Source organism: Elgaria multicarinata, chromosome 3, assembly GCF_023053635.1.
Source record: "Elgaria multicarinata webbii isolate HBS135686 ecotype San Diego chromosome 3, rElgMul1.1.pri, whole genome shotgun sequence".
NCBI lineage: Eukaryota > Metazoa > Chordata > Lepidosauria > Squamata > Anguidae > Elgaria > Elgaria multicarinata.
Genome location: NC_086173.1, coordinates 152,343,644 through 152,485,665, shown reverse-complemented (window position 1 = coordinate 152,485,665; position 142,022 = coordinate 152,343,644). Strand labels below are relative to the sequence as shown.

Sequence of the window (142,022 nt, the reverse complement as noted above, 5' to 3'; positions counted from 1 at the left end):
TTGCCTCCTGTTTTGCTTCCACCCCTATGTCGTGCATTTACCTCCGTGTCCTGAGGTCTCCGCGACCACGACGTCTCCAGGGCCAGGCGAAGGATCGTCAGCGGCTTGAAGGAAAAAAGGGCGGTGCAGTGTTTCCTGGGGATTGTTTCACCAGGAAGATTTCCCGCCTCCCGGGGAACTACAGCTCACTTTATTTATTTAACCCTTAAATGGCTGGGTGGCCGAACAAGCTGTTTCCCTTCCGCTGCCCGCGAACCTTTTAGGCATCCTGCCTGCCTCTGATACTGGAAGCAGCATGCAGCTCTCAGCACTAGTAGCCATTGAGAGCCTTCTCCTCCAGGAATGTGTCCAATCGCCTTTTTGAAATTAGTGTCCATCGCTACATCTTGGGGTAACGAATTCTAACTATGTACTGTATGAGGAATTCTAGCTGGAAAAGAGACACACAAACCCACATTACAACAATGGTACTTCAAGAGGTTTGGCCAATCATTTTTTCTGGAAAAGCTGAACCCTTGTCAAAAGAGCAACATGTAACCTTGCGAGGTAGGCTAGGCTGGGAGATAGAGACTGGTCCAGAGTTGATGGCTAATAGTCATGGCAGCTATGCACTACCACCGGTATCAGAGGCAATAGCTTATGTACATCAGTTGCCTGGGAATCATGGGTGGGAGTGTGCTTTTGTACTCATGCTTGTGGGTTCCCAGTCATTGGCTGTTTTATGAACAAACTTCTGGACTAGATTAACTGTGGTCTGATCCCAGCATGCTTCTTTTTATGTTATTTTAGGTGATTATTTCAATTACATGTATGATGGCTTAGTTACCAAACTAACAAGTTGGAAGTGGAGCGTGTTCAGAGGAGGGCAACCAGGATGATCAGGGGTCTGGAAACAAAGCCCTATGAAGAGGGACTGAAAGAACTGGGCATGTTTAGCCTGGAGAAGAGAAGATTGAGGGGAGACATGATAGCACTCTTCAAATACTTCAAAGGTTGTCACACAGAGGAGGGCCAGGATCTCTTCTGAATCCTCCCAGAGTGCAGGACACGGAATAACGGGCTAAAGTTAAAGGAAGCCAGATTCCAGCTGGACATCAGGAAAAACTTCCTGACTGTTAGAGCAGTACGACAATGGAATCAGTGACCTAGGGAGGTTGTGGGCTCTCTCACACTAGAAGCCTTCAAGAGGCAGCTGGACAAGCATCTGTCAGGGATGCTTTAGGGTGGATTCCTGCATTGAACAGGGTGTTGGACTCAATGGCCTTGTAGGCCCCTTCCAACTCTGCTATTCTATGATTCTATGAGACATAAGAAATCTGAAACCAGTATGTATATGTCTGTGTGCATGCAGAGTTAAAAGCCAGGGGAAATTAGTAGGCCGGGGACAGGTATACAGGTGCCCCTCCCAAGTGCTGTGAAGCAATGGAGTGAACAAAGCGCTCTCTCAAGGATCTATAGTGGTGCACTATGGTAGGGGCCATACCTTGTGGTGCCAGCATGCATGGTTTCAATATGTCCCAACTCTAGGGTGACCGTATGAAAAGGCGGGCAGGGCTCCTGTATCTTTAACAGTTGTATTGAAAAGGAAATTTCAGCAGGTGTCATTTGTATGTATGGAGAACCTGGTGAAATTCCCTCTTCATCACAACAGTTAAAGCTGCAGGAACTATACTAGAGTGACCAGATTCAAAAGAGGGCAGGGCGCCTGCAGCTTTAACTGTTGTGATGAAGAGGAAATTTCACCAGGTTGTCAATACATACAAATGACACCTGCTGAAATTCCCTTTTCAATATAACTGTTAAAGATATAGGAGCCCTGTCCTCCTTTTCATATGGTCACCCAACCCAACTCTGAAAGCTGTGCCACTAAAGACTCACATATATACCGGTAGATGATATTAGCAGCACACTTTCTTTAAGACAAATATTCCTAGGAAAATAAATTCCTAGACTAAGAGAGTAGTAGTTTAAAACGTTGGATTTCGCAGCCTTAAGCAGGGAAGATACAAGACAAATAAATTAGAACAGGAATAGCAGCCATTTAGGAGATTTTTGGAATTATAATCAAGATAATTCCATTACATTTATTGTGTTCATAGAATCATAGAATAGCAAAGTTGGAAGGGGCCTACAAGGCCATCGAGTCCAACCCCCTGCTCAATGCAGGAATCCACCCTAAAGCATCCCCGACAGATGCTTGTCCAGCTGCCTCTTGAATGCCTCTAGTGTGGGAGAGCCCACAACCTCCCTTGGTAACTGATTCCATTGTCACACTGCTCTAACAGTCAGGAAGTTTTTCCTGATGTCCAGCTGGAATCTGGCTTCCTTTAACTTGAGTCCATTATTCCGTGTCCTGCACTCTGGGAGGATCGAGAAGAGATCCTGGCCCTCCTCTGTGTGACAACCTTTGAAGTATTTGAAGAGTGCTATCATGTCTCCCCTCAGTCTTCTCTTCTCCAAGCTAAACATGCCTAGTTCTTTCAGTCTCTCTTCATAAGGCTTTGTTTCCAGACCCCTGATCAGCCTGGTTGCCCTCCTCTGAACACGCTCCAGCTGGTCTGCGTCCTTCTTGAATTGTGGAGCCCAGAACTGGACGCAATACTCTAGATGAGGCCTAACCAGGGCCGAATAGAAAGGAACTAGTACCTCACGTGATTTGGAAGTTATACTTCTATTAATGCAGCCCAAAATAGCATTTGCCTTTCTTGCAGCCATATTGTACTGTTGGCTCATATTCAGCTTGCAATCTATAACAATTCCAAGATCACAACAATTCAAATTTATTTATTAAATATAAATAAATTTAAATATAAATTTATTTATATTTAAATGATTTATTGTTGTAAGATATTTGATAGGTCTCATAGAACCATGGAATAGTAGAGTTGGAAGGGTTTATTGTCCAACCTCCTGCTCAGTGCAGGAATCGTCCTCAAAGTCTCACTGCTTATTAATATTTTTAATAGGTTTTAGTGCTCACTATGTTAATAATAATAATAATAATAATAATAATAATAATAATAATAATAGTGTTAGTGTTCACAGTGATCTGTTTTGGAAAGTAATAAGTTGTTTAAAAATAAATAAAAATTAAACAAAAGTAATGAGGTTGTTTTAAAAATAAATTCCTCTTGTGCTGATAAAATTCTACTTTAATATTATTTGGTTTTTAATTACTGTATTTTTTGCATGTTATGTGCATGTGTGTATTTGATATATATGCTATGGTTATTATATACTCATATCTTTCTCAGTAAATTATTATTATTATTATTATTATTATTATTATTATTATTATTTTAAAAATCTGTTCTGACCTCCTCTTTAACTGACAAACTGTTACATTGTGGTTTCAGTTCTTTTGTATTGCCACCCTAAGTGGCTGAAAATCTTCCGTTTACCCACACAATAAATTCAGAGATTGAGAGAAGAAAGCAGATAAACGGCTTTCTTTCTCCTTGGTGTGAGGAAAGGGGGGGATGATGGGTACTGTTTTTGCATAGATTGTCCAGGGGATATTGGTGAGTGTGTTAAACAAAGGTGGCAGGAGTCATGTAGGCATCTCTGCTCACAGGGTATTGGCATTTAGGGTCTGAACGGCTTTAAAAGGTGTTGAATCCTTATTGTTTTCTTCCATTTGGCTGAAGGTTACACATCAGAATAAAATATTTCCTGGTGGAGGATTCTGTGTTTGCCACCCTGAGGCAAAATGTTTCATTTGCAAGTGTTAATACAGAGGAATGGAAGCAATCAAAACACAATGGCTGGCCAGAAAGTTCTTTGCAAAAAGTCCTCTAGGCAGTTCATATGCTAATACCCAAGACCAAAAACAAAACCCTAATCCGGATACAGGCGCCATCTTTCCAAAATAGCATGATTTGGGGTTGCTTTGTCGCACAACTTAATTGTTCCCATAGATTCACATCACCCTGTTCAATTAACAAAGTTTAACATTTTGAGTCCATGGCTTTCCATGTCGATTCAAGCTCCAAATTGCTCGGAGAATACAGCTAAACGCGATGCCATTAAGAAATACATTATTTAGGCATGGATATGGCATAGACCCTGTGCTGTGTCTTGTTCCAGCTTCCCCTTGGAACTGGAGGGCTGTCAGTGGCAGAGTGCTGGAGCGAAATATCAGTTTCGTCTGTTCGCTGGAAAGGAAACATAGAGTCAATGCAATTGAACGTTACAAGTACCAAACTGACAATAATATCTACATATAATTATCGTTGTGGATTGTGTGTGTGTGTGTGTGAGTGAAAGATGTGAGGATACCAGACAGCCAAGGAAACCACCTTCTCTTCTTTTTCTGTGGTTATATTCATCTCCTTTGAGAATTTTTGTTGTCTTGGGCGCTTTCTTAAATGTGTCTTTTGGATTTGGGTAGAAGTTCAAAGCTTGAGCTTGAATAGCAACTTCTTCAGTGCCGAGCAGGCAGGGCAGCCCCTCCACCAGCGGCATGATGGACAATCCTGCTCGGCCAATCAGTGTGGCGCGAAGGCAGGCCCCGGGTGCTTCGGGTGTCACTGCCAGCCGGGAGGGGGGAAGGGACAGACGGAGGCAGTCAACTGGGGCGCATGAGGGAGGGGGAGAGCTTTTGCTCCTAGGGTTACAGGAACTGTCATTCCTAGAGAGGCAGGAAATTTTATCAGTGGGGAAGACGATAGTCAGCGCACCTCCCTCGGTCTTCCGGGAGATTCCTGGGCAAGGAGCCGGGGGGAGGCGGATGCGTTGAGAGGACGAAGCCGGGCGGGCAACGAGGCAGAGGTGCGGTATTGGCTGATGCCGGAGCAGGGAAGAGATGGAGAAGAAACAAGGGCGTTAGGCCCTAAAGCTTGGGGGGGGGGAGCGGGAAACACCCCGAAAGCCCCTCTTGGAGTCATTGCTAAGGGGCTGTACCATACAAAGCAAGTGGGGCTCAGGAGAGCTGCCTGTTTTCTATGGCGGGACCCTCTTTAAAGTTCCCGGGTCCCCTGGGGTGATCAGTCCAATCTCCGTGAGATATGGAGAGGGGGGAAGAGGAGGGAGAGTACATAGGAAACAGCTGCTTTGATAGGCGTTCCTGTAATTATAGTACCTATGTAGTTCATTCTTGTTCCCATACACTGCCAATATGTATTAAAAATAAAAGAACATAAGAAAAGCCATCCTGGATCAGATCAACGGTCCATGGAGACAAGCACTCTGTTCACACTGTGACCAACCAGCTGTCAACCAGGGACCCACAAGCAGGACATGAGGGCAACAGCACCTTCCTGCCCATGTTCCCCAGCAACTACTGTATTATAGGCTTCCTGCCTCTGAACTTAGATGTAGCACATATCCACCATTGATAGCTTTCTCCTCCAGGAATTTATCCAACCCCCTTTTAAAGCTGTGCAAATTGATGGCCATCACTACATCTTCTGGTAGTGAATTCCGTAGTTTTCACTATGTGTTGTGTGAAGAAGTACTTCCTTTTATCTGACCTGAGTCTCCCACCAGTCAGCTTCATGGGATGATGCCAGGTTCTAATAATTTGAGAAAGGGAGAAAAATGTCTCCCTATCCACGTTCTCCACACCATGCATGATTTTGTAGTCTATCATGTCTCCCATGACCCTCCTTTTATCCGCCCCTTGATCATTGTAGTTGCCCTCCTTTGCACTTTTTCCAGCTCTGGAATATCTCCTTTAAGGTGTGGTGACCAAAACTGTACACAGTATTTCAAACAGTTTACCCTGAACTGATGCTAAGCTAACCGACCTGAAATTTACTGGATCTCCCCCTCCCCTGATCGCTTTTTCAAAATTGGTGTTGCATTGGCCATCTTCCAGTCCTCAAGTACAGAACCAGAGCATACAAAATAGAAAGATAAACTCTCCTCTGTCATCACTCAGTCTGTCATCAACTGATCACCTCAGTTAGAATAAAAACAGCCTAGTAGTTCGCCAAACCGCTCCTTTTTTGAGGAGCAACTATACCCCAGCATCACCATCTGGAACCTACCAGAGAGGATTGGAACCACTGGAACACAGTGCCCCCAATTCCAAATCCCCTCAGACGTTCCAGAAGGATACAATGGTTGATCGTATTGAAAGCCACTGACAGATCCAGAAGTACTAGCAGGGACACACTCCCCCTGTCAAACGTAGATCATCCACTAAGGCGACCACAGTGGCCAATCAGCTTCTGGTGGAAACCCACAAGCAGGACATGAGAGCAACAGCAGTCACCCACCTATGTTCCCCAGCAACTGGTGTACGTAGGCATACTGCCTCTGATACTGGAAGTAGCAGAGCCATCAGGACTAGTAGCCATTCATAGCCCTCTACAAGAATTTGTCTACCCCTCCCCTTTTAAAGCCATTCAAATATGTGGCCATAACTATGTCTTGTGGTTGTAAATTCCATACTTTCTCTGCACCTTGTGAAGAAGTACTTTCGTTTATTCATCAGTTTTATAAGAGAGGGAGAAAATTAACTATTTGTGAAAGACGTTTTGTTGACTACAAGATTTCTGCAGACATCTTCCTATAACGCCCTGGAGAAGGCCTTGAACTATCACAGGCCGAAACGCGTCAGGCTTTTCAATCTAAGAATAAAACTTCAGCATCTTGAGAACTCATTTCTCCCTTCTTTTCACCTGAGTTGGATGCTCACCTCCCCCTGCTTTTGCTCTGTGCTTGGCACCACAGCTCCCTGTATTGAAAGACTAATTAGAAAGACACACAGCTGGGTCCATGGGTCCTTTGCATCACATAGAATGGCACAGTTGGAAGGGGCCTATAAAGCCATCGAGTTCAACCCCTTGCTCAATGCAGAAATCTATCTTAAAGCAGTCCTGCTCCCCAGCCAGCCTGCCGGCTGACTGCTGTCCTTGGCAGCTGCTCTGCCGCCCGCCTTCCTCCACATGCTCCTTCCTCTCCGCCACATGGCTGCTGCTCCCACCTTGTGCAGCAACTATTGTGAGAGGTCTGCCAGGGCAGCTTGTAGGCGGGAGCAGCTCTGGCCGAGGTAGCAGGCGGCAGTGGCTCCAGCAGGAAAGAAGCCCTGGGCCCTCCTAGGCAGGAGAAGAGTGGGCAGAGCAGCTGAATTTGCCGCTGTTACCTGCTCTGCTGCCTCCTGTGGGCGCTTCCCCCACCCCCTACTTCTGGTGGGGCCGCTGTGGGCTTGAGATAGGAGGAGAGAGCGGCTGCATGAATGAGAACGTCCTTCCTGAGCAGGAGCGGTGTGGGGAGAGCAGCTGAATTTGCCGCTCTTTCCTGCTCGGTCCCTGGGTTTTAGGACCTTCTGGGGAGACCACCACGAGCGCCCCCTGCCATCGCCCCCCTGCCATCCCTTTGCCTCTTGACGCCCCCCTATGCAATCCCACTGCCAAGGGGGCAATACTGCCCACTTTGGGAACCACTGATCTATGCAGTCCTGCTGCAAAGTGGGGCCTGTTTTCTATGGGTTCCTTTTGGAAGTCCCCAGTCCCCCAAGTGATCATTCCAGTCTTTGTGACATATATAGTGGGAGGAGGAGAGGGCGCGCATAGGAAACGTCTATTTTGACAGGCATTCTGTAATTATACTAAATATGTAGTTCATTCTTGTTATCATACACTGACAATATAGTTGTGAATTGTACTATTAGCAGATCTGATTGCTTTAAAACACACACACAGTAAAATACATGCAGGTAAGGGGATAGACAAAACGCAGATTCCTACACGCATGGATTTAACATAAAGATAATTCTACTTAAAAGCAAGGTTACAAAACAAAGAGTCAAGTTTCTCCTGTCTCTCAGTTTAATTGAAGACAAATAGCAACCTGAGGCAAAAGGAAAGGCAATTACAAAAGAAAAGACAATTTCATTCATCACAAGACTTTCACTATTGGCTCAAACCTTATAGTACATCAAAGAACAATACAGGAGTGAAATCATATAAATGTATGGAGCGCAGAAGGCATTTCAGTGCTTTCTTAAACCTTCATATGCATTAAAGAACACACAGAAGGGACAAACATAGATGCATGAAGTGTACAAGATGCTTCAATGAGAATTTAAACACTCTCCATCAAAGGTGGCACACAGGAGAAAAACCATATAAATGCATGGGATGCGGAAAAAGCATCAGAATAAGCTCAACTCTCAATTCTTACTTTACAGTAAAGAATGCACACAGGGAAGAAGCCATATAAATATATGGAAGGTGGAAAGGCCTCCCATCAATGCTCACTTCTTAGGGGACATCACAACTGGGAGGCACCTGGAAGGCATGCAGTGTGGAAACAGCTTTAGTTGGAGCTTTACTTTCTACACAGGGAAGAAACCGTGTAAATATATGCAGTGATGAAACTACTTCACTCAGAGCGTATCTTCTTGTACTTCAAAGACAACACACAGGGGAGAAACCCTGTGAATGCACGTAGTCTGGAAAGAGATTCACACTTCAGTCAGAGCACAAACATCAGGGAACTCATGCCAGGGATCCATATAAACGTATGGTGTGTGGAAAGAGCTTCAGCATTCATACCTTACTGTACATGTTAAAACCCACACAGGGAAGAAACTGTATAAATGATGGAGTGTAGATAGAACTTCAGAAAATATACCTGATGCAACATCAAAGAACTCACAAGGGGGGGGAACCCACATAAATATATGGAGAGTGGAAGGAGCTTCAGTGTGAACTCATGCCTTCCTGCACATCAAAGAATGCATACAAGGGAGAAATTATAGAGATAATTTCAGGAATGAAATTCAATGCTGCTCTTTCAGGGGGACCAGGAGGATTGTGATTCATCCTTCAGTCTACAGCAACTTCCACCCCATCAGCATCTGCTCTGGACATTTTGGGGACTCTGAAAAATATTTGAGTAGCACAAAAGATTACAGAGGAGAAGAAAGCAAAAACATCCTTATAAAATCAATAAGACTACTAGAGATTATTGTGTTGTGTTGGACAAAGTGGATAAAAAAACACCCCATCCTTTATCACAGTAAACAACCCACACACAAGTCACTGTGCAAACCCAGCCTGTGAGTCACTTCACATGACACAACAGACTGCTATGACTTAATTTAGCCATGTGGATGTCATGTGCCAGGTGCCCATGGGAGCTCCTCCTTGCCATGTCATGCAAACCAAACCCAGCTTCATGGGTTGAGGGAATAGGCCACCCTCAAACATGTTATGGGTTATTTTAGTGTTGTCTAACCTCTCAAACAACCTATAACGCTGAATTTGCATGACATAGCAAGTTACAAGCACATTGTTGCTTGCATATTTAAAATGGCAGCTGGGGGAATTAATTTTCCCATGGGGAAATTAATCCACAGTGGTTTAGCATTACAGACAGACAGACCTGCACTGTGGTATTTAATCCTGTGGATTTCCACCCATGCTCAATCTACATGTTTGTAAATGAACATAACTATTACACAATGCTATTAAGTCTCCTGTGACCTCCTTCCACAGGAGACCAATCAGAAACCTAAGTGCTGGAAAACCTGATTGCTCAGCAAACAGGGGCAAGCTAATGTAAATTCTATGAACTTTCATTCAGAGCCTCCCCCTTATTACTGAACATATGAGAGCGCCCAAGAAGGCAAACCACACCATGTACCTAATGCATTGTGCACTGGCTGTAGCAATCTCAGTGGCAAGGCCAACCACAAGACAAAGTAATAAACCAGGCCGATGTTCCAGCAGAGAGGTTTCAGTGGAAGAGAGTGCAGGCAAAGGCAGAAATGGTCCAGTTAACTGGCAAAGGGTCAAAAGACAGGCAAAAAGTCAGATATATGGAGACAGGCAAAAGGTGTGGTCAAAGTAACAGACAGCAGATGAATACAGGCAGGCAGATACATACACAATCCAGTGGTAGAGTCAAAATGGAGTCCATAGCTCAGCAGTTCAGCCACGCAGCAGTAAGAAATGGTGAGACCATGTTCCCAGCTATTAGCAAGCGCTGACTGAAGGCTTTTAATGATGAATGCTGCTGAGTCCCACCCAGGTTCAGCTGCTGTCCATTAAAGCTCTCTGGCCAGAGCCTTACTCCAGAGGAGTCACTTTCTCCAGAGGAGCCCTTCTTTGTGAGCAAACATTTCTTCTCACAGGCCCCAGAGTGTTGCTCAGCCTCTGCTCCAGAGTCAGGGCCCGCCTCCCCCTGAGAGGGAAGGGCCTGCAGCCAGCCCAGTGTTAGAGGAAAATCTGCAGACTTCTTACAACCCCCTGAAGGCAGCCTTTTGAAAAGACACAGGCCGAAAAGCCTTGGGCTTTGTATCAATAAATAGATGCTTTCCTCTTTTGGTTTTTCATATGGAAAGGAGGACAGGGCTCCTGTATCTTTAACAGTTGTACAGAAAAGGGAATTTCAGTAGGTCTCATTTGTTTACATTCAGCACCAGGTGAAATTCCTCACAACAGTTAAAGCTGCAGGAGCCCTGCCCTCTGTTGTATCTGGTCACACTAGGCAGGGCTCCTGTTATTAAAAACAGGCAAAGATTTTCTATATTGACTGAGGGAAAATGGTTTCATCAGAGATCACATCTTGTGACCCACCAGAGGATTCATTCTTGAGAGAAGCCTGGTCAGTGCCTGGATTGTGCAAAAGCTTTTGCTAGCCTCTCTGGTCTTATGCAACATGAGAGCGTCCACAAAGGCAAGAATCCTTAAAGTGTGTAGGCTTTGTTGAAACCCTAACTCTTCTCACCCACCAGAGAATTCATATTGGAAAGAAATGGTTTGACTATTAGAAAACTGCACGCCACTGAGAATTGCTCTTTTACATCCCCAAGTTAGCAAAATACTTTGAAGCCCGATAAATGTTTATCTATCTGTAAATCAACTTGTGTCAAACACTTCACAACAACCCCTCTCAGTGAATGGAAGTTAAGAAAATAAATCAATGAAGTGCCTTGCATATAGTGAAATACTCTGGGATAGGGAAGGGGAAATCTTTTGAAGATAGATAGGCTCCTTAGCTAGGGTGACCATATGAAAAGGAGGACAGGGTTCCTATATCTTTAACAGACTCAGGCTCCCAGCACAGAACCATCTCACCCCCAGCTGCAACATCTTTTGGGGACTGGGAGCTTAAGAGGCAGGTTCCTTTGGGGGCGGGCCCGCCACCAGCAGGGTCACCTCCGAAGGGGGCGACACCAAGGCGAGGGCCTGTCCCCTTATTGGTTTGTTTTCTCCCCCTACCGACATATACTTTTGTTGTGTATTTTAAACTTTTTTTTTTACATTTCTTTTCCTATGTTTTAAAACGTATGTTTTAAACTTTGTAATACCGCCTTGAGGCCCAGTATTGGGCAAAAGGCGGGATACAAATAAATATAATAAATAAATTAACAGTTGCATTTGTTGTTGTTTATTCGTTCAGTCGCTTCCGACTCTTCGTGACTTCATGGACCAGCCCACGCCAGAGCTTTCTGTCGGCTGACGCCACCCCCAGCTCCCCCAAGGTCAAGTCCGTCACCTCCAGAATATCATCCATCTATCTTGCCCTTGGTCGGCCCCTCTTCCTTTTGCCTTCCACTTTCCCTAGCATCAGCCTCTTCTCCAGTTGCATAGAAAAGGGAATTTCAGCAGGTGTCATTTGTATGTATGGAGAATCTAGTGAAATTCCCTCTTCATCAAAACAGTTAAAGCTGCGGGAACTATACTAGAGTGACCAGATTTAAAAGAGGGCAGGGCTCCTGCAGCTTTAACTGTTGTGATGAAGAAGGAATTTCACCAGGTTCCCCATATATACAAACAACACCTGCTGAAATTCCCTTTTCAAATCAACTGTGAAAGATACAGGAGCCCTGTCCTCCTTTTCATATGGTCACCCTACCTTAGCCGTGCTACATTTTTGTTTTTGTCTTCCGGATCTTCTGCTATTTAACAAAAATGCATCAGCTTCTTGTGGCTTGTGCATAAATGATAGGTGCTCAGGGGGAGCTTCCCCTAAAGAGGTGGCGCCAAAGGAAGATGCCTTATTGGGGTAGCCAGTACAGGGGTGGATGAGGGTGATCCAGTCTGTTGAACAGCATGTAGGAGGGAAGGGATTGCCTGTGTTATTAGACATACAAAAGAAGAGCTATGCTGGATCAGACCAAGGTTCCATCTACTCCAGCTCTGTGTTCACACTGTGGCCAACCAGCTGTTCACAGGAAACCCACAAGGAGGGTATGAGTGCAACAGCACTCTCTGCACCCATGTTCCCCAGCAACTGGTGTATATAGGCTTGCTACCTCTGATACTGGAGGTAGCACATAGCCATCAGGACTAGATGCCATTGATAGCATTCTACTCCAGGAGTCTTTAATAATGCTTCAACCAAATTACCAGAAACAGACATTAAGCTAACAGGCCTGTAATTTCCTGGATCCTCCTGTGATATCTGGTGTTACGTTGGCCATTTTCTAGTCCTTTGGTACAGAGGCAGAGCTTAGGTACATGTTGCATATTTTGTTCAGAAGATTAGCAATCTCATAGTAGTAACACCCGGGGTTATTATCCCCACAAGCTGACTATTGGGAGATTCAGGAGAGATAAAGAGAAGGAGTTCTTCACACAGTGCATAGTTAAACTGTAGAATTCACTAGCACAAGATGTAGTGCTGGACACCCATTTGGATGGCTTGAAAAATGGGATTGGACACATTCCTGGAGGAAAAGTCTCTCAATGGCTTCTAGACCCGAGAGCTGTATGCTACTTCCAGTATCAGAGGCAGGCAGGATGCCTAAAGGTTTGCGGGCGGGGGTGGGGGGACTGCTTGTTCTGCCATCTAAGAGTTAAATAAAGAGAGGTGGGATCCCCCGGGAGGCGGGAAATCTTCCTAGCGAAATAGTTCCCAAGATTCCTGGGGAGGCGCCGTCCTTTGTCTTCAAGGCCTCCTGAGGATCCTTCGTCTGCACACATCGTGGTCGCGGAGAGCTCAGGACACGGAGGTAAAGCTCGACATTGCGGCGGAAGAAAAGGAGAAAGGAACACAAATACGGGGGGGGGCAGGGAAGATAGGGGTCAGAGCCCCCTCCAAGTTGTCCACTCGTAATCCCTAATAGGGAGCAGAGCCAGGCAAACCACTGCAAGCCCCCCTCCAAAATGCCGCTGCACGTTTTCTTTTGCACGATCCTCTATGAACCCTCCCCTTCGAAAGCAATCTCGTCTGTTTAAAACTTTCGTAGCCGAAGGGTTTAAAATTTATGCTTTTATTATCTTGTATTTGTGGGTTGTCTTTTTTTTGTCAACCGCCCAGAGAGCTTTGGAAATGAAATGACTTCGAAATGTAATGGCTGGACTGGAAGATGGGGATCTTATTCATCTGCAAAGAGGAGCCCAAGATGCGGCGTGTGCCTTGGCCAATCTTCCAGCTCCTTCCCCTCTCCGAGCTCTCTCCGGCCTCCCTGGGGGGCGTTGGGTTGGGGGTTCCTTGGTGCTGAGGGAGCCATAGCTGTGAGCGGCCTTCGCGCGCCAGCTGGAGCTGGGCCACCATGTTTGCGTTTGCAAGACCTGGAACGGTCTTTCACTTTCCTTTCTGCTGCACGGATTTGGGCTGGAAGCTCGTTGGGCGCCTATTTGCTAGCGAGAGTCTGGAGGGACTGATCCTCAGCGGGAAAGGCTGCTGCTGCCGCCCAGGTGGACGGAGGCTTCTCCGCCTGTTCCCTTGAGAGTTGGGCGGGACGCTGCTGCTTCGTACACATGATTGGCAGCTCAGGCTGCGCGTCTCTCTCCGCTGGTGCGGTCCTTGTTCACGGCCGGCCCCACTGTGTGCCTTGGTGGAAAGAGGGCAGCCAATCCCTCCTTCGACTGCTCTTGAGCGTTAGCACGGTGCCTAAGCAATCCACACAACACCCCTGTAAGGTTGGCCATAGGATCTGGTGTGGTATAGTGGTTTGAGTCTTACTAGACCAAAGAGACCCAGGCCCAAATCCCCGCCCAGCTATAATGTGTGAAATTGATAGGAATGTTGTAGACTTAATTAGTTCGGTTTGGGTTGTGAACTAACTGTGAGTACTGGGAAGTATTCTTGGAAATGGGGCAAAGAAGGTTGTCACAAGTAGGTTAGTGAGTTATTAGACGGGAAAACTTTCTGGGATTAGAAGGGCTACCTTCATTAAGGTGTTTCTGAAGTTGGTAGTAAACCTGGTTGCATTGGGAAGCAGTCCTCCTCTTAGGGTTGATGTTAAAACTAGGAAAAGTGGCGTGAACTATATCCAAAACAGAGGATGAGATGGGCAAAGATGTTAAAAAAAGAGTTTTATCTGGTTGGGGGAAGAGATCCTGGGAGAAGGAGAAACCCACCAAACATGCATATGCATGCTCTATCCAGCCAGCCTTCTGAACTTAGATTTTACTGTGTTAATAATTGCTTGCTGCTATTTCCATTATGCTCTTGTTGATTCTAACTTGTTTGTATTTAGGAAAGTTTGTGATCTGCCTTATCATAATGAAGGCCTATTATTCTTTTACCCTGTTTGAGATTCGTCAGTACCAAATTTGTGTTGTCTGGCTTGGGACATGCTCAAGAGACCACTACCCGTGTATTAATTCTTGAAGCCCAAAACACTTGGTTCAGATTTGTAAATCTATTAGTGAGTGGGGTTTGTCTCAAAGCCCTTCTATCCTCTCCTGGCCCAGTGAATCACAGATGCATCTGTCCAAGTACGGGAAACAAACTGGTTGGATGGAGGGGGAATAAGATACAGAGAGCTTTGGCTATTGGGCGGTATAGAAATGCAATAAGTAAATAAATTATCTCATGGCTATAGTGCTGACTGGGTGACATTTGGCTGGTAAATCCCTCAGCCCAATCCTCAGTGTATTTATTGTAGTTCAGATAAAGTGGGGAGGGTCATTTCTGTCACCCTGAACTCCTTGGAGCAGATTTGCAATGATCATAAAATATTTTGCCAAAATTGCATTATTTTTCATTTTGTCAACTGTGTGTTTCTATGAGAAAATGTTACCACGAATACCAGTGAACTAGACATCTTTCTCCCCCACATTTCACAACTGAATCCTATGGATCAGCTATATGTGACTTATCAAGTGTTATGGGTGTATTTTTTTTTCTTTCCTTTGCCTTGCTCCTGTCTTTCTCCCTGCTTCTCTCCTTGACCAAGCATTTAAACAAACACTCCAGCCAAGAGGAGGAAGAGGAAGTGCTTAGGGAAGGCCCTTTTATTCTTGAAAAGTTGATTTGTCTCAGTATAAGGATTATCTCAATATACTTTAAGGGTTTAGGAGGACCTGGGAGCATTAAAAAAACACAGCAGAAGGAATACTTGGAAATAGTTTGGAGAAAGTCTTCTGAGTGCTCTTCCACATATTTTGCAGATGATGCCTGCCAAAGCCTGATAAATCTTCCCTCCCTCCCAAGGCATGCTGGGAGTTGTAGGCGAAACCTAGGTCCTCGAGTAACGTGTTAATATATGTACATGGCTTTGTATGAAATGCATATAATGTTTTTGCTGTTGTACATAGGCTTCAACAAAGTGGAGGAAATGTCCGAATGAGTATCCATTTGAAGGTGGCGCCTATGTGCCACCCATTCAAATACAGAGAACCTTGTAAGTTCCTCAGTCCATTGTGTTATAGGATGTGAGTGTTTCTCCTTGTAATATCAATCTTTCAGCTATCAAATGGGTGTAGAAAATCCATTTACACTGACTTGTTTGTTAATTTCCATGAAGCATGGAAGTAACTTGTTTGTTAATTTCCATGCTTAGTTTATGCCTTCTTTGTTTCCTGTACAGGCAGTGCAATGGCAGCAGAGTCATGCTCTGCTTTGTCTGTTCTTTGAGGTGGAGTAGAAAGAGGTCTCCTGCAGTCCGCTCAGGTAAGGGAGGGACTATTGCGGAGTGATGAAGGGGGCAGCCACCACTCCCACTGTTGAAGGGGTCTTTCCGTTTTGGTAACAGCAGTAACTCTACTTCTCACATGAAATCGTGAATCCTGAAAAAATGAAATGAAATAAAAAGCACAGACCAAGGAACCCAGCTTTCACATCCTTTTTTAAACTGGGAGGCCTTGTGCGTATGTGGGAGGCTATTTCTAAGTGGAGACTGTTGTTTTCTTTCAGAGACTGGTGGCCATGGAGGAGGTGGCTGTGCATTTCGCCGAAGGCGAGTGGGACTCCTGCATCCAGGACAAAGAGCTTGGCCTCATGCTGGAGAACTCTGGGAATGTGGACTCTCTGGGTATGGATGCTTTTGCCTTGGCTAATAGATGGAGATGGGATGAATTCCTATTGGCCTTTTCCCTCTGGAAGGATGGGGGACCAGTTAGCATGGTCTGCCCCAGAGGCTAGCAGAGACCGGGAGGTGGGATTTTGCAGTGCGTAGGGCTGGCCCTGTGGTTCAAGCCCCGGTTGATCTGTGGAGTGCAAACATGGCCAAGGCAATTGCCCCAAATGCTCCCAAACAATTTCTGCAGAAGAGTGTTTAAGGAGCATCATGAATGTCCAACAAAACATTTTTGGAGTGAGGGATAAATAAAAACAACAACTAGAAACAGAGGGGGGACCCCAAATGCACAAACCCAGTACAGGTGTCTTAAGAACGTCATAGTATAGATTTTATGGCATCACTGCCCTTATCGTAACATCGGCAAGTTTACAGGACTCATCCTAGAATGAGCTCCTTCACCTTGGAAGCCTTGGAGAATCCTTTCTAAAACAGCCTTATTTATTTATTTTATTTATATCCCGCCCCATAGCCAAAGCTCTCTGGGCGGTTTACAAAAGTTAAAAATAGTGAACATTAAAAGTATACAAAATTTAAAACAGCATTCCCTAACCTGGTGTCCTTCGGATGTGTTTTTGGACTGGAACCCCAGCATTCCAGGCCATGGAACATTCTTTTGGAATTGTGTGTTTTCCCTTGAACAGTACAGTTTGTATATGGTTCCAGGTTTTTTTTAAAAAGCCCTGAGAGTATCAGAGAAGGGGTCTGCCATTTCTGGTAGAGTAGCAATAAGGCCTGAGCACCATGCCTACCAAGATAGGTAGATCTAGTCTCTGAGACCCGTGCATTGCAGGTCTATCCCTCCGTTGTTCCTCAGTGGTCTCTAGAAAAGGTCTTTCAACCTATACCTGTAATCCTCAGTTCTTTCCTTGGCTGCCTTCAACCCTGTAATGGCCCCTTGGGTCAAAGGCCATATTTAATGTATGCGGGGGAATGACCTATTCATCTTGCAGCCCACCGCTAGGTTAAGTTACCTTAGCCTATGTACAATAGGCTAAGGTAACTTCACAAGAAGATTCTCTTTATGTTATGCATAAATCAGAGCAACCTGTTCTAACTCTTAATGAATTGCACTCCTGCTGCCATCAATTTCACAGCCCTTTAGGCATTTCCCCAAAACTCTTAACAATACTGGACTACACTGCTCTTAAGACATGCACCCGTCTGCAAAATGGAAATAACAACACTGGGCTATTTGGCAGGCTCCTGGCCCCCTCCCCCACCACCTCGTCATGGATGGAGTTTTCGTGGGTCTCTGTGCTCAGAAAGAGGGTTTTCCTGGGGCCGGGGAGAGGAGGAAACCGTTGAAGCCCCTTTTTACTGCTTCCTCTTCAGTTTGCAGGCCCATTCCCCCACTCATCCAAAGCCCTGGCTAGAGGCACGAAATCACGCATCTAGCTTTGAATGAGGGGCGTCTGGAGTGCGGAGGAGAGGATTCCCCCTGTGCGCTGTCTGCCCTGCATTGAATATTTTGCAGCCGTCAACTTCGGGAGCTGTCAACAGCGCCCTTCACTACAACCACACGGAGTGAACGTAGTTTGCTGATCCTTTCTTGCCTCCTGTGGCTTCCAAATCATTTCCAAGTCCACTATAAATGGTTCATTTCCAGCTATAAAGTTCTGCATGGCTTGGGATTTCAGTACCTAAAGGGATGTTTGGGGAACCAATTGGCCTGCCAAATTAACAATAAACTAACAAACAAACAGCACTTTGAATGCCAGAAGATTTTGTAGTCACCAGCATGTCTCCTTCTTTGAAAGAAATTCTTAAAACGGACCTCATCTCTCAGTCTCAAGAAGGAAAGGATCCATTTGTCCTGGACTCTGAGAAAGAGAGATTTTGGGTGGGACTATTTCCTGTCCGGGAATTGAGGGTTTTCCTTGTGGAATTTTTCACCTTGTCTTCAGTCAGTGAGTTTAAGCAGAGACTGACCAAGAAAGAGATCTTGAGGTCATCGTGTACAGCTCAATGAAAATGTCAACCCAGTGTGCGGCTACTGTAAAGAAGGCAAACATAATTTGAAAAGGAATTGAGAATAAAACTGCCAACATCGTACAGTCTTTATACAAATCTGTGGTGTGACCACATTTCAAATACTGTACAGTACTGGTCACAACCCCTAAAAAAATATTGTAGAGCTGGAAAAAAAGTGCAGAAAAGGGCAACTAAAATTATCAAGGGGCTGGAGCATCTCCCCTGTGAGGGTAGGTTACAGCAGCTGGGATTGTTCAGCTTAGAAAAAAAAGGGAGGTTAAGAGAAGACATGATAGAGATGTACATACTTGTGCATGGTGTGGACTTCCGGGAAAATGGCGTTGGAGGCTGCAGTGCTGTGTGAGTCTCCGCGACTCAATAGAATTTAGCTTAGAAGTTTTACTGTTTTATTGACCTATTTTAAGCAGTTTTATTGTTTTATTGTTTTACTCTTTCACTTGTTTTTAATTGCTCTTACTGCCTCTGCATTTCCAGCTTGCAGTTTTGCAGCTCTTGACGTGCTGCCTCCTTCCTTGAACTGCAAACTGCTTTTTACCAAGAATTTAATTAATACTTGGCAGCTTTCGAGTTTTAGTTGCCACTCCCTGAAAGGGGTTTTAAACTTTTTAGTAGGGTGGACTTTTTTAGCTTGCTTACCTCTTGGTCATTTGACTGACCATGAGAAGGAAACGAGTTTTATCACCTCCACAAAATGCAAGTAACGTGCCTCGTGCTAAACAGTGCAGGCTCGACAGTTTTATTGCTCGGCAGCCTCCTCATGCCGTCTCTGCTGCTTCTCTGAGAGATGAAATCACGTTGTCTAACAGATATGCTCCTCTGGCCGAGGGAGGCGAAGTTACCGGTGAGTCTATCTTAGGGGACGCTGGCGTTTCTCAAACAAACCAGCCAACTGACAAATCCACGGAAAACTCCCAAAGTGAAGCTTCTTCCTTTGAATTACTGGCTGAGCAATGTTTTCTAACAGCGAGGACACTCCAATCGATTAGCTCTAACTTAGAAACTGTGCTTAGCTCTTTAAATAAACTGTTGACCTGGCTCCCAGAAAAGCTTCTCTGCCAAGGCATCCAGGCTCAACCTCCACCACGCCCTCCCCGCTTAGATCTGGTCTTCGAACCTCACTGCAATAATGGAGGCTGTTTATCTACAACCCCCAATAGTGGACCAGATATTGGAATAATAGAGCGAAAAAATGGTGGCCTAGTTCTTCAGCCCTGCTCGATGGTTATAGATGTACATCCCCATGGAGGACAACACCCATTCTGGGCATCGGTTCAAAGTGCTAACTTAAACCTCAAATGGCTGCTAAATATTCAGCCATCATATTTGTTGGCTGTGGAACTACTTTTCTCTTCACCTGTTTATAAGAGGTACCTATTGAAGTTTACTAAACCTACCACCCCAAATTTACTAATGAAGGAAAAACTTTTTCTGCACACTGTGGGGATCTACCCATCACGGCTTTTTAAAGATCTCCAGGTTAAACCATTAATATCCATCAAAAGCCGCTCTAATTCTATCCTCCAGCTGCAGTGTAATGCCCCCAAACTGAGTAGCAGCAAATCCATGGCTTTTTCAACTGCGGTGACTGAAGAAGTAGATTTACCACACAAAAGCTTTATACCATCCTCCTGCCTACTGTGTGAAGACCAGCCTCAAAGCATTCAGCAATCTCTGAGCAGGCCCTCTGACTCCCTCATCTTGGAACAGGAACTGTCTCCTGATTCACTTCATTCGGGGGTGGAGGTCAATTTCTTTTGCGCTCAGCCCTTGGCCGAAGGGCAACATACCATCACTACCTTGCAAGATCTGATAACTTTTGGCCAAGACACTCCTGTGAAAGTTGACAATGTTCGTCCGACGTCGTGCCTCTATCCAGGAGTGCTGCATACATCAGTGGGGAGCAAGACGTCATCCATCCCATCCTGCCAACTGCCACAGCTGTCTGGAGGGCTGCCTAATGCTAATCAAGTAGGGCCGACATCAGAGTTAATATTGCCCAGTATCATCGATTCCGACCCACAGCTTCCATCGAACCACATGACAGCAAAAAGGAACGGCTGCATTCAGAGGGACATGGATGGATCACTGATCGGGATTACCCCACTGGATTGATGCCAGTGGCCCCAGGGTGATTCCTACCTCAGGATCATATCCTGGAATATTGCAGGCTGGGCAAACAAATGTTGGGATAGCTGCTTTTGTCAATATATCTCTTGCTTTGATGTAATCTTGCTTCAGGAAACCTGGGCCATGGACACTGTTGTTGTTAATGGATTTTCCTCCTACTCTTTGAATGCTCACCGGGTAAATAAGAAAGGCCGTCCAAGGGGTGGCCTTGCCATTCTGGTGTCCTCTTCACTGATAGCTAAGGTTACTGAATTAGAAAACTGTGAACAACTGGTGTTTGGAATTTGCTTGGAAATTAATGCTAGTCACTTTATTTTTGTGAATGTTTATATCCCTCCTGCTAAATCCAATGAGCAGATCAAGAAACTCTGGCATAAAGTAGAGAGCTATTTATCCACTCAAATTATTAGGTTCCCTGATGCATATTTATATATTCTGGGTGACTTTAATGCCAGGATTGGCTCCAATAACAACGATCTAGAAGCAAGATACCCTATCTTGAGCGAACTTAGGGAAAATCGAAATTTTCCACACAGAAACTCAAAAGATCAGTTTCTGAATTATGCTGGCTTTTGCCTGGCTCAACTTCAGCTCAGTCTAGATTTAATTATTTTAAATGGGGTGGACCTTTGGGAAGGCTCAGGTGAATTTACCTTCTCAAATTTATTTGGTTCAAGCACAATAGATTATGGGCTGGCGTCTAGAAATGCCTTCCAGTTAGTTTATCATTTTTATATAGGTACCAGAACCTGTAGCGATCACCAGCCTTTAACCCTTACTTTATGTGCCCCAACTCCTAATTTAAGACCACCCCATACCCATTTAACTGATATCCTGTTTGAGTGCCCACACAGAATAAGGGTAAAATGGTCTGATAAATTAAGCAGTCTTCTAGAGGAAAGATTAAACTCCGATTCAATAATTCGATTAAGATCAGCAATTTTGTGCAAGGAATCGGCTGCATCCTCTATAAAAGCATATGATGATTTAATCGACTCCTTCCAAGATGCTTTAACTCATGCAGGCAGGTCAGCCCCAGACAATACTGCCCCTACGATCTATAAGGGCCCTACTTGGTTTGATAGAGAATGTTACCTGAAGAAAAATGAGTTAAGGGAGTCTTATATAACCTACAGAAAATCGGGCTACAATTATCTCCCTTCGACCTATTTTCAGCTAAAAAAGCAATATAAGTCCCTCATAGCCCAAAAAAGACGCCAAGCTGAACGAAACTCCTGGTCCCTGCTGTTAAACGCCTCCTTGAATAATGATTCAAAAATGTTTTGGCAGATTGTGTCGGGCGCCTTACGATCCAACTGCCAAGCACCCAGTTGTACAATTCCAGCTCAGGTCTGGGAGGATCATTTCAGAGCCATTTTTACCGACCCAGACACTATACAATCAGCTCAGGTTGATATGCAGGATGTCACTTTCTCTTCCCTCCCCCCCTGGAATTCAGTCTCTAAGGAGGAAGTGATTGAATTAATCCAACAACTTAAAGGGGGTAAGGCACCCGGCATAGATTTTATCCCTGCTGAATTTATTAAAATCAATCAGGATTGGTGGGCCCCTTTGTTAGCTGCTCTTTTTACCGTTATAAATCAATCTGGCAAAATCCCTGACAGTTGGAGACACGCAATTGTGGTTCCGATATACAAAAAGGGACATCCAAAGGATCCTGGGAATTTTAGACCTATCAGCCTCCTCTCAATAATAGGCAAGCTCTATGCTCGATTTCTATCTAATAGACTAACTGACATCCTCGAGGCCAATAATGTTGTCACGGAGGCCCAAGCTGCCTTTAGAAAGAATCATTCCACTTCTGATCATGGTCTGATTCTTTTTCACTTAGCCGAGAAACATCTTAAGTTTCTACGTAGCAAACTGTTTGTCGCCTTCATGGATCTGAAGTCCGCTTTCGACTCCATCCCTAGAACTAAACTATGGGAGAAATTAGATAAAATCCTGGTGGACAAAAGACTTCTTAATCTTATAATGGTTCTATACAGCGACAGCAGGATGCAAGTTAGATGTGGCACACAGGGACAGCTTTCTAATGAAATTCCTATGTCTAGAGGAGTAAGACAGGGCTGTATCCTCGCACCTACGCTATTTAACCTATACATAAATGATATTGAGGAGGCCCTGTCTGACCATGAAGGACACTTGCCCAAACTTGGCGCAAGGAAAATTCCTATTTTACTTTACGCAGACGATGCTGTTATTCTCTCCCGCTCTAGACCTGGTCTGAAACATCTTTTAATGAAATTCTCCAACTTTTGTTTGACCAACGATCTGAAAATTAATTTTGAGAAATCTAAAGTCATGGTCTTTGAAAATAGATTTTCTCAACGTCGGTGGTCCCTTGATGGGCATATCCTGGAACAGGTGAAAATTTTCTCTTACCTGGGGCTGCTATTCCATCATACCCTGTCCTGGAGTGCCCATAGATCGGCCACCCTTAATAAAGCTTCAGTCAGTTCAGCTGTAATAACACGCTTTTTCTTTACTAAAGGGGGAATGTTTATACCGTCTGCCATCAAAGTGTTTAATGCCAAGTCTGCAGCCCAGCTTTTATATGCCTCCAATATCTGGATAGGGGGATTAACATCTGAGATAGATAGGCTGCAGACAAGGTTTTTGAGGACCCTTCTTCAACTCCCAAAGTGTGTCCCTAATTCGGTACTTTTGTTGGAAACCGGGGAAAGCTCTCTTTCGCTTAGGGCTTGGTGGTCTGCCTTAAAATTTTGGATGGAAGTTAGTCTCTTTGGGAGGGGCTCAGGTCTGCTTCCCTGTCTGGCTCAGGACAACTACGTGAACAGCTGGTCCAAGCTTCTTGCCAGGAAGGCAGCTTCAATAGGTCTCTCCTCTTCCCTCCTCCTTAATCTGGGCTTGAATTTTGCTTTTAAAGCTATCAAACAAAGACTGTGGGATATAGCCTTCTGCGACTTACGTGCTCGCTCTCATGTTTCTTGCTCTCCCAGTGCATTGCACGTTCATTACGTTGGGCCTCTTCAGCTGGCTGACTATCTAAAGAACTTGTCGGTCGCTAAATATCGTATTGCCTTCTCCAAGGCCAGATGCAATGTTTACTCTATTGAATTACTTCAGGGCAGATATGCTGGTATCCCTTATCAGGAACGACGGTGCCCCTGTAGGAATACGGAAGTGGAGACGATGGAGCATATCCTTCTGTCCTGTAGCTTTTATAATCAGGCCCGCCATCTTATGATTACCCCATTGTTGAGCAAACTGCCCAGAACTTCAGGCAAATTTTATGTTAAGTTTCTGTTGGAAGACAAGTCTTCAAGTGTAACTTTGGCTGTTGCTAAATTTCTTACAGTGGCGGCCAAGATTAGAGCTCTTTGTGTATTAGACTAAAGTTGATAATAGCTCTAATTGTATGATTTCATGTCTGATTCTTGTGTTTGGTTGTTTGTTGTTTGTTTGTTTTCTATTTATGGATCTATAGATCGCAATAAAGAAAGTATAAGTTATATAGACTTATGCATGGTGTGGAGAATGTGGATAGGGAGACATTTTTCTCTGTCTCATAATACTAGAATCTGGGGTCATCGCATGAAGCTGCTTGGTGGGTGATTCAGGACAGATAAAAGGAAAGACTTCTTCGCAACGTGCATAGTTAAACTGGAATTCACTACCACAAGATGTAGTGATGGCCATCAATTCGGATGACTTTAAAAGTAGGTTAGATAAATTCTTGGAGAAGAAGGCTATCAGTGGCTAATAATCCTCATGGGAATGTGCTACCTCCAATATCTGATGCAGAAAGCCCATATACATGAGTTGCTGGGGAACATGGGCGGTAGGGTGCTGTTGCCCCTGTGTCCTGCTTGTGGGTTCCTGGTTGGCCACTGTGGGGAAAAAAGTGCTGGACTAGATGGACGCTTGATCTGATCCAGCAGGGCTCTTCTTATGCTCTTATCAGCCACAAGGCATGTCCTCCAGCAGAATTTAGAACCTGATGCCATCTATCAGTTCTTTGGACTTCAGATAGATTAATACTAACCAGAAAACAATAAACCTCAATGACTGATCCATCCGGATGTGAATTCTGCTGATGGAAATAGCTTGGAGCTTCTTCACTCGATATTTTACTACATCTCCTTTTGCCAGAGTTCCTTTTCCTCATAGGAGCTCAACTAATAGGTAGAAGCTAAAATAGTCCTTCCTATTTCACTTCATCTCATTAAGACAAGCAGGATTATGCTGCCTTTACAATTACACTCCCCCCATCCCCACCAAGAAAGAATAGATTCAGAGATGTCAGGAGAAATACGCACCTGACAGATGAGGAATTCACAACAGTAGAGAGCATCTTTGCAAACCTGTGGTATTGGTCTTAGTCCATCACCACCTTTACATCTAATTATCTGTTCTTTTGACTTTAGATAGATTAAAGAAAACCAGAAAACAGTAAATCTCCAGTTTGTTTTTTCTCTCTTCCCCCTACGTTGCTGCAGTTCTGGTTTTCCTCTATTCTCATTCCACAACCTTGTGGAAATAGATAAAAGAGTTGTATCACAAGCAGGAAACAAAACACATCTGAGCCTATAGTACAATCAAATGTGAAATGGGCCGGAAAGAAATCAGTGTTGGTGTTGGAGACAGTGGTGTACTCAAAAGATGACTTAGATTTTAGCAAGGGGCACAAAGAAGAAAGGAGAGGTTCTTAGATTGTCCACAAGCAAAGCAGTCCTTGGACTCCTAACAGGATGTTATTTTTCTTTTTTCTCCCAAAGTAAGTGATGGGCAAGACAATGACAAATATCAGGAGCCATCACTGGTGTCATCAGAAACTACCCAGCATGAAGACGGCAAAGAGGTATTTGGGAAACAAAGGGGACCCAAATCCCACTGGAGAAAGCTAACAATGCATAGGAAGGAGAAATCCTCCATTTCTCAAGGTCCCGACATCAATGAACTCCAGATCTCACAAGAGGATCATAAAGAAAAGGAAAGGAAGAAGTGTGCATTCTGTGGGAAGCTATTCAAACATAATTATGGATTAATTACACATTGCAGAACTCACACAGGAGAGAAACCCCATAAATGTATGGAGTGTGGAAAGAGCTTCAGTCAGAGTTCAAATCTTGCTGTCCATCGAAGAACTCACACAGGGGAGAAACCATATAAATGCCTAGAGTGTGGAAAGAGCTTCAGTCGGAGCTCACATCTTACTTCCCATCAAAGAACTCACACAGAGGAGAAACCATATAAATGCATGGAGTGTGGAAAGTGCTTTAGTGACAGTGGCCCACTTACTGTCCATCATAGAACTCACACAGGGGAGAAACCTTATCAATGCCGGGAGTGTGGGAAGTGCTTCAGTCAGAACTCAAATCTTACTTCCCATCAAAGAACTCACACAGAGGAGAAACCATATAAATGCATGGAGTGTGGAAAGTGCTTCAGTGATAAGGGAACACTTACCAACCATCACAGAACTCACACAGGGGAGAAACCCTATAAATGCATGGAGTGTGGAAAGTGCTTCAGTAGAAGTAGCTCAATTACTTTTCATCACCGAACTCACACAGGGGAGAAACCATATCAATGCTGGGAGTGTGGGAAGTGCTTCATTGAAAGTGGAACACTTACTAAACATCAAAGAACTCACACAGGGGAAAAACCATATAAATGCATGGTGTGTGGAAACTGCTTCAGTCGGAACTCATATCTTACTGTCCATCAAAGAACTCATACAGGGGAGAAACCATATAAATGTATGGAATGTGGAAAGTGCTTCTGTGAAAGTGGAGCGCTTACTCACCATCAAAGAACTCACACAGGGGAGAAACCATATAAATGCATGGAGTGTGGGAAAAGCTTCAGTCAGAGCTCAAATCTTACTGTCCATCAAAGAACTCACACAGGGGAGAAACCATATAAATGCATGGAATGTGGAAAGAGCTTCACTCAGAGTGCAAATCTTACTGCCCATCAACAAACTCACACAGGGGAGAAACCATTTAAATGCATGGAGTGTGGAAAGTGCTTCAGTCAGAAATCACATCTTAGTTCCCATCAAAGAACTCACACAGGGGAGAAACCATATAAATGCATGGTATGTGGAAAGAGCTTCACTCAGAGTGCAAATCTTACTGCCCATCAACAAACTCACACAGGGGAGAAACCATTTAAATGCATGGAGTGTGGAAAGTGCTTCAGTCAGAAATCACGTCTTAGTTCCCATCAAAGAACTCACACAGGGGAGAAACCATATAAATGCATGGAGTGTGGAAAGTGCTTCAGTCAGAGCTCAAATCTTACTGTCCATCAAAGAACTCACACATGAGCTTCAGTCAGACCTCACACTTTCCATTAATGAAGTCATACAAAAGAGAAAGCATATAAATGTATAGGTTGTGGAAAGAGCTTCAGTGTGAGGTCAGTCCTTATTAAGTATGAGAGAACTCACACATGAGGGTGTATCATATAAACCCATGTATTGCAAAGAGCTTCATAGTGAGCTCAAACTTCACTACAGTTCATAACATCCATACATGCTTCTCCGTTCCTCTCTTGGTATAGAGAAAGGGAAATGAGCTTGGATTATGTTGTGTTTCGCTGAAAGGATGGGACAAGCAGCCTGTGTTCAGTGTTATTCAGCCATATTAGTATATGTCTTAGAGAAAATCCAGCCCCCAGGACCAATCCAGTTTCCTATCCTTGGCTTACATTTTTGAAAAGTAAACATTCTCAACAGCAGCAGCTAATGATTATAGTAATATTCTAGGAGTGCTAAGTTAATTAACAACTGTAGTGGATAAAAAAAGTGATCACAATTCAAGTTTACACAATTTAATTTTTGTGAACCACCCAGGGAGCTTTGGTTATTGGGCAGTATAAAAATGCACTAAATAAATAAATAGATTTGATAGAAGTTAACTTCTTGATTAGTGCTTATTCAGCATTTTCACACTTCAGTCTTTCTCCGAAATTATTTTTGGTGAACAATGTCTAGTTGTAGGTGGAGCATCTTCTTTGTGTTTTAGAAAACCAAACATACTTAGTATTCCATGGTCTACATTAGTGTTGGAAGGGAAACTCATTCACAAACGCACAGAAAACCACTAAATGTTCAGAGGAGGGCAATGAGGATGGAAACAAAGGCCTATGGAGATAGAGTGAAAGAACTGGACATGTTTATCCTGGAGAAGAGAAGATTGAGGGGAGTCATGATAGCACACTTCAAATACTTGAAAGGTTGTCACACAGAAGAGGATCAGGATCTCTTCTCAATCATCCCAGAGTGCCAGACATGGAATAATGGACTCAAGTTACAGGAAACCGAACTCTGTCTGGACATCAGGAAAAACTTCCTCAGTGTTAGAGTAGTACAACAATTACCTAGATAGGTTGTGGGCTCCCACCCTAGAGGCCTTCAAGTGGCAGCTGGACAACCATCTGTCAGGTATGCTTTAAGATGGATTCCTGCATTTAGCAGGGATTGGACTCGTTGGCTTTATAGGTCCCTTCCAACTGAGCTATTCTATGTGATGCTTTCCCCTTTTTTGGTGTTGAGGAAAGGACCCATGGATCCAGCTGCGTGTCTTTCTAATTAGTCTTTCAATACAGGGAGCAATGGTGCCAAGCACAGTGTGAAATAATAATCAGGAAGATAATGCAGAGCCTGGGGACAACATTTACTGGCGTGTGCCTCAGAAATAGTTCAACAAAATGTTGATTGGGTTCAAACAACATGGTAACCAATGGTGGTTTAAATAGTCAACAGTTTGTATTTCATCCAACGGTTGTGGTGTTGTGTGGAGGGAGTTTTTTAACCCATGGTGGTTATTTGGCCAACATTTCCAACGCCGTGCAGTGTTGGCTGTTTGAACTACTGTTGGTTATTGTGTTGTGTGGAGGGCGCTGCTGGTTATTTCGTCAGCTGCAGAGTCGCAAGGCAAGAACGGTTAAAGTGGCGGCGGCTGCTCTAGTTCAGCCCTCAGGATAGCTTTTCAGCAGCAATGGCTGATGGGATAGTAGCAGGGGGGAGAGGGCAGGCATGAGTGAGTCAACTGGGCCTTCTCTGTATTCAGTCTGACTCGGCCCCTTTTCTCACAGCTGCCATCTGGTATAAGGCCTTTTTATCCGTCCTGCACATAGCAGTGGGCAGCACACTCCTGCTTGGCATTTGCTGGCCTGGCAGCTGTAGCTGTTAGTTAATAAATTCAGCTGTGTGCCTGCGATCTGAGGATCATCTTACAGTGATCAGTAGAATGGGTACCTTGTCAGGGTTTGGTTAAAGGAAAAAGAGTTGGTCTCCCCTCCCCACTATCCTGAATATATCAACTTACATAGCTTAATAAAGAAATGCTTTCTTCTCTCATAGCTGCCACTTTATGCTGCTGGAAGTCAGATCCTTTCAGATTGTCCAAGGCTTTCTTCTGTTAGTTATTTTTATTACTATGTAGTATCTCAAATTCCCCTAAACTGGGACTGGTTATGGGAGTTGCAGTCCAGCAACTTCTGGAGGGTCAGAGGTTACCCATTACTGCCGTAAATTGATTTTATCTCCAGAAACCTTTATGAATGTAGCTACTATCTCCATCAAATTTGTGTTCAGTGGTATTGGTTCATGAAAATTGGAAACAACATCCGCTAATTCCTTTTTTTACTTTGGATTGGTTGATTTTTGTACTTCTGTTGATCTCATCCCCTCTAATTCATTGCACCATTGTCTCTGCACAAATATTTTTAATTTCCCCCTTTTTTATTGTGAATATCAATGAAACAGAACAGTAAATACATCATGAAAAAGAAAGAGAAAAACACGCACATTACAAATACAGCAACATTGTCATTTTTCCATCATGTGTACCACTTATTAAAAAAAAAAAGGGAGAGAGTTATACATAGGTTTCAAGAAAAGCAGACCAAATATCAGACCAAATGCTTTATGTGTGCTCGTTCTGTGTTTTAGAATTTTAAATTTTGTATACTTGTTTTTAACTCAATTTTAGAGTTTTTGTAAACTGCCCAGAGAGCTCTGGCTATGGGGGTGGTATATAAGTGAAATAAATAAATATCCATGTATTTATCCACTTGCAAGTTATGCCTCTATAACACCATTGTCTCCATACAAATACTGATGAGCAACAGGGATAGAAGGCATTCTTGTTGCACTCCTCATTGCATATCAAGTATGGGTGGTAAAACCACCACAAATTGTATCAATATTCTTGCTCTGGAAGTGGAATATTTATGTATTCTAATTGAGGTTATTGTGGCTATTTTCATGTGGTACAATTTGTTACCTTTTACATGTTTTACAATTTGAATATTACTTGTTCATTCCCTTAGTGATTTAATAAACTCACTTTTTTCTTGTTACAATTCTGAATTACATCAGCTCTTTAATAGTTAGCCATTTACACGCCCTCACTTTGGACCACTTAAATCTTATCTCATTAACGATTACACAACTTCCCTTCACAGTTGCTTTCACTACATAACATATATATTGTTGCTCCTTCTTATTAGAATCTCCATTACTCTCTTAGTTTCTCTCAAGATTAGCTCAGCACAAGGTGGGTTTTTACAGGCAAGTAATTTGATATTCAATTGATTACCAATATGGGTTAAATTTTTAGGCATTTTCTCTCACCTTTTAAACGACCATTGCAGAGGACAGCATCAGCCTGCAGCCACCCACCACCTTCCTTTCCTAAGAATAAGTCTCAATCGATCAAAATTTATTATATAGTCACAGACCCCTTCAGCCTCTTATGTGGCCCAGAAACATTCATGGGAAATGAAGATGGGAGTTTCTAGAGGCCCTCACTTGCCCTGGATGAAGGCTGGCAGGTTTCAAACCCTGTCATTATAGGTGTATTATAGTAGTTAGAGTCTTATTAGACCAAAGAGACCCAGGCTCAAATCCCACTTGGCTGTAATGGAATATTCCTCATAGTGTGTGAAATCGGTATTAATTTATTGTACTTTGTGGACATGATTAATTCTGTTTGTGTTGTGACCTGAGTACTGGGAGGTAAGGGCTACCTTCATTAAGGTGTTTCTGAAGTCAATAGGAAACCTGGTTGCATTGGGAAGCAGTCCTCTTAGGTAGATGTTAAAAGTTGGAGTAGTGGCATGGCCAGATCCAAAGCAGAGGATGAGGTCATGGACAGAAATGTTATAACGTGTTTGTATTTAGGAATGCTTGTTCTCGGGGCCGGGCAAAGCTGGTAGTAGGCCCTGGGCCAGATGGGAAATGTAGGCCCCATTTCAGACTGTCCATTAAATATTTTTTAATAAGTTCTAAATACATATGAACTGGAACGATTTATAAAAATGGTAATGGCAAGCACTTATATTCAAGATGTATATAAGACACCACTTCTTCACATTCAGAAATGCTGCACGTACTTTTCGTTGGGCAAATTCAACAACAGAAAAATCAAGCAACTTTGCCCAGGGGGACTTCTTCTTCTTCTTCTTCTTCTTCTTCTTATTTATTTATTTATTTATTTATATAGCACCATCAATGTACATGGTGCTGTACAGAGTAAAACAGTAAATAGCAAGGCCCTGCCACATAGGCTTACAATCTTGGAGTAGCCCCCCTCGAAATCGTAGGCCCATTCCAACTGCGTGCCCCACCTCTGCCCAGCCCTGCTTGTTCTCTGCCATATCATAATGAAAGCATGCTGTTGTCTTACTCTACTTGAGCAATGACTATTTATTCTTCAGTACCAAATTTGTATTGTCTGGCTTGGGACATGCCTCAGGGACCACACTACCCATGTATTAATTCTTGAAGCCAGACACTATTTATTTATTTATTTATTTATTACATTTCTATACCGCCCAATAGCTGAAGCTCTCTGGGCGGTTCACAAAAATTAAAACCATAATAAAACAACCAACAGGTTAAAAGCACAATTACAAAATACAGTATAAAAAGCACAACCAGGATAAAACCACGCAGCAGAAATTGATATAAGATTAAAATACAGAGTTAGAACAGTAAAAATTAAATTTAAGTTAAAATTAAGTGTTAAAATGCTGAGAGAATAAAAAGGTCTTCAGCTGGCGACGAAAGGAGTACAGTGTAGGCGCCAGGCGGACCTCTCTGGGGAGCTCATTCCACAACCGGGGTGCCACAGCGGAGAAAGCCCTCCTCCTAGTAGCCACCAGTTCAGATTTGTAACAATCAGTTCAGATGTGTAAATCTGTTAGTGAATGGGGTCTTTTGAAATACCTTAAATTTCATTAAAAATGAAATTACAATTGGCGAAATCAGCTACCTAGGGAGGTTGTGGGCTCTCCCACACTAGAGGCATTCAAGAGGCAGCTGGACAACCATCTGTCAGGGATGCTTTAGGGTGGATTCCTGCATTGAGCAGGGGGTTGGACTCGATGGCCTTGTAGGCCCCTTCCAACTCTGCTATTCTATGATTCTATGAAATACCCGCTTTTGAGACCCGAGAAAGGGGAAGCAAGACTGCCAGGGAGCATGCTGGGAGTAGTAGTCCCCCGGAGGAGGCGAGTCTCTCGGCCCGGCTGGCTCCGCCCTCTACGTGATGCCGTCACTTCCTTCCAGCCCCAGTGGCTGGTCCCGCTCACTCTGCTGTCATGTCACCCTGCTGGCCTCCGCTTCCTGGCTGGGACTGCCTGTCTCGGAGCTCCAGCCGCGCAGGAGCCGCAGCCCAGAGGTGAGGGGAGCCCAGAGAGAGAGAGAGAGAGGAAGCAGAAGAGAAGCCCCGGGACTCCGCAGGGAAGCCTTTCTTCCTTCCACTTATTGGCGGCTTCCATGAGACCGGAGGGGGGAGGGACGGGACAAGCCTCTATGGAGTCTGCCCCAAAGTGGCCCTTTCTGAGCCTCTGTGGGGGTCGCGAGAAAGGGGAGCGGGGGGGGCCACTTTTCTGGAGTCCCAGAGAAGCGCCCTTTTGCACGCTCCCATCGCAGGGCCTTAGAAGAAGCGTGTTTGGGGCGGACTCCAGAGAGGCTTTCCCCCCTCCCCTTCCTATGGCCGCCGCCAGTGAGTGTGGTGGGGAGGGTTCCCTATAGAGTGCCTATGGATGTCAACTACTGCGTGCAATCAGGGCGCTGTTTCTCCCGTGTTGTCTACCAGCCTTTTGTTATCCTTCCCTCTAGTTTGGTTTTGTTTGTTTACAGAGCAATCCTCTGTAAACAAGCCCTTATACAAATCTATGGTGCGACCACGCTTTGATTACTGTGTAGAATTCTGGTCACCACACCTAAAAAAGGATATTATAGGGCTGGAAAAAGTGCAGAAAAGAGCAACTAAAATGATGAAGGGGCTGGAGCATCTCCCCTACGCGGGAAGGTTACATCAACTGGGATCATTTGGCTTGGAAAAGAGGAGGCTAAGGGGAGACTTGATAGAGGTGTACAAAATTATGCATGGTATTGGGAATGTGGATAGGGAGACATTTTTCCCCTCTCTCAAAATACTAGAACCTGTGGTCATCCCATGAAACTGGTGGGAGATCCAGGACAAATAAAAGGAAGTACTTCTTCCCACAGCGCATAGTTAAATTATGGAACTCACTACCACAAGATGTAGTGATGGCCACCAATCTGGATGGCTTCAAAAGGGGGTTCGATAAATTCCAGGAGGCTAACGGTATCAATGGCAACTGGCCCTGATGGTTGTGTGCTATCTCCAGTATTCAAGGCAATATGCCTGTGTGCATCAGTCACTGGGGAACATGGGTGGGAGGGTGCTGTTGCACCATGTCCTGCTTGTTCATCCCTGGCCGATGGCTGGTTAGCCCCTGTGTGAACAGAGTGTTGGACTAGATGGACCCTTGGTTCTCTGTATGCCTATGGAGAATTAAGACCCACTGAGACTTTCTCCCAAGCAAGTGTGCATAGAACTGCAGCCTTTACATTTGTTTTAATTCTCTGGGACTGTGTCCATGCAATCACAAGGGTGCCATGCATCTAGTTTAATGTATCTCAGTGCTTGCAGCTGGGTATTAAGATGATTATATGTGGTTGAGGTTTTTTTAATTTGAGAAGAATAAAGTTTTGCATGTAAATACCATAATATTAGAGACAAAATACTACAGAGCAATGTACTGTTTTCCACCTCTTTCTGTTTTAGGTATATGGAGGGGGGGAAGTACTGTGACTGATTTCATGATTTGATCTATATACAAAACTTAATGTAGAAAGAAAGAAAATGGAAAGGTCCATCCGCAGCCCCTTTCATAACAATTTGATTTATTGACTTCTAGGTAGAATGACAAATGTGAAAGCTAAATATAAGTATAGAATAAAAGGGGCAAACTGAAGATCTGGAAAACTACGTGTTTAGCTACTACATCATCCATTTCCTTCAACAGAAAAGTACTCAGCAAAATTAGGTCATACACTGCACTAGTAAGCGACACATTTTTGTATAGGAATATCAGACATAAATGTAAAAGAACATTTACATTCGAAATAAGTTGAGAGAGATAGCCTACTCCCAAAACTGAGCTTTTCTGAGATTATTGTACTATCCTATATCCAGTTTTTAAAGTGTATCACTCCACCCCAGAACTAACTATAAAGGCAAAAAACTAAAGGCTGCATCCTATGCACATGTTCTTGTAAGTAAGTCCTATCGAACACATATATACTTCTGAGTATATATGCCTAGGACTGTGCTTTATTTAGCCTTTTCAGGAAATAAAATGATCACTGTACTAAAAATGAAGATTAATGTAAGGATTTATGAACCTAGCAATACTTCTTATTTAATAATAATTTAAAAATTATCCACAGCTTGCATTTTCTACTCTTGTGCTTCATATCAACAATTATTCTAAATGTTCTTATACATGAATCACATAATTCCTAAAGTATTTCAGAGCCAAACATAGAAATGCTTGCACTTATTTAATGGGAACACCACATTTCTATCACCATGATCGTTTGGGGACAAATTAGGTTTCTAAAAATCCCAAAGAAAAAGGAACCCAAGGACATACAGATCTGTTTTTCAGTATGGGATAAGTATCATAAAACACAGTAAACGTTGCTCATCAGGTGTTATTATTTCTTAAATCATCATTATCACATACTATTTCTTTACATACTATTTCTTTAATGTTCTTGTCAACCCCAGCTCTTAATTGGCAAGACTCCCAGAATGGCTTATGTAAAAGTATTAAAAGGAATCATAATTACAATTTTAGAAAATCCATAAGCCAAAACATAACCAGTCAAGCTTTCAAATGAATTCCTGCTAAAATAGCATTGCTTTATATGAAGTAACTTTTTTTAATGTTTCCAGCTTTAAAATGAATTCCTGCTAAAATAACATTGCTTTATATGAAGCAACTTTGAATATCCACCAGCTATCATCTAAGATGGACTTAAATAATCATTATCACATATTTCTTTAATGTACTTGTCATCCCCAGCTATTCACTGGCAAGTCTCCCAGAATGGCTTATGTAAAAGTATTAAAAGGAATCATAATTACAATTTTAGAAAGTCCATAAGCCAAAACATAACCAGTTACGCTTTCGAATGAATTCCTGCTAAAATAGCATTGCTTTATATGAAGTAACTTTGTATATCCACCAGATATCATTTAAGATGGACTCATTCAGCAAGCCTCCAATTATATTTCTGTGTCATACACTGCCTCGTTACTATAAAGAAACAAAGGAGTGGCAAAAAATAAAGTCAACTCTGATAAGCAAGGGATAAGGGACAGCTGTAAATATATTTAGAACTGTGGCCACAACTAATTTTATGCTTTAATAAAATATTTATACAGAAGTTATAGACCAATAGACCTTCCTCTCCAATTTGTTAGATATAATAGGCATGATGTAGATTTTGTAAGAATTACTGATAATTGTTAATCCTTCTTAAAAAAAAAACCCTTTAATTTCTTTTTCAGGGTTGCCATTATTATCTCCTTTCTTGCTGCTGCTAGTTTTTCTAGATGAAGGAAAGCCAAAAAAGGAAGGAACCCCAAGAAGGAAGCCAAACAAGACAGAGTTATCAATTCGCTGATGGACCCACGGTCTACTAGGCTTTGCTGATTACAGAAAAGGACGCCAGGTATTTAAACCCACAGAAAGAGATTGGAAACAACTGTTTTTTAAAGCAGTGCCCTAAGATCAAGAGACTCATTACGGCCGAAGTGAGTAACTATATTTAGTCTGAGAATCCACTTTGCCTCTCTCCAAAAGGGTTGTATCAGTTTTTTTCTTGTTTCTTTTGCCCCAAAGGAGAGTTCTTTTATCTTAAGAGAATTATCTTTCCAATGTTGTACTAGGGGTGCTCTCACAATTTCACATTTAATATTGCTAATATGTTCTCCTATTCTGAACTTAAGATTCCTCGTTTTTCCTATATATAGTTTCTTGCAGGGACAAAGTGCGTTCTTTCCCATCTGTGGGTCTTCTTTGTATCAGTGCCCCAGCTGTGGAAATCGCTTTACAGGGATGTTTGTTTGAGTCCCTTGGAATAGGAACTTAGGTTGTTGGTAAAAACTAATCCAGGCATAGTCTAGAAGAAATTGGGAGGGGAGGTCAGAAAACTATTTAGGAGGTCAGCAATAGGCTTTCTAAATAGGGCACCTCAGGGAAACCAATGAAACACAATAGCAGGGGGAAGTGAAATACTGTGTACTTTCTGTGGTCGGTTCCCCCCCACCCAAAAGCTTTAGGCAGTTTCTAATAATGAAAGCCATGAAACCCTAAAGTGTGTAAAGGGTGGAACCTTCCTATCCATCCCCTGTCTTTCTTCCCCCTCAGGCACTGGAATGGCATCACTTGTCAGCTGCCCTCAGGCCTCATTTCACTCCTATTACAGTGTAGGAGGCCAAGAACCACAGGGGTTCACCAACGCAGCACCCTCCAATGGCACCTGAGAAGGACATGGTGCCCGCGAGGGCCATGCTTTTTAAATTATTTTTTCCACAGTTTTAATATATGTACGTGGATTTATATGAAATGTATATAACTTGTTAGAAGTTATACATAGGCCTCAACAAAAGTGGACCAAATATCCAAATAAGTATCCATTATAAAATGGTGCCAATATGTCACCCGTTCAATTACTGAGAAGTTTGTAAGGTGCTCAGTCTGTAGTATTGTAGGACGTGAGTGTTTATCCTTGTAATATCAGACTTTTAGTTCTCAAACGGGTGCAGAAAATCCATTTACACTGACTATTTGTTAATTTCTACGAAGCAGGTAAATAATTTACAAGAACATTTACATCTGTAAATATTAAAGACTGTTTCAATACAAAATTTGTCTGTGTAAGAACCTCTTGGATTTCGCCAAAACATATGTTTAAAAGACTCATTAGGTGTATTGAGCCAGCAGCAATTAGGCAAATTAGACAGTCCCTTATTAAAAAGACGTTGCAGTGTGCAGTAAATACACAAAAAAAGTTGTTGCTGAAGAAGACCTTGTGCGACGGCACCGACCTTATACAGAAGGCCTTGCCTAGCACACCCTTCTCAAGCCAAGTGCTACGTCTTGGAAAGCCTGAGGAAAGGGTAAAACCAACACAACCTCTCAGCTATATGTGAGGGAACAAGGTAAAGGGTTTTGGCAAATAGGTTCTATTACTGAGGTACTGAACTGCAGGTGTATTGTTAGATGTTTTTACACTGTAATATAGCAGGTAATAACTCTGAGCTGGTAATAACTCTTGTGGTAACAGAATACAAAGTAAAGTTCGTTGAAATTTAACAAATCTTTAGTATTTCAATTTAGATCAAACCTGCGTATTTTTTTATTGAAAATAACAATCCCAAGTCCCTTAAAATCCTATCTCTTCTCACTCCTCACACCAAACACTTTCACAAAGCGAAAGCCAGACTAAAACACCCAGACTGCTGGGCTGAAAACAACAGAATGAAATTTAATAGGGATAAATGCCAAGTTCTACATTTAGGAAATAGAAACCAAAGGCACAGTTACAAGATGGGGGATACTTGGCTCAGCAACACTACAAACGAGAAGGATCTTGGAGATGTTGTAGATCACAAGCTGAATATGAGCCAACAGTGCGATATGGCTGCAAGAAAGGCAAATGCTATTTTGGGCTGCATTAATAGAAGTATAGCTTCCAAATCACGTGAGGTACTGGTTCCTCTCTATTCGGCCCTGGTTAGGTCTCATCTAGAGTATTGCGTCCAGTTCTGGGCTCCACAATTCAAGAAGGACGCAGACAAGCTGGAGCGTGTTCAGAAGAGGGCAACGAGGATGATCAGAGGTCTAGAAACAAAGCCCTATGAAGAGAGACTGAAAGAACTGGGCATGTTTAGCCTGGAGAAGAGAAGATTGAGAGGAGACATGATAGCACTCTTCAAATACTTAAAAGGTTGTCATACAGAGGAGGGCCAGGATCTCTTCTCGATCCTCCCAGAGTGCCGGATACGGAATAACAGGCTCAAGTGACAGGAAGCCAGATTCCAGCTGGACATCAGGAAAAACTTCCTGACTGTTAGACCAGTACGACAATGGAATCATTTACCTAGGGAGGTCGTGGGCTTCTCCCACACTAGAGGCATTCAAGAGGTGGCTGGACAACCATCTGTCAGGGATGCTTTAGGGTGCATTGAGCAGGGGGTTGGACTCGATGGCCTTGTAGGCCCCTTCCGGCTCTTCTATTCTATGATTCTAGGACTAAATCCAAACAAAACAAAACTAACTAATCACACTCCCCTCAGCCAAGCTATTTATACTCCTCCCTCCCCCTCTCTCACTGCATCACTAGCCACACCCACTCAGTCAAACATTCCTCACTCACTAGACCTACAAACCCGCAGGCATACCTAAGAGACAGAAAGGTGGGTATTGCCACACCTAGCCTAAGGTCCGTAGCTGCAATGGGTAGACGCCAAATCGGCAATCCACTGATGAGGTGTTTTGTGGCGGTGCCCACAGCAGTTTCTGAAATTTCCCGATGGGTCCAAAAGGGATGCTTAGCTTATGCCTTCTTTGTTTCCTGTACAGGCAATGCAATGGTAGCAGAGTCAAGCTCTGCTTCATCTATTCTTTGAGGTGGAGTAGAAAGAGGTCTCCTGCAGTCTGCTGAGGTAAGGGAGGGGCTGACGAAGGGGGCAACCGGGGTGGGGGCTCTGTGTTGAAGGGGGGGAGTCTTTTCTTTTTGGTAACAATGGTAACTACTTCTCATGTGAAATCGTGAATCCTGAAAAAATGAAATGAAATAAAAACACACACACCAAGGAATCTAGTTTTTACGTCCCTTTTTAAACTGGGAGCCCTGGTGCAAATGGGGGGAGCTATTTCTAAGCGGAGACTGTTGTTTTCTTTCAGCATCTGGTGGCCTTTGAGGAGGTGGCTGTGCATTTCACTGAATGGGAGTGGGACTCCTGCACCAAGGACAAAGAGCTTGACGTCATGCGGGAGAACTCTGGGAATGGGGACTCCCTGGGTATGGATGCTTTTACCTTGATTAATAGATGGAAATGGAATGAATTCCTATTGGCCATTTCCCTCTGGAAGGACGGGGGACCAGTTAGCATGGTCTGCCCCAGAGGCTAGCGGAGACGGAGGGGTTTTGCAGCGGGTAAGGCTGGCCCTCCTGTTTAAGCCCTGGTTGATCTATGGGTTGCGAACGTGGCCGAGGCAATTGCCACAAATGCTCCCAAACAACTTCGGTTGAGCAGAGCCTGGGCAGCTCTATGATACGCACTGATTCTGATGAAGCAAATGCATAGAGTTCCAGAATGTAAGTGGAGGAAATGACATATAGAAGCCCACATAGAGTAGTAGAAGATCCTGGGAACTGAGCAGCACTAGTGCAGAAGTCTGTTTAAGAAGCATCATGAACATAGTATGCTGATACTTTCTTGCCTCCTGTGGCTTCCAGCTCCACTATAAATGGTTGATCTCCATTTATAAAGCCCTGTCTGGCTTGGGAGTTCAGCTATAGGCATGTTTGAGGATACAATTTGGCCTGCCAAATTTGGAATAAAAACACAAATAAATAGCACTTAGAACGCCTTAAGATTTCGTAGTCACCAGCATGCCTCCTCGTTTAAAAGAAATGTGCAAATTGGACCTCATTTCTCGGCTGGAACAAGGAAAGGTTCATTCGTCCTGGACTCTGAGGAAGAGGGGAGATCAGCAGGTACCGTTTCAGATTTGGGGTGGAACTATTTCTTTCTTGGAAATTCAAGGTTTTCCTTTGGGAATTTTTCACCTAGTCTTCTATCATCAGCCATGTGTTCCAGCAGAATACAGAACCTGATGACTCAGTCTGCTCCTAAGAGATGAGAAATACAGCCGACAGTAGAGAACACCTTTGCAAATCTATGTGGTGTTGGTCTTCGTCCACCAGCACCCTTGTGTCTAAATTATCTACTCTTTTGACTGCAGCCAGTCAACTGCACTAAAGCTCCCGTTTCTTCCTTGTCTCTTCACCATAGCCTTGCAACAGTTCTGGTTTTCTTCAATTTTCTTTATGCAAACTTGTGGGAATTGTTAAACCAGTTGGATCATAAGCAGAAAACAACATGCATACTATAGTACACACTATATGAAATAGGCTGGGAAGGAATGAACTGTTCTTATTGTAGATAGGAGCATGCGTACAAGAATTAAACGAGGGGCACAGAGAGCAAAGGGGAGAGTCTTGGGAGATTCTCAATAAGCGAATTAGTTAATTGGCCGTGAGGCTGGTGAGTTCCTTGGTTTCCTCCTTGAACTCTTTAGAGGAAGTTATTTTTCTTTATTTCTCCCAAAGTAGGTGATGGCCGAGTCAATGAGAAAAATCAGAAACAATCACTGGTGTCATCAGGAACTCAGGAACTCCACAGCATGAAGAAGGAAAAAAGTTGTTTCAGAATCAGAGGGGACCAAAATACTACCAGAGAAACCTGACAATGAATAGGAAGAAGAAATCCCCTGCTTCTCAGGGTGTTCCCATCCGTGAACTCCAGATCTCACAAGACCAGAAAAAAAAGAGTGCAGTGTGTGGAAAGATATTCAAATGTAATTCTGATTTGAATGGACAAAACAGAATTCACACACGAGAGAAACCATATAAATGCATTGAGTGTGGAAAAAGCTTCAGTCAGAGCTCAGGCCTCAGTATCCATCTACGAACTCACACAGGAGAGAAACCGTATAAATGCATGGAGTGTGGAAAGAGCTTCAGTCAGAGCTCACACATTAATGTCCATCACACAACTCATACAGGGAAGAAACCGTATAAATGCATGGAGTGTGGAAAGAGCTTCAGTCAGCGCTCACACCTTAATGTCCATCACACCACTCATACAGGGAAGAAACCGTACAAATGCATGGAGTGTGGAAAGAGCTTCAGTCACAGCTCAAGCCTTCGTATCCATCAAAGAACACACACAGGAGAGAAACCATATAAATGCCTGGAGTGTGGAAGGAGCTTCAGTCAGACCTCAAGCCTTAGTAACCATCAAACAACTCACACAGGAGAGAAACCGTACAAATGCATGGAGTGTGGAAAGAGCTTCAGTCAGAGCTCACACCTTAATGTCCATCACACCACTCATACAGGGAAGAAACCATATAAATGCCTGGAGTGTGGAAGGTGCTTCAGTGATCGTAAAACACTTACTGTCCATCACAGAATTCACACAGGGGAGAAACCATATAAATGCCTGGAGTGTGGAAAGTGCTTCACTCAAAGTAGAACACTTACTGTTCATCAGAGAATTCACACAGGGGAGAAACCATATAAATGCCTGGAGTGTGGAAAGAGCTTCAGTGAGGGGACAAAACTTACTAGACATCAAAGAAGTCATACAGGAGAGAAACCATATAAATGCCTGAAGTGTGGAAAGTGCTTCACTCAGAGTGGAACACATACTGTCCATCAGAGAATTCACACAGGGGAGGAACCCTATAAATGCCTGGAGTGTGGAAAGAGCTTCAGTCGTAGGGCAGCACTCACTAGACATCAAAGAACTCACAGGAGAGAAACAATATAAATGTATGGCGTGTGGGAAGAGCTTCATGGGTAGTGGAACATGTAATAGCCATCAAAAAACTCACATAGGGGAGAAATCATATGAATTCATAGCATGTGAAAAGTGTTTTAGTGGTAGTAGAACTCTTACTGCCCATCACATAACTCACACAGGGAAGAAACCATATAAATGCATGGCGTGCGGAAAGTGCTTCAGTCAGAGCTCAAATCTTACTGTCCATCAAAGAAGTCATACAGGGGAGAAATCATATAAATGTATAGATTGTGGAAAGAGCTTCAGTGTGACGTCAGTCCTTACTAAGCATGAGAGAACTCACACATGAGGGTGTATCATATAAACCCATATATTGGAAAGAGCTTTATAGTGAGCACAAACTTCACTACAGTTCATAGCATCCATACATCCTTCTCCATTCCTCTCTCTGCACAGAAAAAGGGAACTGAGCTTGGATTATATCATGTTTTGCTGAAAGGATGTGGCAACCAGCCTGCCTTCCATGTCATCCAGCCATATCAGTATATGTCTGTAGAGAAAATCCAGCCCTCTAGACCAATCCAGTTTCCGATCCTTGCTTAAATTTTTGAAAAGTAAGCAGTAAACCTTCTCAACAGCAGCAGCTAATGATTATAGTAATATTTTAGGAGTGCTAAGTTAATTAACACCTGTAGTGGTTAAAAAAAAGTGATCAGAATTCAAGTAGATTTGATAGAAGTGAACTTCTTGATAAGTGCTTAACTGAAAACCTGGCAATAAACTATACTAAGACAAAGATAATGGTCTTCGGCAGCCGCAGACCTACACACAAATGGACTTTGGACCAACAGGTCATTGACCAGGTTCGCTCATTTAGATATCTGGGTATTCTCTTTAGTGAGTCCCTCTCATGGAAAGGGCACAGGGAGGCAGCGAAATTGAAAGCACAAAAAACTATAGGGGCTCTAATGAAGTTTTATTATAATAAAGGGGGACAGTTGATCGAACCTGCCCTAAAAATCTTTAACACCAAAGTAATAACGCAGCTGCTTTATGGGTCTGAAATCTGGGGGTCTGACAACACCACAACCAAAGCCTTGGAGATTGTGCAGAACAACTTCTTTCGAAAACTTTTCTCTCTTCCATCTGGTACCCCTGCAGCTTTTTTGCACACAGAAGCTGGTAGTCCTTCAGTTAGGGCAAGAATTGAGAGTGCGCAGCTAAAATATTTTAAACGAATCGCCATCTTGCAAAATGAGCGTCTTCCTACCAAGTGTTTTCTAGAAATGGAGAACAATTGTCATTGGACAGTAATATTCCAAAAGCTCCTGTATAGTTATCATCTCCCTGAATTGAAGTTTGCTCTAAGCATGGATAAGAAGCAACTAAGGGATTGGTGGTTTTGGGTAGATTCCAGGAGGGACCTGCAACTTATTAAAAATTCTAAATTCTCTCGGTGGTTCCCTCTTCTAAAAACAGAACACTATAGAGCATGTTATCTGTCCAAATTGAGGCCACTGCCCCTGAGAAATGCTTTCATTGAATTGAGGTTTCAAGTGATGCCAACTGCAGTGCTGGATGGACGCTACCACAAGGTACCATTTGAATCGAGATTATGTATCTGTGGTCAACAACAAGTGGAAGACATAACACACTATATGTTAACTTGCCCTTTGTATAGGGACCCAAGAGAGAGACTCCTGAAACCGCTGCTGACATATGGAGGCATGAATGCCCAAGCAGAAACAGTTCTCTTCCTCCTTAGCGATTCCAACAGTTATGTCACTCATAAGGTGGCCCTGTTTGCACTGGCAGCGAAAAAGATTAGGAAGAGAGAACTAGATAAAATTGCTATAAACTGCCACGGAGACTCAAAGTGCTGAGCGAAATGAGAGCTTTAGTCACAGTAAATTTAAGCTTGTATGGTTCTCTTGGCTATTTTAAACTGTTGTGTACTTTTATAGTTGTATGCTTTTCTATGGATGTATTTGTCATGGCCTTTGGCTAGCACAATAAACTGATGATGATGATAAGTGCTTATTCAGCAGGATCATGCTTGAGTCTTCCTCTGAAATTCTTTTTGGTGAACATTGTCCAGTTGTAGATGAAGCATCTTCTTTGTGTTTTAGAAAACTAAACATACTTAGTATTCCGTGGTCTACAGTAGTGTTGGAAGGGAAACCCATTCACAAACGAACAGAAAAGCACTAAATGTTTAGAGGAGGGCAACAAGAATGATCAGGTGTCTGGAAACAAAGGCCTATGAGGAGAGAGTGAAAGAACTGGGCATGTTTAGCCTGGAGAAAAGAAGATTGAGGGGAGACATGATAGCACTCTTCCAATACTTGAAAGGTTGTCACACAGTGGAGGGCTGGGATCACTTCTCGATCCTCTCAGAGTGCTGGGCATGGAATACTGGGCTCAAGTTACAGGGAGACAGATTCCAGCTGGACATCAGGAAATATGTCCTGACTGTTAGAGCAGTACGACAATGGAACCAATGACCTAGGGAGGCTGTGTGCTCCCACCTTAGGTGGACAACCCTCCATCAGGTATGCTTTAAGGAGGATTCCTGCTTTGAGCAGGAGGTTGGTGTCGATGGCCTTATAGGCCCCTTCCACCTGTCCCATTCTATGTGATGCTTTCCCCTTTTTATGTGTTGAGCAAAGGACCCATGGATCCAGCTGCGTGTCTTTCTAGTTAGTCTTTCCATACAGGGAGCTGTGGTGCCAAGCACAGAGCGAAAGCATCCAACTCCTCGGATTAAAAGAAGGGAGAAACGAGTTCTCAAGATGCTGAAGTTCTTATTCTTAGATTGAAAAGCCCAACGCATTTTGGCCTATGATACTTCAAGGCCTTCTTCAGGGGGTTCTAGGAAGATGTCTGCAAAAATCTTGTAATCAACAACGTGTCTTACACTAATTGTTAGTTTTTTTCTCTCTCTCTCATAATACTGATGAATAAACGGAAGTACTTCTTCACAAGGTGCAGAGTTAAATTATTTAAAACTGCAAGACATTGCAATGGCCACATATTTGAATGGCTTTAAAATGGGGGGATAGACTGATTCTTGGAGAAGAAAGCTATGAATGGCTACTAGTCCTGATGGCTCTGTGCTACTTCCAGTATCAGAGGCAGTAGGTCTTAGTACATCAGTTGTCAGGGAACATGGGTGGGAGAGTGCTGTTGCTGTCATGTCCTGCTTGTGGGTTTCCACCAGAAGCTGATTGGCCACTGTGGGAACAGAAAGTTGGACTAGATGGGCCCATCATCTGATCCTTCTTAGTTTTTAAGGAAGGCTGGGTCTGCTCAGTGCTTGGAGCGGAGACTACCTGGTAATCGCATGTAGACACCTTGAGTTTCATGTTGGAAAAAGGTGGGATATAAATAATTAGATTAAATTTAAATGATCCCACTGGTTGCCTCAAGTTTTTATAATAAGGTACAAAAAAATAATAATACACTGATCTTTTGTCCAAACTTCAAAAGTATGCCAAGCCATCAAAGGGCCAACTGTGGCGTTACACCCCACAAGTCAATTCCCAAAGGTATGTCTGCAGTTTGTAAGTCTGTGGTTTGTAGAATGTTGGCCTGAGTGGGTGGAGTTAGAATGTCTTGGGAGGGGAGGAGGAGTGATATATAAGGGCATGACTGAGGGGATTGTGAGTTCTTTCCAGGACTCTTAGAGACTCTTAGGGACTCTTAGAGTCTGTAGTGCTCTCTGTATTAATGGTACTTAAGTTTGGGAAATTTGAGAGTCAGTGTAGTGAGTGGTGACTTTAGAGTGTGGTGTGTACGTAGTGGAAGTATATTATTCAATACTGATAATAAAGAAAATTCAAGAGTGATTGTGTGAGAGAAAGGAAAACGCGAATGTGAGAGTGACAGGATTGTATGGAAGATTTCAAAAAGATTTTAAAATGTTATTTGAAACAAAGCTTATGAACTTTTAAAAATAAATGTTGATTGTTTTGATTTTAAACTACCACAAAAATCCCACGTGTCTGTTTGGCGTTTATCATCTTAAGTTTACACATTTAACACCCACTCTGACAATCATTCACCTAAGCAGATATAACTCACAGCGCATTATTATATATATATTAAATCCTTCTCCATTTTAAACCCCTTTCTCCACATAGTTTGGAGGAAGGTGGGCTTTATCCCTTGCCTCTGGCGTATCAAGCAGTGGTGCTTGGCTTGAACAGGGAGTAGCCTCGGCCAGGTCTGTTCAGAGCCTGTGTTGCCCCATAGTAAGTGGTGGCAGACGTGAGGTCTGGTGTTCAGGGCCTGTGTCGTGGCATAATAGGTGGTGGCAGCGTCGGGATCCGAAGTAGACTCTGTTCATTTTTAGTGACAGAAGTCAAAAAGGATTTTATTTGTGAACAGGACAGAGGGTGGTTACTGTAAAGCACCTCTGAGGTCCTTCGCTGTGAAAGTTACATATTACCTAAGTCAGAGGTTGCGCTGATACAATTCTCTGACAGGATATTTTTGTCTGTGGTGAGATACATATTATAAGATATAAAGTTTACCACTCCTGATCTCAATTAAAAACTCCCAGTACCATTTTATTTATTAAGGTTAAGTCTCTGTCTGATAGCCATGGAGGTTTTGGGGTTAAAGAAGGAGGCCCTATCAGACAGATGTAAAAGTTTAAATTTGCCAACTGAAGGGAAGTCAGTTGATGAAATGAAATGGGCTCTTATAGAATATTACAGAGTTTATGCTGCAGGTGAAACTGAGGTAAATCCTCTGAGGCCGGTAGAAATGTCTCCTCAATACATTCAGCTAGAAATGGAGAAAATAAAACAACAAAGAGAACAACAAGAAGCTAATAGACAACTTGAATTGGAAAGAATAAAGCAAAGAGATAGAGAATTAAAACAGCAAGAGGCTGATAGAGAATTGAAGAGAGCTGAGTTGGAACAGCAAGAGGCTGATAGAGAATTGAAGAGAGCTGAGTTGGAACAGCAAGAAAGGCTGAGGGAAAAAGATTGTGAGGCATAAATAAGATTAAGAGAATGAAAGAGAGCTGAGTTGGAACAGCAAGAAAGATTAAGAGAAAAAGATAGGGAGCTGGAGCTAGAACGACTTGCTTTGGAAAAGAGAAAATTTGAGCGGGAAGATCAGAGGAGAATTGAGGAAGGGGCTAGACCTCCCAAATTATCTCCTAAAGACTTTACCCCTTATGTTGAGGGGCAAGATCCCCAAATTTTCTTCAATACCTTTGAAAATGCAGCCATGATGTGGGAAGTAAAGCCACAAGATTATATGAAGTTTATCCCTAACTTGATCAAGGGAGACCTGGCTGAAATTTATAACAGTTTTCCTGTGGGGGAAGCTTTAGATTTTGCCTCATTTAAGTCAGCAGTTTATAAAAGATTTCGCTATGGGCCTGAGTATTTCCGGAAGAAATTTAGAAGCCTTAATGCTGTGTCATCCAAATCTTTTGTGGAGTTGGGACACAAATTAGCAGATCATTTTGAGAAATGGATCACCTGTGCTGAGGTGAAAACCAAACAAGATTTAGTTGATCTGATGATTAAAGATCAATTAATTTTTCAAATCCCTCAAGAAATAAGATTGCTGGTGAGAGATAGAGACCCAAAAACTTATCAAGATGCAGCTTCCCTGGCTGATCAATTTTCCTTAAACCGGGGCTATCATATGACCAGCAAGTCTCCTAAAGAAAATAATAGTAAACCAGGGTATAAACCTAATGGGGGTAAGAAAGAAGCTGAGGTAAATAAAAATCAGTTGCCAACAGAAAAGGCGGGAAACACCACCAAACCTATGTTTGGAAATACAGACCTCACATGCCATCATTGTGGGATGGTGGGGCATATTAGACCACACTGTCCCAGGCTGAGGGAAGAGAAAAGTACCTCAGTAAGGAGAGTGGATATAAATAAAGATGCTGAACATACCCAAAGTTCCCAGTGTTACACATTAGTGTGGGAAAATGTTTTAATAAATGGAAAAAAGCATAGAGCTATTCTGGATATTGGAGCTTGTTTGTCTCTGTTTAGAGCAGACCTTGTGAGGAGGGAGGAGATTATTCCTCACAGAAAAATTAACATCAAACCTGTGACAGGGCCCATAATTGAAATTCCGGTAGCCGAGATGGAGGTTACATGGAGGGGAGTCACAGGGAAATGTATTTTAGGTGTTAATTCTTGGCAAAAAGAACCTCTAATCCTAGGTACTGATATCATGGGGTTAGAAGGTAGAAAAGTTTTTATTATTACACGCTCACAAGCAGCAGTGGAGGGCTTGTCAGACAATTGTAGCGAATCTGGAGAGGCTGAGGGCATGCTTCTGCAGTTGCCTAGCAACCCAGCTGAAGGAACTGCTGAACCAAGAAACAACGTTGCAAAAACTAATACCACGTTGGCTTTAAACACAGGAAATGATCCCAGCTTGGAAGTTTTAAGATCCAAAGCTGAAGCACAAGAAACCTCTTTTAGTGACATTCCAAAAGAACAGGTTTTCTGGGATCAGGGACTCCTATACCAAAAGTGGTTGCCCAAGAAGAAACAAGGAAGTTGGGGGGCTGAAAAGCAGCTTGTGGTACCAATACCAGATAAGGACCAGCTGCTGAAATCAGATCACGACTCCTTTTTGGCAGGCCACTTGGAGATAGATAAAACCCAGAAAAGGGTGATGACTAATTATTACTTGCCAAATATTTTTAGGGAAGGCACAAAGTTTTACAAGTCCTGTGAGAGTTACCAGAGGGTGGAGAAAAGTAGGGACAAGGTCAAGGCTCCCCTAAATCCCTTACCCCTTACCAACCAACCCTTTTTAAAAATAAGACTGGACCTAGTAGGACCCTTCCCTAGACCTACACAGACAAGGAAAAAGTTTCAAGTGACCATAATAGATTTTGCCACAAAGTTCCCGAATGCTGAAGCCCTTCAAAAAGTTGATGTCTTGTCAGTGGCAGAAGCCCTATTAAAAATCTTTTGTCGCTTGGGTTTCCTCCATAAAATTTGGAGTGATCAAAGCTCAGTTTTGTTCTTTAATGAAATGAGATGTTTGTGGAGGTGTTGCAGTGTCAAGCATATAACATCCACTGCTTTCCACCCCCAAACAAATAGGCAAGTTGAAAAATATAATGGCACCATTGAGCCAATGATTGAGACTTATGTGGCAGACTATTTCTTTAATTGGGACAATGAATTATCCTACTTTCTTTTTGATTACAATGACATTCCCCAGAACTCCTCTAGATTCTACCCCTTTGAGCTAATAATGGGGAAGAATGTGTGTGGTCCTCTGAGTATTATGGAGGGAAGCTGGGAAGGAGAATTGGAAGGAGAGAAAGAATCCGAAGTGGGTTATGTTCTGAGCCTTCAGAATGACAGGAGAGAGGTTATAGAGCTGGCACCCACGAGTTTGGCTAGGGCCCAAACCAAGCTGAAAACTTGGTGTAGTGGAAAGGCTAGAGACCAGAGCTTTAGAATAGGAGTTGAAGTCATGGTCTTCTTTCCCAAGAAGAGTAGTCAGTTCGAGACTGTTTGGGAAGGACCTTGCATTGTTCAAAATAAGACTGGAGCCCATTCCCCTATTAAATCGTCTGCTGATGGAGTGAAGGGGGGAATGTTAGAAGCAGTCAAAGAAAAGTTTATTCTGGCCTCAGACGCTTCGGAGGTCAGAGATAGAGCAGAACTGTGGCAGACAGTGGACGATGTGGAGCATCTCGTCGCCTATTCCAGCGGAGGGTTAGCAGAGAGAAAAAGAGGCTGTTTTGCTGTCCAAGAGAAGTGTGTGGCCATCGTGTGGGCTATGGACAGAGTCGGGGCATGCGCGGAGGGACAGCGGTTCATCATGCGAGCCTATCTTCGAGCGCTGTTGTGGCTGCAACCCATGGAAAGCCACAACCAACTTTTGCAGCAGTGGTCGTGGCGGATCCGGAGTTTCAACGTGGAGATCCAGCATGTGGCAGGTCGGGAGAACATCATCGCAGATGGACTGTCTCGCCAGGAATCGTCCAATTCACCAATAACATGAGACTTTGTTGTGGACATTGTGATGCTCCTGGACTATTAAAATGGGAGCCAAAAAGAAATGGACTAATAAAAATGTGGTTCTTTTAGTGTTGATGTTCCAAAAGGTTTGTATGTGTATATATATTGTGATTGCTATTAATTGTATATATAAATGTTTAACCATTTTATTTCTCCAAACCCTATGTACAGGTCCAGGTATTAAACCAGTCCCATACTTGGGTTTTTTAAAAAAGGGGGGGGGGGAATATGTGGCGTTACACCCCACAAGTCAATTCCCAAAGGTATGCCTGCAGTTTGTAAGTCTGTGGTTCGTAGAATGTTGGCCTGAGTGGGCGGAGTTAGAATGTCTTGGGAGGGGAGGAGGAGTGATATATAAGGGAATGACTGAGGGGATTGTGAGTTCTTTCCAGGGAGACTTGTTAGGGACTCTTAGAGTCTGTAGTGCTCTCTGTATTAATGGTACTTAAGTTTGGGAAATTTGAGAGTCAGTGTAGTGAGTGGTGACTTTAGAGTGTGGTGTGTACGTAGTGGAAGTATATTATTCAATACTGATAATAAAGAAAATTCAAGAGTGATTGTGTGAGAGAAAGGAAAGCGCGAATGTGAGAGTGACAGGATTGTATGGAAGATTTCAAAAAGGTTTTAAAATGTTATTTGAAACAAAGCTTATGAACTTTTAAAAATAAATTTTGATTGTTTTGATTTTAAACTACCACAAAAATCCCATGTGTCTGTTTGGCGTTTATCATCTTAAGTTTACACATTTAACACCCACTCTGACAATCATTCACCTAAGCAGATATAACTCACAGCGCATTATTATATATATATATATTAAATCCTTCTCCATTTTAAACCCCTTTCTCCACATAGTTTGGAGGAAGGTTGGCCTTATCCCTTGCCTCAGGCGTATCAAGCAGTGGTGCTTGGCTTGAACAGGGAGTAGCCTCGGCCAGGTCTGTTGTTCAGAGCCTGTGTTGCCCCATAGTAAGTGGTGGCAGACGTGAGGTCTGGTGTTCAGGGCCTGTGTCGTGGCACCAACCATTGAAGAATCATTAATAAATTTCCTTAGTTTTGTGTCTCCTTCCAGCCAGTGCTCTGTATTAAGCAATAACTTATTTGATTTACACCTGCTCATAGGTTTTATATTTCTGTATTATTTTTGGTTAGAGATGGCGAAGATTTTTGGTATAAAACACCAGCTTCAGTCACAAATCAGAGACAGAACAAATTTGGAACTATCCCAACCTCAGTGTGGGAAACCAAGACTAATAACCATCAGCCAATCAAGCTGCCTTCATAAAAATCATGGCTTGTTTCATCTCATCCTTCACAATGATCTCTGGTTTTGGCTCATTAATAAGCATTGCCTCCTTAAACTTTCAAAGCTCCATTCAATCCCTAGATCTTCACTAAAGTTGCTCTCCCAGCCCGTTTCTTCCTCATATGAAGGGTCATCCCTCCTTTATCACTCACAGATATTCTTCAAGTTCTCTGGTCTTTTAATTGCCTCAGCGCCACTCCTTGGTCTCTCAACAAATCATCCCAGTCTCATATAATTGGTTCATTTCATCAGCAAGAAAGACTGGCACTGAGGCAATTAAAAGCACTTGAAAGATGGGCAAGTGAATAATCCTTGCTGTTGTGGCTGACATTTCTATATCCTGTGACCATGTTCCCTGAGTAGATAAGGATGCAGAGTTGGCATCGGGTTTGGTCCCTTATGTCCACGTCACTGTTGCGTGTCCTATTGCTGGTGGGTAGCGGTTTCAAGATTTGGGAACTATCTGTAGGGAAGGACAGGCCTACCACCCCAGGTCTGGGAGAGAAATGGAGTGCGTTTGTCATAATTTTTTATCTGTACACTGCCGTAGGGTGGGATACAAATGTTTTAATAAAATAAAATAAAAATAAATTTGTAAGTCACCTTTGTATTTTTAAAACTGAGAACTGGGTACAGGACGTGGACAAACTGCTTTGACAAGTGAGGAGGATAACTTGCTCTCTCAGTCCCTGTCCTTCTTGGCTGGTCACCCAGCGAGGAGATGCAGTTAAATTACATGTATAACATATTCTTAATGCATCTCTCAGGGAGGGGAGTTTTCTGACATGTCTAAAATGAGCAGTAGTATGGCTGCTTTTAAAAATCAGTCCCTGAACTTTAATAATTACTGACTAGTATCAAACTTTCCGTTTTTGGACAAGGTGATTGAGAGGCCAGTTGCCTTCCAACTCCAAGCATTTTGGGGTGAAACAGTTTTTCTAGACCATTTGAAACTGTTTTCAGAGCAGGATTGCCTTAGTGGATAACCTACTCCTGGGTATTGACAGGGGGAGTGTGTCCCTGTTGGTACTTCTGGATCTCTCTGCAGCTTTCGATACCATCAACCATGGTATCCTTCTGGAACGCCTGAGGGGATTGGGAATCGAAGGCACTACACTCCAGTGGTTCTGGTCCTATCTGTTGGATAGGTTCCAGATGGTGATGCTTGGGGATAGTTGCTCCTAAAAAAAGGAGCTGTTGTGTGGCATACCACTAGGCACCATCCTATCTCCAGTGCTGTTTAACATCTACATGAAACTGCTGGGAGATATCCTCTGGAGGCATGGGGCGGGGTGCTGTCTGTACGCTGATGACACCCAAATGTATTTCTCTATGTATTTGACAACAGTGTCCGCTAAGGATAGTTTGTCTCTGAATGAATGAATGCTTGGAGGCGGTAATCGGCTGGATGAGGAAAAACGGAAGCTGAATCCAGACAAGATGGAGGTGCTTGCTGTCAAAGGCCCCAACCTGGATTTGGAGGTGTCTCAACCAATTCTGGATGAGGTTATACTCCCCTTGAAAGACTGTGTTCGCAGCTTGGGGGTGCTCCTGGATTCGTTGCTCCAAATGACAGCCCAGATAGATGCAATGGCCAGGATTGCTTTGGTTATTACAATCGAAGAAATATACCGTATTTCTTCGATTGTAAGACGCCATCGATTGTAAGACGCACACTAATTTCAGTACCACCAACAGAAAAAAAACCCCAAGACATAGCCGCGATTCTAAGATGCACCCCATTTTTAGAGATGTTTATATGGGGAAGAAAGTGAGTCTTAGAATCGAAGAAATAGGGTAAATGTAATAAACATCAGCTTCGGCTGATACCCCAGCTGTGCCCCTTCCTAGAGTTGGAAGACCTAAAGGTGGTAGTGCACGTGCTGGTAACTTCGAGGCTTGACTTCTGCAACGTGCTGTACATAGGGCTACCTTTGTGCCTAGTGCGGAAACTTCAACTAGTTCAAAATATGGCAGCCAGGTTGGTCACCAGTACACCTAGGGATGACCGTCTTACACCAGGAAATCACGTCCCTGGCTGCCAATTAGTTTCCAGGTGAAGTATAAAGTGTTGGTTATTATTATTATTGTTATTATTATTATTATTATTTATTTATATAGCACTATCAATGTACATGGTGCTGTACAGAGTAAAACAGTAAATAGCAAGACCCTGCCGCATAGGCTTACATTTAAAGGTTATTACCTTTAAAACCCTACATGGTTTGGGTCCAAGTTACCTGCAGGATCGCCTTCTCCCATACAATCTGCCCCCCACACTCAGATCCTCTGGGAAAAATTTACTTCAGTCAGCTAAAACTAGCCTGACAACTGTTACCCAGAGGACATTCTCTACTGCTGCTTCCAGACTGTGGAATGGATTGCTGGGAGAGGTTCGTCAAATTAACAGTCTTCTCGAAAATAAGAAAGCCGTAAAGACCGAACTCTTCTGGCCTACCCAGTTGAATTTTAAGATGCCTTTTAATAATGTATTAGTTTTATATGTTTTTAATCAGTTTAAAGTATTTTTGTATTTGGTGTTGTTCCCCGCCATGATCCAGAGGGAGAGTGGAGTAAGAAATAAATTTATTATTATTAATTTAAAATAAGCCATTATTTTTTGAAACTGTGTGTGCTCTTCTGTCTTCCTGTGTTCTAAAGCAAGGCATGACTGTGAGGTGGGGTGAGAGTTCTTTGTTACCTACATGCTTCCTTTTGGCTTCCATTTGAGGTACAAGACAGAAGTATTCGAGCTTGGAGGATTGGGTCTCCCGAATCTTAAATTATATTATGTAGCTAATAGATTAAGATATATAGTGGAGGCAATTATAGGATTAGGGGAATTAGATTGGATGGAAGAAGAAAATATGAGTAATATAGAGACTAAATTAGAAAATGTTTTCTTTATGGAAGGGAAAAAAAAATGGGTGGAAAGTATAAATAATCCGCTTTTGAGGTCTCACTGGGAAATTTGGAGTAAATATAAAGGGGTGCTGCTTCCAAGCAGCTCTCCTTTGTCACCGGTAATATTGTTGAAGAATTTCCCGGAGGAACTAAAGAGTAGATTAAGTAAAGTTTTAATAGAAAAAAATAAAATGAAATTAAGGGATTGGTTAAGGGGAATGAGTACAAGAGAGGATATGGAAGAGGTTCTGAAGGATAAAAAGTTAACTTGGTTAAATTATAGGCAATTAGAACAATGGACTAAAAAGTGGGTTAGAGATAATGGAGAGTGTAGAGAATTAACAAAGTTTGAAGAATTAATAGTTAAGAAAGATAAGGAAAGGGAGAAAAGAACAGTCTTAAAAGGGTTGATGAGTGAAATATATAGAATATTGGTGGAGGAAGGGACGGTGGATAAATCGGGTAAAATGGTTTGGGAGACAGATTTGAAGGTACAAATAGGACAACAGGGTTGGGAGGGATTATGGAAACAAAGAGCGTTGAGAAATATGTCAGTAAGAATAAAAGAGAATTATTATAAAATTGTATGGAGGTGGTACCTAACTCCGGTTAGATTGAATAAGATAAACAATCAGCAATCAGAAAATTGTTGGAGAGGTTGTGGAGTTAAAGGAACGTATTTGCATATGTGGTGGGAATGTAACTATGTTCAGAAATTGTGGAGGGTGGTGTTTTTGGAGATTGAAGAAATTGTGGAAATGAAGATAGAAAGAACACCAAAAGTTGCATTGCTATCACTATTTGAAGAAGATTTTAAATGTAAAAAGGAAATTAAGGAACTGATAACGAATTTGTTGATTGCAGCAAGATTAATTGTAGCTAGGAACTGGAAGATTCAAGGGGAATATTTTATTGAAGAATGGTATAAAGAAGTATGGGATATAGCTATTAATGATAAATTAACAAGTAATATTAAATGGAGAAGAGGTATAGCTAAATCAAATGATTTTGAAGGAATTTGGAAACAGTTCCTAATATTTGTGTTTTCTAAAGGAAGTGGGAAACCACCAGCAGAAGAAAGTATGAGATTCTGGAATCAGGAATGAGATCCCGGGTGGGGGGGGTGCACTTGTAGGTTTTATTTGATTATGTTATTAAGATAAGATATTTTGTATTCAAAATTGAACATTATGCAGTATGTTGTTGTTGTTGTTGTTTTTATGTGAATGTAATGTGTATGTTTAAGTATTGTAGAAAATAAATAATAATAATTAAAAAAAGTATTCGAGCTTGAATTTTAAACTGATGATTAGGTTCGCAACAATGCTGAGACTTCGATGCTTGCAAAATTTATGCTATAATCCTTTTATTGCTCAAGTTTTGTCTAACTACCATCGTTTCAATAAAAGTGAAAGTGTTCTGATTGCATGTCCCCTTATGGGGAAACTGCCAGAGGCCCAAGAATGGCCTGTGTGTCACCAGGTGGATCAGGGCTTCTTGGCTGTGGTATGTTTGGCTCAGTAACACCTGTTCCCAGCTTGACATCTCCAGCAACTGCCAGGGGCCTCTAAATAGCCTGGAAATGGCCCTGCTTTCCCGACTTCCAGATACTGCCTGAGTCATCTTTTTGCAAACTTAATTTATTTACAAGATTTATATACCTCTCAATTATCTAACACAGATTCCAGAGCGGTGAACATAGGTATAAACAGTAAAATCAATTTTAAAAAAGCAAATCAAAATTGTTCAATTTAAAAACAAAGGAACTAGAAAAACTGGCTAGTCAGTTGAGGATGGTGGAAACATAATGGCTTCCAGCCATGCCCTCCTCTCTTCCCATAACTTGTTCCCATTGGAATTGCTGCTCCCTTCATCCAAATGGCAGTGACAGTCCATAATTTTTCTCCTTTCAGTTTCACAAGCTATTTCCCCTCACGAATGTTCATTATCTTATACCTGTCATTTGATTTTGGGGTCTTCCCTGTGGAGATCTGAGGGGGGCACATAGTCTGCCTCCTTGTACTGTAGGAACGGCTCTTTATATGTGTAAGCGTGTTTGTAAGAGCCACTCTGGATGTAGCTCTCAGACTAGGAGGTTCAAATCTCTACTCAACCCTGGAGCTTCCTGGGAGACCTTGGCCCAGTCCCTATACGCTTCACCTACCTCACAGGGTGGTTGTGTGGGTGAATGGCAAACATCACTTTGAACTACTTGGAGGGAATGTGAGCTATAAATCCATAAGAATAATGCAAATGTCACCAAGATCCTGTAAGGGTCCGCTGCAAAGGAAACCAAACCCATGCTATTGCCCCAGGAAGTTCTGACTGCTCAGGGAAGTGTGGAGCACTTGGGAAAAACATCAACTGGAACGAATATCTTATTAGCCCATGAGTTCTTCCTTCCGTGAAGCTTTAAAAACGTATTGGAGTTCACAGGTGCTGGTTGTAACCTATAAAGCCCTACATGGCTTGGGACCACAATACCTGATGGAACGCCTCTCCGGACATGAACCTACCTGTACACTGCACTCAACATCCAAAGTCATCCTCCGAGTGCCTCCTCCGAGGGAAGCTTGGAGGATGGCAATAAGGGAGAGGGCCTTTTCAGTGGTGGCTCCCTGACTGGAATGATCTTCCAAATGAGGCTCACCTGGCACCAACACTGTTATCTTTCAGGTGCCAGGTCAAGACTTTTCTCCCAGGCATTTAACAGCATTTAACAACGCTAAGTTTGTTTTTTAACGGACCCCAGAACTGTTGTTTTTAAATGGATACTGTTGTTTTCATACTGTTGTTTTTATGTTTTTGATGTTTTTAAATTTTGTATACTTTTTTTTAATGTTTACTGTTTTTAACTTTTGTAAACTGCTCAGAGAGCTTCAGCTATGGGGCTGTATATAAATATAATAAATAAATAAATAAATTGAACAAGAGGTCTTTTTCTGGTATTCCAGTCCCCATCCAAGGAAAACTATGGAAGAATGGGCAAACGGCTCTATGGTCCATATAGGCCAACATTTTTGTTTCCAACAGTGGACAGAGAGATGCTGCTGCTTTACTGCTGTCCTTCCTATCACCCCCCCCCCAATGTTCCCTTTAGCCCACATGCACCAGCTTACTAGACAATAGTGACAGAAGACCACTGCCGAGGACAGCATCAGCCTGCAGCCACCCGCCACCTTCCTTTCCTAAGAACAAGTCTCAATCGAACAAAATTTATTATATGGTCACAGACCAGCCTCTCGTGTGGCCCAGAGACATTCATGGGAATTGAAGATGGGAGTTTCTAGTGGCCCTCACTTGCTCTGGACGAAGGTTGGCAGGTTTCTCTGGCATGTGATTCTCTTTCATCACTTCTGAGCCAAATGGACTCAGGACAATTGTCTTCCATTTCCCTTTCACCTCTGCAGCCGGGAGGTTCTCTCCCTCCCTCTTTCCTCTCAGGTCATTCTGTGGAGTAAAATCAGTTTAGGAACATAAGATGACCCATACTGGATCAGACCAAAATTCCATTTCATTCAGCAATGTAGTCAACACGGGCAAACCAGCTGTCAATGGGAATCCCACGAGCAAGACGTGACTGCAACAGCACCCTCCCACCCATTTCCCCCGGCAATCAGTGTACATAGGATTATTGCTTCTGATACTGGAGGTAGCATGTAGACATCAGGACTAGTTGCCATTGATTTTTTCCAATCCCCTTTTGAAGCCATCCAAGTTGTCGAAGCAAATTCCATACTTTTAACTGGCTGCTGTGTGAAGAAGTACTTCTCCCTCCCAGTCCATGAACATTTCAGCTAAATTTAAGTGGGAAAGCAAATTTCAAATAACACAGAAACAATCCAACAACTATATAATTATAAAATTCCTATGGATGCAGATATAAAAGCAAATTTTAAAAATCAAATTGTCTAATTTTGGTAACTGACTTCCAAAAGATTGCAAAAGGTAGCACTAGCAAAGTGTAGGAGATGTGGATTTGATGGTACTGATTTTGTTCACATTTGATAGAACTGTAAGGAAATTAATAGATTCTGGACAAAAATGATGGATTTTATAAAATCATAATGGATCATCATCGCTATTGGGTGTGTTACTTCCGGCTCCTTTAGTACCTGGCTCTTGCTTGTACATTTGTATATTGTATTCTTCTCTTTTTTAAAAATAATATAAATAAGAAATAATAATAAGCATTTCCAATAGCAAAGGGGACTATGAAGCTGTAAATATGGCAAGCCCAAGCCTAGATTCTAAAAATGTTACAAGTGCAATTCAGCTGTAGTAGGCAAATTGTATTTGGCATGCAAAGCTGAGAAAGAGAAAAACTCATCATCAGCACACACTAATTAATCCGATCTGAAAAATCAACTTATCTGTCCAAGACCACCACAAAAATATTTTCTTACCCTTTTAAAATCTGGATTTTCCTATTGGGTAAATTTAGCATGAGAAAATGGGTCAAAATGGAATTGACGTGACATTATATGCCACACGTCTCTGACAGCAGTAACAGGAAAGAACCCTATTGTTTTGTTATAATGTGCTGAGAAAGAGAGAGGATCCAACCATGATCCAACTGTTTGGAGAGGAAGCTTCCAAAAGCTGACCAAGGTGGAAAATCAAATCTAGTTGGAAAAGACCAAAATTTAGTACAGATCAACAAATGGGCCTAAAGATATAAAGCAAGATCTGGAAAGTCAAACCCACCTTATTTAATTGGAAGTTGCATCCTTTTCAAAGATATTGGTGGTGGGGAAGAACTGCTCCCAACTTTATGAAATAGGGTGTGACAAAAATCACCTGCTCCTTATGTTAATTTACTTTGTTGTATTAATTTTAATATATTTAGTTTTGCAAGGAATGTATGTGCAGGTAAGAAAGGGTTAACTGGGTGGGATGAGGCTTGCGTGTGATGGGCTGTTTTTATTCTAACTGGGGTGAGCAGTGCGGGGGGTGGGTGGGATGAGTGATGACAGAGGAGAGTTTATCTTTCTATTTTGTAGGCTCTGGTTCTGTACCTGAGGACTAGAAGATGGCCAGTGCAACACCAATTTTGAAAAAGCTATGGGGGGGGGGGGGAGAGAGGGGGAAGAGATCCAGGAAATTACAGGTCGGTTAGCTTAGCATCAGTTCAGGGTAAATTGTTTGAAATACTGTGTACAGTTTTGGTCACCACACCTAAAAGGAGATATTCCAGAGCTGGAAAAAGTGCAAAGGAGGGGAACTAAAATGATCAAGGGGCGGATAAAAGGAGGGTCACGGGAGACATGATAGCCGTGTACAAAATCATGCATGATGTGGAGAATGTGGTTAGGGAGACATTTTTCTCCCTTTCTCAAATTATTAGAACCTGGCATCAGCCCATGAAGCTGATCAGTGGGAGACTCAAATCAGATAAAAGGAAGTACTTCTTCACACAACGCATAGTGAAAACTATGGAATTCACTACCACAAGATGTAGTGATGGCCATCAATTTGCATAGCTTTAAAAGGGGGTTGGATAAATTCCTGGAGGAGAAGGCTATCAATGGTGGATATGTGCTACCTCCAAGTAGCAGAGGCAGGAAGTTGCTGGGGAACATGGGTAGGAAGGTGCTGTTGCCCTCATGTCCTGCTTGTGGGTCCCTGGTTGACAGCTGGTTGGTCACAGTGTGAACAGAGTGCTTGTCTCCATGGACCGTTGATCTGATCCAGGATGGCTTTTCTTGTGTTCTTTTATTTTTAATACATATTGACAGTGTATGGGAACAAGAATGGACTACATAGGTACTATAATTACAGGAACGCCTGTCAAAACAACTGTTTCCTATGTACTCTCCCTCCTCTTCCCCCCTCTCCATATCTCACGGAGATTGGACTGATCACCCCAGGGGACCCGGGAACTTTAAAGAGGGTCCCGCCATAGAAAACAGGCAGCTCTCCTGAGCCCCACTTGCTTTGTATGGTACAGCCCCTTAGCAATGACTCCAAGAGGGGCTTTCGGAGTGTTTCCCGCTCCCCCCCCCCCAAGCTTTAGGGCCTAACGCCCTTGTTTCTTCTCCATCTCTTCCCTGCTCCGGCATCAGCCAATACCGCACCTCTGCCTCGTTGCCCGCCCGGCTTCGTCCTCTCAACGCATCCGCCTCCCCCCGGCTCCTTGCCCAGGAATCTCCCGGAAGACCGAGGGAGGTGCGCTGACTATCGTCTTCCCCACTGATAAAATTTCCTGCCTCTCTAGGAATGACAGTTCCTGTAACCCTAGGAGCAAAAGCTCTCCCCCTCCCTCATGCGCCCCAGTTGACTGCCTCTGTCTGTCCCTTTCCCACTCCCGGCTGGCAGTGACAGCCGAAGCACCCGGGGCCTGCCTTCGCGCCACACTGATTGGCCGAGCAGGATTGTCCATCATCCCGCTGGTGGAGGGGCTGCCCTGCCTGCTCGGCACTGAAGAAGTTGCTATTCAAGCTCAAGCTTTGAACTTCTACCCAAATCCAAAAGACACATTTAAGAACGCGCCCAAGACAACAAAAAATTCTCAAAGGAGATGAATATAACCACAGAAAAAGAAGAGAAGGTGGTTTTCTTGGCTGTCTGGTATCCTCACATCTTTCACTCACTCACACAATCCACAACGATAATTATATGTAGATATTATTGTCAGTCTCCCTACTCCAGAATCTACTTCAGTCTTCCCCAACCTGGTGCCCTTCTGATATGTTGGACTACTGATCCTATCTTTCCCAGCCGCCATTGGGAAGGGTGGGAGTTGTACCGCAACAGATCCAGAGGACACCAGGATGGGAAGGGCAGATCTCTCACTCTCTCTTTATCGGGGAATGCGTGGTAAAAGAAGGTGGAGGAGAAAACAAGGAAGAGAGAAACGTACCGAGAACTCTTAAAATAAATAAGGCTAAAGAAAGCAGGGGAGTGGAGATGGAGCCTGGATTTCATTTTGCTCAGGGGCAAGTTGAATGACAGGAAAGGAGGGATCTCTTCTCGATCCTCCCAGAGTGTAGGACACGGAACAATGGGTTCAAGGTACGGGAAGCCAAATTCTGGCTGGACATCAGGAAAAACATCCTTACAGTTAGAGCAGTACGACAATGGAATCAGTTATTTAGTGTGGGTTCTCCCACACTAGAGGCATTCAAGAGGCAGCTGGACAACCATCTGTCAGGGATGCTTTAACATGGATTCCCAGCCTAACCTACCTCACAGGGTTGTTGTGACGATAAAATAGAGGAGTAAGAACGTGTAAGACAGCTTAGATTTCTCACAAGAAGAAAAAAGACAGCAAATACTAATACTAATAGAGATTGAGTTGGAAATGCAGTCGTCGTGAACTATGGAGTGACTGTAGGTCAGTGGATAGAGCACCTGGTTTGCATGCAGAAGGTGCCAGGTTCAATCCCCAGCATCTCCAGGTAGGATTAAGAAACTCTGGAGAGCTGTTGCTGGTCAGCGTTGACAATATTGGACTTGACGGACCAAGGGTCTGACTCAGTATAGGGCAACTTCCTAAGTTCTGACCTGCTGCCCCCAGCACACTTGGTAAGCCAGTCATCTAAATAGGCAAGTATGAGACCTTCACCACACTATTGAAACTGATCTATCAGTAAGCCCATCTTTCTGCCTTGGACATCCACAGAGTTCCCATCTGGTCTCCTATCCAGGCACTAAGCACATGCAGACCAGCTTAATTTCAGGGACCCCAGCCTGGGACTTCCTTCTTGTACCTCAAACTCAGTAGTGATCAGCATGTATGCATTGTAAGGATTGAAAAGCCATCATATTTTCCCTGTACTTCCTTCCTGTTCTTTGCTGTCCATGCCGTATGAAGACAGGCTGAAGGAACTTGGGATGTTCAGTCTGGAGAAAAGAAGACTGATGGGAGACATGTTCAAATACATAAAAGGATGCCACAGGGAAGATGGTCAAGAACTATTTTCCACTTCCACATAAATTAGGACCTGAAGTAACGGGTACAAGTTACAGCAACCTAAATTTCCATAAAATATAAAGAAAAACTTCTTGACGGCAAGATCTGTTCAACAGAGGAACAGTCTACCTTTGGCGGTTGTGGGTTCTCCATCTCTGGAGGTTTTTAGGAATTGGCTGGACAGAGACCTCTCTGCACATTGAAGAGAGTTGGACTGCATGATCCTTGTGGTCCCTTCCAATGCTACTGTTCTTTGATTCTAGAACCTGTTGATTCAAGAAGGATGCAGACAAGCTGGAGCGTGTTCAGAGGAGGGCAACCAGGATGATCAGAGGTCTGGAAACAAAGCCCTATAAAGACAGATTAAAATAACTGGGCATATTTAGCCTGGAGAAGAGAAGATTGAGGGGAGACATGATAACACTCTTCAAATACTTAAAAGGTTGTCACACAGAGGAGGGCCAGGATCTCTTCTCGATCCTCCCAGAGTGCAGGACACGGAATAATGGGCTCAAGTGACAGGAAGCCAGATTCCAGCTGAAGATCAAGAAAAACTTCCTGTTAGAGCAGTACGACAATGGAATCAGTTACCTAGGGAGGTTGTGGGCTCTCCCACCCTAGAGGCCTTCAAGAGGCAGCTGGACAACCATCTGTCAGGGATGCTTTAGGGTGGATTCCTGCACTGAGCAGGGGGTTGGACTCGATGGCCTTATAGGTCCCTTCCAACTCTACTATTCTATGATGTTTAAGTTTTACCACTCATTAGAAATCTGAAGGAGCCAAAATGTAGTGATTTTCTCCTCACGGCATGGGGCCAGGTGTGCACTACCCAGCATTCCACCAGGTTTCTGCAGCCACCCAATTGCAGAGTGAAGGACACCTTTCTGAATTGCTTTGATCATTTCTACCTCCCCAATGCCCAGACTGACATCCCTGGTGACTTAGGTTCGTCTCCTCCTTGCAGAGAGAGGCAAAGTGTTACTAAAGAACCATCTCAGGTAGGATCTTCCAAGGGAGCTTCTGGTGTGTTTGTGACCAGGAGAGACAGGGCAGATAATTCAAGGCCAGGTAAGACACAGGGATTCCCTTTTCTGTTAGAGTGGAGAGGCACAGAAGCTGCCCATTTGCGCTACTGTTTCCCCTCCACCTCCTAGCAAATGGAATTCAGAGGTATGTAGCCTCTGATCATGGAGGCAATACATAGCCATCATTCATCCAGGAGTAGTTTTATCATCCACTTACTTACATTTCATCGCTTGGGCAATTTTATTGTCCATTCCCCCTATTTGGTGAGAACCTTTTGGAGCTCTTCGCCATCGCTTTTTCTGTTTACCACACTGAATAAAAAGGTGTGATCCACAAACATGGCCACATCTGGAACCCAGCCTTTGGAATCTGAATGTCAGCTCTTTGTTTCTGCAGAGGCCAGTGACCTTTGAAGATGGTGGTTTACTTCACCAAGGAGGACTGGGCTCTGTTGGATCTCCTGCAAAGAGCCTTGTATAGGGTCAGCATGCTGGACAATTATGAGACTGTGGCTTTACTGAGTAAGGAGGTTTTGTGTCTTCTTTGCCTCTCTGCTTCCATCAGCTTTAGCCAGCATAGCTAATAGTGAGGGAAGGACAATGGGAGTTCATAGAATCATAGTAGAGTTGGAAGGGGCCTATAAGGCCATTGAGTCCAACCCCCTACTTAATGCAGGAATCCACCCTAAAGCATACTTGACACGATGGTTGTCCAGCTGACTCTTGAAGGCCTCCAAATGTTTTGTAGGCCAAAACATCTGAAGGGCCACAAGTTGCCCACCCCCGCTCTCTGTGAACCGCCCAGAGAGCTCCGGCTATTGGGCGGTATAGAAATGTAATTAATTAATTAATTAATTAATTAAGGGAACTCTGAGATCAGGACAATTTGCTCAATTTACCCCACCTCTAGTGACAGTTTTAATTTGAATCAAGCAAGCCCATCTTAAGAATATAAGAGCCACAATGGATAAGATCAAGGGTCCATCTTGTACTCCAAAGAACATAGGAACCGTGTTGGTGTTTGTCTCAAAACCACCTCACAAAAACGTAAGAGCCCTGCTGGACCAAGGGTCAATCTAACCCAGCATTCTGTGCCCCCAATGTGAAGCCCACAAGCAGGAGATGAGTGCAAAAGAAATCCCCTCTCGCCTAACCTCCCTCACAGGATTGTTGTGAGGATAAAATGGAGAGGATGCGGACCATGTAAGTTGCCATGGGTTCCTTGCAAGAGGAAAAAAACTGGGAGAGCCACAACTGCTTTACTAAGTCTCCTTAGTAAAAACGTTAGAAACAGGAACAAACTAAATGTCATTAGAAAGCCTCCCAGGATTTTTTGAAAATACCAATAGCAGGTATGCGAGGACCAATTTCAAACTGGGGTGCAGGGATGGGGCAGTTTAACCCAGCCAAAATCATGACAAAAATTGGAATACCATCTTGAAGATGCTTGGTGGTGGGCCTTCTTTCTAGCAGCACCATCTGGAAAACTGTTCCTCACGCAGCTCAGGAAGTGGAAAATCTAACATTCTTTAAGTGCCTGCTAAAACCACGTCTTTTTACATACGTTTTTTCCTGGACTGTAACTGCTGCTGAGTTTATTTTTGTTTTACATGGCATTTTTAAACTCTTAAAAGCTTTTTTGTTTTGGTTTGTTGTTTTGTGGTTTTAATCGTGAACTGCTCTTGAGAGCCTCAGCTAAATGTAATAAAAGAAATAAATATCCCCACACCCTATTAGCCTCAGAATCCTGTTTTCAAGGTTCAGGGTTCCATATGCAGTGTCTCCAGATAGGTCTGGAAAAAAACTCTTGAAATTCTGTGAGTGACCTGGTTCATATGTAATGGATAACTATGGGTTAGTTAGTGGTTTAATTCATAGTTATGGATGCTCAGCAGCAAGCAAGCACGTTGCCACCTACATGCTCAGTGTGCCTTCTTCCTAAACCCAGGAATGTTGCATTTCTTGGTTGGTATCATTAGACGGGGAAATTGCATCGCTTACCCGGGGGTTTTTCTTCCTGCTTCTTTGGTGCAATTATTATGGACTGCATTTCACGAGTGGAGGGGCAACCACGTGGTCTGAAATGAATACTCGCCCTCCATTCACTTCAACCGAGACAGCGCCATCTAGTGACGGAAGATCCTATTTCCCCCCAGGTATTACCACATTAAAAGTGACTCTTGTAATAGTGGGATTTCCAGGGAATAGAGCAGGCAACGTCCTGGTCATTGATGATGTAATGTAATGGACCCAAAAAGTTCTGTGAGTGGCCAACCACAAGTGTGCGCTAAATTGCTCATTTAGAGCAGCTCTTAAGCAGGATCTGCAGACTAGCCTGGCAGCAGCCTCTTCCTTCCTTTTATATGAGCTAATGAGAGGTTTGAGCTAAAAAGAGAAGCCTGCTTGGAGCTCCAGTGGCTTTAGGTGACCTTGGATTCAAAGGCCAGGATGCATGAAGGGCGATTCTTGATGAAGAGTCAATGAAGTAGCAGCCAATACTGCATCACTTTAAAGTAAACATTACAGGAAGCAGACAGCATGGTGAAACAAGCAGGATTTCACACAAAAAACGCCCAAATATATTAATAGGCTCAATAGATCTTGAATAGGCAGTTACACACATGGATGTCCTTCACATAATCACTGGTAGGCAAAGTTTTATTCATCACACATGAACAGCCTGAGGCTCAAAGAGTTAAGACTCCTCATAGAATAGAAGAGTTGGAAGGGGCCTATAAGGCCATCAAGTTCAACCCCCTGCTCAATGCAGTGTCTCATTTTAAGATGCTGCCTCCAACGTACATTTGCTGCCTACCCTCAGCTAAACAGATGGATTTTTCTGCCACATTTTGAGCAGTCGTACCAGGGGTGAGGAACTAGTTTGGGGTAGGGAAGACTTGAAAACAGGATTCTGAGGCTAATAGCAGGGTGTGGGGATATTTATTTCTTTTGTTACATTTAGCTGAGGCTCTCAAGAGCAGTTCACGATTAAAACCACAAAACAACAAATCAAAACAAAAAAGCTTTTAAGAGTTTAAAAATGCCATGTAAAACAAAAATAAACTCAGCAGCACAGTCCAGGAAAAAAATGTATGTAAAAAGACGTGGTTTTAGCAGGCACTTAAAGAATGTTAGATTTTCCACTTGGGCCTCTGGCATTTTTAGGACTTCTCATCTATGTGGATCCTTTGATCTGCTTTAAGGCTTTGGCTGTCTTGGAAGATCTTTCCACACATTCAGCATTTATATTGCTTCTCGCCTGTGTGAATTCTTTGGTGTACTTTACGGCTTCGGTTGTTTTGGAAGATCTTACTATACTCTGAGCATTTATAAGTCTTCTTGCCTGTGTGGATTCTTTGATCTGTTTTAAGGCTTTGGTGATCACGGAAGGTCTTTCCACACCCTGAACATTTACAGAGCTTCTTGCCTGTGTGGATCCTTTGATAAGCTTTGAGGCTTTGGCTTTCACGGAAACTCTTTCCACACTTAAGCATTTATAGGATTTGTCTGTGTGGATTCTCTGATGTGCTTTAAGGCTTTGCATATCACAGATCTTTCCACATTCTGCACATTTATAGGGCTTCTCGTATGTGTGGATCTTTTGATGTGCTTTCAGGCTTCGGCTGTCTTGAAAGATCTTACCACATTCTGAGCATTTACAAGGCTTCTCGTACATGTGGATCTGTTGATGTGCTTTAAAGCTTTGGCTGTCTTGGAAGATCCTTTTGCACTTTGAGCATTTAAACGGGCTCTCACCTGTGTGGAACCCTTGATGTGTTTTAAGGCTTCGGCTGTTTTGGAAGATCTTACCACATTCTGAGCATTTATAAGGCTTCTCGCATGTGTGGACCTTTTGATGTGCTTTAAAGCTTTGGCTGTCTTGGAAGATCCTTTTGCACTTTGAGCATTTAAACGGGCTCTCACCTGTGTGGAACCCTTGATGTGTTTTAAGGCTTTGGCTGTTTTGAAAGACCTTTCCACACTCTGCGCATTTGTAAGACTTCTTGTCTGTGTGGATTCTTTGGTGTTCTTTAAGGCTTTGGCGGTCACAGAAGCTCTTTCCACACTCTGAGCATTTATAGGACTTCTCTGTGTGGAGTCTTTGATGCACATTGAGGTCTGAGCTACAACTAAATTTCTTTTCACACTCTGAGCAGTTGTAGGTCTTTCCCCCTTTATGAACCCTTTTATGCACTTTATAGTTTGTACTATCACTGAAATTCTTCCCACATTCTAAGCATTTATAGAGCTTCTTACCTGTGTGAAATCTCTGGTGAAGATGAAGGTCTGAGCTACAATTGAACTGCTTTCCACACTCTGAGCATTTATAGGAGTTATCCTCTGTGTGAACCCTTTGGTGAACTTTAAGTTTTGTACTATCACTGAAACTCTTTGAACACTCTAAGCATTTATACGGCTCCTTGTCTGTGTGAAATCTTTGTTGCAAGTTAAGGTCTGAACCAGATTTGAATTGCTTTACACACTCTGAGTATTTATAGGGCCTCTCGCCTGTGTGGGTTCTGTGATGCATTTTATAGCTTTTGCAATCACTAAAGCTCTTTCCGCACTCTAAGCATTTATTGGGTTTCTCATCTGTGTGGGTTCTGTTATGCACTTTAAGGCTTTTTCTGGTATGGAAATTATTTCCACACACAGAGCATTCATAGCATTTCTCCCCTGGATGGAGTCTTTGATGTGAATTAAGGTCAGAGCTAGAACCAAACTGCTTTCCACACTCTGTGCATTTATAGGACTTAACTTGTGTGTGAACTTTTTGATGCTCTTTAAGGTTTGTGCTGCCACTGAAGCTCTTTCCACATTCTAAGCATTTATAGGGTTTCTCAAGTATGTGAAGACTTTTGTGTGAGTTTAGTTCTGAGCTACAACTAAACTGCTTTCTACACACCAAGCATTTATATATTTGCCCTCCCGTTAAGATTCTGTGATGGGCTTTAAGGCTTTGATGGAAATTCTTTCCACACACTGAGCTTTTATAGGGCTTCTTTCCTAAGTGGATTATTTGGTGTAAGTTAAGATATGTACTACAACTGAATTGCTTTCCACACTTTGAGCATTTATAGGGCTTCTCACCTTTGTGGAGACTTTGATGTGAATTAATGTTTGAACTACTACGGAACTGCTCTCCGTGCGCTGAGCATTTATAGGACTTATCCCCTGTGTGAACCTTTCGATGCACTTTAAGTTGTGTGCGATCACTGAAACTATTCCCACACTCTAAGCAGTTATAGGGCTTTTTGCCTGTGTGAAATCTTTGGTGAAAATTAAGGCCTGAGCTACAACTGAACTGCTTTCCACATGCTGAGCATTTATATATTTTCTCTCCTGTATGAATCCTTTGGTGATTAGTAAGGTGTATCTGCTGACTGAAGCTCATTATATGCTCGGAACATTTCGAAAGTTTTTCACTGTTATTAATAATCCTTTTCTTTCCTTCACAACTTTCTTCTAGCATTGGACTTTCATGAGAGTCAGACTCTTTGAAAGCAAAAGATTTGTTCCCCTGCTTCTGTTTCCCTTTGGTTTTCATTTTCTGCTGTTCACTCTTTTTACTGCTTTCCTTCCCACCACCTGAAAGAATTGAAAGAGAAATCAGATTTCGGAGGGCAGCGGGGAGAGAGCCTGGATCCTCTAATCAGACTGACAGAGTAGAAAATACAATTGACAGTATCATTCCTATAGGTGATTTGTATATAACTGATAGTGCTGTTCATCCATTATTTGGTTTCTGTTATTTGCTGTTGTTGAAATTGGTAATGGAGGAATAAGAAATTCAATGCTGCACAAGATGCAAAATATTCTCGGTACATATTAGTTTGCCCCTGGTGATCAATAGAACAACCATAATGGTTCAGGGAGCACATTAGATATTTTGCATGCATTTAGTTTGCTAGTTCAGTCCCTGCAATCTCCCAATGAAGGTACTGATACAGCAGATCTGGAAGAGTTCACAGTCAAAACAGATAATAGTGGGTGATGTTATGGTATTTTTATGTTATGGTCTTTTAAGATCTGCTAGCTATTCAACAATTATTTCCCCCTTCACTTTAGATACAAACTACCCCTCCTTTTCCTAGTTGATAGAATTCTTTCAGCTACGACCCAGGTAGTTTCTCTGACTGATCTCTCAAGTGTTAAGGAGGTGACCTTTAGCCAGCAACCCTGGATTTAATGTTTAATGTTTTAAAGCTCTGTAAACCACCCAGAAAGTTTCGTCTATGGGGCAGTATGAACATGTAAAATCCTCCTCCTCCACTTCCACTGCACCCAGGACCTGAAGCAAGACATTAAGTGTAGTTGAACTGAACATAAGAAAAGTCATGCTGGTTCAGACTATATAATCCAGCATTCTGCTCACACAGTGGCCAACCAGCTGCCCACGGGAAAGCTACATAGAGGGTGCAACAGCATCCACTTGTGTTCCCATCAACTGGTATTGAGAAACATACTGCCTCTGATACTGGAGGTAGCATATAGCCATCATGAATAGAAGCCATTAATAGCTTTATCCTCCGTGAATTTGTCTAATCTCTTTTAAAGCCATCCAAATGGGTGGCCATCACTACATCTTGTGGTGTCAGGGAATTTCCCCTTTTCACAGCAGCCACACACTGGGCTGACATTTTCATCGAGCTGTCCACCGCAACCCCGCGATCTCTCTCTTGGTCATTCACCACTAGCTCAGAACCCATCAGCATACATGTGAAGCTCGGATGCTTTTGCCCCAATGTGCATCACTTTACACTTGCTTACACTGAAACCGTGTTTGCCATTTTAATGCCTGTTCTCCCAGTGTGGTAAGATTCCAAAACTGACTGAAAACAGTGTTCACAGCACTATCAAAAAAATGACTTTTAAAAGAGGAAACTTCTCAAAAACTGCCCGGCTGTGAGGCGGTATATAAATGTAATAAAATAAATAAATAAATAAATAAAAATGAAGTAACTGATACAAGAAGGTCAAAACTGTCCAGAATGCTCAAACCGCACTAACAAACCTTCACCTAGATTGTACACTGCAGATCAGAAAAGTACCAAGTCCAAGAGGACTTAATAAGCAGAGTCAAGAAATCTGTTTGAGCTCATATAAGCAACCTGTGGCCCTCAGCTGCCCTCCATCTGACATGCATGGAGCCCCAGAGAGACCAAGCATCTTTCTCTGAAACCCAGGTAAGCAGGGCTCTTCCTATGTTATAATACAGCAAACTGCAGAGCTTTACCCAGAGAGGCCAGATTCTCCAAGATCTCTTCCATGATGTCCCTGTGCAGAGCCCTCTGGCTTGGATTCAGCAAGGCCCACTCCTCATCTGTGAAATGCACAGCCACCTCCTCAAAGATCACTGGACCCTGAAAGGAGAACAAAAAGTTTTCCCTAGCACAGAGGCCAGCAATCTGCCCCCCACCCATTGAGGGACACATTTCTTCGTGGATATTTGTCAGGGGCCGCATATCGGCCGTGGGAGGGGGTGAAGCCAGGAGGGGGTTGGGCCAGAGCCAAATAGGGGAGGGGCACTGCTTTTCTCTTTCTGTCACCCCCCCCCCTTTCTTTGTCTCCCTCCCTGTCTTTGTCTCCCTCTACTTTCCTTCACATATAGCCAGGGAAGGGACAGGTGGCGTTTGGTGGAGGTCTGAATTGATCGCAGGCCGAGGGCTTTTGGGAAACTAAGTGAGGGCCACTTGGAGTTAGTTTGAGGGACCATCTCTGCCCTTTCACAAAGACAGTGAAAGTGAGGTGGCTGGAGATTCTTCTAGAGAATGGTGTTCAAAGACTTGCTACTTGGAAGCTCTCACAGAAAGAAAAGGGGCAAGAGGCAATGACTGGGTTCGGACAACATGATAACCAATGGTGGGTTAAATAGTTAACAGTTGTTTATTGTATTGTCTTGTTGGGAATTTTTCACACCACGGTTGGTTATTTGGCTGAAATAACCAATACAGTGCAGAGTTGATTATTTGAACAACTGTTGGTTATTGTGTTGTGCGTCGGACAGTGCTGACTGTTTTGTAGCACACAGCTGGTTATTTTCAGGGACCACAGAATCCTGTCAAGAGTGAGCAAAGCGGCAGCTGCCGCTCGAGTCCATCTGGCAGAACTTGCAATGGCTGATGGGATACCAGCAGGAGGACTGGGAAGGAGAGGAGGGATATGTCAATCAAACACACCATTGATTAATAGTCAATTCGACACTGGCCTTAATCCATACCACATTTGATTATTATAATCATGCCGTGTGGGGAGTACCCCCTCAATAATTAACCACGGAGTTGGCTATTAACTCACCATTGACTATTGTGTTGTCCGAACACAGCTGTTGGCTCAGGGGAATATGCAGTGGGACAGAAGCACCCAAATTCCTACCTGTTTGGGCTCTACAGAAGCTGTATCCACACCACCATAAGGAAAAGGAGGCCTACAAGGAGTCCAGTGTGACATCACGATCTCCAAGTGTTGATCCACATCCTGTGAAGAGAACACAGAAGATAGGAAGATATTGTAATTATTTAAGGTTATTTTTATCTCACTCCTCAGCCAGAGAGGCTTACTGAAACAAGTCAGTCCCTGGACTTAGGCTTGCAATCTAAAAATATATTTAAAAATAATAGGCCTGAGGAAAGAAGATGGGGAAAGTGAGTAGACTTTCAGCAGGACTATTGGTTCATCTTCCCTTCTCATCTCACTTGGTTTCAGCCGGCAGGAATGGCTGTGTTTTATACTTCATAAACATATTGCATTTTAGTTTCTTGAGTCAAATCTTTTCCCCACATTGCTTTTGGGCGTAATGCAGAGTGTTGGTTTGATTTTATATGAAATCCTTCATCTATTGAAACAACGTCTTTTAAGAACATGTGAAAAGCTGGCTTAGACTGAGGGTCCATCTAGTCCAGCATTCTGTTCACACAGTGGCCAACCAGCCATCGGCCAGGGACCCACAACCTGGCCACGAACACAATATCACCCTCCCACTCATGTTCCCCAGTAACTGGTGCATACAGGCCTACTGGAGGTAGCACAGAGCCATCAGGACTAGTATCCATTGATAGCCTTCTCCTCCAGGAATTTATTCAACCCCCTTTAAAGCCATCCAAATTGGTATCCATCACTACATCTTGTGGTAGTGAATTCCAGTTTAACTATGCGCTGTGTGAAGAAGTCCTTTCGTTTATTTGTCTTGAATTTCCCACCAATCAGCTTCATGGGATGACCCCATAGGGTTCTAGTATTATCAGAGGAGAAATATGTCTCCCTATCCACATTCTCCATACCATGCATAATTTTGTATGCCTCCATCGTATCTCCCCTTAGCCTCCTTTTTTCCAAGCTGAACAATCCCAGCAGTTGTAATCTTCCCTCATAGGGGTGATGCTCTTTAGCCCCTGGATCATTTTAGTTTCACTTTTCTGCATTTTCTCCAGCTCGACAATATCTTCTTTTAGGTGTGGTAACCAGAACTGTACACAGTATTCTAAGTGTGGTCGCACCATAGATTTGGATAAAGAATGTATGATACTGACCATTTTATCCTCAATTCCTTTTCTAATTATGCCTAACGTGGAGTTTGCCTTCTTTACAGCGGCCGCACACTGGGTGGACATTTTCATCGAGCTGTCCACCACAACCCCAAGATCTCTTTCTTGTTCGGTCACTGCCAGTTCAGATCCCAAGATATATTAGAAAGGCTAGATAGAAGTGTCTCCTCCCTGCACAGGCTTGAGGGGAACATAAAAGCAGCCTGTAGATTACAGGCACATTCGAGATGAGACCACGTGGAAATATGTCCCATTGGTCCTTACCCAGGGAGGTGGCAGCATTGGCGTCACCCTTCTGCACTATTTCCTTTAACGGCGGCCTCCACTTGATGTCCGATGGAATTTTCTCCTCTTCAGGGAAGTTGGTGGGCTTTTGGGCTAACATCCCCTGCACCTGGAACAGGAGCGAAGGACCCAGGCAAGGATTAGGAAACGGCCTAGGCAGGGGTGAGCAATTTCAAAGGATCTCGTGTCCATTTTTACCCCACCTGGACCATCATCGCAGGCAGCATCCCTACTGCCAAATTCAGCAGTATGGCAAAAAAAAAGAAAAAAGAAAAAAAAAGAAAATGGCAAACCACTACAGAAGGCTAAAATGGCCAAATGCTAAATTTAGACCACTAAAAACCGGCAGTGAACCACTGAGTGTTTTTGCTGCAGCCACATATTTCAGCCTTCAATAAATTGATGATGATATTTCAGCGGGAATGAAGGCCACATCGGGGGTGGGGGGGCAGAGTCTGCATCATGTGTTGCCACTCCTGGCTTAAGGCATCATTTCTCAGTCTTCTTGACCTGTTTCTTCCACAACCTATCCTACCTTCCTGGGCCTACAACCAACCCACAGCCATATGCCCACAGGTGAGCACAAAATGATAGCTTAACAGGGGCTAATAATTCAACCCCGGTATTAGAAGAGGACTAAAATGGGGCATCTGAAACTCCCTCTAACAACCAAACAACTGGGGAAAGAGGAAAGGGCCCACACTAGAGGCCTTCAAGAGGCAGCTGGACAACCATCTGTCAGGGATGTTTTAGAGTGGATTCCTGCATTGAGCAGGGGGTTGGACTCGATGGCCTTGTAGGTCCCTTCCAACTCTGCTATTCTATGATTCTACGGTATGATGCTTAGCAGCTTCTGCCATCCACACAGGCACTCCTGGTGCGTATAAATGCTATAATCTCGTTCTGCTGGGACAACACTGCCACTGGCTGAAAAAGGTTCCTCTCTTCCCCTGGAACTTCACAAACCCATCAAATCTATTTATTTATTTATTTATTACATTTTTATACTGCCCAATAGGCAAAGCTCTCTGGGCGGTTCTGGGGATCCTTAAAGACTAACCCACATATTACAACATAAGGTTTCGTAGACTACAGTTCGTATCATCAGAAACATCCGATGAGCTCACGAAACCTTCTCCAACCTGGCACCCTCCAGTTGTGTTGGCTGGGGGATGATGTCGAGCTGTGGTCCAACACATCTGGAGGGCGCCAGGTTGGGGAAGGCTGCTTCCAGCCATATTAAATGCACAGTTGGTTGGCCAATGAGTGAATAGAATGCTGAATTACATCAGCCTTGTCCAGCAAGGCTCTTCTTACATTAGTCTTTAAGGTGCTATAAAACTCTCCATTGCTCCTTCAAGTGTACTGTGATCTCCCAAAGAAGGCCTGCTCCATACATTAAGATCATGGGGTGGGGAAAGACATCCCTTCTTTAGATGCCGCCCAGAAAAATATTAATTAATTAAAAGCATTTTTACAATGCCTCTTCAGCTAAAAAGGCTCCCAGAGCTGCTTACAAGAATTAGAAATAAGGCAATCCCTGCCCATAAGCTTACAATCTAAAAATTCAAAACAAAAGGAAAAGGAATAGTGCAGGAGGAGGGGAAAACATCAAACTCCGGCACTAGATTCTGAGTTAAAAAGTTCAGCAGGCCACAGAGCTGGATCTACGCACAATGGAAGAGCTCCTGCTTCCTCTCCTGCAGATGGCCTCAGCAATGGTAGCTGAAGGTTGTTTTTTTAAAGACACCCTTCTACAAATTCTCAGCCCCTGGGAACTAGCAGGATGAAATGCCCTCACCTGCTTCTTGTCCTCTGCCTGGCTCAGGAGGAAACCTTCTGCCAGGGCAACCGCCTGGGAACTGGTCTCCGGTCTGCACTCTCTGACCCAGCTCCCCAACCCCGGGGGCAGGATAGTCAGGAATTGCTGCAGGATCACCAAGTCCAGCATCTGAGCCTTCGTGTGCCTTTCTGGCTTCAGCCACCGACGGCACAGGTCATAGAGTTGGCTGCAGGCCTCTCGGGGGCCCTTCGCCTCCTGGAAAAGCTGGAAGTGACGCCGTAGGTTTGAACCGGCTGTCGCTCCGCCAGGGACCTTCTGTTCCGTTTCCCCCCAGCATTCCCCACTGTTTCCAGCCTCACAGACTCTTCCTGTTTCACAGCCCGCGTAATCCATCTTCACTCTGATCCCAAAGGCAGCCTTGGACGAAGTAGAGATCTCCCTTTGCTCAGCTTCCAATTTTTTTCTTGGAGCAAGGGCTGGTCAAGAAGTGTGCAGTTCCTGCGTCCTGCAATGCCAACAAGTTCTGGTTTCTGAGACTGAGATAGATAGACAGCTGGACAAGCATCTGTCAGGGATGCTTTAGGGTGGATTCCTGCATTGAGCAGGTGGTTGGACTCGATGGCCTTGTAGGCCACTTCCAACTCTGCTAGTCTATGATTCTATGATCTATGATTTTACAAGCAAAAGCAGAGGATTTTGCCCCGTTACCAGGGTATCCCTCTCTCCGTGCAGGAAAGGGAGACAAAGACCAAGGAGAGGCAAAAGGCGGCAGGGTGGCTCTTTCACTTCAGTACCTCAGACCAAAGCCTACATTGGGCTGAAAACCAGAGCACACACCACCCAGGCCATGGGTCTGTCCCTAACAACCTCCCCTCCTGTCACCTCTGGCTTTCTTCCCTTGAGTTCCCCTCCCACAATATTTGCCTAAGCCAAATCCCTCCCTTTCCCTAGTCCTTCAACATATTGTACAAACATTAATCTGTCTGAAAATGGTCTCAGTGTATCCAGTTTCACAGGGCAGGGTCTTGAGTCTCGTCCACAAGGATGTTATTGTTGTTATTATATTTCCAAGCCCAATTCAAGGTACTGTTTTAACGTATAAAGCCTTACATGGCTCAGGACCACAATACCTGAGAGAGCACCTCACCCGGTTTGAACATATCCCATGCACTACGCTCAACATCTAAGGTCCTCCTCCGGGTGCCTACTCCGAGGGAGGCTCAGAAGGCAACAAGGGAGAGTGCCTTATAGGTGGTGAACCCCCAATAATGGAATGATTTCCCTGACGAGGAGATCTTTCAATGCCAGGTAATGACTTTTCTGTTTTCCCAGGCATTTGGCAGCAGAGGATGAGTTTCAATTGATCCTGGACTTGATTGCTGTTTGGCTGAATGCTCAAATGGTTTTTAGGTACATGTTGTCTCTGTATAGATTGTCTGTATGAGTTTTTTGTTTTTAAATTTTGCATATTGTATTTTTAATGTTTTTAAACTTTGTAAACTGCCCAGAGAGCTTCGGCTATGGGGCGGTATAGAAATAATAATACAACATTTATATCTTACCATTTTTTCCCCTCTTGCAAGGAACCCCTCCTCTCCATTTTATTCTCACAACAACCATGTGAGATAGGCTAGGCTGAAGATCAGTGACTGGCCTAAAGTGAGGTTCATGACCAAGTGTGGACTAGAACCCTGGTCTCCCAAGTTCCAGTCCAACACTCTAACCACTACGCCGCACAGGCCATCACCGTGTCTCCACAATGGGCAACTCCTGGTTTAAGCAGACAGAAGGAAGGAGGATCCGCCGTGTGGAGGTTGTTCAAGAAGCCTGCACAGAAAGTGAGGAGAGGACCCTCTCTCTTCCTCTAACTCTCTCTCCCTTTTCTGGCAGCCTTCCTGCCTTTTTCCTGCTTCCATTCTTGGGCTTCCAAAGCCTACTTCCTGCTTCCCTGCCCTGCCCCACTGCAGCCTTCGTATTCCTCTTTACCCAAATGTGCTATATATTCACCAGATGGAGACCACCAACATCAGAGATCAAAATTCAAAGTAACTTTCCTGACTTCGGACTGATGGGCATCAGTCGGAGGCTTCCCTGCATATCAAACAGGAATGACTTGAAAGACACGAGGTGTGGAAAAACACAGATAAGATTTAGAGTTATCTACTGGTAATTTTTCTAGTCAAGTTGTTCCCAGCATTCCCTTGCATGCTCTGTTTTATTAGTGCTGTTGCAATGATTTTAAGTATTTCTTGTTTTTATTGTTCTTACACAGTTTTTACATTGGTTTTATATGAAAGACAGACTAACAGTGATTTCAAAATATATTTAACGCTAAACATTGTGAACCACTTAAGATGCAATCCCACACATGTTTAGGCAGAAAAGTCTGTCTACAACTCTCACTTGCACCTCTAGTCATTAAGGTATTAAGTGGTATAAAAGTAGCACAAATAAATACCACATTGCTCATAATGCAAACTCTCCAGAGAACATATGCTGATAGGTGGCCCAGTGTGGTGTAGTGGCTAAAGTGTTGGACTGGGAGCCGGGAGATCTGGGTTCTAGTCCCCACTTGGTCATGGAAACCCACTGGGTGACTTTGGGCCAGTCACAGCCCGACCTACGTCACAGGGTTGTTGTTGTGAGGATAACATGGAGAGAAGGAGGATTATGTACGCCATCTTGGGTTCCTTGGAGGAAAAAAGGCAGGATATAAATGCAATAAGTAAATAAATAAATAAACAAAATCAGGGAGCGATAAATTAAAAGTATTTGCAGGCCAGACAAATGCATTGCCCAGAGAGAGGCTGCCTGCGTGCAAATTTTGCCCTCCTTTCCTTCCTTCCTTCCAAATTGTGGGCAGAGGAGGGGAGAGTTATCCACCAGAAGTAGCAAGTCACAGCAGTTCACCCCACCCCAAGGAGCAACAAGGCCCCCCTGATAGAAGTCTCCGTCCAGGATGGACCAGGCGTTTCCCTCTTCTCCCAACTCTGCGCTCTCCTCCTTCCGTCGCCATCTACTCACCTACAGAGCGGTGAGAAGCACCCTGGGTACGTAGAGCAGGAATCATTGACCAATGATGAAAACGCACCCCTGTGGCTTCGTCAGCGGTTGCTGGGCAGGCCGGAGACGGCGCCAAGAGACAAAGCTGAGGATGCAGCGGGGAAGCCACGTGTTGCGGCCGAGCTGCACGTGGGCGCCCCTTCCTCCTGTCCTGGTTGGGACTGGGGGGCAGGCAGCACGGTCGGGAGCCAAAAGCGGGGTGGAGATGCATCGCTTGCTCTCCTGTCTTGCATTTCTAGCAAAGAAGCCTTTATCCCCGCCCGGTTGAAACAAGCGGTGAACTGCAATTTCTGCCCGTCTTCTTCCTTCTTTCCTTCCCTCCCTCCTCCTGCAATGGGGCGGGGGAGTATTTACCTCCACCCCCAACCATGGCTTGTACTCACCAGAGCACACACGCACCTTCCGCAGCACCGAGAGGACGGCTGCCCCACAGAAGCAAAACAACAGCAATAACCCGCCACCCAGCTTGCAAAAACGAGGAAGAGGTTTCTCTCCTAGCTCGTGCTGAGGTCTCTGGAATCTCTGTGGGGCGGAGGTGGGGCCCAATTAAGAAGGATCGAGAGCCAAGGGGTCGCCATGGGCGGAGCCAAAGGGGGCACCATTGTGCTGGAGAAAGGCGTGACTTTTGGTCGTCCATGCAACTTCCTGACTGTTAGAGCAGTACGACAATGGAATCAGTTACCTAGGGAGGTTGTCGGCTCTCCCACACTAGAGGCCTTCAAGAGGCAGCTGGACAAGCATCTGTCAGGGATGCTTTAGGGTGGATTCCTGCATTGAGCAGGGGGTTGGACTCGATGGCCTTGTAGGCCCCTTCCAACTCTGCTATTCTGTGATTCTATGATTCTATGAAGAGTTTTGAAAGACCGGGGCAACGCAGAAGCAAAGGCAGAGGAGCTTTGAAAGGAATAAAAGTTGGTTGTCTGGGAAGCCTAAGAGTTTCTTAAGACTTGATGCAATGCAGAAACAAAAACAGAGGAGCTTTGAAAGGAATAAAAATTGGCCACCCATGCAGCAAAGAAGTTTATTTTAAAGATGCAACAAAGGCAGATTCCTTTCAGTGTGTTTGAAAGGCACTCGATCAACCACAGGCCAATTTTCTCAAATGCGAATCTTCACCTGCTCCTGTTTGTCTGTTGCCTCTCTCTTTTATATTGTCTTATATTATTTTACACCTTCGTATTTCTTTAATATGTGCCTGGGTAACTCAGGTGGGTGCCCCCATAATTGTGGCCATAGGTAGGAGGTATGATGTGGGGGGGATTAACAGGCGGGCTGAGAAGAGGAGGTAGATACCGTCGGTGCTTTCTTCTCAAACTGCTCTTTTTACCCTAAACTTCCTTATACCCCAAAAGCTACTCTTGCCCATGCCCCAAGACATTTAGGGCTTTGAATGTTAATACCAGCACTTTGAATCAGGCCCGGACATGGACTGTGAAAGGGATTTCCTTGGGTTTTGCAATTTTTATTTATTTTATTTATTACATTTATATCCCGCCTTTTTTCCTCCAAGGAACCCAAAGCGGCGTACATAATCCTCCTCCTCCTCCTCTCCATTTTATCCTCACAACAACCCTGTTGATGCCTTGCAAAAGGGAATTTCTTACCAGTAACTTGCAGAAGTGCTCTTGCTTGCTACGTGCAAGGAAGAAGAGTTTCCATGGCTCCAGGGCGGGTGTCAGACAGGTCAATCAACAAGCATCTTGTGCGAGCATTACTTGCTTAAGTCACATTGATGCCTGCAAAAAATTAAAACCCTTACCTGTAACCTGCGGAAGTGCCCCCCCCCCCCCCGGTTTCCACTGGCTACGTGCAAAATGCAGATTCTCTGATGGAGAAAGAATAAAAGTTTGAACAGCCCCCCTGGGTGAGTCATGACCAATAAAAATGTGGCTCCTTAGGTCATCAGTGACTCTGACCAATAGAAATACTAGCTCACCTTTTGAAACCAAAGGCTATATACGTGTGTGTAACAGTTGGAAAGTGTGCTTGATCTGTGAGTTGTCACCAGCACCCCCTTTTGCTGCAGCTTGGGTTGTTGCAAAAATGCAGGTTCTACTCCTGATCTTTCTGTGTAACAGGGTAATAAAATTAAGTTGCTTTCTCCATCCTTGTGCGCTCAGTTCTTGGGGGACAACACTGTGAGGTAGGTGGGGCTGAGAGTGTGTGACTAGCCCAAAGTCACCCAGAGGGTTTTTCCATGGCAGAGTGGGGACTAGAACCTGGATCTCCAGATCCCAGTCTAAGACCTTAGCCACTACACCACACTGGCTTTTACTTAATATAGAGATATTATGGCATAGTTATTATGGGATGGTGGGCTATAAGAGCTTGTTACCATGGCATGGTGGGCTATAAGAGCTTGTTACCATGGGTTTTAAGCTCATGAGAAACAGTTTCATTGCCGAGGCTTTTAAATTCAGAATATTCCTCTTGCAAAATATACACTGATGAAACTCTTCAAGATCTGGTTGTGGAATTACTGGCTGACAATCAAGTATACATTACCTATATGGTAGTCCTATTTAGTGTGATAATCAAGAAGATATGTTCCAACTTTATCAAAAAGACCAGTTTTAATTTATACATTTAGGGCTCCTTTTACTGCTTTTCTGAGAGCATGGGCTATGTCAGTATGGACTAATGATTGAAGGCAATCCTGTGTTGTGACTAGGCCTGTTCCCCTTAGGCTGGTGGAAAGTTTCTGGCGCTGAATTGGAATCAGATTCTAAAGCAGAAGAGTCAGTGCCGGAAAGGTACAAGCCTACATGGGAGGTGGGAGAGGTAATTCTCATGGGCTCTTCACCAGCTGGGGATGAACTTTAGCCAGACACTGTCTGTGGGAAATCAGTATTCTTCAGACGGGGAATGCACTTCAGGGCTGGCTGTTCCTAGAGTACGCCTCAGACTCAAACAGGCAGAACTAAAGGAAGGTGAAAGAAGGTCAGCCCAGCTGGCTTCTTGCCAAAGGCTTCTTCAGAACCAGCCTCCTTGAAGTTAAAGGTTCTGGGTAAAGGCTTTCCCTTTTTCTTGAAAGGACAATTGTCTCACTTAGTTTGCAGTTTTGCCTAGAGGAAAGTTCTTAGAGGTTAGACTCTCTTCAGGTGAGAGATATTTATTGCCTGAATAAGGCTTCGTGGATTATGTAGAAGACTTCTTTATTGTTTCACAATAACGCAGGAGGTTTGGGGAAACATGACATCCTCTGTTCTATCTATATGAATCAAGTTCAGATGACACCCCACAACTTGTCGTGAATTATTTAATGCACAAGCCACAGCAGCTGCTGGCACCACAGCGAATATGTAACCTCCACTTGGGGGGTTGTCATGTTGTGCAAGCCTGTATTATGGAAGGGTTAAACAACCCTCACATAACCCTAAAACAGACTGTGGGTAATGTGGGAGATGTTTAACTCTCACATAACCCACACTCGTTGTGTTCACACAATATGACAACCCCTGAGTGTGAGTTGCATATTCAAAATGGCAGCCGCACATGATCTGAATGTGCCGCAGCTTCACTGTGGCTTAAATAATCCACTGTGGGCTGCCAGGTTGTGCGAATAGCCCCATAATCTTTTGTTTCATTATTTAATATTTGAATATTGGTTATATACAATAACTTTACTTCACTGTAACACCCTTTTTTATTTACAGTCAAGATTACAGACTAAGCACAAATTTATTAAAATGAAAATGTAACATAGCTTCTGTTGCCTGGTTGGCATTGCACATGGGTCTTTGGGCATTTTTCCTGATGATGAGAAGATGTCTCTCAAAAGGTTCAGGATACTTCTCATTTAACCATCCTAGGATGGGGTGACTTATCTGTGGCTAACCCCTGGGGTAGCTGTGGGTATTTAGTGCCTCTCTCTTTCATGTGGAATTTCTGGTGTTTCACAATGTGCGACCGATGAGAAAAGCATTTCCCACACTCCAGACATTTGTAGGGCTTCTCTCCCGTGTGGACCCGCCTGTGGGCCAAAACGTTCGACCTGTCCGAAAAGCGCTTCCCGCACTCTGAACATGTAAAGGGCTTTTCTCCTGTGTGGACCCGTTTGTGCCTGGCAAGGGAGGAGCTGTCAGCAAAACACTTCCCGCACCCCAAGCACGCGTAGGGCTTCTCTCCCGTGTGGACGCGCTGGTGTTTGACAAGGCCCGACTGCTGGGCAAAAAACTTCCCGCACTCCAAACACGTGTAGGGTTTCTCAGACGTGTGAACCCGGCAGTGTTTCACGAGGGCTGAGGGCCGGGGAAAACATTTGCCACACTCCCGGCATTCGTAGGGTTGTTCCCCTGTGTGGATCATCCAGTGGCTCACCAGGGCAGAGTGCTGGTCAAAATTTTCTCCGCACTCCAAGCACTTGTAGAGGTTCATCCCTCGGTGGACCCTCTGGTGAGCCACGACATGGGACCTGTCGGCAAAGCATTCCCCACACTCCCAGCACCTGTAGGGTTTCTTTCCCGTGTGGGCCCTCTGGTGCCTCACAAAGGCCGGGTGGTCGGCAAAACGATCCCCACACTGCAAGCACTGGTGGGCCCTCTCACGCACGTGGATTTTTCGGTGCGTCAGAAGGGACGACTCGTGAGCAAAGCACTTCCCGCACTCCAGACACATGTGGGGCTCATCCGCCCTGTGGGCTCGGCAATGCTTCACGAGGGCCGCCGGTCGAGGGAAACACTTCCCACACCGCAGGCATTCGTACGGCTCCTCTCCCGTGTGGCCTCTCCAGTGGTTCACGAAGGCGGCGTGCTGTTCGAAATCTACTCCGCACTGCAGGCATTCATAGGTTCTCCTTGCAAGATGGGTTCCCTGCTGTGTCGTAAGGTGTGGCCGTGGAACAAAATTTGCCCCACATGCCAAACATCTGAAGGATTTCTTTTCCCTGAGGACTCTCTGAGGCATGACATCAAGAAGTTTCCCACACTGGGAGCAGCAGTCTTTCCCCAAAGGGTCACCTGGACAAAATACAAGAAGCAAGGGGTGTCCCAGACAATCACCAAAAAGAGAGGGGGGGGGCTCAGTGGACCGAGATGTTATTCCCAACTTCCTCACCTGAGCAGACATCAAGGATCTCTACTGCACCCAGGTTTTGAGATTCTGGCACCCACGGTTCTTCTCCTCGTTCCAACTGGGAGATGAGGTCAGGTTTGGGGCCTGAAAATCCTGTAGGCAAGTCAACATGAAAGGATGAGATATAAATTGGAAGATGATCTTAAAAAACTGAGTTTGGGTGGGGTGGGGGGTAATGATTCTAAATTTCCTCAGAAGCTTATCAAGGGTTCCTAAATGAGAAGATATAGGTTAAGAGTGAAGCGATGCACCTTAGGACAAAAACTTCACATATACACTGTGGATTAAATAATCTACTGTGGGCTGCCAGGTTGTGCGAATAGGAAAGGAAAGAGATCTTGGGAGGATGGATAGCTCAGCCTTCCCCATCCTCATACCCTCTGGATGTTTTGGGTGAAAACTCCCAACCTTTCTGACCACTGGCCAGGAATGGAGGAAGCTGTACTCCAAAATATCAGAAGAGCATGAGGTTGGGGCAGTCTGCTGTTCAGTTTAAGCAAGGACTGTTAATCCGGGACTAAAAGGGTTAAATTAGATTCGTCAACTTGACAGTCTTTTATTTTTTTTATTTTTTTATTTATTTAAGTATTTTTATGCCGCCATTCAGCCAAAAAAGGCTCTCATGGCGGCTTACAAAAGTATTTCTTGACAGTCCCTGCCCACAGGCTTACAATCTAAAAGACATGACACAAAAGGAAAGGGGATTGGGAGGGAGGAGAAGGAGGGGGAAAAGGAAAGCAAATTCAGGCACTACAATCTTAGTTGCAAAGTTCAGCAGTTACAGGGGACAGCAGGAGGGAGGGGGCTCTCAGCTGGAGCTGGACCCAGGCACGGTGGAGAGATGCCTGGCTGCTGCTTCCTCCCTCACTGGTGGCCTCTGCAGTGACAGTTGGTAGCAGGAGGGAGGGGGCTCCCAGCTGGAGCTGGACCCAGGCACGGTGGAGAGGTGCCTGGCTGCTGCTTCCTCCCTCACTGGTGGCCTCTGCAGTGACAGTTGGTAGCAGGAGGGAGGGGGCTCCCAGCTGGAGCTGGACCCAGGCACGGTGGAGAGGTGCCTGGCTGCTGCTTCCTCCCTCATGGTGGCCTCTGCAGTGACAGTTGGTAGCAGGAGGGAGGGGGCTCTCAGCTGGAGCTGGACCCAGGCACGGTGGAGAGATGCCTGGCTGCTGCTTCCTCCCTCACTGGTGGCCTCTGCAGTGACAGTTGGTAGCAGGAGGGAGGGGGCTCCCAGCTGGAGCTGGACCCAGGCACGGTGGAGAGGTGCCTGGCTGCTGCTTCCTCCCTCACTGGTGGCCTCTGCAGTGACAGTTGGTAGCAGGAGGGAGGGGGCTCCCAGCTGGAGCTGGACCCAGGCACGGTGGAGAGGTGCCTGGCTGCTGCTTCCTCCCTCATGGTGGCCTCTGCAGTGACAGTTGGTAGCAGGAGGGAGGGGGCTCTCAGCTGGAGCTGGACCCAGGCACGGTGGAGAGGTGCCTGGCTGCTGCTTCCTCCCTCACTGTGGCCTTTTTAGAGTTTAAAAAAGCGATAAAGACTGATCTATTCCAGCAGGCCTATCCAGTGAAATTTTAGAATATTTTAAGGATGTTGTAAAGATGTTTTAATAATGTGTGGTATGTTTTTAATCACGTTTTAACGTGTATTTTATATCATATTTTTATACTGTTTGTTTTATACTTTGGTTTTAGTTTTTGTGAACCGCCCAACGAGCTTCGGCTGTTGGGCGGTATAGAAATGCAATAAATAAATAAAAATAAAATATATAAATTATGCAGCACAGAAAAGGCTACTTCAAACTAAATATGGCTAATTTGATCTGGAATGGTGGAATGACCTGAGTGAGGATTTTAGGGAGATTTATAAGAAGACTCCCCTAAAAGATATTTTAAAGACCCCCCAGATGTACCTTCCAAACCCCTGAGCCATAGGCATGAAGACCTTGAAGTTTTGATTTTATGCTAATTGATTTTATGCCATTAACTAAGACTCTAGCTAAGACTTGCAGGATGTTCTTTGATGAAAAAGAAAAAAAGCAGCTGACTTTACAAGCGGCTTTACAGAGCTTGTTCAAGGCCAAAGTGCGAGCGAGCTGAATAGAGGAACTGAGCATGCTCAGATATCCACTAGGAAGCGGAAAAGTACTGTTTTGACATCTCGTGGTGTGCACTCACTGATAAGAGAATGTCCTCACTCGAGGGGAAAGGTGTTCGGGCAGATATGACCAAATATGTCCGAATGTGAACGTGAGTTCAAAGAAGATGTACCAGACAGAAATATGTCAATCAAGATAATACGTCCATATGGCAGCCATGTTTTAGTAAACTTCAAAATAACCTGTTAATGCTAATACCAGAGATGTTCCCCAAAAGACATGGGTATAACACGTGAGATGTCAGGGAGGGGGAGACACCTAACTTCTGATTGGTGAGTTGGTGGTCTAATCACTTATTCATACCATTTGTGATTACAAGAGGGTGGTCTCATCACTCAAGTGTAAAAAGAGCACAGGTAGCAAAGGCTTCAGGGCTTGATTTTTTTAAAATAATAATAATAATTTCCCCTTATCCTCTACGTCACCTCGGATTTTTGGATTAACAGACCCAAATACTTGGGTAACTATGAATCTCTACACTTTTAAACATTAGGACTTAGAATATTTTTATGCTTTAGGACTTTGAATATTTCAGAGCTTGGGACTTGGAAGTTATTTCTGAAGATGGAACTTAGAATTATTTCCAAGTCTTGGTTTTTCTCTTTCTCTCTAACTTCTACTTTTATTCTTCACATGCCTAGAGGAACTTAGCAATGCTTTAGCGTAGCTTTTATATCCAAGTAATGTTCAGGAGGAGGAATAGGGAGGGTTAACCATTATGTTGTAGTTAAGTTGTGCTACGTTTTAGTTTAGCTTTAAACCACAAGTAGTGGATAAGGAGAAGTCATAACAATATTAGAAGCTCAAGCTGTTATCTTATTAGCTAAATTTGTAATGCCTGCTTTGGCGACTGTGATTCTTTTAATAATCTTATATTTGCATTACATTCTCTTTTCTTGTAACCACAGAGAGAGAGAGATTGTATATTTAAGTAACCACCATGCCACCACTTATTTTCTTTAATTTTCTGATTGTCTAAAATAAATAGATTCCTATTTATAATCATGTCTGCAGTGATGCTTGTTGGTTAAGATTAGATGTTTGTCTGTTTGGATTAGCACTGGTTACCCACCTGGGTTTTCTGGGCCCATTTGGTATAGGTTCTGAGGTTAAAAGGACCACATTTAGAAGGACTAGACCTCAGTCTCAACCTAGCCTCTGTCTAGGTTGCCCCACAGCCCTTCATCTCCTGCAAAATGATACAGCAAGTTCCTTACCCAATGATGCCACACTCCCATAATTCTCCATCATGACATTCTTGTACAAGGTCCTTTGATCTGGGCCCAGCAGAGCCCCCTGGCCCTCCGTGAAATACACAGCAACATCTTCAAAGGTCACCGGGCTCTGGAATAAGAAAGAGCTCTCATCCAACTTCCGCCACTTCCAAAACCAGTTTTGGTAATATGCACATTTTAAATGACACCAATACATCAATGGCTTACGTACAGAACAGGGGAATCACCAACAATTTTATTTCATGGGCAATGTTCCAAGTTATAAGCAATTTATTCTTAGAGAGTTAGATTTCATGGGTGAATCCTCCCCACTCCCCCAATGCTGCTTTCAGCACTGACTGAATTTGTGCTTTCCTGGGAGAAACAGTAAAACCAGCAAACATTCACCTGCAGCTTGAAGTGGTACAAATCTATGCAAAGTTTTGCCATTTGAATATACTGTTTGTACAAACTGTTACTTAAGGTGCTATCCTATGCATGTTTAGAGAGAAATACGTCCTACAACTCCCAGCATGCCCCAGCCAGCATGCCCTCCAGATATTTTGAACTACAGCTCCCAGCATTCCTGACTATTGGCCCTGCTGGTTGGAGCTGATAAGAATTGAAGTCCAAAACACTGGAGAGCATCAGCTTGGAGGAAGCTGCTCTGGAGAGTATGTACTGCTGAACTCAGTGGGGCTTTCTCCCAAATAAATCTGCATAGGTCTACACCTGTAGTCCCATGGTGTGCAAACCATGGGACTATTCCCCATCACAAATCCTTCAAGCCTTATTCCTACCTGAGCTGGCTCCACTATGGCTCTCTCCATTTCTCTGGGGGTAAGTCTGACTGAACTCCATGGAACTTACTTCCAAGAAGACATATATACAGGATTGCATTGTAAAGGCCCTGGAGAGTTTGCGTGATCTCTTGACACCTGTGACTCGATTCTCTCTTGAGGAACCCGGAGCCATCAGCTTGCAGCACAAAAGTTGGATTGTACATAACATCCTTCCCTTCTCAACGCCCATCAGCATGGCCAGTGGTCAGGAATGCTGCAAATTGCTGTCCAAAACATCCGGAGAGCACCAAGTTGGTAGGATGACCATATGGTATTATAGCTAGAGTATGGTGACCGTATGAAAAGGAGGGCAGGGCTCCTGTATCTTTAACAGTTGCATAGAAAAGGAAATTTCAGCAGGTTCCATTTATACGCATGCTGAAATTCCTTTTCCTTTGCAACTGTTAAAAATACAGGAGCCCTGTCCTCCTTTTGATATAACCCTAAGCTAGAGTGAGGAGATACAAAAGTGGGCAGGGCTCCTGCAGCTTGTGATGAAGAGGGAATTTCACCCAGTGCTGTTTGCATACAAATGATACCTGCTGACATTTCCTTTTCTAGACAACTGTTAAAGATACTGGAGCCCTGTCCTCCTTTCCATATGGTCAGCCTACAGGTTGGGGAAGGCTGAAGTATAGGATTGCCATCCTTAAACAAATGAAAACAGGCCGCCATGAAAGACACAAGAGTATAGCAGACTAAAAAAGGTAGGAACCCCAATTATCTATGTCGGGCTGGGAGATGAGGGACAGCCCCATATTTAGACAGAAGGCCCAGGCTGGATACCTTTGGATCTTGAGCGTTTCTCAATCCTTCTAGCGACCCTCGTGCTGCTTTTTCCTTCCCGCAAACTAACCCCAACCTCCTTCCCAGCACCCCACTTCCCCGCCCTTACTCAGTTCCTCTTCCAGGAAGGCGGAGGAGGGTGTCATTTCGGACCCCTCTCCCCACAACCACCCCGCGGTTCCATACTGCAAAAATATTTCACCCCTCCAAAGTCTCCAGGAAGTCAAGCGCCGCCATTTGCTCCCTCTCTCCTGGCCCCCTCTCAACTTCCATAAAGTTCTTGCCTGCGCAGCTGCCGCCTTCATTTTCTTCCCGTCCGTCTCTCCTGACAATTCCCTCAAGCCTCCCACCCTTGAGCCAATTCTATCCCCTCAACACTGGAATCAGGAAGCCCGGTGGCTGCTGGGACTTGTACTCCTTTCTCGCCCTCATTCCCGTAATGCTAGGACGGAGGGGGGGGTGTTCTGGGAAGTGTAGTCTTCTCTTCCTTTCCGTCAAAAGCATTCACCTCACTGAGACTCTTTGGAAGCAGACACGAGTGTAACTTTGCCAAGAGCTTTGCTAATGCTTGCCTAAGTCTGGAGTTCTCTAACGTGGAGCAAAAAAACATAAGTAGAATTTTGCTGAATCTAGGGTGACCATATGAGAAGGACAGAGCTTCTGTTCAGTTGTAGAGAAATGGGAATTTCAGCAGGTGTCATTTGTATGTATGGAGAACCTGGTGAAATTCCCTCTTCATCACAACAGTGAAAGCTGCAGGAACTATACTAGAGTGACCAGATACAAAAGAGGGCAGGGCTCCTGCAGCTTTAACTGTTGTGATGAAGAGGGGATTTCACCAGGTGCTGCTTGCATAACAATGACAACGGCTGAAATTCCCTTTTCTTTACAACTGTTAAAGACACAGGAGCCCTGTCCTCCTTTTCATATGGTCACCCTAGCTGAATCAGATAAAGAGTGTGGTTAAAGACATTATGGGATATAATAGATATAGTTAAATTAACTCCTGCCTCTTTAAAAGAAAAACAAGGAAGACAACACTGGATATTGTTTTATGATAACTGGAAGTTCTTTATTAATTGTTGAATATACATTAAATATTTTATTAATTATTACCTTGAAAAAATGCTTTATTTATTTATTTATTTATTACATTTTTATACCGCCCAATAGCCGAAGCTCCCTGGGCGGTTCACAAAAATTAAAACCATCATAAAACAACCAACAGCTTTAATCCAGACCGAATATATAGATCTGGACATCACAAATGTTCCATGTCAGACATATTCTAATGTAAACTTGAGGCAATCAGGTTAAGCCATTTATCCAATCACCCAAATAATACAATATTTAATTACACAATATACTGATTCTTAATGTTATTTTCAAAACATTATTCTACCTATTTTAAAGCGTCACAAGTGTCTTGTACAAAAGCACTCTAAGACTAAAAAGAAAGACTAGCTTTGCATGTGCTGATGGATTGTGTATTTGGATAGTGTGTATTTGGATAGTATCCAATGTTAATCCTACGTAAAGTAGACCAATTGAAATGAATGAGGCTAAATTAGTCACAACTAACTTAAGTCCCATTCGTTTCAATTAGTCTACTTTATGTAGGACTAACATTGAATATTACTCTTGGTGTATTATTTCTATACTGCCCAATAATTGAAGCTCTCTAAGGGGCTCACAAAAATTAAGAGGAGGTGTGGCTACAGGGCCAAGGAGGTTGTCTTGTGTAAACCCCAAGGATTGAGGGAGGGAGCCCTGATCTTCACACCAAGTGTGGCCAAGATGTGCAGGAGCAGTACCACGTGACCAGACACTAAGTGGAGAACAGGAGCTTAATTGACACACAGCCGTCAAATTGACTTCTAGTGTCTGGTTTAAGGCGGCAGCCCAATCCGGACTAACACTCAAGGAGAAGAGCTTAATTGACACACAGCCGTCAAATTGACTTCTAGTGTCGGGTTTAAGGCGGCAGCCCAATCCGGACTAACACTCAGGGAGAAGACGGCCCTCGTGACACATCCGAACAGTGGTGCAAACATGCTGACGGTGCCTGCCACAACACTGCCTTTCTGGCTTGACAGCTGAGCAAAAGGCAAGGATAGCCAAGAGGGAGAGCAAGTCAACAGAGAGGTTGGCTCCATTGCCAGGGCAACAGAGCACGGCTGACCTGAATGGCTCCTGCTTGGCAGTCACACAGGGTGCAGAGCTAAGGAGGAGTCAACCTGCACCAGGTCCCATGAACCCACTGGGTAGCGCTGTAAAGGAAGCCATGGGGAGGGGGGCACCAAAGGCACTCCTAGCCCAGGACACTATTGATCCTAAGGCCGTTCCTGCAACAGAGACATTTCCTCTCCTGCAAAGAAGCCTGGATGTGCTGGCAGGTGTGGTCAGAGGGCAAGGTTCCTGTCAAACCTGTAACCTCCTGTCTGTAACCCCCCCCCCCCCAAGTATTGTGAGGAGGATCAGCTCCAAAGCTCTCTGGCAGCACAGAAAATTCAGGGTGGAAGAGAGTTCAGGGCAGTGGGGTCAACATTAGGGTGACCATATGAAAAGGAGGACAGGGCTTTTGTATCTGGTCAAGAGCTTTAACTGTTGTGAAGAGGAGGGAATTTCACCAGGTGCTGCATGCGTACAAATGACACCTGCTGAAATTCCATTTTCTATACAACTGTTAAAGATCCAGGAGCCCTGTCCTGCTTTTCATATGGTTACCCTAGTCAACATCCTTAATCATACCCTTAAGTTCCTCAACTAGTTCTTAGGAACTCATATAAAGCAAGAAGTTGCAAAATTCAGTTTATTCTGGACCTTCCTGCAAAAAAGTATATATTTTTCCTAACTTACCCACCCCCACCCCCACCCCCACCCCCACCCCCGCAATTCATTAATTCTCACCAATCTTTTTGGATGAAAGTTTTCTTGTTTAAGCACTATTTCCTATAATATTTAAAAGAAGTTATTAGAGTTTAACACTTTTTGCTTTTAACTTAAATTTTCCAGAATATTCAGATATCTGAATATTTTTTAGTAACCCATCTAATGTCAGACCAAGACATTATTTCATCTGAACGTTTTACTCATCTAATCATTATGTTTCTCCAATATTTCAAGTTTGGTTATAAAATATTGAGTTTGATCCAGATTCAGTCATACTTGGAGTATACCCAGTGAAATCAATGGGAGCTAAGTTAGTCGTGACTAACATAAGTCTCATTGATTTCAGTTCCCTATTCTAAATATGATTAAAATTGGATGCAACCCATTATTGTGTGCTTCGTTACCTAACGGTGATGTGTACGTGTTCATTCTTAGTATACATTCAATTTCTTTAGAATTGATTTCCATTTTATTTGAGAAGTGAAATGAAATATGTTTGCCTTCCTTTTTCTTCCCTATTATTATTATTATTATTATTATTATTAATTTATTTATATAGCGCCATCAATGTACATGGTGCTGTACAGAGTAAAACAATAAAATAGCAAGACCCTGCCGCATAGGCTATACAGATATACCATTCTGGATTAGTGTTCCCACTGAAATAGTACAATATTTAATATGAAAACATATGGGAGAATTCTTACAAAGTAGTTCTAATGATATAGTATTCATGAAAATTATTTTGTCATCCCAAACACTCATTAATTCTTTCCTAAATACAAAATTTAACTGTAAATTGCTATCAGTTCTATTAATCTGATTGAAAACAATGAATCTTCTTTGAGGCTGCATTCTTAAACTTAGTAGAGAGTAAGCCCACTGAACTCAGTGGAACTTAGTTCTGAGTAGACATGTATCGGACTGCACTGTGAATCAGATCATCATATCCATTAAGACTGATTTTTAAAATACCACAATATTCTAAATCTAGTAGCTATTTCAATTAAGCAACCGTTATGGGGGGGAAATCAAAAATGATAAATTAATCCAATTAATTAACATCAATCACTAATGAATTATTATCACAGGTCCATAATTTGCTGTCTTTTTCCTCACTTGATTGTAGTGACTGAATTATACTACGGAAAACATTACCAGGACAATGCATGTATTCAATATAATTCACTTAAGTCACTCCAACATTTATGTACAAGAACAATATACAAATCAAACACTAATCGTCAATATACGTCCCCCACTCTATTAGAAGAAGTAATCGATTAACAAATTCAAATTCCCTTCATTATTTGACATCAACAAAGCTTTTAACATTGGACATGATCCTGCCAAAGCCAATCAATTTTAATTCCCCTTGATTTTAACAGATGAGTTAAGCAACTGTTTAAATCTCTCCCACTGAGAGGTTTCAGCTCAATAATAAAGCATATCTTTACATATAGAAGTTCCCAGGTTGAAACCCTGGCATCCCCAGGTAGGGCTGGGGGGGGGGGGGAGGGGAGGGGAGGGGAAACCTTCCTGTGTAATCAGCGGGTTAAATCCACCTACTTAGAGTAGACCAAATGAAATGAATGGGAATTAAGTGGGACTAACATTGAATTTAACTCACTGTAGTCTATAACAGACTAGATGGATCAATGGTTTAAGTCATTATGTGGCACCTTCATATGTGTACATATGAACATCAGAATTGCTTAAATTTGGCTGGATTGTGACTACTGACAATAAACCAAATATACTTCTGAAATGTTAAAACAAACAACTTAAAGTCTAATTAATTTTGTTATGGCATAGGTTTTAGTGGACTACAATTCAGTGCATCATATGTATGAAGTGGTATCCTGAATCATAGGAGTGAGTGTGTGTGTGCACGTGTGTGTATACATACACACGGTTTGGAGGTGGCGGATAGTAAACAGTAAGTACAAACAGTGAAAAGCATGTTATTACCAGTGGCTATTCGCAAAACAGTTGGTAACCCAAACATTATTGTAAAAGTCAATTAAGATTTAAAATATAACGTTTTTCCAGTGTAATTACACTACGTGCGTTAATTAGCTTACACAATGGCTGGGTTCACTCCACGTCAAGCCAGAATACAAGTTGAGTCTGTGTTTTTGTTGAACCATGGGTTGTCTTTGAATTGTTGTTGTGTTGTGTGAACCCATGGTTTGTTAACCACAAACAACCCACAAAGAGAACCTATGGTTTGTTGTTGAGTTATGAACTGTGGGTTGTTCATGGTTATCAAACCAGTTTGTTGGCACGGCTGGGTTCACACACCACAATAACCCATGATTCAACAACCCACGGTTTAGCAACAATCCACACTCAACTCGTACTCTAGCTTGTCTCGTTGTGTCAAGTAGGTCAATGTCTGTCAGGATGTTTGTGTTCTCAACACAAATGCTTTGTGGAAAGCCACTGTTAATAACATTATGGTCACTGTCTCTACTTTCTGCATTTCATTTTCTTTTCACCAGTTTACAACTCCCACCCCACCAAAGCCATGTGTATATATACTTGTAAGTCAGAATAAAACTTCATGGCTCTGATGAAGTAGATTGTGGTCTGTGAAAGCTTAAGTCTTTAAGGTGCCACAAGACTCTTTGGCCCTGTTCAGAAGACACACTAAGCCATGATGATTAAGCATTTTGAGCGAAACATTATGGCTTAGCGTTTCATGTGAACAATTCTTAACCATGGCGGCTACATAACCACGGGTTAACCATGCTCACTAACCATTTGCTGCAAAAGTCTTAGTAGCCTAACCATGGCTTAGCGTGTAGTCTGAACAGGCCCTTTGTTTTTGCTGCAACCAACACTGCTACCCCTCTAGAAATTATCAAATGTCACCAATGCTAAACCAAGAAGACCTGAATCATAAAATGAAAGGACCTTGCTGCCACTATTATCTCTCGCCCACCTGGAATCAGATCCCACGTCTTTCTCTTTCCAGCTCACAAATGAACCCTTTGCTAAAAGAAGGAGCCTCACTAATAAGAGAGACAGTGTGGTGTAGTGGTTGGGACTAGGGAGACATGGGTTCCAGTCCCCATTTGGCCATGGAAGCTCGCTGGGTAACTTTGGGCCAGTCACTGACTCTCAGCCCAACCTACCTCACAGTGTTGTTGTGAGGACAAAATGGAGAGGAAGAGGACCATGTAAGCTGCCTTAGATTCCTTGCAAGAAGAAAAAAAGGTGAGATATAAATGTAATGATGGACAGATAGATAATAATAGAAATAGATAAGCCAATAAGATGAAGAAGAGAAATAGATAATGCAATTGTCTTAAAACTTTAGGAACTTTGTAGTGATTAATACTATTGAGGTTGTGCTTTTAAAAAAAAAAAGTAGGTGGCAGGGAAGAATTCAAAGGTTGACTAAGTAATCCGAGCCATAGCCAATGCAAAAGAGCAGGAACAACAAAATATTAAATTATATATATAGGAGACTATCAAAGTTGAATAATGCAGCATAATGAAATTATAAATTAGATCACAAATGTCAGAGAAATAGCAATGCATATGAAACTGGGCACAAAAACATAAAATACAAAGTAAATAAAAATAATTGGTACAAATGACAGAGTCACTGGCTGGGGAATGCTGGGAGTTGTAATACTTTTTTCTGTCTAAACATGCATAGGATTGCATCCCCAATGGTGGTTAAGAGACTAGAAGTGGATTATTGTCCTGTGGATTTCTTCCTTCTACTCCTTCCCTCTTGCAGTTTATTTATTACATTCATATCCCACCTTTCACCTGTGATCGAATTTCCGCCCAGTGTTCAGACCCAGGCATATTCTAACTTTAGCTAGACTGATGCATCATGTGTGTTCAGACTGTGGCCTAGGGTTTGGGACATCTGCACTGGCGTAAACCATGGTTAGCACTAACCAGGGTTCCCACTTCACAGCAAAACCTGTTTGAGGAGGACTCTATTAAGCATTAACCATGGCTAGAATCAGTACCAAAATACCCTTCCATCACAATTAAGGGGCGGGGAAAAACTGATTTCAAAGAAGGCAGCTCCTGGGAGACAGAAACCCATAGCCCCAAACCTGCTTCCACTCTCTTAACTGGGGTGACCAAATGAAAAGGAGGACAGGGCTCCTGTATCTTTAACAGTTGTATTGAGAAGGGAATTTCAGCAGGTGTCATTTGTATGTATGGAGAACCTGGTGAAATGCCCTCTTCATCACACCAGTTAAAGCTGCAGGAGCTATACTAGAGTGACCAGATTTAAAAGAGGGCAGGGCATTGTGGTTGCGATTTGTGCAACTTTCTATTTGCAACACACACAAAACCACAAACTGGCCAGACTCGATGCAATTTAAATGGGACCAGTTTGCAAGGAAGCGAGCCAAAGTCCAGGGGGTTGAGCTGATGAAGGCTCAGAGACCTCTATCCCCCCCCAGAAAACTTCCTCTGACATCCCTCGGATCCTCCTGTATTCTGCGGAGCAGGGCCAACGCATCTGTCCTACCATCATGACACCAGCGTTACTGCTTCCGTTGCCTCTTTCCTGAACCACAGAACCAGAATCTAAAGCAGGGGTGGGCAACTTGCGGCCTTCGGGATGTTTTGGCCCTACAACTCCCATCATCCCTCACCACTGACTATGCTGGCTAAGGCTGGTGGGAGCTGTAGGCCAAAACATCTGGAGGGCCACAAGTTGAGCACCCCTGATCCAAAGAGTATCCAATTAATTTCTCCCAGTCAATTGTAAACTAGTCAGGAAGGGAGACATTTCCGCCTGTAGAGCACTGGGTTTACTTTGGAGGGGCTCGCACTGCTTTCGATAAAACCTTTATGGTTCCCCTTTAAGGTCTGAAAAAAAAAACTAGTTCTGCCAATCAGTTTGAACCAGGGAACACCAGCTTTGGATTAGCACCCCTGGAATCACAGATGGATTTCCCTGTTCTCAGTTTTGCAGTGTTTCGGGTTCCATGTGTGTTAAAGAGAAAGATGAACAAAACGATGAACATTGGTTTGTTAACGACAGACAACCTATCCAAAGTATGCTGGGAAGTGCAAGATGGACAGGAGTTCAAGTTGCTGTCATGAAAATTGTGAGGCCAGGTGAAGTACTACCCTTTAAATACTATTTACCCTAAAGTACTATGGAGTATCAAAGCCAGGAGGGACTATCTGATATCAAGAAAGCACTACTTTCAAGGGTATATGTTACTAAACTGGGATTATTTGGAATGTATTTCACCCGTGTTGGCTATCTGATACTGAATAAACTTTCCTTTCTCTACAAAGCTTTCGCCACATTTGCGGCGTTCATAGGATTTCACTCCCAGGTGGACTCTGTGGTGCACACGAAGGTGTGAGTGCCGAGCAAAACATTTCCCACACTCCATGCACTTGTAGGGTTTCTCCCCTGTGTGGATTCTCTGGTGCTTCACAAGGTTCGACAGCTGAGCAAAACATTTCTCACACTCCGAACATTTGTAGGGTTTCTCGCCTGTGTGGACTCTTTGATGGCTCACAAGGGCTGACCGTTGAGCAAAACATTTCCCACACTCCAGGCATTTATGGGGCTTCTCTCCTGTGTGGACTCTTTGGTGATTCGCTACATCCGAATGTATCGCAAAACACTTCCCACACTCCAGGCATTTGTAGGGTCTCTCCCCGGTGTGGATCCTACGGTGTTTCACAAGATCTGACTGTTGAGCAAAACATTTCCCACACTTCAAGCATTTGTAGGGTTTCTCCCCTGTATGGACTCGCTGGTGATTCACAAGGTTTGACTGGTGAGCGAAACGTTTCCCACACTCCTGACATTTATAGGGTTTCTCTCCAGTGTGGACTCTCTGATGGTTCACAAGAACCGACTGACGCGCAAAGCATTTGGCACACTCCAAGCATTTGTATGGTTTCTCTCCCGTGTGGACTCTTTGGTGATTAATAAGGACCGAGTGACGAGCAAAACATTTTCCGCACTCCAAGCATTTGTACGGCTTCTCTCCCGTGTGGACCCGTCGGTGTCTGACAAGTTGTGATCGCTGGGTGAAGCATTTTACACACTCCAAGCACTGATAGGGTTTCTCTCCCGTGTGGATTCTGTGGTGATTCACAAGAACTGATTGACGTGAAAAACATTTCCCGCACTCTAGGCATTTAAAGGGTCTCTCTCCTGTATGGACCCGCTGGTGTTTCACAAGCTCAGAATGGTGAACAAAATATTTTGCGCATTCCAAACACTTGAAGGGTTTCTCACCCATGTGAACGATGCGATGCATGACAAGATCCGATTTCTGAGCAAAACTTCTGCCACACTTGCGGCACACATTCTTTTTTCTCAAGCCACCTGCCGGGGAAGAAAAGACAAAATGTTGACAGGGGTGACCCTTGACCCTGGAAGAGAAAGAATCTCAGAAAATGAGATTGGTAGACAGACCAGAGTAGACTGCTGTAGGATGGGAAAGGCACTGCAAAACCCCTGGAGAAATTTTTACCACAGAATGTGATGACTGCCGGGCTATCAAATTAAAGGGCTTTAAAAGGAGATTTCACAAATTTTGGGGGCCAAGTTACCTGAAGGATTGTCTCCTCCCATATATGGCTCCAGCATCCTAAGATCCTCTTCAGTGATCCTTCTCCAAGAGCACCCACCAAAGGAAGTGAGGTGGATGGCTACTAAGAAGAGGGCCTTTTCAGCTGTGGCACCTCAGTTGTGGAATGAGCGTCCCAGAGAAACTTGCCTGGCACCTACATTGTGCTCTTTTCAGCACCAAATAAAGACCTTTTTATTTTCCCAGGCATTTTAGTCTTTCACAGTTTCTGTTGTTTCAAATCTTCTACTGTACTTTAAATCTTTGCACTGTTGCTAGCTTTTATTCAATTATTATTTTTTATTTTATACTGTAGCTTTAAACATTTAAACATTTATATTGTATTTTACAGTTTTAATTATTGTGAACCACCCAGAGAGCTTTGGCTATTGGGAGTTGTAGAAATGTAATAAATAAATGGATATATGTTGCATAGCTGTCCTGGAAAAAACATATTTGAAGAGTGGGAGACAAATTTCTAAATAAATAAATTCCAATTTTTTTTTTTTGCTGTTACCAATTCAGACAGTTCCCCTAAATTGGGAGTCAAAACAAGAAGTGTTAAGGGACAATGAGCTAGAATGACTATTCATATGGCCAAGAGGGAAGTAACAGTGAACACTTTTTTTTTATTAACCAAAGGTGTTGCTAGTCCTCTGTAAGTCTTGGCAGTAGCTTCTTCACAGCATAAAGGACAGAATGGCGGAAAGATAAACCTGAACAGAACAAATTGCCTTGCCTTGGAAATGGGACTGAAGAGCAATGGAGAGGATGCAGTAATCTAACACGTGTGTGTGAGAGAGAGAACCCTTCCAGATGTTGGCGTAGTTGGGTTAGCAAATAGCAGCTCAGCCACATGAACTGTCTGAGGCCCACAGATTACCAGAGCATATTAGAGTGTCCCCAATGGATTATTTGCCTGCTGGTGTAGCCCAGTCCCTCACCTGAGAGGCGGTCATCCACGCCCGGAGAATCCGGCAGCCACGGGTCGTCTCCTCGCTCCAGGCGAGAGATGAGGTTAGGCTTGGGAACCAGAAATCCTTGACAGAAAATAAAATTATTTATTTAAAATATTTGTATCCCGCCCTATATCATTAAGATCTCAGGGTGGCGTACAGATAAAAGCACACAATAAAAAACAATAAATAAACACAGCTAAAAACAAATTAAACCGTGAACCAAGTTAAAACAATAATGTAAATTAAAAGCAGTAAAAACAATTAAAACAGTTAAAACAATGTGCCATCTTAGTGAATTTAACCATTAAAGGGTTTGTTAAAAAGCCATGTTTTCACTTGGCGCCGGAAGAAAATCAGCGTTGGCACCAGTCAGGCTTCCAAGGGGAGGGCATTCCACAGTCGGGGTGCCACAACAGAGAAGGCCCTCTCCCTTGTTCCATCATAGCGTATGTGTTGTCCTGGTGGGATGCGGAGAAGGGCTCCTCCAACAGATCTCTCAACTTATCCTCCTGAATATATAAAGGACTACGGAAAAGCACAGACCAATATTGGTGCTTTGCATTTTTCTGTCCCAATGAAACAAGAAAGTAAATTCCTTACCCAGTGAGGCCACATTCTCATAATTTTCCATCATGACATCTTTGTATAAGGCCCTCTGATTTGGGTCCAGCAGAGCCCCTTGTCTCTCTGTGAAATACACGGCCACATCTTTAAAAGTCACCGGCCTCTGAAAGAATTAAAAGAGTCCTTGTTCAGCCTCCACTACCTCAAAAACCCTCTCAGTGGTTCAATCACAGAGAATGAACGTCTGCAAATATTTCAGCCAGAAACTTGTTTAAATACAACTTGAAAACAGCCTTTCGGGCATTCCGGGAATGCCTGGTGGAGAAGGGGTTTGAGCCTGCTAGGGAAACCCTCCCCAACGCTCTTTAGCCAGGCTGAACACAGGACCGCATCCCAAGGGAGGTGGCAGGAAAAGACAGAGGAAGGGAGATTGCCTGGTTGAAGAGGCGAGTTTTCTTAACAGAACTTGAAACACACCAATCATTACAACAGTAAGGAGTTAGCAGCACAGTCGCAGGTGATTTGGGGGTTTACAGAGGATAAAGTTATCAAAGCGGCCTTCTCAATTAGAAGAGGCATAAGAGGAGGACAACGAGGATGATCAGGGGTCTGGAAACAAAGCCCAATGAAGAGAGACTGAAAGAACTGGGGATGTTTAGCCTGGAGAAGAGGAGATAGAGGGGATTCATGATAGCATTCTTCAAATACTTGAACGTTTGTCACACAGAGGAGGGCCAGGATCTCTTCTCGATCCTCCCAGAGTGCTGGACACGGAATAACGGCTCAAGTGACAGGAAGCCAGATTCCAGCTGGACATCAGGAAAAACATCCTGACTGTTAGAGCAGTACGACAATGGAACCAGTTACCTAGGGAGGTTGTGGGCTCTCCCACACTAGAGGCCTTCAAGTGGCAGCTGGACAACCATCTGTCAGGTATGCTTTAAAGTGGATTCCTGCATTGAGCAGGGGGTTGGACTAGATGGCCTTATAGGCCCCTTCCAACTCTACTATTCTATGATTCTATGAAGTTCTTTGCTATTACAAAGCGGGGTGCTGGGGAAGGGGGAGACTTCTTAAAATAATTCTTATGTGAGCCTCTCTTTTCCCCATTTCAAACTGAGCATGCTGCAGATTTGAAGGTGTGTCCCCCACACCAGAACTCGCCTTAGGATCAAAAACAGTGTGTTTGTGCTGAATGAGGCAAGGACATTTTCAAACTGGCCACACTGCCCTGAAAACATTACATTTGTTTTCATTTCTCTAAAGCATTACATCTGTCTTCACCCTCATCCCGTGACAGGGAATGATATTCAATCCTTCATGTGAGTAGTACTTTCCTGGAATCAAGAGGATATATGCTTCCCTCTCTCCATCTCTTCTGTTTAGAGGAGGACTTTAAATAGGCCTTAAGATTTCAAGCATGTTCCTACCTGAGCTGGCTCAACTGCGGCCCTTTGCCATCCTCTGGAAAGAGGAGACAACTCAGACAGAGACATAGTCCTCATTCTGTGTTCTGCAGAGGTGAGAAGGACAAGGAAAAGTAGGATATTTTCACACAAAAGAAGAACAAAATCCCTCCCTCATTTTTTTTCAATATTACATTGCATTTTCTGAGTTGAAAGGCATGATGGGGTAAGAAAGGATTATTCACAATACTGAAAGCTTCTGAATTAACTGTACAGTAGGATGCCAAGGGTAGGGTGACCATATGAAAAGGAGGACAGGGCTCCTGTATCTTTAACAGTTGCATAGAAAAGGGAATTTCAGCAGATGTCATTTGTATATATGGGGAACCTGGTGAAATTCCCTCTTCATCACACCAGTGATAGCTGCAGGAGCCCTGCCCTCTTTTAAATCTGGTCATTCTAGTATAGCTCCTGCAGCTTTAACTGTTGTGATGAAGAGGGAATTTCACCAGATTCTCCATATATACAAATGACACCTGTTGAAATTCCCTTTTCTATGCAACTGTTAAAGATACAGGAGCCCTGTCCTCCTTTTCATATGGTCACACTAGCCAAGGGATAATTTTACAGACTAGGATGTAAGAACTGCCTTGCTGGATCACACCAAAGGCCTGTGTCATCCACCATTTTGTTTCAAACACTAACGAGCCAGAGCAAGAAGGAGCAACCTTATTCTGTTGCTAGTCCTCAGCGTCTGGTGTTCAGAAGTATAATGCCCTTGAATTTAGAGTTTCTGTGAAGGTAATAAACTTGCCAAATCCTTTCTAACAATAACACCATTGAGCAGGGGGTTGGACTCGATGGCCTTATGGGCCCCTTCCAACTCTACTATTCTATGGTTCTATGAACTAAGCAACCAGCCATCACCACATCTTATGGGTGTAAATTAATTGTGGTCACGTGAAACAGTGTAATTGCACATTGGAAGCCATTTCCCTTTCAGCAGTTTAGAGAACTTCACCACTGACTATAATATTATACACAATTGATTCATAAATTAGAATAAGCTTTGTTATCTGCGATTCATATTAATAGCTAAAGGACACAATAAAGCAAATAACAGAAATCCATGATTTAATACCAGTTCCACAATATGTCCCCCCACTCGTAGTTAATCTCATTTTCTGAATGGCTCTTTTTAGGATAAACAAGGGACAAACCAGAATGCAAAGAGGAAACGAACAATTCTGTGGAAAGAGTTCAATATGGTCATGTGCTGGCACACAGCTGGTTCCAGGACACCCATATAAATATGGCATCTTTCCTATCAAAGATGAAACACTGGCATCCACCTAAATATAAAAATTAATATAATTTTAAAATGCTGTGTTTCCATTTCCCTTTGCACCCAATGATCAGGTACCCTGATTAACCAGTCAACACATTTTTTAAAGTTACTTATATTTTAAAAAAATTATTTATAAAAGCAACAGATCACAGAAGAAGCATTCCCTTTACTCTCACACAGAAAGGTCTCTTCTAAGGTAGGCCTGCTGCAACACGCAGTCAACAGTCTGTAAAAAATAAGTTCCCTCCTCCCTTCAAAACTATGTTTTAGTCATATGCATATTTATGCTAATGCATATTTATGGGGATGTAATGGATTTGTGCACAGTAAGCATGCATAAATCACACTTCTTACTTACAATGGACTTTATTTCTGAATAGATACGAAATTATTTGGATTTTGGGCTGCATTAATAGAAATATAGCTTCCAAATCACGTGAGGTACTGGTTCCTCTCTATTCGGCCCTGGTTAGGCCTCATCTAGAGTATTGCGTCCAGTTCTGGGCTCCACAATTCAAGGAGGACGCAGACAAGCTGGAGCGTGTTCAGAGGAGGGCAACCAGGATGATCAGAGGTCTAGAAACAAAGCCCTATGAAGAGAGACTGAAAGAACTGGGCATGTTTCGCCTGGAGAAGAGAAGATTGAGGGGAGACATGATAGCACTCTTCAAGTACTTAAAAGGTTGTCACACAGAGGAGGGCCAGGATCTCTTCTCGATCCTCCCAGAGTGCAGGACACGGAATAACGGGCTCAAGTTAAAGGAAGCCAGATCAGGAAAAACTTCCTGACTATTAGAGCAATGCGACGGTGGAATCAGTTACCTAGGGAGGTTGTGGGCTCTCCCACACTAGAGGCCTTCAAGAGGCAGCTGGACAACCATCTGTCAGGGATGCTTTAGGGTGGATTCCTGCATTGAGCAGGGGGTTGGACTAGATGGCCTTGTAGGCCCCTTCCAACTCTGCTATTCTATGATTCTATGAAGTGATTACAATGTCTTTAAGTGAATGACAGCTCTCATTCACATGCACATGGGTACTGAGAAGAAACAATGTCAACAGTGGGGCCCAAAGACTATGAAATGCCACCATTCACCATTTTTCTCCATACCCATCTATCTGACCTGACTCCTCTGATGAACTAGGCTCTGAACCCTGGAAGTTTCTGCCCTATAAATCGATGAGACTTTCAGGTGCAACAAGACTCTTGGGGCAAAATCTAACCCGAGTCCTACTTAGAGTAAAGCCACTGAAACGAATGGCACTTACGTTATTTCAATACGTCTACTCTAAATAGGCTTTACGTTGGATTTTGCCCTTGGATTAACTCATTGTAGCAGGCTTGCCTCGTTACCACTAGCAACCACGTCGACTTCCGAGCGACACAGAAATGATGAACCCTCCAATTTCTTGTCTTTTCTCCTTACTTGACATTTCGTCCTTTCTTTCTCTTTCCACACATCGTTTTTCCTACCAACTCCTCGCCTTGATCCCCTGCCTATCTCTCGACCCATCGCCTCCACCCTCCTCCTTTCTCGTTCCAGATTTTCTTTTTCTGAATGTTTGTTCTCTCACCTATCCATTGTGGGCCGGGGGAGGGGGGAGAGATGGAAACAAAGGGAAATGCGAAGTATTGCCACTCCCTCCTTCCCTTCTAGATTCATCATCAAAACGGCAAGACTCGGGCAAGGGGGAGGAAAGGCCTCCGCCTCCCACCCACCCACCTCCCAAGTGGGACAAACAATCCTGCCTCTGCCCCTCCTCACCCGCATTGGCAAACTGCGCAGAGCCTCTTCCAGGAGGTCTCCAACCTCGCTGCTGCAATTCCTCAACGCGGCCCCCTCTTCCCCAGCGGATCCCTGCGTGCCCACCCACCCTCCGACCCAATCTCAGCCAGATCTTTTGGTAATAGGGATTTAGGGAGCCATCTAGCTGCTGGGATTTGTAGTCCTCCTCCCCTTTCGTCTGCCAAACACGAGGGATTCTGGGAACTGTAGTCGTCCACCTTTCCTTTATCCACCCCCTACCCTGCTACGGTTTTCGTGTTTGCGAAAAGGCAAAAAAGGTAGGGCTACCATGCTAGAGCATTAAAAAGAAAAGAAAAAAAGTCTGCGATATTTTGCAATTTAAAAACAAAAGTATTTGTGGAGATTTCAACTACAACTAGGAGCTTTTTCCAGTCAAATCAATGCCAACCATAGATATATATTTATTTTCAGAGCAATAGCCGTGTTAGCCTATAGCAGCAAAAATAAGAGTCTTGTGACTCCTTAAAGCCTAACAAATTTATTTATTTTGCCATGAGCTTTCGTCGCCACCGTCCTCTTTGTAAGTGGCAGCCATTAAGGGAATAATCACGGTCTGTACTTTTCCAGCTCCTTTTTTCTTTTTTTGCTTTGCAGTTTTGCATTTTGTTATATTAATTGGCTCATCGTTGCAATGCTGTCTGTGTTATCGCCCAACAATGATTTGGGAATGATAACTGTTAAGCTAATGATTACTGTCGCTACTTTTTGGCATTAAAATTCCCTCTGACATTTAAATAATTTTTTATTCTGATCCAAAAAGGGTTCCCAGAGTGGACTGAAATCAATCAGTAAAATAAGACATCACTGTTTACATATTTCTCTCCCCCCACCCCCAACCCTATGTATATAGATCAGCCAATTTGAGGTTGACATTTCATTTATCTGAAGTGGACAAGTATTCTTGAAAGCTTATGCCAGAATAAATAAACGTGTTAGTCTTTAAGGTGCCACAAGACTCTTTGATGCTTATATTTATTGTGTTTCTATTGATGAAGAACATTGTTGCCTTAAAACTGTTGAGAATGAGTCACCTGCTACATTGGGAATATATAAATTAATACATCTGCACCCTGTGCGTTTATTTGGCATTTTTAACACCAAGTACCAGCCATTGCAACTATTTTCTTTCAGAACCTGCTGAAGCATTTTTTTAAAAACGTCACAGCTTGCAGCTATAAGCAAAGCACTGTTTCAGGGGTTTAAATTAAGGCTTTAATGCAACCAAATCAATTCCAAAATCATGATTCTAGTGTATCAGCTGCTGAACATATTCAGCAGATAAGTATGAATCACTTCTACACTGTGAACATTAGTAAACAAAGAAGTTTACATCTCTGTATCATGCCACTTTAGTGTGCTTTTGCATCGATTTCTCTTCATTCAGAAGGAACGTGTATTCCATGTTCTGATGCCAGAAAGGCAGTGTGTATGGAAACTGGACGCAGAATCTAGCCTTTTCTGGCTAACTTCATTTAAAGAAAAAAATACTCTCCAGGCTACAATTTGCTGCCACCTCCTTATCACCCCTGCTCACGTCCAGCTGAACCTGAAATAGGCAAAACTCTAAATACATATGTGTCTCCTCTGAATGAACGCTTGGAGACAGTAATGGGCTGGATGAGGAAAAACAAACTGAAGCTGAATCCAGACAAGACGGAGGTGCTCGCTGTCAAAGGCCATAACCTAGGTTTGGAGGTGTGTCAACCGGTTCTGGATGGGGTTACACTCCCCCTGAAAGACTGTGTTCGCAGCTTGGGGGTGCTTCTGGATCCGTCGCTCCAAATGACAGCCCAGATAGATGCAACGGCCAGGAGTGCCTACTATCAGCTTCTGCTGATACGCCAGCTGCACCCCTTCCTAGAGTTGGAAGACTTAAAGACGGTCGTGCACGCACTGGTAACTTCAAGGCTTGACTTCTGCAATGCACTCTATATGGGCCTACCTTTGTGCCTAGTCCGGAAACTTCAATTAGTCCAAAATATTGCAGCCAGGCTGGTCACTGGTACACCTAGGGGTGACCACATTACACCAACTTTGAAATCTCTTCACTGGCTGCCAATTCGTTTCCGAGCGAAGTACAAAGTGTTGGTTATTACCTTTAAAGCCCTACATGGTTTGGGTCCAGGCTACCTGCGGGATCGCCTTCTCCCGTACAATCCGCCCTGCACACTCAGGTCCTCTGGGAAGAATCCATTTCAGCTAACAAAAATTAGATTAACAACTGTTACCCAGAGGACGTTCTCTTCTGCTACTCCCAGACTGTGGAATGGCCTGCCGGAGGAGATTCGTCAACTTGACAGTCTTTTAGAATTTAAAAAAGCAATAAAGACTGACTTATTCCAGCAGGCCTATCCAGTGAAATTTTAGAATGTTTTCAGGATGTTTTAATCATGTGTGGTATGTTTTTAATAACTTTTTAATGTGTATTTTATATCATGTTTTTATACTGTTTGTTTTACACTTTGAATTGTTTTAGATTTTGTGAACCGCCTGGGGAGCTTCGGCTATTGGGCGGTATAAAAATGCAATAAATAATAATAATAATAACAATAATAATAATATGCAAATGTGTTTAGTTTGCATCCTTTTTCTTGTCACAGATTATCTGATGCAGTTTTGCTTTTCAAGGTGGAGTCTGTATCCACAGTCCTATTTATAGTTTTAGGAAGAATTATACAGGCCTGGTTCAGACAACACACTTCTCTTGCAAGATGTTTTCCACACCACTATCACCAATACACGCAACTGAGAGGGATCTGGAAATGCCCTGGATTCCCATGCAGGAACCCCTATAAGGGCCAGATGCTCCCCTGCTGTTCTCTACCTTGAGCAAGGCTCCCCCACCACCGCCACCCAACCACCACCGTCATGAAATAGCCAAATTTCTCTCACTACAAAACCAATTTTAAAATCAGGGATCGGGTGTCTATATTTAGGAACACTGAGATCTGAAACGTGATCAGCAATGAAGGTCAGAGGTAGATTTGATATAGAAGATTTGATATAATCACATTTGATATATAGATTTGATATAATCACTCGGCTCTTCAGTGGCAGAGGGATTTTGAAAGAAAAGACAAAACAGTTGTGTTCTCTCCACCCCATAATGTTTATTACTTCTATAATAATGAAAAAGAATGTGCCATCATTTTTGCACCATAGCTCTAAGTCCATGACACCTCCACACCTGAAACACGCCAGGCCTACAGGTGTGCGCACCTCTGCGTTATTTGCTCTCTGCTGTGGCACCCTGGCTGTGGAATGAGTTCCCTAAGGAGGTTCGCTTGGCACCTACATTATATGCTTTTAGAGGCCAGGTGAAGACCTTTTTATTCTCCCAGCATTTTAACAGTCTATAAAAAAATTTAACTTGGTGTTTTAAATTTGTAATTTTGCATTGCTGCTGTTTTTATCTGGTTGAGCTTTTATATTGTACTTTATATTAGGGTTTTATACTATTGTTTTATACTTTGAATGTTTTTAATTTTTGTGAACCGCCCAGAGAGCGCTGGCTATTGGGCTGTATAGAAATGTAATAAATAAATAAATAAAATGCATTCATTAATTCAAACGTGTCCGTGTATTTGCAGCTGGAAAGCCATCTGTCAGGTATGCTTTAAGGTGGATTCCTGCAATGAGCAGGGGGTTGGACTCCATGGCCTTGTAGGCCCCTTCCAACTCTACTATTCTTTGATTCTAAGACTGCAGTACCATCTTCAGTTAACAGGTGGCAGGCTCCCCTAAGCAGTCAACAGCTTTGAAGTTAACTCCAAACAGCTTGAAGGGTTGGGTTTCAGATGAGAGCCATTATTTATTATTACCGTATTTCTTCAATTCTAAGACACACTTTTCCCCCCATATAAAGATCTCTAAAAATGGGGTGCGTCTTAGAATCGCAGGTGCGATTATTATTCTTAGAATCAACGCTGATCCAGTCAAATGCTAGACACCCTCAGCGGCTCTTCAAGTCCTTCAATTCTCTCCTGAAACCTAATCCACCATCTCTCCCCGCCTCTCTGTCTGCCAATGACTTTGCCTCTTTCTTCAATGCTAAAATCCAAACTATTCGCTCCGATCTGGCCAGCTCTGATCCGCTTCCAGCTCCTGTGCCTCACCTGTCAGTTCCTCCTGCAACTCTCTCGGTGTTCCCCTCAGTCTCAGCTGATGAACTGTCTAAAATACTGCGCTCGTTGAAGCCTTCCACTTGTTCCCGTGATCCAATTCCCTCTCGCGTCTTTATTAATCTTATCCCCGCTATCCTCCCGTCCTTGCTTCACATCATTAATTCTTCTCTGTCCTCTGGCTCATTTCCCTCTGCTTTTAAACATGCTACTGTCTCTCCCATTCTCAAAAAACCCACTCTTGATCGACTTTCTCTGTCTAACTACCGACCTGTCTCTCTGTTGCCCCTTGTCTCAAAGATCCTGGAACGTGTGGTCTACTCTCGCTGTCTTGACTTTCTCTCTAGTAACTCTGCTCTGGATCCCTTTCAATCTGGATTCCGTCCTTTGCATTCCACTGAAACAGCCCTTACCAAGATCACCAATGATCTTCTCACTGCCAAGTCTAAGGGCCATTATTCCGTCCTTATTCTCCTTGATCTAACTGCAGCCTTTGACACGGTTGATCACGATCTTCTCTTAGATTCCCTCCATGACCTTGGACTCTGTGGCTCTGTCTATAACTGGTTCGCCTCCTATCTAGAGGGTCGCTCTTTCAGCGTGTCGGCTAACGGCGGCTCGTCCTCCTCCTTTCCCCTTTCAGTAGGGGTTCTGCAAGGCTCGGTGCTTGGCCCGCTGCTGTTTTCTCTATACATGCTGCCCTTGGGTAAACTTATTCAGTCCCATGGCCTCCAATATCACCTGTATGCCGATGACACACAACTATATCTCTCATCTCCGGAACTTTCTTCTGATGTCCACGATCGTATCTCAGCATGTCTTTCAGATATCTCAGCCTGGCTGCTTCATCGCCGTTTGAAACTCAATATGGCAAAAACTGAACTGCTTGTTTTTCCTCCTAAACCTTCTCCTCATCTCTCATTCTCTCTTACTGTCAACGATGTCACGCTTACTCCGGTCAAGGAAACTCGTAGCCTTGGCTTTATATTTGATTCCTCGCTCTCCTTTATTCCTCATATCGAGGCAGTAGCTAAATCTTGTCGTTTCTTCCTGTATAATATTGCCAGGATTCGACCATTTTTGTCTGTCTCTTCTGCCAAGACTCTCGTTCACGCACTGGTTATCTCTCGGTTGGACTACTGCAACCTCCTTCTCTCTGGCCTCCCCTCATCTCACATCAGTCCGCTGGTCTCTGTCCACCACTCTGCCGCTAAGATCATCTTCCTGGCCCGCCGCTCTGACCATGTCACTCCGCTTCTGAAATCTCTTCATTGGCTCCCAATTCACTCCAGAATCCAATATAAACTTCTCCTGTTGACCTTCAAAGCTTTTCATGGTCTAGCTCCTGCCTATCTCTCCTCTCTCATCTCACGCTATTGCCCCGCTCGTGCTCTTCGCTCCTCTGATGCCATGCTTCTTGCCTGCCCAAGGGTCTCTACTTCCCTTGCTCGGCTTCGTCCATTTTCCTCTGCTGCCCCTCATGCCTGGAATGCTCTTCCAGAACACTTGAGAACTACCAACTCAATCACAGCTTTTAAAACACAGCTAAAAACTTTTCTTTTCCCTATAGCTTTTAAACTTTGAGTTTGTTCTGACTCTATACTGTTAGCTTCACCCTTCCCGGTGCCTGTTTACACTTCCCTGTGCCTGTTTGCATTCTCTTTCCCCCCTTATTGTTTACTACAACTTTATTAGATTGTAAGCCTATGCGGCAGGGTCTTGCTATTTACTGTGTTATCTGTACAGCACCATGTACATCGATGGTGCTATATAAATAAATAATAATAATAATAATAAAAGCTTTTTTTCTGTTGGTGGTACTGAAATTAGTGTGTGTCTTACAATCGATGGCGACTTACAATTGAAGAAATATGGTATATTTATTTATATCCCACCTTTTCCCCAGCCTTCCACCCTACTCTAGGGTAGCCCCACTGTGGAATGGAGTAGATAAGTCCTTCCCTCAGGAGGCTACAGAGGAGCACCACAGCAGGGTCCAGGCCCAGGGGCACCAGCTGGCATGGCTTCACCCAGGGCCAGCCCAAAACATTTTGCTGCCTGAGGCAAAGAACAAAATGGTGCCCCAGTCCCCTTCCATGTATAAAAGCCTAGACCATTTCTTCAATACTGACAATGGAAAAGCATCCTCCACTGTCTTTGAAGGCAGCAGGTTAGTTTACAGGCCGCTCAGCTCTCCCCGCTTAACGCCTTGCTGCTGGCTCCTAGCATGAGCCGCCTGAGGCGACTGCCTCACTCTGCCCAATGGTAGGGCCGCCCCTGGCTTTACCCAGATATAGCAGGCACAACGTGTCCAACTCTTGACAGCTGCATAACTTTGCTTGAAGACTTCACTACATTAAACGAAGGGCTATTCCAACCTGTGCAAAGCCAGGTTTGTTCGCTAGTTTTTGATATACCTCAGCACTCATTGCCAGCAATAAGGTACTGAATTACCAAGTTGAGCGCAACACTTCTTGTTGGATGGACCACGTGAGTGTTTGCCTTATAGTACTTGTACATGAGGCCAAAACAAAAGAGAGAGAGAGAGAGAGAGAGAGAGAGAAAGGTCAGGGTCACACATTAGGTTTATTTGTAGCTATTTATTTTTTTTATAAAACACAATTTAGGGGGGAAACACACAACGAAGGACCCAAAGGGGCAGGTCTAAGTGCCATCAAAATTCGGAAGGTGGCGCACACGCACACATACATACACACACACGCACACACACACACCCCTTTGTAGAAAAGAGAACTATCTTCTCTCCCTCTCACACTCTCCCCTCTAGATTGCAGACAGCAGTTTTAAGACACCCTTCACCTCTCTCCCTTATTTGCTCCCTTATTTCCTCAAATGCACAGCTTTGTCTCAGCCACCAGGGGACAGTAGAGACAGGCAAAACATCTCTTTAGGACAGTGCTGAGGCATGGAGATCTGGCGGCTGAGGAAGGCAGGGGCCACACCGCCCGCCCCCCAACTGCAGGAGACAATCCCTACTGACCCAACCTGTTGGCAGCAGTGAGATTAGATAAGGAATTTCCCAAGAAAGGGGCGATGAGGGGGGGGCAGGTAACGTCTCTGAGATCGGCCCAGTCATCCCACCGATTGGGCGCTAGCGAGCAGAAGTGGTTTGTCCAATCCTCACACAGGCAGGGTTCCACTGAAGGGGTGTGTCCATCTCCCTGGCGGGAGGAGGGCTGTTCCCAGGACCACGTCCCATCCCAGCGTAGCGGGAGCACTCTCTACCCTCCCAGAGAGTCAGGCTAGCCTCCGCCATGCTCCCCAAGGTATAAGGTGCGGGAGGACGGGTGCCGCTTTCCCGAGGAGAAGGTGGGCCGATGGGGCCGCAAAGCAGCACGAGTTGCTCTTCCGGAAAAGGCCTGAGGGGAAGGCTGGGTGCGGTTGTCGGGGGTGGCGTCTTGGCGTCTGAGGAAGGGGGGTACCGTTGAGCTCTTGATGTGGATGACGCGGGTGTCCATTACCTCACAGTCTATCTGCATCATCACCTCATAGCCCAGGGAGGAATTGTACAGGCTCTCTGGGGAAGGAAAAGAAAACACTGAGCGGAAAAAGGGAGTCTATGCAAGTCTGTGTTTGCGTCTCACACAAAACACCACACCCAACCGCTCAGTTCCACCCACAACTTTATTCGTTTTACCATTGAGGGCCATGGCTGGCATCACCAGTGACATTTTAGGGCGAGAGGTTTTGTTGTGGCTGATGGCAGGCAGTAGCAAGTGATCCTAAGATAGACAGACAAAACCCATCATCATCAATATGCATTGTAGCAGACCAGGCAAATCTTTCCTATTTGCATCATCTAAAACCAGTTGCCCAACTAGGAAATTCTATCATTAAATGCCTCCCAAGACAATTCCAGATTTAAAAATCAGGGCCTTCTCTGCAGTGGCCCTACACCTTTGGAACAAGCTCCCATTGGAGGTCCGCCATGCTCCGTCATTGCAGGCTTTTAATGAAAATACTATGAAAACATAGTATTTTACTGTGGCCTTCTCTTAATATGACTACTGTTTTTGCTGTAATTGCCATTGCTATAATTGCTGGCTTAATTGTTGGCTTTTATTGTTTTTATTGCTGTTTTATTGCTGTTTATGATTTTATTGCTTTAAATATTTTAACTGTTCTTATGCATTTTATTGTTGTGAGCTGCCCTGAAAGGCAGCCAAGATATATTTTAAATAAATAAAGTTATGTATCATAACTTGGCCGCCTGGCCCCAAAGTATCAAATGTGTCTGATCTCTGATTGCCAGCTGAGAAACAGCAATGCCAGGCCATTGGTGATTGAAGAATGGCACCCGGGGTGCCCACATTAAATGTATAGCTACGTCTTGCTCTTAGCATTGCAAAAAGAGGTAGGTTAAAACAATTAGCTTCATAACAAAGTCAGGGATGCCTTTAGATAACGTAACAAGAAGGCTCATCCCAGATTGTAAAATACAACAGCTGTGTAATAAGAAAACATGCTCAAAACACAGGATTGAATCAAAGAAATATTTTTGTGCCACAAACATGCCTGTAACATATCAAGGAACGGAAAAATGTTTTTGCAAGTATGTTGTTCCAGTCATTTATTTTGATAAGAATCTCAAAAATTCAACAATCTTACTTAGACAGACAAAGATTTACAGCAGAAGTCCAGGTAGAAATTTTAGAAAAGAAACCTAAATAAAGTAGTAAAAACAGTTTAAAGATATTTTATAGCCTACAAAAATATATAAAAGAGATTCTGAACGCCTCTTGGATCAGCTTCTGCACAGCGTTACCTATAGAATTAACCTGCTAAACTTGTCATTTATCATTGAAAACAACAATCGTATTTGACTCTGCTTAGAAGCCTTAAATTAGGATGATGTTAAATGTATCATGTGCTTGAATCTATGCATGCACAAGCTTTGAACTTCATACTGTTATGCTGATATTTTTATAGCAAAAAAGACAAATGTTGTTAGAGAGTGTGTTGCCTGGAAAGAAGAATTGCATATAAGCCATGATGAGAGTGAAGTGATGGCTCAGTTCACACAACACTTTTCTCAACAGTGGTTTTACAGTTGAGAAAAGTGTTGTCTGGAGGGAAAACTCCATTCCACGGTGGAGGGTTTTTCTTCTTCTTCTTCTAAATCACTCTACTTTGAATCTCCACGCTGTGCAGAGGAGAATTCCTACACAACCGTTGTGTTCCATGTTGTCTGGAGGGCTCCTTGGAGTTTCCTAGTGGCCATAGAATTCCCTGGCAAGAGCAGCGAAAGGAGGGAGTGCTGCTCTAGGAGAGCCCCTGGGATTGGTTTTTTTTTTGCATCAATGACTAATGGGATACTATTGGGAAGACTGAGGGAGGAGAGAGGGTGGAGGAACTGTCAATCAAATGCTGCATTGACTTTTACTCCACTCCACAGGAGGCCACACCCACACAACGGTGGAGTTAGAACATGTTGTGCGGTAAGTACCCCCTACAGACTCCACCATTGAGTGGAGTTTTCCCACTGGGTAGAGAAAAGTATTGTGTGAACTGAGTCATTCTCTATGATGGTATCTGGTTTTGTGAGGAATCTAAATATATACAGTGAACTAGTAATCAGGGGTTGTCAACAAACTGACAATATATTTTGAGAGAACCTCTGAAACAGGGCAAAATGCCACAACATATATTCCCCTGTCTTTTTTCCCCTTCTTTTATTGGACCTGTACGCTGAAAGAATTTTGCGTACCTCAAAAGCTGGCACCCCACACTGTGAACTTTGGGTTGGTCTTAATTACTCTCCACTCACCCTGCGGAAGGACACCACGTAGAAGGTATCCTCTCTCCTATCAATGGCGTCCATGAAATCATGCTCTTTGTGGTCAGGATGCCGATATACCTGTAGCTGACTCAGGGAATCCCTGGAAGCACAAAGAAAGAGGTGGCATGGAGAGAGTCCTTTTGTAAATGGGGAGATCCTCCCCACCCCTACACATATCACAATCATGGACATGGAAATGGGGGTCTACGTTGGGCAGCGGGGAAGAAAGGTCGTAAGGAGCTGATGCATGGAGTGAACTACAGAGAGAGGAGCACAAGGCTGCTGGTGCCATGGCCCAACCGAGCCAGGAGCAGAAATGATGGTCTGCTTGGGAGTCAAGGCCTACTTATAAGCAAGTAGATTTGGAACAGGAACTTTCAGGTCGGTCCTGCCTTAAGGAGCTAAAGGCAAGAAGGAACTTTGGTGCGTCTCTCCTACCTTGTGTGACCTTGGGCTACCAGCTGGGGACAGCTGGAAGGAGGATCTATTGGGCTCATGGGAGGATGTGGGAACCCTCAGCCAGAAAGAGACTACTTCTGGGCAAGCCAAAGACAGAGCCATGGAGATGGATGCAGGGAGCCTGAGCTGAATTCCACCTCCACAATGGCCTTCACGTGGGGCCCTGGGCAGGTCACGTTGTTTCAGGCCTCAGTTCACTCAGCTTCTCTATGAATGTGAGAATCACCTCCATATAAAGGGACTGCACTGGAGCGGTATGGAAGCTGTATCTGTGGTGCTGCATGTGTGAATGGACAGTCACAGAAATAAGCCATTGCCTGATGCTACGGCAGTCATCAAGCAACATTCAGAAATGAGCAGCTCTGTTAATTCCCTGTGTGCCGTAAATGGCAGGAGGGCATGAAGAGAGAGAGAGGGAGAGAGAGAGAGAGAAAGGGCAAAGCAGAAATAATAATAGATGAATGGTAACACATCAGAGAAACATACACTGGAGGAGATGGCGGTTTACAGCCCCCGGGCATCCTGGTTGCTGGAAGGAGGAGAAACTGCTGCAGAAGCAGTCAGTGCTGTCACCCAGAACAAGCTCAGTGACGAAACGAACCAACTGGAGCCAAGATAGTCCCCTTCAGGCAGTAGAATAGAGAAGAGGCCCACCACGGAACGGCAAAAGGACGAGCTAACGCAAGAGGATTTGACATGAGAGCTGCTTACCTCTCAGTATGTCGGGGGGTGCTGGCAGGCACATAGCGGGAGGGGCTGGGAGGCTTCCTTTTGGGTTTGCTGTCCTGAAATTCAGAACACACCGGTTGAAGACAGGGATAGGAGAGGCTGACAGCAAGGGAGAGGCAATTTCCCAAGCATTATCACCTGCTGCAACCTTCTCAGAAAACCACGTTAAAATTCCGATTAAACCCACCCCACCCCCCGCATCCAGCCTCTGGTGGTCATCACCACGTGCCCCCTTCCCTTCCTCTCCAGGCCGCCCGCCATGTCATACCTGGCTGGCCTGTGCTGCCTTGCGAGATTGTGAGGGCTTCTTGCGGTTGATCTGGTGCCGTCGGACCCAACCACTGAGCTCATCCGCCAGTCTGGGGGTGGAAGAGCAGGGAAAAGGAGGGTAGTCGTCCGCCACGTTCCTAAGCCTCTTTGTTCTCCAGCAGGCAATAGGCAAAAGCCACAAGGCTCCTGACCTGGCACTTACCGAAGCGATTCAGTGCGGTTGAACTGGCGGCAGTCTGAAGCGAGGAACAGCTTGTCCAAGTCCCTCAGCATAAGGTCCTTCATGTCAGAGAAGGGAGCCGACAGGTTCCTGGGAGATCGGAGGGGAGGTATGCAAAAGAGGCAAAGCACGAATATTAAAGATGGCATATAGGCAAGTGCGCTATTCGTTTTTTGATGGATTCCGTTGATGGTTTTATTGTATATTTGTGGTTTTAGAGTGATTTTAATGTTGTCTTTATTATTATTATATTATTATTATTATTATTATTATTATTATTATTATTATTTATTTATATAGCACCATCAGTGTACATGGTGCTGTACAGAGAAAAACAATAAAATAGCAAAACCCTGCCGCATAGGCTTACATTCTAATAATTAGAATGTAATTATTAGAATATTCTTTGTAATGTATTATGTTTTATATAGGTTGCTGGCCAATCCTGGCTCTTTGTGGGGAAGGAGCTATTATATAGATATAGATATAGGTGTGTGTCTGTATATATATAGGATTAACAGGAAAGGGAAACAAGCATGGGCTGAAAGAAGATCGCGCAGCTGAGTAGTGGGTAACTTACGCCAGAGTCATACATAGCTGCTTGCCGTGAAGCATGACAACAACAATATCAAATCTGCAAGTAGCTGGACGCCAATAGATAAATTACTGCTCATTCATATTTCCCTCTCCACGTGATTGGGCAGGGAAGTTTTTGTAACCTGGAAGGCGGAGGCTGCCAGGCTCCCTGCCCAACAATACAACAGAGGGAAGTGCAAGCAGCTCCTTCTCTTCACCATCGCGTTATTTCTCCTCCCTGCATCCAAATTACCGAAACTGTGCCTTTCCTGGCCTGGCTGGCGCCTCTTCCAGCCGCTCCTCCTGCTCCTCCTCTGGAATTTCATGAGATTCCTCCGGAATGCTTAGAAGGTGCCTGTGACCTGGGCCAGAGTCCACTTCCTGTTTCGGCAGGTCCACGTCTGCTGCCTTGCGCTCACTGATGCTGGAGAGAGGGGAAAAGTGGAGTCAACCCCTTGGAGAGTCTGAGATCTCATCGGAGGATTAACTTTGATCTATGCTGCCAAGCGAAGTGTCCCAACACCAACTGCCTGCCCCCCCCCCCGCCGGAAGAAGTAAAATGGGGTCTTTTACACCACAGAGTTTACAGGCCAGAGTAGTGAACGACCCGCTGTGTTTCTTTCTGAATCTGCCTCCACCGCTGGAAACAAGAGCGGGAGAGAGATGAGCAACTTGATCCAAACTCCCACAGCTATCAATGATGGGGGAAGGAATTCTGGATTATCAAGCCATCTCTGTCATCTTCCTAGGATGTACCAGAGTAGGATGGCAAAGCCAGCTAGGTGTAGCACAGCTGTGAAAAGCTACAGAGGAGAAAGCAAACGTATCAGGGGTGCAGAACCTCTTTCAGCCCATGAGCTGAATTCCATTTTGGAGAAGCTCTTGGGGCGCCCCCCCCCACCGGCACATTTCAGAAGTGGGCGGAGCTAAAGTCAAAGGAGGTGGGGCAAAATTACAAAACATACCAGCATATTATAGCTTAAAGCTCTTACAGCCAGTTCTTAAGGCTTAGGAGAAGCATTTCAACCTTTCAGAGTGGAGAAAGAACTGCACAAGAGCCAGGAAGCTATCAAACGATTGGTTAGGAGGAAGGGGGTGGAGCCAGGGGAAGTGGTATGGCCATCTGGGGAACTCCAAAGGCTGGACTGGAATCCTGGGCTTGAGGTTCCCCACCCCTGAAATGTATGGTCCAACCATGTGTAAAAAATGAGGAAATTGTGCAACGTTTTAAAGGCTGACAGATTTACTGTAGCAAAACCTGTAGTGGTGCAGAGCCCATTTTGTCAGATGCACAAAGCATTGCTATAGAAAATACACATATCCGGATAAGGAGAAAATGAGTTGTGAAAAGTGGGGACAATCCCCCATCCCCCACCCCCCACCCCCGTGAAGTTTAAATGGCAGCAGTAGGACTACGGAGCCCAAATGTACACAAGATAAAAACAGTGACCCATGATATGTGGCTCTTCCTAATAAGAAGCCACCAGAAACAGCTGAGTCAGCAGAAAGAGCCCTGCAGGAATAGCTTCGGTAGGCAGATTATGATCTTCCAAGAAAGAAGTTCTCCTAGGGAAAATGCTTCCCTAACCAGTTCTTCTGAGTTTAGCTTGGTATCCAGCAAGCACACACATGCCCACAGGACAATGTCTGTCAATCTCACTCCCTCATGCACACACACAAATTTCTCGGGGCTTTGGCAACTTCAAAAGACTTCAAGACAGGGAACGACACGCAAGAGTTACTTATTAACTGAGACCGAGAATGAATTGCCCACATTGCCTTGGAGCCTCACCTGACAGGCCCAAAATTGAAGGCTATGAAGAGCAGCACGACCATGACGCAGATGACTTTCCGGTTCCCAGAACCAAACTTCAGCTCGCTGTTCTAAATGGGAAGACAGAGGCAAGCCGTCAGGCAAAATGGCATCCTGCCTGGTTAGAATCCCCACCCTCTTTGTAATGGAATCTGCAAAAAAAACCAGTGACTCCATTTTGGGCTTCAAGTCCTTATGCAGTACCACTGCATGGCACTAACAGACCTCCCACCTGACTGCCCACACAGAGGGGCCAAAACTGGAACACATCCTGCTGAATGTTACTCAAAGGGGCAAAAAAGCGCTTCCAGAACTGCCTACATTTGAGTTTTTTTAAAAAAGAGTGAACCAAATGTTAATTTTTAAAGAGAACATATTGCTCTTCATAGAATCATAGAATAGCAGAGTTGGAAGGGGCCTACAAGGCCATCGAGTCCAACCCCCTGCTCAATGCAGGAATCCACCCTAAAGCATCCCTGACAGATGCTTGTCCAGCTGCCTCTTGAAGGCCTCTAGTGTGGGAGAGCCCACAACCTCCCTAGGTAACTGATTCCATTGTCACACTGCTCTAACAGTCAAGAGGTTTTTCCTGATGTCCAGCTGGAATCTGGCTTCCTTTAACTTGAGCCCGTTATTCCGTGTCCTGCACTCTGGGAGGATCGAGAAGAGATCCTGGCCCTCCTCCGTGTGACAACCTTTTAAGTATTTCAAGAGTGCTCTCATGTCTCCCCTCATTAAATGATGGATAAACTAATTGCTGGATAAAACATATGAAAGCCCTCTTCTTACGAGTGGTAAATCTCATAACTTTTGTAACTGTTGTTTTAGTTTTATTGTTGTATTTTAACATTTATTTGTTGTATTTGATCGCTTTTTCATATTGAAAACTGCCCTATGATGAAGGATAGTATGTAAATGTCATAAATAACTTTAAAATAAAGAAATAACACCCCTCCTGCAGAGGGGATGTAAGCATTTCAATGCTGGTGGGATAACAATTAACAGATACAGAAATGAGCTGTTCTTACTCATTGGCCCCATTCAGAAGACACCTTAAATCATGGCTTTAACCATGGTGGTGAAGCCAGAAAGCCTGTCTGTGTTCAGAAGACACCTTAAACTACAGCTTTAACCACGGTGACTAAGGCAAAAAGGCTTATTCACCGTGGCCAAAGCCATGGTTTAAGGTGCCTTCTGAACATGGCCTGGCTTTCTGGCTTAACCAGCATGGTTAAGGCCATGGTTTGCCTTCTGAACAGGGCCACTGAAATGCACCAACGCCCATCCAACCAACCCTACCCAATGTGAGAGACAATGCAGATACTGGAAAGCAGGAAGTCATAACCTGCCATTGCCTCCACAAGGAGAAGAAATCCCATCACCATTACCACACTGTTTTCTCCTGCAAGGAGACGCAGGACAGGCAGAGGGAAAGCACAACAGCGCCAGTCTGCCTAGGAAGATCTCCCACTCCTCTGGCTCTGGAATGTCCATTCCAAACGCCATCCTGTTATACTCCAGTCAGCATGTCCATGAACAAAGTGGAAGTTGGGCACAAACAGCTAACCAAAGGGCTGTACTGTGATCACTCCTTCTAATAGCCAACTCAGGTAGTGAGTGCCGGGAGGATTGGAGTCACAACAGTACCGCCGGGAGGCAAGAGGGGGGTATCGGCATGCTCAAGGGAGCCATCAGGTTTGCGGTACTATGACAAGTCTTTGAAAAGAACGCCTAAGGAAGCAAACAAAGCTCAATGGCAAACTGCATGCTCAGTAGCATGGTTGGCAGCCCTGGAATGCCGACCTGGAATGCCTCACATTCCAATGCTTGGCACCCAACTGGAGAAGAAAAATGGAAAACGTAAGACCATAAGAAGAGCCCTGCTGGATCAGACCAAGGGTCCATTAAATCCAGCATTCTGTTCACACAGTGGCCCACGGAAAACAAACAAGCAGAACAGGAGTGCAACAGCTGTTTCCCAGCTGCTGGGGTACATAGGCATACTGCCTCTGATACTAGAGATAACACAGAAGAGGAGCCATCAATAGCCTTCTACTTCAGTTTGTCCAGTCCCCTCTTAAAGCCAACCAAATTGGTGGCCATCACTACATCTTGGGGTAGCAAATTCCATGGTTTAACTATGCGCTGTGTGAAGAAGCCCTTCCTTTTATCTGTCCGGAATCTCCCATCGATCCCCTTTATAGGATGACCCCGAGTTCTAGTATTAGGAGAGACGGAGTGGGTGAGAGAATGGACTGTTCTATAGGGGAGCATGGACAGGATCAAAGGTCTAAAGAAGCAAGGATGCACCGCAACTTTGGGGCAGACCCTGTGAAGGAGGTCAGGTAGACTGCGCTGAATAGGGATGCAGTATGGGCTAAGTAGTTTCAGCGTGACACTTTTTAATGCATGAATTTTAAGTAGAGGGGCACCGGCCGACAGATTTACAACAGCCACCTGGGGAGGGGAAGTGGACGAGAGAGCAGGGCCCTGGTGCCAGGAAGAAGCGGCCTTATCAGTCTCAAGGTCGCAAACCAACCCGGATGGCAGGAAGGAGGATTCTACAGCTGGGAAGGTGTGAAACCAGGCATCGGGCTGCGCCAAGGGGAGGGGGGGGAGCTGGAGATGAAAGGGAGAGTTGGAGGGTATAAAGTTAAGGGGGCTCCTTTCGTCTTGCCCCTCCTTGGGGTGTGTGGGGAGCTGTTCGTGGCGGCAGCAGGGCCCTACTTAGTAGTAAGTAGTTTCAGCTAGGTTTTATTATTTTTTAAGGTTACTGGGTTTTATGCTCTGCATACCAGTTGGGTGGGTTTGTTTCAGTTGTTCTTCCCATTTGCACCCTACCCTTAGTTTAAATAAATTCTTCTCCCTCATGACTTGTATGCTATTTTCTTGCGCCTTGGGTCAAGTGCAAAATCCAGGGAGACTGGACCAGAGTTCTGGTGCCCTTCCTTCGGGGTTTCCCCAGTTAAGGGGCCTCTGGGAAGGTGGTGGAAACAAAACCCTATGAAGAGAGACTTAAAGAACTGGGCATGTTTAGCCTGGAGACATGAGAGCACTCTTCAAATACTTAAAAGGTTGTCATACAGAGGAGGGCCAGGATCTCTTCTTGATCCTCCCAGAGTGCAGGACACGGAATAACAGGCTCAAGTGACAGGAAGCCAGATTCCAGCTGGACATCAGGAAAAACTTTCTGACTGTTAGAGCAGTACGACAATGGAATCAGTTGCCTGGTGAGGTTGTGGCCTCTCCCACACTAGAGGCCTTCAAGAGGCAGCTGGACAAGCATCTGTCAGGGATGCTTTAGGGTGGATTCCTGCATTGAGCAGGGGGGTGGACTCGATGGCCTTGTAGGCCCCTTCCAACTCTGCTATTCTATGATTCTAAGGCGAGGGGGAAAGTTGTTCAGTCCCCTTCACTCTACCTTTACAGAACCCACTTATAAACAGCATCTTATCGGCTAGCTGGTGCTCACCTCACTCAAGACACCGTCCAGACGGCGTCGGAGGAGAGCATTCTCCCGCCGCAGCCGCTCATTTTCTGTCAGGGCCTCTCTCAGCCGAGACTCCAAGCCTTGCAGGTATTCTTTCTTTTTTCGCCGCGACTGGCAGGCTGACTCACGGTTCTTAATCATCCGCTGTTGCCTTTTCAGCACCTTGATCTCGAGGGAATTAGCAAGGGTAAAAACAGTATTCATACACACATACTCATAATAATGTCAAGGAATGAGCGAGGTTCCAGCATTGAAACCTCCAGGCCTCTGGTCTGACTGACCAAAGGAGATATTTCCCACTGTTAATCTGTGGAGTTCATTGCCCGAAAATGCTCAGTAGCTATTGGCAGCAATACCTCCATGTTCAGAGATCACCCATAAAACACTAAAGATTAACAGGCAGCCATTACTGGCGCGACCTATTTGTGAAGCTCCCAGTGGCTAGGCTCCGCCAGAAGGCAGGGTGCTTAACCATATCTACTGAAGTATTATTATTATTATTATTTATTTATATAGCACCATCAATGTACATGGTGCTGTACAGAGTAAAACAGTAAATAGCGAGACCCTGCCGCATAGGCTTACATTCCAATAAAACCATGATAAAACAATGAGGGGAAGAGAATGCAAACAGGCACAGGGTAGGGTAAACAGACACAGGGTAGGGTAAAACTAGCAGTATAAAGTCAGAACAAAATCAAGTGTTAAAAGCTTTAGGAAAAAGAAAAGTTTTTAGCTGAGCTTTAAAAGCTGCGCTTGTTTTGTGTTTTAGAATTTTAAATTTTTTGTGCTTTGTGTTTTAGAATTTTAAATTTTGTATACTCGTTTTAATCTTAATTTTAGAATTTCTGTAAACCGCCCAGAGAGCCCCGGCTATGGGAGCGGTATATAAGTGCAATAAATAAATAAATAAATAAATAAGTATGCAACTGTGGGGGCGGAGGATCCTGAAACAAAGAAGTCCCAAGGCAGGGGTAGCAGAAAGAAAGGGAGAACGAGTTGAAAAGACAGGACTTACATCGATCTCTTGGTTGCAAGATCCTATTTGCGTTGGTGCAGGGACAATGGTTTTGGCTTCCGGTTTGGGCGCAGAGGGAGATGGTTTTGCTGGGAGACTTTCCTTCACAGGCGACTGAACCTTGATCAGCCCAGACACGGGGAGATGCAGGAGTTCAGACTGAGAAATCACAACACCCTGTGCTGGAAGCGAGGAGAGAAGAGGCAAGGCCACATCAACTCTTTGTCCCGCAAGAAACGGCCCCCTTCCCTTCTTCATTTCAAGTGAAGGAAGATTTGTGTGGCCGTAGAAAGCCTGGGGGCTGTGTGCGTTCAGCGGCACTAAGTACCTAGGTTCCAGTATGCTGCTAGCCTTCCTTTTGTTAGCAGAACAGAGACCTCCTTCCCTGGTTACCTGAAATTCCTGAGTTGATCGTCTGTGATTGGGTTACAGGTACAGGCTGCAATAAGATGGTCTGACTGGACGTGGTTGCGGGCTGCACTGGGACAGTGGTTACCACAACTGGCTTTGGTTGAATAGGGGGCTTCCGACTGAGAATGCTCTCTGCTTTGCTGGAAGCTGCTGGTTTCCCTGCAACAGAATGTGCCCATCAATGGAGAAGCAAACACTCCTTTTTCTTAGCGCGCTAAAGTCTTTGTCGGAAATTACTTTTACCCATGAGCCCCGTTGTCCCATTTCAAGGAGAGACAAGCAGAGGAAAAGTGAGGGCCAAACAAGACAAGATGCCATGAAGCAACTGCATGAAGGGCGTTTTGTTTGATTTGTCTCCGAGAAACCTGACATCCGAGGGCGCATGCGTTAAACTTCACCTATGCCGTGGAATCAGAATTCGAGCAGGCAAACCCTTCTCTAGAGCATTCCTTATCGTCGTTACCAGATCCATCAGAACTCCCACCAAGTGTCCTTAATTTTGGTTCCCAGGAACTCCCACACCAATTATTTAAATTCTGAACCAGTTTGAAACCACTTACTATATAACATATATCCAAAGCACTTGCGTATTAGCAAATAAACTTCAAGGCATCAATCGTTAAGCGAGTGAGCTGCTAGCATGTTCAAAAATACACAATCTAACTAGTAATCCAATAGGATTTTAATGAAGAGTGTGCTTCTTTGAGAAAAGTGAAATTGCAAATTGGTTCATTTAAAAACAACCACCACAAAGGGCCAAGAACAGGAAGGGCACCATACTGTTGTCAGAATGGGACTCTAGACGATGAAGCTAGTAAGCGAGAAAGAATGGTATGTTATTGTTTTGGGGCCACAGGTCTCTCATATTTCCTTAATTTGCATTATTTGTTAAGGTACTCAATATTTTTTCCCCAAAGCTTCAATGCTTTGAAACAATCCCAGATGTTAAGATTCCCCTGTGCTGAATAATTCGGAGTCAACCCACTTCTTACTGAATTCTCTGAAGAAGCACCATTTGCGCCCACTCTGAGCGAACTCTATAAGGTAGCCAGAAGCTCCTCTCCTCCCCTCCCTCTCCTCCCCTGTGTACCTGTCTCAGGAGCTGGGACTACACTGATGTGCACAGTGCCGAAGGGGGGCGAAAGGACATCTCCAAACAGGCACGGAGGGGTTGGGGGGTGCTCCGTCTTCACCCCGATCACATCAGCTGGGCTGGGGGCCTGCGAGAAAAAGCACAGGTTCTTAACACAGGAGTTTAAAGTGATGGGACACGATTCCCTCTATAAAGGGTTCTCTGGCAAACATACCTGCCCTGGGAGATCAGTGGAGGAAGAGGACACTGCCGATGAATCAGAGGACACTGCCGATGAATCAGAGCAATGAGATGAGGCAGGAGAGACCGGCTCAGACTTCACATGTAGCTCTGGAGGAAAAAGGAAAACATGTTACTAACATGTTTTCACCACCCGACAGCACATCCAAGGAAAAAAAGGATACCATTCATAATTATCTCTTCCCTGCCCCATACATATAACACTCCTCCACCAGGCCCTATATCCAGCCCCTGCCAAGACTTAACTTCAAAGAAGTTAACTTTTGTAAACCACCCAGAGAGCTTCAGCTATGGGGCAGTATATAAATTTAATAAATAAATATCATCATGAGCCTCGAATCCCTTGCATTCTCACTGCCTGCCAGCTTCAGTAGCCAACCCCCTGGCTCTGTAGCAGAGGAGAGAGTGGTTCTACATGGGTTGTTAACCTACAAGCTTTGCTGGACCTATGGGCACCAGGTTTCGTATGCATCCACCACTCTGGGGCTGTTGAGTCGTGCAAACCCAGCGAGTGTGGATTATGTGAGGGTTAAACAAAAGCAGAACCCTAAAGCAGACCAGGGTTATTAGGACTGTTTAACTCTCGCATAACCCATGCTCACCAGGTTCACACAACATGACAACCCACGAGTGGAGGTTGCATATTCAAAATGCCAACCACCACTCCTGCATGCACAGCAGCCTCACCATGGGTTAAATAATTATGGATTAAATTACCTCTCAGGGAGTAATGAGAGATTAGGGCTGTTCACACAACATGACAGCCCATCGTGGGTTATTTAACCCATGATGGGCTGTCCTGTCATGCAAACAGAACATTACTCCCCAAGGGCATGATCTGGCAGCTACATCTCATGTCTGTGATGGCCCTGCCTCAACAGGAAGGCAAAGTCTCCAGCAGTGTAGCTAGGAATCTGTCAGGCTTCACCCTATGCTTCAATCTGCCTTCAGCTACAGCAGCGGTTCTCAACCTTCCTAATACCGTGACCCTTTAATACAGTTCCTCATGTTGTGGTGACCCCCAACCATAAAATTATTTTCATTCTTCTCTACACAATCCATTGTTATGGGATGGTTTGCTAATGAAAATAATACATAACAATAGCTTTAATAATACAAAAGATGATACATGACATAGTTCAGTCAATACAGTTTCCTAAGACCATCGGAAATATGTGTTTTCCGATGGTCTTAGGCGACCCCTGTGAAAGGGTTGTTCGACCCCCAAAGGGGTCCCAACCCACAGGTTGAGAACCGCTGAGCTACAGGGTTATCAAACAGATATATACTCCTTCTAGAGATTATTATTATTATTATTATTATTATTATTATTATTATTATTTGTACCCGCCTTTTGCCCAATGCTGGGCCTCAAGGCGGCCTTACAAAGTTTAAAATATACATGGGGGGGGGACAAAACCATAAACATTTAAAATACACAACAAAATTATAAGACATTAACATAGATGGAGGGCCAGACTATTCTCCAAAGGCCTGCTGGAACAAAAAAGTTTTAGCCTGCTTCCGAGTTGCAGCTGACTTCTAACTTTCCACAGGAAATTGGCTATTTGGTATAGAAATTATATTTGAGGAAGTTCAAACTTACTTTGTTTTCCTGTGAAAACTGAAATATTTCTTGTGAAAACTAAGACACCAGCAAGACAAGTTTAAAGAGTTGCCGACAGCAACTGAAATGAATTCTTTCACCAAAGCCTGTCCGCTGTATGGAGTTGCTGGCCCCACATCGGAGATGGTTCCAGTCACCATGCCCTTACCTACTTACAAGCATCCCTTAGAGGCTTAGGTACATCTCCTTACCCAACACTGCTGGCAGCATCTGACAAAATTCGGTTTGCAATAAGCATGCAAACCTAGGTGAGACAATTAAAAAAGAAAAGCAAACTTACATGCAAATTTCATTCATCAGCATTATTCACTTTGAGCACAGATGTTTTGCTTAAAGCTTATGTTAAAATGCCAAAAATAACTTCCTAACCACGAGAGTGCTGCTTAAAGGAAGGATGTGAGACCTGATCAAGAGATTTGTATTAGAGGTTGGAAAGATATTGGTGAGAGAGGCTCCAGCTCAGGGGGAAATGGCTTTCAGTCCTTAAGCCAAATGTGGCCCTGTTGTGGTAGCTAGTTGGTCTCTCATTGCCATCCAGGAGCAAAAAAGGAGCCGCTGGATCCCAGCCAAGTTAATTTCAGGAAGAAGGGACAAAGTGTCAGATAAGAACGGCATCTTATTTTGCGGTTTTCAGCCTCGGGCAGAGGAAGTCAGAGAAGGAGAGTTAAAAAAGTGGGGAGGAGGGGTGGGGAGAAGAAGAGCGGCAAGCCACTAGGTGGTCCATTACTGCTTATTCCCCAGTATAGGAAGGGAACAACCTTGCTCAGTGTTACTCTTAGTGCATAACAATTACAACGAGGTAAATAATTTCACTACTTCAATCATTCTAGGGATCAGAAATACAAACTCTCCTGCAAGATCAGACCAATGTTCCAGCCAGCTAGGCATTCTGTTTACAACAGCGGTCAGCTAGATGCCTCTGGGAACCCCACAGGCAGAGCATGAAGACAACAGCCGTCTCACCAACTTCCATATTGAGCATGAGCTGCTGTTGCAGGTTAAATACAAGCCAGGCTGGTAAGTTTTTTTGCATTAACCGAAGAAGACAGTCCACCCTAACATGCACCTCCTCTCTGTGAGTATTGCCTTACCATATCCACAAGTTCTGTACCTCTCAAGTTCTCGGCAGCCCTCCCACTGCTTCAAAGACTTTTGTAAACCGCCCAGAGAGCTTTGGCTATGGGACGGTATATAAATTTAATAAATAAATCTAAAGAAAGAAAGAAAGAAAGAAGTACTTGCCAGGGAAGAGGGAGTCTTGCAATGGATCCCATGGTGGGTCTGGGGGCGTTGTTTCCATGTCCAGGTCAAACCCATCACTGAACTGCTGTCCATAAGAACAAAAGAAGAACCTTTAAGAAGTTCTTAAAATAACAGGATATTATTATTATTATTATTTATTACATTTCTATCCCACCTTTTTTCCTCCAAGGAACCCAAGGCAGCGTACATAATCCTCCTCCTCTCCATGTTATCCTCACAACAACAACCCTGTGAGGTGGGTTGGGCTGAGAGTATGTGACCGGCCTAAAGTCACCCAGTGGGTTTCCATGGCTGAGTGGGGACCAGAACCCAGATCTCCCGACTCTCAGTCCAACATCTTAGCCACTACACCACACTGGCTACCAGGAGGAGGGCCTTCTCTGCTGTGGCACCCCGGCTGTGGAATGAGCTCCCTAAGGAGGTTCGCTTGGCACCTACGTTATATTATTTTAGACGCCAGGTGAAGACCTTTTTATTCTCCCAGTATTTTAAGAGTCTATAAATTAATTTTAACTTTGCTGTTTTAAATTTGTATTTTTGCATTGCTGCTGTTTTTATCTTGGTTGTGCTTTTATATTGTATTTTATATTATGGTTTTATACTATTGTTTTATTTTGAATTGTCTTAAATTTGTAAACTGCCCAGAGAGCTTCGGCTATTGGGCGGTTAAGAAATGCAATAAATAAATAAATAAACTTATCTCTTAACTCTAAAACAAGGTTAGAGTTTTTTCAATCCGAGGTCCCAAAAACTCATCAGCCGATGATATCAAATTTGTTAACAGCAGCAAAGATGGTAATAACCAAGAACTGGAAAAACAGAAACCCAATTGTATCTAAAGAATGGTTTGTTAAAGTTTGGCAAATTGCACAATTATTGAAATCAGTGAAGTAGTCAGATTGAGAGATGGCAGACAACAGATCCGCAAATTTACAGAGGAATGGAAACCCTGTACTGAATACTGGAAAAAATATTCCTGCTTTGCTATTTAATAAATCATTGGCTTTGGAAGGTATGTGAAACTTGATCTTACATACTATCTACGGTATTTAGTTTATTTTAAACTCATTCTTGGATGCTTTTGTGTGGTGTTATGAGAATTCAATCTATTTGATACTAAATTAATTTAACTCACTCTTGGATGTTTGTATGTGGCGTTACGCTGGGTGCTTTTGTTGAATGGCTAAAATAATTGATTGTGTATAATGATTGTGATGTATAACAATATGCTGTATATTTTTTTATTAAAAATTAAAATAAAATAAAGAACATAAGAAGAGTCATGCTGGATCCGACCAAGGGTTCATCTAGGGCGGCATTCTATTCACACAATGGCCAATCAGCTCATAGAATCATAGAATAGCAGAGTTGGAAGGGGCCTACAAGACCATCGAGTCCAACCCCCTGCTCAATGCAGGAATCCACCTTAAAGCATCCCTGACAGATGGTTGTCCAGCTGCCTCTTGAAGGCCTCTAGTGTGGGAGAGCCCACGACCTCCCTAGGTCACTGGTTCCATTGTCGTACTGCTCTAACAGTCAGGAAGTTTTTCCTGATGTCCAGCTAGAATCTGGCTTCCTTTAACTTGAGCCCATTATTCTGTGTCCTGCACTCTGGGATGGCCATGAGGAACCCACAAGCAGGACATGAGTACAACAGCACCCTCCTGCCCATGTTCCCCGCAACTGGTGTACATAGGCTTACTGCCTCTGATACTGGAGGTAGCATAGAGCCATCAGAGGGGAGAGAAAAGAGGCACCCAGAGAAAAAAAGGTTAATTTGTGAACCACTCAGAGAGCTTCAGCTATTGGGCGGAATAGAAATGTAATAAATAAATAAAATAAGGTATAGAAAATAAAATTGGTCACATATATATGTGTCGGTGCATCTCTCTCTCTCACACACACACAGGGCAGTCAGAGAACTGCCTCTGTTCTGAGGTATTAAAGCAAGCAAAGGCTACAAATGGAGGAAGAATGTTGCTGTCAATGTGACATGTGAAAGAAGCTTGCTCTCACCATCGAATGGACACAGCCACCATCCACAATGCTGCGCTCAAGGCAGGGGAAAAGCTCAGCTGCCACATCTCTATCATCTTCCAGACAACTGTAGAGACCTGCATCTGTAGGGAGAAGAGCAAAGTGCAATCAGTGGGGCAGCTCACAGACTCAACCATGCTTTCACCCTTAACTGCCTCCTTTCTTTCACCTACAGCCCAAACCACTACTTACAATCTGTTTGTTTGTTAAGCAAGGTCTTGTTCCGCCTTGCTGCACTCCACTCAAGCATAATAAAAAAATTGGAAGTATGGAGTCAGATGACACAGCTCGGGACCGCAAAACCTGACTGAACACCTTTTCCGACACAAACCTACCCCTACATTATGCTCAACATTAAGGTCCTTCTCCAAGTGCCTACTCCAAGGGAGGCTCAGAAAACACCTGCTTGGTGGTGGCCCCCCAATTTGGAAATGATCTCCTCACAAGGCCTGCCTGGCACCAGGGAAAGACTTTTCTCTTTCCCCAGGCATTTAGCAGCATGTGATGAGATTTTAATCAATCCTGGATCTATTTTGTAGGTTTCGCTGAATGTGCAAAGTTGTTTTTAGATGTATGTTGTCTTTGTGTATATTGCCTGTTGTATGTTTTTATGGTTTTGCATTTTTATATCATTTTTAATGTTTTAATCTTTTGTAAACTACCCAGACAGCTTCAACTATGGGGCAGCATAAAATTTAATAAATAATAACAAATCTCACTCACTCTTAATACAAATGATTTCGTTTTTGTCAGTGTTATTTCATTCACCCAGCATGGCCAACGATCAGGGATTGTGGAAGTTGTAGCCCAAGGCAACTGGAGGACACCAGGTTGCCTTCCCCTGATGTACTATGATGTATTTAAATTATCTACTGTAGTAGGTATATTTTTCTTTACACCATTTCTGTTTAAGCAATGTATGTTATTAAAAATGTGATGAAGTCTACACACACAAAAGGCTGTTCCCACTTCCTACCACGACAGGCCTCGTTAGCTGCAACTATTACATGACAGGTAAAAATAACAGTCTTGTGGCCCTTGAACGAGTATGGACAATGTGACTTGAAAGGTGGGTCACAATCCTCCTAAAGTATATAACGTTCAATTCATTTATTACAGCCTAAATATTCGTACACTTCCTCAGATGCATGATAGAACGACATTCAACTGGTGGAGCTTTTCCCAATCGTGACCAGCACAAACATCGGGAGGGCTGCTACACCTGTCCTATACCTGCCTGCCACATACCTCTTGAGGCTCAAGAGTCCTGCCTAGGGGGAAATGAGCCTCTCTCCGCCCCCCGAGCCCCCCAACCTGCTCTCTTCACTTTTTGAGTCACCCCCTCCCTCAACGCCCCCGCCCACCCTCCGCCCCCCGATAAGCTCCGCCCGCTTTCCCCGGCCAACAGCTGCCTTTTCTCCCTGCCCCCTCGACCCTATTCACCCCAGTCCTCGCTGCTCAGCAGGTTATCCGCGCGGAAGCGGCTTGAGTCGCTGAGGAGCAAGAGCTCCGAAGCCAGCGCCGCCATTTTCCTTCCGCCTTTTCCTACACTACAACCTCAGCGATTCCCACCCAGCCCACTGCTGCCATAGCAACAACTCGGACCAATGGGAAGCCCACAACTGTACTCCTCTGACCAACCAAAACCGAGGGGAGGCGGGACGCAGCCGGACTATCCACCAACGGAAAAGAAGGATGATGCGGAAGCGTACCGAGAAGAAACGCATGCGCCCAAGGCGGCGGACACAAACACGCATGGGTAGCGGTAGCCATAATCTGGGCGCAAGCGCCTTGCAGGGGTGTGCTTTTGATGGAATCAGCGTGGAGCAGGGTTAAATCGACTTGCGCATGCGCTGTAGGAGCTTCGCCTTGATGACGCATTGAGCTCCACCGCAACGGAACAGAGCTCGCTACGCGTGACGGGTCAGCATTTTCTACGAGGTGAGGCCGGGTAAGTAATAGCTCGACGCACGCGCAATGCAGAGTAGAGATGTTAGCTGCCCCGGTAGACCGTGGTGTGCTGATGGGAAGAACGGCGCATGCGTACAGAGTGGCTGATTCACGCAAGTTCTCCTGGGAATTGTAGTTTGGTTGCGTGTTTGGACCCTAGGGCTGAGTTCGGACCACACGCTAATCAACGGTTGTTTCCCATTTCTATACAACTGTTAAAGATACAGGAGCCCTGACCTCCTTTCCATGATGTCACCCTAATTACTCAGCAGCAGTTTCAAATAGCATCCCAAATATCAAGCCTCTGCCTGTCTACTGAGAAGTAAGCAGAATTGAATCATTCAGCAGTTTCCTCCCTTTGCTCTAGTCCAGTGGTTCCCAAGGTGGGTGGTACCACCCCCTTGGGGGGGGATTGCATAGGGGGGCTCAAAGGGGCGGCAGGGGGGTGCTTGATGTGGTCTTTTCCAAGAAGCGCCTCTCCAGAAGGTCTTAAAATCCAGGGACATTTTTATGGGAAAAGGTACTTTGGTCTCAAGCCATAGAGGGGAAGAATCCACACATGTAATAATACCGTTTAACGGAGTCCTTTTAACAGTGAATTGAAATGTTTCAAAAGCACCAAAACACTAATGAAGAGACATACCTGCTTGGTGTGCCCCGCCATGCCGGCTGCAAAACAGAGGCATTGGCTCTCTTTCCCCCTCTTCCTTGGCAAGCCTGCAGCAGGTGCTTCAGATTTTGAATAAATAGTCAATTAATTGTTACTGTTTTGAATTTTATTGTTATTATCGTCCTTAGTGGCTCGTTGAAAACTGCTATTCTGAATAATGATTTTATAGTGTAGGGTAGGGGGCTCTGGGCATGAGTTTGTAGAACCAAGGGGGCGGTTACCTGAAAAAGTTTGGGAACCACTGCTCTAGTCCCTCTCTCCATCAGGAAAAATCTATTTTCGATCAGCACCTAATTAGAGATTTTCACTGCTGTGCTGAGAAAGGGCCTCTTTCCCCCCACCCCCCACCCCGACCTGCAGGAAAAAGCATCAATATTCCTGGGTGTATTTCTGAGTCTTTGGACATTGACCAAATCTGTTTGGGACACTCAACATTAGCATGTAAATGTCAACATTTGCCAATATTTCAGACATTCTTTGCAACAGACCTTGAAGTTATCATTCAGGATTTACTGATTAAAATTTGTGTGTTCGCTTCTATGCGAATAGACAAGTAGTTCATCAGAGAAGGATGGTGAGCAGGTTTCTTTGTGGGGGTGGGTGGGAATAATATCTGGTCTATCCCTTTAAAGAACTTTGGGAATAATTATCACCACAGTATTTCTACTTAACGCATTTGTTTTTACTTCTACATGTAGGTGTTCATCTACATTCTTTTAAACATATTGTGTAAATCTGGTTTCCAAAGAGTACAGTTTTTGAATAATATACCTATGTTCAGTTTTTCAAACTGGCGATGTGGGATAGTTAGGTTGATCATTTTCACATACTTTAAAATGTCAACAACTACAAAAGCCTTGTCAGTAGTGGGCCCTTTTTTGCACAACACCCGCCCAGAGAGACTCACCTTTAATGTCCTTTTCAGCACCAGACAAAGGCCATTTTATTCTCAAGGCATTTAAAATCTGATACATTAAACCCTGTATTATGCAGTGCTTTTAAATGTGGCCATTTTACTCTCTGGAAAAAAATGGTTTTTTTTAGTCTGTATTATCTGCTGCTTGATAACAATTTTTATTTTATTTTTCTTTCTGTTTTGAAATTGTCTTAATGCTGTGTTATAAAACTGTATATGTCTTGGTTCTAAAATTTTAAACTGATTTGCTATTTTGTAAAATGCCCAGAAAACAACAGTTATTGGGTGACTGAAAAATAAAGTAAAAAATAAATGAATCAGTGCACCATGTACATTGATGGTGCTATATAAATAAATAAATAAATAAATAATAATATTTCACAATTCCTTACTATGCCGGTTTTTCTAATCAACCCCAAAGTTACCTTTCTAACAACACATTGGTGTCTTTGGGTACACAAGTATTTCTTTATTTTAAGAGTTTTCATAGTGAAATAGTGATGAGGGGGGAAGCAAAAGGATCCTCAGGTCTGTTCAATTCCCGCATGTACAGGAGTTGTCAAACGAACCATCATTTCCCTTTCGCCGGCCCTTATTTTATCCCATCAAGAATGAGGCTTCTGGGTCCCAACTTCTGAAGTGGCAGCAGGGGGGCACCCCGAAGTAAGAGAGCAACTGGTAGATTGTGACATGGTTTTGTTTTTTGGGGTGGCACCTGTTAAGAAAACAACAACAATAAAATATGTGGGTGCTGTCCAGGCTCCAGGAAATTGAAAATGTGGAATTCAGTGGTAAAGAAAAATGGTTTAGGATTAAGAAGATGGACTAGGAGCACGGAGACAAAACTCTCAAGTTGTATAGGAGAGAAATGGGGTCTAGTGAGAGGAAGCAATGTTTAGAAAGGTGGGCTGAGGTTTTGAGGGCAGAAGCGGCTTAAGAGATATAAAAGGTGTTCTTAGCTGGACAAAACCAATGCTCCTTGTAGAGTCCACAGGGCTGAGCAACCTGCTACCCTCAGCCTAAATTAAAAAAGAAGAGCTTGTCTGGGATTTGAACTGAGGACTGATCACCCCTTAAGCAAGAGTGATGCATCTCAACCTGGAGTGGGAAAACTCTCTGTATATAATAAATTCAGACATCTGGCAAGAGTGATCTGTCCCTTCCCTGACAGACCACTGTGTGGGAAAGAAGAGGGCAGGAGAAAAACCGACTAGCCCTCGACAGAAAATGAGTTGCCCATCCCTGCTCTGTTATAGACTGTATAACTTTAAAATCATCAAATCTACAACTAAGTTCTTTTTAGTAGGGTGCCACTGTTTTTCCCCCTCTGAAGGTTGTTCTGTGCCTTTAAGAGCTGTATGGCAGGCAGAAATTCAGCAGGTGCAGTTTGGAAGCTGTACATGTTGAATTTGTGCATGCCATACAGCTCGTGAAGGAGCAAAGAAAGTTGAGTAGGTCGGACTATTTGTCTATCTAGCCTAGACTGGTTCTCCAGGAGCTCGGGCAGAGAAGAAGGAAGGGCTGTGACTCTGTGCAATAAAACACATACTTTGTATGCAGAAGGTTCTAGGTTTGATAGCCAGCATCTCCAGGTGAGGCTGGAAAAAATTCTGCCTGAAACATTGAAGAACTGTTGCCAGTCAGTGTTAACAATATTGGGCCAGATAAACCAAGGGTCTGACTTGGTATGGGGCAGCTTCCTGCGTTCCTCCGAGCCTTTCCCAGTAGGTACTACCTGGGCCTTTGGAGATGCCAAGATAATGAATCTGGGATCTTCTCCAGAGGTATCAGCTCCGCTAACATATAGTCCCTTGTCTGTCCTTCACCGAAGCAATATATGCAAGAAGAGCTTATCTGGGATTCTAACCTTGTACCATTTAAATGAGAATCCTGCTTGGATCGACAAGTCTGACACTGAACAACTATCAGGGGGGAAAAGTGGCAATACTGTTTTTTGCCTGCTATTCATATTCCCTTAACTGGAGATGCAAGGGATCAAACCTAAGGTCCACATTCAAGGAAGGTGTGGTGTTTGTGCCACTGAGCTGCAGGCTTACCCTTGAAGCAGAAGGCTGTAGGATTGACACCTGAGCAGGAAAAAAATGTCTGGTTTGGCTCTTTGCCTATAACAGCCACTTGATCTGCAGCAACTGGCAGTCAAAGCTTTTCGGAACATGGGGAAAAGCATTAAGAGCCAATAAAAATGCTGGCAACCAAATCCCTGAAGAGGAAAGGAATCTATAGGGTTGGGAAGAAGGTGTGAGCAAGGACTCCTGGCTTTTCTTGGAAGTGTAAGGACAAATGGATTGGGGCCAGAGGTCTGGGCAACAATGATCTTACTCAGCCTTCCCCAGCCTGATGTCCTCCAGATGTGTTGGACTACAACTCCTATCATCCCCAGCCGGGATGGCTGGGGATGGTGAGAGTTGTAGTGCAATGTACCTGGAGGGCACCAGGTTGAGGAAGGCTGATCTAGATAACTATGGGGCACAGTAACTTTTGCAGCTTAAATTATGATTTAGGAATTATTCCCAGGGAACCATCAGGGCACATAGTGCTTTACAGATTGCCATCAACACACCTTTCCCCCTAACCTAGCAGGAAATTGCTCTCTGCCCCAAGTACCTTGCAATGTAAATTTTGACTGTGGAAAACAACTCCGGGGAAAGGAGGAGAGAGAGAAGGGTAGCAGGTGAAGCTAAAGGGCTTTGGCTGGAGCTGGGGTCCCAGTTGCGATGAGGATTAAGGGCTTGGAGATAAAGGTTTCACAGAAGAGGTGAGATTTGATGGGGGGTCCTTAAGCAGAGGCTACAGTCGCTGGAAGGAGAATCTTCCATCAGATTAAGGTTAGCCAGGAGAAGGGGGATCTCTTACCAGCTTGGCACACCCGATTCTTGCATGCCAGCACAGGCTCTCCCAGGTCCTCATTACGCAGCGATGCTGCTATTTTCCTAGCCACATAACGGCAAGCTGTATTAGAGAGATAAAATATTTAGGGATGTGTTTTACCTTGAGAAACTGGAAGCCCCTGCGTGGCTATTCTATGCCCTTGGCTCCCAGCTTTTTGTGTGTGTGCTAAACGTCTCCCCTGCCCTCCTAATCCAGGAGCCTTGGCTTCCCAGCTTTCTCCTTTCACCTACTAGATTTCCCACACCCTCTCCCCAGCTGGTCCAGAAGTCCTGGCTCCTGTGACCTTTATTTACCTCCACAGACCCTGTACTTACCACCAATTATGAGTCACACCATGCCTTATGAGGGAGAGTGCCTGTCAGCCCGGATTCCCTGCGTTATTCCTTTTCATTAAAGGGCTTATAAAAGGGGAAGGAGGAAGGAGGTGGGTTTGAACGGTAGAGAGAAGCATTGTGGGAGATGTAGTTTATTATCTCTTTACTTCTAAACTCCAGGGCATTAGCTGTGTTAGTCTTATGCAGCAAAACAGCAACAATGCAGAGTCTAATGCAGGGATAGGCAACATTTTTGAGCCATGGGCATATTTGGAAATTTGAGAAACTGTCCCAGGCACCACCACAAAATGGGTGGCATGGGTGGTGTGGCAAAGGACAAGTAATCTGTGGGGTCTTAGCCACAACACACTAAACAACTCCTCTGAACCCACAGTTTTCAGCAGCAACAGAAACCTATTTCATAGCAATCCCAGCTGCCAGTGAGGAAACATGTTATTGCGGGGGACAGGGAGTGAGAGGCTTAGGGTTTCTAGCGCTGAGGTCAATAAATGAGGCCCTGCCTTAGGCGAGGGAGGAGGCAACTGGAGAGGGCCTTTTTAGTGGTAGCTTCCCAAAGTGGAACGCCTGGTGCCTACTTTGTCATCTTTTTGGCACCAGGTGAGGACCTTTTCTCCCAGGCCTTTTTAATCTTTGAAGTTCTGTGTTTTAATTGCTTTAATCTAATCTGCAGCTGGTTTTATTGGATTTCTTTTTTAAAAAAATAGTCTATTTTTATTGTGGTTTTGTATTATATTGTTGCTTGAAGGGTCGTATATAAATTCATTAAATCAATAACTGTAAGTGTGCTTTGTAAAGGATAACCACTAAGAGTAATTTTGTGCACAGTTCTTAGATAGATAGATAGACAGATAGATAGATAGATAGAGGCCATGGCTAGACCAGGCCTATATCCCGGGATCATCCCTGTATATCCAAATGACACACAGGGGATACTGGGAGCAGGCAGGGACGACCCCTCCATTTGCCTGGGATAATCCTTACATCTAGCTAAGGCCATAGTTTCCCCCTTCATTGCAGTGACCGTTTTTATCATTGGGATGAAGGCCTAATCCTCTTCCTAAAGATGCTTCCCAGGACATAATCCGGTTGAATTTGGTGCAACTTTTTTCTGGGTAGAGAAGCAGAGGTTTGGGCTACAAATGCATATATCTGCATTAGCTTGCATTCATTCCTTGTTAGCTTCATGCTTTATCTCTCTTCTCCATCACCTTTTGTACTGTCATAATTTATGAAAAAAAGCCAGTTTTCAGGGCAGGGGGAGCCAATTTAAGCAAACACTAGTTTTTTTGTTTAAATTACTTTGGAAAGCCATAGGTAGGTAAATTTCCTTTTCCACACACTAAGCATCCACATTCTAAGTGTTGATGGCAGCTGTTTTATGTAGCACAGTCTGTTATGGCCCTTTGAAAGGGTCTTTTAAAAGTCCTTCCCCTGAGTCTGGAACACTTCCAGTTAGTTAGCCAAAAGCATTGGGTTCCAAATACTTATTTATTTTTTAAACTATATTTATAGGCCTCCTTTCAGGCATAATGACTCCCAAGGCTGTTTACGATAAAAACTAGTCAAGTCTTTTTTTTCTTTTCTTTTTTAAAAATTCAATTTCCCCTGTGCATAGAAGGCTAGCTGGTCAGAATTCATCCTAACCATAGGTTGGGTGTTTTTTTTGAAAGAGAGAGACTCTGAAGAATCCCTGGTCAATATTGCCATTTCTCGGAGGACAAATCTGTACTAGGGTTCATCCAATTCATTTGTTTGGTAGTTGGCAAGTTAAAGCTTAGGAAAGTCTCTGGAATGGGAGGGGACATACAAGGATGCTACCTCTGCTTTTCTCCCCCCCCCCCCCCCATCCCCTTTCCTTCTGTGTCATGTTTTTTAGATTGTAAGCCTGTGGGCAGGGACTGTCTTAAGAAATGTTTTTGTAAGCCGCCTTGCGAGCCTTTTTGGCTAAAGGGCGAGATAAAAATGCTAAAATAAACAAACTCTTTCTCTTCATGAGAAAGGACTACCCAGACCTCCGGCCCATGGAGGTTCTTTGGATTCCTCCAGGAGTCCTACCCCCCTGAAGCCCAATTTTCCCTCCTTCCCAAACAGTGGATTCCCCTATGAACCACTCAGGCAAGCAAGCCGCAAAAGGAATCCCAGATGTTCGCTCCGATCATGGATTGAAGATATTAGCAGGGTCACCCGAATCTGTCTGCATGACACCCATAGTTGGGTATTTGCCCACCGGCACCTTCCCCTATTGGGAAAGAACAGGGTGCAGGCGAAGCCGCAGCTGGAGTCTCCTCCAGCCCCCAGCCCCCCCCCCCCCCCCGAAGGGGCAGCTTTATTGAATTAGGGTGACCATATGAAAAGGAGGACAGGGCTCCTGTCTCTAATGGTTGTATAGAAAAGGGAATTTCAGTAGGTGTTATTTGTATCTATGCAGTGAAATCCTCTCTTCATCAGAACAGTTAAAACTGCAGAGGCCCTGCCCTCTTTTGTATTTGGTCACTCTAGTATAGCTCCTATAGCTTTAACTGTAGTGATGAGGAGGGAATTTTATCAGGAGGGAATTTGTATGCTGCATGCATACAAATGACACCTGCTGGAATTCCCTTTTCGATACAACTACACCAGTGTAGTGTACTGGCTAAGGTGTTGGACTGGGAGTCGGGAGATCCGGGTTCTAGTCCCCACTTCGCCATGGAAACCCACTGGGTGACTTTGGGCCAGTCACACACTCTCAGCCCAACCTAACTCACAGGGTTGTTGTGAAGATAAGATGGAGAGGAGAATGTACGCTGCCTTGGGTTCATTGGAGGGGAAAAAGCGGGATATAAATGCAACAATAAATAAATTAAATAAATAAAGATATGGGAGCCCTGTCCTCCTTTTTATACTTCACTCTATAATTTATTGCATGCAAGCTTTGCCCAGCTCATGCACAGCAATGCTGGTCACTGGCCAAAGTGCCAGCTGGAGCTCCAAGGTCATACTTCAGCTGAGGGTCATCATGGACCCCTGACATCATCCAGTCTGCAGAGGGATTGGGGGTGGGGGTGTCATTTGCCCCTTCACCTGAAAACTGTTCTGCACCCCTGGAAACTTTGCTAGCCCCATCATTTCCTCCAAAGTACTATGATATACAGTATCTAATTTCATTTTCATTTATTTTTTGCTAACTCCTCTAAATTAGTTGATATTTGTATTCTTACAATGTAAGCCTGTGCATATTTACAAAGCAGTAAGACCCATTGTGTTCAGTGGAGCTTTTTTCAGGTAAGTGCACATAGGGATTACAACCTAACATAACAAAATGGTGGGGAAGACCATTGACCTTTTGAACTGATCTTTCATAGCGGCTTTCTGTATTATTTCGAACATTTATTGCTAAACCTCTGCTGCTCTAGGAGCTGGTTAAAATTTGTAGATATACTGTACCTTGTGAGATTTCATGAAGGAGAAAATAATGACTATAAACAGAAAGGATATCTCATAATCTCATAATTCAGGGTTCAGGAAGGGTTCCCTTGATTTTAGTCTTTTTCTGTCTGCCTCTATCTTGCTATCTCCTGAAGGGTGGTTTCAGCTTACAGTTGTTGCTAAGACAGGTGGTTGCTGAGGAAATGACGTTGGAAGGAAAAAGAAGGGGGGATGCAGAAGGGGACTAGATAGAGTGTGATTGAGACTGCAGCTGAAACGCATTCTCTGCCCCCACCACAGTCCATCCTTCGGGCACTGAGAACCTGTACTGAGCAAGAGGGTAAGAGGAAAACACGAGTGGTAGTGGTTAAAAAATTTTTTAAAAAAGGGTGTGTGAAATTTAGAAGGGGAAAGTCTAGGGGACTTGAACACACTAAAAAGAGAGTTCAGCATTTCGCTGCTGCTCTGTTGGAATGTGGATATGAGGGAAGAAGAAATAGGAAATAAGACAGTAGGGTGTTCGGGAGCCCTATATATTCCATTTTGAGGTCTGTTTTCAGTCTGTAAGATAAGTTGAGTCTATTGAATTTGGTGGATAGGTGAAATCAGATGTTAGGAGGGCAGCTGACATAAGAAGAGAGAATAAGCTGAAAATTGGCTGTCAAATACAAGCCCTACCTAGCCATTGGCCAACTTGCTGTGATGTCATTAAATGGTCATGAACATTCTAATTGCTTGGGATGCAATAGAATGTTGACAAATGCGGCAGGGCCTTCTTAGTCTTGTTAGCAAAAGGGAGTGGGCAAGCAAGGGATCTTTGAAGTCCTGTAAGCCATGGCAGTGTGCGCTTAATTGAAAGAATGCCAAATATCTGGCTGAAGATGTCCACCCTTATTAGCATTTTTTTTTCTAGAGCCCTTTTTAAGGTGCAAACACTTCGTAATCTTTCTCCGTCCTTGCAACAACTATGCTTTAAACAGCTTTGTTCCTATTTTACAGATGAGGTACTAAACCTGAAAGACTTGTGACTTTCCCAAGGCCACACAGTGAATCTTTGACTGAAGTGGGATGGGGGGGGTAGGACCATCCACCTTTCTATCTACTGAAGTATGCTGCATCTCAAAAGGGGTCAAGGTTGAATATGGGTGGTCGGGAAAATGCAGAAGAGCCATTTATAATTGCAACACCTTTCTGTCTTTCTTCTTTTTAGCATTTATTGGGCTGGATTTCCTCATCACAAACCGCTTCATCGCATCACCCACTACTATATACAGGAATATCCCATCGCTAAACTAATTTTGCTGAGAAAGTAATGGCAAATCCAGAATCGGCCAGTGGGAAGACATCAGCTCTAGGAGAATGGGAAGAGAGCAAGAAGCCAAACCAGAGATCAGCTGGTAGCGAAGGAAATAGCCAAGATGTGTTTGTTGGGAGTAGAGAAAAGGAGACTGGTACCAAAGTGAAAAAGGACCTGAAAGAAAACCTGCCTGCGTCCAACCAGCCAAGAACAGCCAATGGGGGCATTCCTTGGGCCTGTCCAGATGGGACATTTATCAAACTGGTTCTGAAGACTGGTACAGGTTTAGATAAGCCTAAAGAAGGGTCCCTTTGTCAGGTCTTCATTGAGGCTGATCCAGGAGGACCCATGAGTTACCCATCCCACAGGTGGGATGAGGTGGAGCTGGGTGGGGGTGATGCTGAGTGGGATGGAGTCGTGGACTGTTGCCTGGAAACTATGCTGGCTGGGGAGCAGGCTGAATTAAGGTTGACCGGAGGAGGTAAGATTATTGTCCAACTTGCAAGCTTCACAGAGGCCAAAGAGTCCTGGGAGATGAACGCCAGCGAGAAATGGGACCTGGTTATTAGCAACAAAGAGCGGGGCAGTGAGCTGTACCGGGCGGGAGATGTTGGCGCAGCGGCGAGACGCTATGCCAAGGCTTTGCGTCTGCTTGTGGTGGCTGCCCCTCCCCCGGACTATGACCAAATTAAAGCTGAGCTCCATGCCAACCTGGCTGCCTGTCAGCTGAGGTTGCGGCAGCCAGCAAATGCCGCCTGCAACTGTACCAAGACGCTGGCGCTCCAGCCGGCCAACACCAAGGCGCTGTTTCGACGGGGTTTAGCTTGCGATGCTATGAATGACCTGGAGGGGGCAGCCCAGGATCTGAAGGGGGTCTTGCAGGTGGAGCCAGGGAACCGAGCTGCCCGGAGGGAACTGGAAAGGGTGACTGAGCGGATAAGGGCCCGAGACGCCAAGCTGGCCCGAGCCATGCAGAAAATGTTTGCCTGAATAAAAGAATTAAGCAGTGTCATTGCTTTTATAGATATTTATCGGGGTCCCCAACCTTTTTGGGTCAGTGGGCACATTTGGAATTTTGAGGGTGTTGTGGGCGCTCTCACAAAATGGTTACCATGGCAGGGATCTCCCCATTCTTATCTACACGACACCTGTATGGGGTGGGCGGGCTGAAAGGATAGGGGGTGGTGTAAGGTCAGCCAGTGAATATCATAACTGAGTGGGAATTTGAACTCAGGTCTCCCTGGTCTGAATCCAAGCCCATTAACCACACTGACTTTGTTGTGTCTATAAGATTTAAAAAGAAGTCTCCTTACATTCAAAGGTTGATACCTAGCATGGAATTTGGCATCCCAAAAGGGTCATGTTTCTTTCCCGTTGTTTTAAAAGAATAAGCATGTTTATATCCCTTCTGAGTGAGTAAAAAGTCTTTAGAAATGTGTGGGCTGTGTTTGATGGAATCCCAGCAGTTAAATGGGGTCTGGCTAGAACATTCAGTGCTCAGGGAGTGGAGATATGTGCCCTACACTGTTCCTTCTCCACGCTGTGTACCCTGGACTTTATGCTTCTGTTTTGTGCTTCTGGGTTTTATTTTATTTATTACGTTTATATCCCACCTTCTTCTCTCTTGCAAGAAACTCAAGATGGCTTACATCAGCCTTCCTCAACCTGGGACGCTCCAGATGTGTTGGACTGCATCTCCCAGAATGCCCCAGCCAGTTGGCTGGGGCATTTTGGGAGTTGTAGTCCAACACATCTGGCGTGCCCCAGGTTGAGGAAGGCTGGCTTACATGATTCTTCTCTCCCTTTTATCCTCACAACAACCCTGTGAGGTAAATTAGGCTGAGAGTCACTGATTGGCCCATAGTCACCTGGTGAGCTTCCATGGCCAATTGGGGACTAGAACTAACCACTACACTATACAAGTGTAGTGCTAACCACTATATGCCAACCACTACACTATACAAGTGAATAATTTTATTTGGATTATGTATATATTTGGAGAGCCCGTTTAGTATAGTGGCTACAGTGTTGGACTGATGAGAGTCAGGAGATCCAGATTCTAGTCCTCACTCAGCCATAGAAGCTCACTGGGTGGCTTTTGGCAAATCACAGACTCTCAGCCCAACCTACCTCACAGGGTTGTTGTTGCGAGGCTAAAATGGAGAGGATTACGTATGCCGCCTTGGATTCCTTAAGGAGGAAAAAAGGCAGGATATACATGTATAAAGGTCAACATCCTCAAAACATCTGCCTTCATCTTACTATTTTAACATAGTGTTTTCAATTTATCTTGTTTTGTTTCCTTCAAGCCCTTTTGGCTGTAAAGGTGAGCTGAAAAACATGGCCCTGGTGACATCTCTGTAGTTGCAGAAGAGGAGTAGGCTTTATGCTTGCCGTTCCCTTTTGTCCTCTCACGGCTAGATGGAGTAGAATAAATAATCCCTGTTTTGGGGAGGGGGGCAACATATTCACAGTGTGGCTTAGCCCTGCAGAGTCAACCTTCAAGTCCTTCTTTGGGAGTGGGATGGGGGGGTGATGGGAGGGATCAATTCTTTGGTAAGGCGAAAAGTTGGGCGGGCGGAAATAGCAACGTGATGCAAGCCCATCATAATTTTATTCCAGTGGA

At 44.1% G+C, this 142,022-nt stretch overlaps 5 protein-coding genes, 2 long non-coding RNA genes and 1 pseudogene across 20 annotated transcripts; 3 read left to right on the top strand and 5 right to left on the bottom strand.

Moving 5' to 3' along the window:
• The first annotated feature begins 24,766 nt into the window (after positions 1 to 24,766).
• On the top strand, positions 24,767 to 43,295 carry LOC134396048 (zinc finger protein 91-like; annotated as a pseudogene).
• A 12,169-nt stretch (positions 43,296 to 55,464) lies between these two features.
• Positions 55,465 to 74,451, bottom strand: LOC134395557 (zinc finger protein 420-like). The gene is made up of 7 exons (XM_063121720.1): positions 74,077 to 74,451; positions 72,205 to 72,384; positions 70,822 to 70,923; positions 69,683 to 69,809; positions 65,789 to 68,034; positions 56,806 to 56,955; positions 55,465 to 55,593 (listed from the first exon to the last, which is right to left on the bottom strand). The coding sequence occupies exons 1-7, from the start codon at positions 74,449 to 74,451 to the stop codon at positions 55,465 to 55,467; spliced, it is 3,309 nt and encodes a 1,102-aa protein (XP_062977790.1).
• A 6,292-nt stretch (positions 74,452 to 80,743) lies between these two features.
• LOC134396052 (oocyte zinc finger protein XlCOF6.1-like) lies at positions 80,744 to 87,674 on the bottom strand. 6 transcript variants are annotated; one of them, XM_063122393.1, is made up of 5 exons: positions 87,388 to 87,429; positions 86,428 to 86,623; positions 85,561 to 85,687; positions 82,177 to 82,287; positions 80,744 to 82,079 (listed from the first exon to the last, which is right to left on the bottom strand). In XM_063122393.1, the coding sequence occupies exons 2-5, from the start codon at positions 86,593 to 86,595 to the stop codon at positions 80,917 to 80,919; spliced, it is 1,569 nt and encodes a 522-aa protein (XP_062978463.1). In that variant the 5' UTR covers positions 86,596 to 86,623; positions 87,388 to 87,429; the 3' UTR covers positions 80,744 to 80,916. The 6 variants fall into 6 exon arrangements, with proteins under 6 accessions (XP_062978463.1, XP_062978465.1, XP_062978467.1 ...); XM_063122395.1 differs by lacking the exons at positions 86,428 to 86,623; positions 87,388 to 87,429 and adding an exon at positions 87,470 to 87,674; XM_063122397.1 differs by lacking the exon at positions 86,428 to 86,623 and having other exon boundaries at positions 87,388 to 87,468.
• Positions 84,549 to 106,317, top strand: LOC134396088 (uncharacterized). Of its 4 annotated transcripts, none has more exons than XR_010025246.1 (5): positions 84,549 to 84,615; positions 86,961 to 87,106; positions 93,058 to 93,299; positions 95,030 to 95,183; positions 105,909 to 106,317. It is a non-coding gene; the product is annotated as an uncharacterized LOC134396088 (long non-coding RNA). The 4 variants fall into 4 exon arrangements; XR_010025248.1 differs by having other exon boundaries at positions 105,458 to 106,317; XR_010025245.1 differs by lacking the exon at positions 105,909 to 106,317 and having other exon boundaries at positions 95,030 to 95,368.
• LOC134396077 (zinc finger protein 501-like) lies at positions 95,220 to 98,282 on the bottom strand. Its single transcript, XM_063122428.1, has 3 exons — positions 98,224 to 98,282; positions 97,609 to 97,704; positions 95,220 to 96,420 (listed from the first exon to the last, which is right to left on the bottom strand). Exons 1-3 carry the CDS (start codon positions 98,255 to 98,257, stop codon positions 95,303 to 95,305), a joined length of 1,248 nt encoding a protein of 415 aa, XP_062978498.1. The 5' UTR covers positions 98,258 to 98,282; the 3' UTR covers positions 95,220 to 95,302.
• A 3,130-nt stretch (positions 106,318 to 109,447) lies between the features above and the next one.
• Positions 109,448 to 129,459, bottom strand: ATF6B (activating transcription factor 6 beta). 3 transcript variants are annotated; one of them, XM_063122388.1, is made up of 16 exons: positions 129,357 to 129,459; positions 127,893 to 127,996; positions 125,856 to 125,940; positions 122,961 to 123,076; positions 122,744 to 122,873; positions 121,636 to 121,812; positions 121,243 to 121,424; positions 120,207 to 120,392; positions 116,714 to 116,805; positions 115,175 to 115,345; positions 114,328 to 114,435; positions 114,124 to 114,214; positions 113,838 to 113,911; positions 112,656 to 112,767; positions 110,526 to 110,610; positions 109,448 to 110,405 (listed from the first exon to the last, which is right to left on the bottom strand). In XM_063122388.1, the coding sequence occupies exons 1-16, from the start codon at positions 129,439 to 129,441 to the stop codon at positions 110,131 to 110,133; spliced, it is 2,073 nt and encodes a 690-aa protein (XP_062978458.1). In that variant the 5' UTR covers positions 129,442 to 129,459; the 3' UTR covers positions 109,448 to 110,130. The 3 variants fall into 3 exon arrangements, with proteins under 3 accessions (XP_062978458.1, XP_062978460.1, XP_062978459.1); XM_063122390.1 differs by having other exon boundaries at positions 120,207 to 120,386; XM_063122389.1 differs by having other exon boundaries at positions 125,856 to 125,937.
• Positions 129,460 to 129,689: 230 nt separating this feature from the next.
• FKBPL (FKBP prolyl isomerase like) lies at positions 129,690 to 140,399 on the top strand. Of its 4 annotated transcripts, none has more exons than XM_063123531.1 (2): positions 129,690 to 129,854; positions 139,310 to 140,399. In XM_063123531.1, exon 2 carries the CDS (start codon positions 139,412 to 139,414, stop codon positions 140,384 to 140,386), a length of 975 nt encoding a protein of 324 aa, XP_062979601.1. In that variant the 5' UTR covers positions 129,690 to 129,854; positions 139,310 to 139,411; the 3' UTR covers positions 140,387 to 140,399. The 4 variants fall into 4 exon arrangements, with proteins under 4 accessions (XP_062979601.1, XP_062979597.1, XP_062979599.1 ...); XM_063123527.1 differs by having other exon boundaries at positions 129,690 to 129,864; XM_063123529.1 differs by lacking the exon at positions 129,690 to 129,854 and adding an exon at positions 130,060 to 130,185.
• LOC134396920 (uncharacterized) lies at positions 131,898 to 134,761 on the bottom strand. Its single transcript, XR_010025304.1, has 3 exons — positions 134,674 to 134,761; positions 134,324 to 134,419; positions 131,898 to 132,164 (listed from the first exon to the last, which is right to left on the bottom strand). It is a non-coding gene; the product is annotated as an uncharacterized LOC134396920 (long non-coding RNA).
• Positions 140,400 to 142,022: the final 1,623 nt, after the last annotated feature.

What these genes read in the sequence shown, in the direction of transcription:
- FKBPL (XM_063123531.1), top strand. Translation starts at nt 139,412, where the DNA reads ATGGCAAATCCAGAATCGGCCAGTGGGAAGACATCAGCTCTAGGAGAA.
- LOC134396052 (XM_063122393.1), bottom strand. Translation starts at nt 86,595, where the DNA reads ATGCTGATGGGCGTTGAGAAGGGAAGGATGTTATGTACAATCCAACTT. An exon ending in TGGGAGTGTGGCATCATTGG is followed by an intron (nt 82,288 to 85,560) that starts GTAAGGAACTTG and finishes ACTTGCCTACAG; the next exon opens with GATTTTCAGGCCCCAAACCT. An exon ending in GATCCTTGATGTCTGCTCAG is followed by an intron (nt 82,080 to 82,176) that starts GTGAGGAAGTTG and finishes TATTTTGTCCAG; the next exon opens with GTGACCCTTTGGGGAAAGAC.
- LOC134396077 (XM_063122428.1), bottom strand. Translation starts at nt 98,257, where the DNA reads ATGATGGAAAATTATGAGAATGTGGCCTCACTGG. An exon ending in TGAGAATGTGGCCTCACTGG is followed by an intron (nt 97,705 to 98,223) that starts GTAAGGAATTTA and finishes TTTTCTGTCAAG; the next exon opens with GATTTCTGGTTCCCAAGCCT. An exon ending in CGTGGATGACCGCCTCTCAG is followed by an intron (nt 96,421 to 97,608) that starts GTGAGGGACTGG and finishes CTTCCCCGGCAG; the next exon opens with GTGGCTTGAGAAAAAAGAAT.
- LOC134395557 (XM_063121720.1), bottom strand. Translation starts at nt 74,451, where the DNA reads ATGGATTACGCGGGCTGTGAAACAGGAAGAGTCTGTGAGGCTGGAAAC. An exon ending in CTTCTGTAGAGCCCAAACAG is followed by an intron (nt 69,810 to 70,821) that starts GTAGGAATTTGG and finishes TTCTCCTTTCAG; the next exon opens with GGTCCAGTGATCTTTGAGGA. An exon ending in GGAGAATCTGGCCTCTCTGG is followed by an intron (nt 68,035 to 69,682) that starts GTAAAGCTCTGC and finishes CAATTCTTTCAG; the next exon opens with GTGGTGGGAAGGAAAGCAGT.
- ATF6B (XM_063122388.1), bottom strand. Translation starts at nt 129,441, where the DNA reads ATGGCGGCGCTGGCTTCGGAGCTCTTGCTCCTCAGCGACTCAAGCCGC. An exon ending in TGGACGGTGTCTTGAGTGAG is followed by an intron (nt 116,806 to 120,206) that starts GTGAGCACCAGC and finishes CTTCCCATTTAG; the next exon opens with AACAGCGAGCTGAAGTTTGG. An exon ending in ACCCCCCGACATACTGAGAG is followed by an intron (nt 112,768 to 113,837) that starts GTAAGCAGCTCT and finishes TTGTGCTTCCAG; the next exon opens with GGATTCCCTGAGTCAGCTAC.